Here is a 141,717-nt window from a genome sequence, read left to right on the forward strand (position 1 = left end):
AGGCTGGTCTTGAACTCCTGAGCTCAAGCAATCTGCCTGCCTTGGCCTCCCAAAGTGCTGAGATTACAGGCATGAGCCACTGTACCCGGCTAAGCCACTGCACCCGGCACCTGATCGTTTAATGCTTAGGCAGCACTGCAGTTTGAAAATGCTGCCAATGTTCTAATGCCACTAGAACACACATTCTCAGCAAGGGCGATATTGCCCTCAAGAGAGCAAAAGCTAGTTCTTGGTGGCCAATTGAAAAAAAAAAAAAAGTATTTACTCCTTCTAGGTATAAAGGACAGATATACATATAGTGCCCAATGGATTTGCAGTTTACTCGTAGTATCAAATTTCCATGAGAGGAGGGGGCAATTAGGGAAAAAAATCTAAAAAGGCTCCTTACAGGGACAATCATCAATAATGAAAACAAGGTTGAGCAACAGTGTGTTAGGACATTTTGGCAAAGAGCATGTTTACTGAAAGCAAGCAGTGTCTTACACAACTCCCAGGGTTTTCTCAGGGCACAGAAGACAGCGTCAACACCTGAGCTTTGTTCACTGAAAGCTTTTAGTCATTATGCCATGTGATGCTCCCAAGAACCCCCTCATGAAATCGCTAAGGAAGATATTTACTCTCCACTTTTAACAGATGAGGAAATTGAACTTTAGAGACGGTAACCACTACCTAGATTTAGTACCAAATAAAACTACCCTTTAAGAATAAAAAGTGATATAAAGAAATTTGTAAACAAAGCAAAATAGTTTGTTATAAACAGATCTTCAGTAAGAGAACTCAAAAGTCTGAGATGTACGAAAGAATGAAAGAAAGAAAGCAAAGTGGTTAACATGTGAACAAATCTATATGAATGTTGGTATATAAAACAATAGTTGTAATGTCTACTGTAGGGGCTTCCAGACATAAGACACAACTAAAACACTGGGCAATAATGGCATATAAGTCAGTGGGGAGTGGTTAGAGTTTAAGCATACTTAGGTCGTTGAATTGGTCAGGAGAAGGGTAAAGATATTAACTTGAGAAATTAAGCTAAATATACATGTTAAATTTCCAGGTTAAAAAAAATAGAAGACATCGAGAATTAACTGCCACATCAGAAGAATGAAAAGTGGAAGGAGGCTGGGTGCGGTGGCTCATACCTGCAATCCCAGCACTTTGGGAGGCTGAGGTGGGTGGATCACCTGAGGTCAGGGGTTCAAAACCAGCCTGGCCAACATGGTGAAACCCCATGTCTACTAAAAATATAAAAATTAGCTGGGAATGGTGGCTCACGCCTATAATCCCAGCTACTCAGGAGGCTGAGGCAGGAGAATCGCTTGAAACGGGGAGGCAAAAGTTGCAGTGAGCTGAGATAGCACCACTGCACTCCAGCCTGGGTGACAGAGTGAGACTGTCTCAAAAATAAAATAAAGTATAAATATAAATGGAAGGAGCAAATCCTATACTTCTCATGACAAATGTTACGAATCATTGAAAAACTATCAAATTGAGTCTTTAAATTCACTTAAAATCATCCTTCAATATAGTTGAATGTTGCTTAAAATCAATTGCATGGGTGTAAAATTTTTTATACTAAAAATAAGAAAATATTTTTCTTTATGGCTTAAAAATTGCCTATAGCTTACATAGTGTTTCCTCAGGGGTGGTCCATAACTCCAGCCTCCTGAGATGCTACACTCCAAGGGAAAGCATCCGTGATCCAGCCATCTGAGGGATGCTGCACAACACAGCCTCACCTGTAGACTCACAAAGCTGTATGGCCCTAAGACTTATACTTAGTAAAGAAACCTGCCTGCCTTGATTAACCCTAGTGTTTTCCAACCATTTTTTCCCCAATGAGGGTACTTCTCATTGTTTTCCTTCATTCATTGGTTACCCACCATCTTCTTCCTCTCCAGTCTAGCTTTGGAAGGTTGAAAGTAGTTGAGACTGAAGAGATATTTCTGAGATAGTCTCCTGGCTCCCTGGGATAAAGTGCATGGATTAAAGTACACCAGAATAGTCACTTTCTTTCCCTATGTGGGCCTCAGTTTCCCCAGTGGTCCAAGGAAGGAGTAGATGGCATGGCTTCTGAACCCCTTCTAATCTCTAATTATACATCTGTAAAATGAAGGGATGGAAGATGATGCCTGACTTTTCTTCCAGCTCCTACATTCTTTGATCTCAAGAATCATCTCACTTCACTCTCTCTCAGAGAAGGCAACTATAGCTCAGAGAGATGAAGTGACTTGCCCAAGGCTACGCAGCAGGGCCTAGACCTGCCGGGCCCCTGAGTCCTACCTAGCTCAGCATTCATGTGTTTTTACATGTGTGCTGTGTGTGTATATGTGAGCACATATATGTGAATACATGACAAGGTGGCATATTCTAAAGATTCTTTGTGTGTGTGTGTGTGAGTCAAAGATTTATTTTGTCATTTCTTGCATTTGAAGTACTCTTCAATGACATCCTTGGCCTGGGACTCCGTGCCATAGTCCTTAACTACTACACAACTGCGACCAACCACTTTACGGGGTTTCCCCTCTCTGTCAGTTTTACAGAGACCTACCCATTCCCCTAGTTTCTTGTTGTCATCAACCTTAATTAGGTCGATTTGGTGTTCAGCACAAAGGGCCTCCACCAACTTGACATCCATAGGCTCATCACAGTTGGATGCCAGCACACAAAGATGGGCTTGGCGCTTGTCTAAGGCTTTGGCAGCTTTGCAAATTCCACATGCTAGGCCATTGTGGATGAGGGCGGTCTTCAGCACCTCTTGTAAAGCAGTATTAACGTCCATTACACCTCCAACAGCAATGCGTTCCTCGGCCATGGCAGTGGGTTATGGGTGAAGCCCAATCTTGAACACACCAAAGCCTTTGCGTCCGCACGACCTGGCGGTGGCAGGGAAAGAGCATATTCTAAAGATTCTTGTTAAGCTCAGACATTTCCTAAGGCATCCATGCAGGTCAGGGGTGCTGTGTATCCAAGTCCTGGATGTGAAGCAGGAGGAAGCAGATGTAAAGAGGTAGGAGCTACAGGAATGCTCAAAGGATCACATCTCCCTCCTCCTCCCCAGTCTCTGCATCACAGGGGCTCATGCTCCTTGCTTAGCCTGATGAGGCTACATCCAGCCAGCCCAGCCCGGTGAAGCTGCTTCCTGCTCCCAGCTCAGGAGCTCCAGGCAGGACTGAGCACAGCCAGCCATCAAATTTTGCCTGATCTAGCCCAGTGCAGTTATCAGCATTTTGTTTCTACCTCCATGTTTTGACCCTGGGTTCATCAGCTTGACCTTTAGCCCTAAAAGACACTGTCAAATTTGCTGAGTTTGGGGGCATTTCCACAGCTGCTTCTGTCTTTACCCCCTGCAGCTCCTCCTCTGCCATTCCACTCAGCCCTTCTCTCTCCCAAAATCCACAGGTGCCTAGCCCCACAGTGGCTGCTCCGGCAAGTCTCCCTGCTTTGATCAGATTCCCATGCTGTCTGACCACCATTTTTTTAAATTTTTGCACCCTACTTCTAGTCATCCACTCAAAGGAGGCCAAAACTACAATTCCTCTTTCCTCTTTTCCATCCACGCTGATATCACATCTCTAAGGCTCACTTAGACTTTTATTATCTTCTCCACTGAGGTAGAGATTATAAATCAATACATGTCATAACCTCAGTGTACGGGATGGCTGTGTGTGGGTGTAAGAGACAGAGAGAAAACACCAATGTTGGTATAGTAGAAATTGCAACTGATGTGTTACAATATGAAGAGGGAATATTGCATATCTTCCAATTCCTATTTTCAAAGTCGACTCATCTTTCCAGAACTGTCACTCCCAGCCATGGGAATAAAGTTCAGGAGCTCAGATTGCATTAGCTTCCTCCTTCTCACTCCAATGGGTAGTTTGTACCAGCTCCACCTCCCATCCCCAGGAGGAGCTCCTTCCAGGTTCCTCGACACCTGCCGCATCATACGGCTTACCCCATGGTGAGCAGAAGCTCCAGCTCAGCCCCAGGGACAACTGGCCTAGAGTGAATCATTTCTCAGGATCTCACTGGAGGTGGGAGGAGGTGGGTGGAGGAAGGTTTTGGTGGGTGAGCAAGGGGCAGAGGGACATGGTAGCACTGCTCCAGTTGTTGTTGCTTTGGGATGGAGGCGTTGAAAGATAAATTCATGAAAGAGAGACTGGAAGGCTTTCCTCTCCTGAGATTCAACCCTGGCCACACCACAGAATCCCTGTGACGCTTTCAAATAACGTGAATGTGCGGAGCACATCCCAGACCAAGGAAACTGAAACTCCAGGTGCGTAGCCAAAGAACTTGTGTCTGAAAAAAGCTCCCCAGGTCATTCAGATTCACAGCAACATAACCTGACCTCCTGATACAACAAGAAGCATACAACATCACCAATAAAGCATTCTTGATAAAAATGTCTAACCTGAATCCAACCATGAGAATGCAATCTGACAAATCCAGCTGTGGGACATTCTATAACACAACAGGCCTGAATTATTTTAAAAAGTCAGTATCATTTAAAAAGAAAGAAAGAAAGAAAGAAAGAAAGAAAGAAAGAAAGAAAGAAAGAAAGAGAGAGAGAGAAAGAGAAGAAAGAAAAGAAAAGAAAATTTGACCAGGTGCAGTGGCTCACGCCTGTAATCCTAGCACTTTGGGAGGCCGAGGCAGGCAGATCACCTGAGGTCAGGAGTTGGAGACCAGCCTGGCCAACATGATGAAACCCTATCTCTACTAAAAATACAAAAATTAGCCAGGCGTGGCAGGTGCCTGTAATCCGAGCTACTAGAGAGGCTAAAGCAGGAGAATCACTTGAACCCGGGAGGCAGAGGTTGCAGTGAGCCAAGATCATGCCACTGCACTCCAGCCTGGGCAACAGAGTGAGATCCTGTCTCAAAAAAAAAAAAAAAAAAAAAAAAGGAAAAGAAAAGTCAAGGACAATGGGCTGTTTTAGATTAAAAGTTACTAAAAAAAGACATAAAACAATACATAATACAATGCATAAATTTGAATTAGATCTTGGATTTAAAACACATGCAAATATAAAAAATATTTTGGAGCCAGTTGGAGAAATTTGAATATAGAATGTAAATTAATTATAAAATTATTAATTTTCTTAGTTGTAATGATAATGTTGTGGCCATATAGAAGTTTCTTACTTTTACAAAATGCTGCTAAATATGTGAGAGTGAAGTGCTGTGATTTCCACAGCTTTCTTTGAAACGGATCAGCATAAAAGAAATGTAGGAAACGAGATTAATGAAATGTGGCAAACTGATGACAACTGGTAAATCTAGTGAAGGATATTTGTGTATTTATTCTGACTTTTTTTCTTTCTTGAGATAGGGCCTCGCTCTTTCACCCAGGCTGGAGTGCAGTGGCACGATCATAGCTGACTGCATCCTCAAACTCCTGGGCTCTAGTGATCCTCCCACCTCAGCCTCCTAAGTTACTAGGATTACAGGTGGCCACCACCCTGCCTAGCTAATTTTTCTTTAGTTTTTTTGTAGAGGCAGGGTCTTGCTATGTTGCTCAGGCCGGTCTTGAACTCCGCAATTCAAGTGATCCTCCCGCCTTGGCCTCCCAAATTCCTGGGAATATAGGCGTAAGCCACTGCATGCAGCCAGTTCTACCATTCTTTTCAATCTGCAGTTTTAATATTTTTCACACCCCAGATAGCTATATGACTGCACACAATCAAAGTCACTGCCCTTCCCAGCTCTTCTCCAGCCCCTCCCTTCCAATTCTGAGGTCCTGGAGTCCCTAGAACAGTGATTCTCAAACCTCTGCACACAAGAGCCTGGAGGTCACATTAAAGCACAGACTGCTGGGCCCCACCCCTAGGGTTTCTGCTTCATTGGTCAGCTGTAGGGCCGAGTGTGTGCACTTCTATCAAACACCCAGGTGATGCTGATGCTGATCAGAGGCCTCACTCCAAGAACTACTCCCCCGGAGGGCTAGAAGATAGGCCAACGCTCCTATTCATAGCTCATCCTCCCAGATGTGCTATAGCCTCCAGCCCGTAAAGGCAAGATGCTTAATCTTTTCCAGGAAAAGTTTGTGCAATATGGCAATAACACCCACCAGAGGGCAGCAAACTCTTGCGGAAAGAAATTTTCAGGAAAAGAAAGGAATTTGACTGAACTCTTGGGACCCCTTCCTGAGGATTCTGACATCCCACAGAGGACTGAGGTGGTTGAGGCCATCGGGATCCGACTATAATAATTCTCTACATTTGGTTAACACTTCATGCACGTCAAACTTTCCCATATATTATCTCATCCAAACTCTACAATGGTCCTGAGGCAACAGAGCTTCAACATCTCTGTGTGATAGATAAGATAACAAGGCTCAGAAAGACAAAGTGGAGGTGACTTGTCCAAGATGAGAGGGCTGGTGATTTATCAGATCAGGAACTTGGATGCAGGCTGCCTGACGCCTCATTTCTTGTTTTCCCTCACACCTATCTGCAGTAATAGCCGCTGGGATTTCTTGATGATTTTTTATGTATTTCCTCTTTTAATTTTCACAGCAACCTATAAGGCATGCTCTCCAGTTGTCTCCACTTTACAGACAAGGTAAGGGAGGTGGGAGGAAACTGACTCGCACAATTAATAAGTAGTGAAGCTAGGATTTGAGTCAGGCCTGTCTGACTCAAGAATCTACAAACACCTACTGATTCCCTGTAGTCATGTGTAGTCAGCAGCCATTTGTCAAGCAGCACTTGCAGTAAGTCTGGGACTACGCAAGTCACTGGTGATACAGTCCTGGCCCTCCAGCAGCAGCCAGTCTAGAAAAATCTAAGATGAAGGTGCCCGTGCCAAGTGTCACAGGAAGCCCACCAGGTGAGTTCTATCATCCCCATTTTACAGATGAGGCAATGGGACCTAGAGAGGTCAATTAACTTGCCTCTGACTGCAAGACAATAAGTGATGGATCAGGGACTCACACTTGGGCCATGTACTATACCGGCAGCTTTTGTGCATCTCACCCCAAATTTTCTGAGATGCCATGTGGGAAATAGAAAATGTCCCAAAACATGTGGAACATTCATTCAGCTGCAGTGGACATTCATTCCATTGCAGTTGTCATCCCATCAGCTCTCTGCTGCCCCTCAGCTCAGCCTGCAGCTCAGACTCCTGCTGGGCCAGGCCCTCCTCCCCTGTAGAACCTCCCTTCCCCTTCCCATTGCCAAGTCAGGGTTTTCTTCTAGAATGGCCCAGAAAAATAAAGTCAGACCATTTTGCATATTGAGGACCCCTGATGAAGAGCTGCTGTTGAGAGTCAAAGAAGCTTCCCTGGGACCCTCACCTGTCAGCCTCCACTACCACCAACAGACATAAAGTAAGGGCAGTGCCTGACAGCAGATCTTGGGCTGGGGACGTGCAGGTGTTTTCCTATTTGGGCCTCAGAGTCCCCTGACCCAAGCCAGGCCCCCTCCCCTGGGCAGCCAGTTTGTTATTCCCGCAGATTCCAGTCATCACACCGGTTCTCCCATCCTTGTGGTTCTCCCTCCTTACTTCCTACAGGTACACTTGGGGATTCTGATTCTTTCCCTTCAAGACTCAGTAGAATAACATGTTCTTCTCTGTGCTGCCTCCTAAAGCAAACTCACATGCCCACTCCAAGAGAAGTCATTTAGTATGTAGAAAAGAATATTGGATTTTGAAATCTGACTTTAAATATCTGGGTATAAGATCCAGTTCCAGCACTCACAAGCAGGAGACTAGAACAAATCTCTTAATTTCTCTTGGCTGGGCATCATTTTACTGTGCTTACTATGGGAATCACAGCCTCTGGGGCCATCTAACAAAATACAGGGTTACCGTGGCGTTAAAGTAATATATAATGGAAGGCACTTTTTTTATTCTTAAGTTCTTTATAGTAAGTATGAATGTCGAAAACAAAAATTATATCATCTGGTGGCATTTTCAATGATGTAGATGTAACATGCAGGACAACAAAAATGGAGGATTAATGAAGCTATGTCGTTAAGCCTTTCACATTTTGCTTAGTTGCCAGAGTGGAGGGGTTAGCGACGGATAAATGTTAACTCTAAGTAGGATTAGGAGTCAACAATAGGAAACATGTGTAAGATACAAAACCAGAAGGCAGGCTTGGGCTCCTTGATTAACAGTAAAGGAGATCTCTGAAACTGGTATTTCTCATCTTTTCATTTGGTGCCTCCGAGATAGCACCACAGAGTAGCAGATTACAGGAAGATCCTGAAAGAGGAGGAGCACTGCTGACCTGTGCAAAGCATAGAGTATAATCGCGGGAGGACAAACAGCTTGAAGCTGCTGAGACAATGGCTCTGGCACCTGCTTTGGGGCAGGGAAATTTTAGGAAAAATACCTGTGGAAGTTAAGGATCTGGAAATAGATTCCCTTCCCATGCCATCAAACCTCCTGAAAAGTGCTGCTGTAAACCCTGTTTGAAGATCCTCTGAGATGTTGCTCAAAAAGCACACTCAAGGCCTATATAAAATTGGCTCCAGACCAAAGAGAAGTTGGCCACTCAACCTAGCAATGCCTTCTGATATGATTTTGTTGTGTCCGCACCCAAATTTCATCTTTAACCGTAGCTCCCATAATTCCTACATATCATGGTAAGGGACCTGGTAGGAGGTAACTGAATCATGGAGCCGGGTCTTTCCCATGCTGTTGTCCTGATAGTGAATAAGTCTCACAAGATCTGCTGGTTTTATAAAGGGTAGTTCCCTACACACATTCTTCTTGGCTGCTGCCATGTAAGATGTGCCTTGCTCTTCCTTCACCTTCCACCATGATTGTGAGACCTTCCCAGCCATGTGAAACTGTGGGTGCATTAAACCTCTTTCCTTTATAAATTACCCAGTCTGAGGTATGTCTTCATTAGCAGTGTGAGAACAGACTAATACACCTTCCCACGTTCCTGCCTCTCTCTACTGCGTCTGTTCCCAAGGGCCTCATCTTGCTCTCAGATATACCTGGGTTTCCTGTGCTGCCCAATTCAAGAAGTCTCCCTATAAACTCCTGGTCTTCAGCCCCAAACACACCCAGATAACCCCACATCTTTCAAGATTAAGACTGCCTCCACCTATCCTTCCTTCCTATATGGAATTGTGCCTCTATTGTGCCCCATATACACTTTTACCATAATATTTGTAATACTTTATTGATTTTGTTTACACATCTGTTCCCCATTTTTGGAATTAATATTTTATTGCTTTCTGTACCCTCAGTTCAGGAAACACTGTAGAAGTGCATTAAATGTCAATTGAATGGATGAAACCAAGGCCTACGTGCTCTTTCTTTGCAATGACAGCCTCTTTCAATCTTGCCAACCTTAGTTTGACCCAGACCTGACATAATGTAACCACAATCTAGCCATGGCATGACCTGGCTTCAAAGTTCTTTCAACCCTGTCAGGATGCTGTTTGCTATCCAAGTTACTGATAGCTAGTCTCAGGGCTGACTGCACATTAGAATCACCTGGGAAGATTTTTTGTTGTTGTTTTTTAAGGCTAGTCAAGTGAAGCAAAGGAGATAGAGAAGAAACAAAGAAGTCTATAGCTGGTTGTGATCAATTATTTGTAAACACCACTGCACTCGGCCCAACCCTGGGAAGTTTTTTGAAGTGCTGATGCTCAGGCCTCAACCTAGACCACTAAATCAAAAGCTCTACAGAGTGGGGAGCCTGGGCATCAGCATCTGTAAAGCCTCCCAGGTGATTCTAATGGGTAACCAAGGTTGAGAACTGCCATCTTAACAGAAGGGGCTTTGGGTTTGCATTATCTTCAGATGTGGAAGAATTCTCAATTCAACCTCAAATTTGTTTCCTAATCTTCCCTCCAAGTGTGGGCTCCCAAATTTTTTCCTCAAAGCTGAATGCACTTTCACCTGGATGTCAGCCCAGCATTTAAGCCCAAAATATCATATATCTAAATATTTAAAAGTTATAGATTAAGCTAAAAATTGTTAAATACAGTATGTCATTTCCTCCTTCCTGACAAATACAACTTTTGTAACACAAAAATTGAAAAAATGTGTACAAAACTAAGCTTTTACATGACTAAAAGTTGGCAAAATATCAAAGAGAACTGGTTGCATACCTTGATGCACTGATGTTTATGTGGGTAATACAATAAAGGTATACTATAATTACACTTGGCCCTTGAACAACAAGAGGGTTAGAGGTACCACCCTCCCCACCCTACACAGTTGAAAATCCAAAACTTTTCGCTCCCCCAAACTTTACTAATAGCCTACTATTGACTGGGAACCTTACAGGCAACATAAACAGTCAATTAACACACATTTTGTATGTTATATGTATTATATACTGTATTCTTACAATACAGTAAGCTAGAGAAAAGAAAATCATATCGAAGTCATAAAGAAGAAAAAATGTATTTACTATTCCTTGAGTGGATCATCATAAGGGTCTTCATGCTTGTCATTTTCACAATGAGTAGGCAGAGGAAGAGGAGGGATTGGTTTTGCTATCTCAGGGGTGGAAGAGGTGGAAGAAAATTCACATATAAGTGGACCCACACAGTTCAAACCTGTGTTTCTCAAGGGTCAACTGTAATTAGTTAGTATAATTTATTTCATAGAATGTATATTTCTTGTTCATTTCAGTGAATCACTAATAATGTTGCTATGATCAAAATTGTTCACAGTCATGCCAAATTGGCACTTTCGTTTAAGGGAAACACTGCTAATCTAGTAGCCATTGGAATTGTCAATAAATTTATTAAAATGATACTTAGATTGGAAATGAACCATAATTTTCAAACCAATCTCAAACATTGTAATGAGGTCATCTATGGTTAATTAGTGTTATCACTGGAAATGTAGCCAAATATATTAATTTCATGGTAGAAATTACTATTGCTTATTGTACTAGTCTGTTTTCACACTGCTGTGAAGATACTACCCCAGACTGGGTAATTTATAAAGGAAAGAGTTTTAATTGACTCACAGTTCTGCATGGCTGGAGAGGCCTCAGGAAACTTACAATTATGGAAGTGGAATTGTAATTATTATAATTCCAATTATGGAATTGTAATTATTATAATTCCAATTATGGAATTGTAATTATTATAATTCCAATTATGGAATTGTATGGAATAGTGGAAGGGGAAGCAGGCACCTTCTTCACAAGGCAGCAGGAGAGAGAGAGAAAGCACAGGGGAAATTGCGACTTATAAAACCATCAGGTCTCATGAGAACTCACTCACTATCACGAGAACAGCATGGGGGAAACTGCCCCCATGATCCAATCACCTCCCACATGTCCGTCCCCCAACATGTGGGGATTACAATTCAGGATGAGATTTGGGTGGGGACATAGCCAAAACATATCATTTCTATAGTTATTTTTGGCTTCTCTTAAAACAATATCTAGATTGATACTCTAATCCATAAGTTCTTTTAACTTTTTCTGGACTGGATTATTACAAATAAAGAAATACCAATATATTGGTTTGTTTAGATTGCTCTTCAATCAATACAATACCTTAATCTAGAATGGCCACAAAACAGTCGTAGAAGTCAGTTTTCAGATTGTATATGTGTGAACCTTCTCCTTCATAGTCATGCAAATGTTTTTGTTTTGTTGTTCAAATTTCCTTGTATTTTGCTGGAATTTTACTTTTGTTTCATATTTATCATGCATCTTTTTTATTTAGAATAACAATTTTCTTTAAATCTTTAGATATATTTGTAGAATCCATTTAAAAGTGAAATAAAACTTAGATCATGGTTTTGTTTTTTTATTTTTCAGTTAACATTGTTTACAGCAAGCTGTAGTTCATAACAAGTAACTGAATGATGAGATTTAAAATTAATTTCACATTCTGCCAAAGACTGAGATTTGCTCTTTGAGGATTTTCTATGGTTTTGCTTAGCTCTATTAATGTATTTCATATCTTGCTTAATTAAATCTAATTGCTTTGACAGTGTTTCATTAGAATTTCCATTGTGTACCTAAGCGTGTTGTAAGGTCAGATTTGGTGTGTGTTTCATCATGTTCCACCTTTAGAGAGATATAGAAAACAATGTAAATAATACTTGAATTGTTCCAAGGAATACCATTGCTATCAGCACAGGTAAAGCTGACATTTCCTTGTTAAAATTCAAACTACAGTTCAAAGAATGCTTCTATATTTTCAACCAGAATTCTGGATTGCATACCTTTTTCTTTAACAACCTTATTAACATCATTATCATAGGCTTACCCTCAATAATCTTTTAAATCAATGGCTAAAATTTAAAGCTGTGTCTTTAAGACAAAAGCTGCATTTTTCGAAAGTGTAAAACCAATAAAATACTTATTAATTTCAAGTTCCTTGTTTGCCTCTCCAGATAGTTTAACAATGAGTATCATAAATGTGAGTCATTCAGGCTGGGCATAGTGGCTCATGCCTATAATCCCAGCACTTTGGGACCCTGAGGCAGGAGGATCACTTGAGGCCAGGAGTTGGAGACCAGCCTGGACAACATGATGTAACCCCGTCTTTACTAAACTACAAAAAGATTAGCTGGGCATGGTGGCACACGCCTGTAATCCCACCTACTCGGGAGGCTGAGGCAGGAGAATTTCTTGAACCTGGGAGGTGGAGGCTGCAGTGAGCTGAGATCGTGCCACTGCACTCCAGCCTGAGCGACGTGGCAAGACTGTCTTACACACACACAAAAAAGTGAGTCACCCAACTTGACTTTTGACCGCTGCTAGCTAGTTGAACTGAATAATATTTGCTTTTTTAAATGTTAAATATTGTTATCATTTTATTATCCTTTAATTTAATAATCTCTTTTAATTCTCAATCCTCAATAGAGATCATTTGTGTGTGTTTTTAATCTCTTTCATGTTTGATCACCCTAGCAGCAAATTTTTAAGTCATTCATACAAAACCCAGAAAACTTCATTGTTTTCCATAAAGAATGTATTATTAAGGCTATAAAAGCATCATTTTGTTTGGCTAAATAACATGTTTCTTTTAGGAATATTATGGCAGATGTTCTTTATTGGTGTTTACTTGTCTTTGCTGACTACTACTCATTGTCTGCTGTTTATTAACCTTTTTTTCTCAAACAATTGATTGTGTGCTTTTTGTGTGTGCACAGGGATTTCCTCTTCTGGCCATAATACATTATTTAACCAAAGCTAATCTTCAAGATTGGTGATAATTGGTATAGAATTCACAAAATATTTTGTATTGAACTTAGCATATAAAAGCCAGTTTCTATGACATCTTTCCCAGTTAGAAGAGTTTTGATGTAAAATGGAATACTGGATGTCCTACCATGTTCATCCAATAATTGTAACCATTCACTTGGATGGGACTGTGTTTTGAGGACACAGTCTCCTGCTATAAGAAGGCCATTTTGGTTGGGTGTAGTGGCTTACACCCGTAATCCCAGCACTTTGGGAGGCTGAGGCAGGAGGATCACCTGAGGCTAGGAGTTCGAGACCAGTCTGGCCAACATGGTGAAATCCCATCTCTACTAAAAATGTAAAAATTAGCTGGGCGTGGTGGCACATGCCTGTAATCCCAGCTACTCAGGAGGCTGAGGCTGGAGAATCGCTTGAACCTGGGAGGCGGAGGTTGCACCACTACACTCCAGCCTGGGTAACTGAGCGAGACTCCATCTCAAAAAGAAAAAAAAAAAAAAAGCAGGCCATTTTCCTGAATCAGCCTCCCACAGGTACAGTAAAGCCCCCAAGGTTTCAGTTTCATCTTTCTCCTCCCATTGGGCTAATTTCACGAATGTAGCTTCCTTTGTGTCTCCCAGGCAGGCACAAGTTGCATCCATCTGTGGCTTCTGAATTGTGAATTTGATATGAATAATTCCCCTTTACATTCTCATTGTTTTGATCACTAATTAGATCTACATTAAGTAAACAATTTGTAAGGTCCTGTGTAAAGATTTTTTGTGGGCTAGTCCAACAAATGCCTACTCACTTTTACTATTTCTCCAGTGTTTGCAGTGTTAAGCAGATTACCTCACTGATTTTGTTTCTTTTCAGCTTCTGAACTTCACCCTATTTTATCTTTTTATCCCAATCTTGACTTATATCCATTTCTCAATAATAAAGAGGATTAAAATGTGATTGAAATTTGTCAATATAAGTATATTTCATCAAATACATAAAATTTTTACATATATGTATTAGTCCATTTTCACACTGCTGTTAAAGACATACCCAAGTCTGGGAAGAAAAATAAGTTTAATGGACATACAGTTCCACGTGGCTGGGGAGGCCTCACAATCATGGTGGAAGGCAAGGAGGAACAAGTCACTTCTTATGGATGGCAACAGGCAAAAAGAGAGAGCTTGTGCACGGGAGCTCCTCTTTATAAAACCATCAGATCTCATGAGACTTATTCACTATCACGAGAACAGCACGGGAAAGACTTGCCCCATGATCCAATAACCTCCCACAGGGTCCCTTTCACAACATGTGGGAATTCAAGATGAGATTTGGGTGGAGACACAGCCAAACTATATCACAATATATTTTTAATTTATTTTAATAGTCTTTTAATACTTAAAATTATCTATGAAAATTAAAAGGCAGATACAAATTATAATTAATGAATATAACTTTTAAATAATGGTGACATTTTAATTTAATTTCCTGGAAATTTAATTAGGTCATATTTAACGTTTTTATAAAAATAAAACACACTTTTTTTTCGAGATGGAGTCTCACTCTGTCACCCAGGTTGGAATGCAGTGGCATGATCTCCACTCACTGCAACCTCCACCTCCCGGGTTCAAGCAATTCTCCTGCTTCAGCCTCCCCAGTTGCTGGGATTACAGGCACCTGACACCATGCCTGGTTAATTTTTGTATTTTTTTTTTTAGTAAAGACAGGGTTTCACCATGATGGCCAGGCTGGTTTCCACTCCTGATCTCAAGCAATCCGCCTGCCTTGGCCTCCCAAAGTCCTGGGATTACAGGTGCATCCTTTAATTTTAAGTTGCAATACAGCATTGCAATTCTAGCATCCAAAATCTAACTGGTTGGTTGCCTTCTGAAGTAAAGAATGGATGCTATGCCTCACACATGTTATATGGAGATGTACATAGATACAAATTAAGAGTAACATCAGTTGTTTGGTGTTGCAAATATTCGTCAGCCCTTGGATGCATTTGTTGCAAATATCACACAGGTTCCTGAATAACTCCAGCACCAAGAATTTGAAGTTGGAGAAAAGTAGGAAATGGGATACTTAGCACTTCTGGAAAATATTTAGTAAGAATCTATAGCATTTATATTACCTGAGATGAAAGTTTTCAAAAGTTTATTGGTAGTTTTCTTTTCCCTACCTGTGTTTCTAGCACTGAAATCCTCCCTGAACTTGGATCAGTGTCATCTGATAACTGTAGCAACACAGCCCACAAACATACTTCACATGGGAACACAGATACCTTTCATTTCTAGGACATACCACTCGGGACAAGTGGAGAAGCATTTACTGGAGTCTGAATGGTGTTACAGAGCAAAAGTTTAGGGTTGCAGGTCACTCCACACCATTGCGAAGTGCCACACACCTGAATGGCATTTTCTGCATGCTCATCACAAGTGGGCCTTCTAGAGCCCTCCTGCCCTAGCCCCTGGCCTCACCTCCTTGACAAGAAAGGCACTTTCTTATCTTTCCCAAGAGAGCCCCTTCCTAGGCTTCATCCCTCCATGCCCTAACACAGCATTTTTCAAGACACCTCCCCTGGGAGTCAGAGGCTCTGAGGATCCACTTGAAAACCCTACCTACCCATCCCTATCTGCAGCCTGAGCCTCTCTGCCCTATTTACTTTACCTCAAGAATATTCACCCTTCCATATCAATTAAGAGGTTGTCACTGCACCAAGGTTCTGCTCTGGCATTTTGGCCAAATGGAGCCAGACCAAGCAACACATGCAGACTGACAGCCAGGTAGGCTAAAGATTTCATGACTCTTCATCCAATGTTGTGTTGTTGTTTTAATATTCAGAATCAGTGTAGCACAAAGCTTAAAAAATGGAACCCTGTTGCTCCACTGCCTGGGTTGGAATTCCGACCCGGACCCAAGCTGTGTGACCTGAAGTCAGGTTCCGTATCCTTTCTCAACCTTAACTTTCTCCTCTGTAAAGTGGGAATACCACACAGCGTTGTTGTGAGTCATATAAGCAATGACATACATAAACTACCTGGGCTCTGCCAGGCGTGGTAGCTCACACCTGTAATCCCAGCACTTTGGGAGGCCGAGGCGGGCAAATAACGAGGTCAAGAGATGGAGACCATCCTGGCCAACATGGTGAAACCCCATCTCCACTAAAAATGGAAAAATTAGCTGGGCATGGTGGTGTGTGCCTATAATCCCAGCTACTCAGTAGGCTGAGGCCAGAGAATCCCTTGAACCTGGGAGGCGGAGGTTGCAGTGAACGGAGATCATGGCGTTGCACTCCAGCCCAGGTGACAGAGTAAGCAAGAATCCGTCTCAAAAAAAAAAAAAAAAAAAAAACTACTACCTGGGATCTACTAACACTCCATAGCTACTCTTTTTTTTCTTTTGTGAGACAGGTCTCATTCTGTCACCCAGGCTGGAGTGCAGTGGCACCATTCTCAGCTCACTGCAGCCTTGACTTCCCAGACTCAAGCAATCCTCCCACTTCAGCCTCCTAAGTAGCTGGAACTACAGGCGCACCCCACCATGCCCGGCTAATTTTATTTTTTGTAGATACAAGCTCTCATTATGTTTCCCAGGCTGATCTTGAATTCCTGGACTCAAGAAATCCTCCCATTTCTGGGCCTCCCAAAGGGCTGGGATTACAGGTGTAAGCCACCATGTCCAGCCTCCTTTCATTATTTGTTTGACATTTGGTTACATATTTAGAAACAATCTTATTTTACAATAAAATGTTATACTTCTTTCTTTAGGCTTAGAACATGATATTTATCATAGGTAATTTTCCAAACCAATTTACTGGGGAAAGTGGGGAGCATAATAAAAGGTCTTAATTTTGCATAATAAAGTATATCATTTGTAACTAGCATATATATTGGGCCAACTTGTCACAGAATTGCAGCAACTGCAAAAGCCAGCATCAAGCAAATAGCAGCAGCTGGACTCAGAGTTACCAGAGTGGCCTATAAACGTGTCATGCAAAAAAAAAAAAAAAAAGTCATATTTGCATGTATAAGTCAACTGGCAGTATATTCCTGATGTGGTCCACCAATGTCTGGATGCCCCCTATAGACTGGCACTCCAGCTGATTGAGACTGCCAGCCACTCACCTTGCCTGGTACCTGGTTTTTCTCATGGCCGCTGCCCTGGGCAGCAGCTGCCCACAACCCAGGGGCTGGCATTGACCACACCAGTATCGTCTAACAGCCTACAGCACCTACATGTCTTTTTCTTCAGAGCTGTGTGCCTCCTGAGTCCTGTCACTAAATCCCAGTTTCTAGCGCCTCCGGTCTAGGTTTGCTTTGGCTGGTTGTTGTTTTTTCCAGACCTACTCTGAAGCCACTGAGAACATATGCTTACAGGTCTACAATATCAAAATACCTCAAGTGTACAGTAACACTCAAACTTGCCTTCAAGAAAAGGGAGCCTTGTTCTCTCAGCAAGCCCTGGGCCCCAGTGCTGGGATTTGTCTCCACAGGACGTCAAATAGGTCAGTCTCATCCATTTAGTGCAACAAAAACCAGTCAAACCAGTTGTTTGGCATCATGTCGACCAAGCACAAATAAACTAGAAAACAGATGGTGACCAAAAGAAAGAGAAGCTACACATTTGCGTAAACTGTGGGTCCTATTATCTCTGAGAGACATGGGGCACATTAAAATTTAGGCTATGTCTAACCAGTTTCCCCAATCAAGATTACAGTGGTTTCAACCTTGTATGGGGGTGATGAGGGCTAAGCTCTGTATTCTACGCGCAGCGTAGGAGTTCACTCAGCCCCAGCCACACAGCTAGTGCCTTCCCTCTGCAAACATTCCACAAATGACCATAAACATCCCACAAATGACCATTTCCATGTGAGCTTTTTAACATTTGGCCTCTCAAGCCTTAAGAAATTCTCCACTCTTCAATTTCTAAAAGTAAATCACATTTGGGCATTTTACAGAAGGTCAAGAAGTTTTGCCACCTACATCAAAGACATACATCTTTCCTTCCCTCCTCTTACTTTTGAAATGATAGCCAAATTGAGAGGAGCCCTTCAAAGTCTTCACAATAAGTCTTGCACAATAAGAAAAGGTTCTCTGTGTGATCACTTAGCAAACAATTATCCATTTCCTTCTCTTTGTCCCAGATTTAGAGCCTAAAAATTCATCTTTTGTTTGATATTTATTTTGAGATGAAAGAATACTAGATAAAGATGTATTCTCTGATTTGCTAACATGCAGACAAAGTTTTCCCCATATTCGTCCAGTTACTGAAAGGGAACCCTAATCCACATGCTATTATTTTCCATCAGTGGACTTTGTCCTTCATCTATCTCCTTCTTCCCTTCTTCCTCCCACTTAGTCTAGACATGCCTCTTTTAAATGATCGACATGGTTGACAAATTTCCATGTTATTTCTTTGAAAAAGAATTGTTTCTCTTTGTTATATACGTAGAAGAAGATTAAAGTGTACAACTTATCAATGTTTCCTACTGTATTATTTCGTTTTCATGCTGCGGATAAAGACATACGCAAAACTGGGAACAAAAAGAGGTTTAATTGGACTTATAGTTCCACATGGCTGGGGAGGCCTCAGAATCATGGCAAGAGGCAAAAGGCACTTCTTACATGGCAGTCGCAAGAGAAAATGAGGAAAATGCAAAAGCAGAAACCCTTGATAAACCCATCAGATCTGGTGAGACTTATTCACTATAAGGAGAATAGCAGGGGAAAGACCAGCTGCCATGATTCAATTACCTTCCCCTGGCTCCCTCCCACCACACGTGGAAATTCTGGGAGATACAATTCAAGTTGAGATTTGGGTGCGGACACAGCCAAATCATATCACCTACTGAATTGCTATTATTGCATGCAGTTTTTTTTTAGTAGTTATCACATTCCAAGAGGAAACACTGTCACTATTCATAAATTTACCACACACTCAATTTATTTCTCCCATATTTATTCTACTAAATCTTGAATAAGTGACATTAACTTTTTGCCTAATTTTTCTCCCTTGAAAACAAATTGTGTCTAGCTTGAGTTTTGTCTTCCAAATCTCCACATTCTAAATCCTCATCCATCTGCCTATAATGAATAGTACTTATGCTCCCCCCACTTTTTGAGTGTCTCTTTCAAAAAATCTTACCAGAGATACAAAACATTAACACAATGTTTAAACCTGCTGATGTGGAACAAGCATGAACTTTCTGTTCAAACGCACTGCACAGAACGAGCCTCAGTCTTCTCACATTTAAAGCAGTCAGATTCATTAGACTTGAGAGACAGTCTCTGAGTTCCTCTGCTACTCAAATTTTTATTTATCCTTAGTCATTCTCACAGGACAAAGGCTGCAGGAACCTTCTGGTAGAAAGAAACAAAGACAGGAGAAATCAACAGAGACAGAAATGGAACAGTAGCAAAAAGGAAGCTGTCCCAGATCCAGGCAAGAAAGATGTCTCAGCCAGGGCAAGCCCCATCTGGGGAAAGGAGCTCTTGTCCTGTTGGTTCCTCCCAGCCACAAATACCAGCACACGTGTACACTCCACATAGACAAACCCCACTCTGCAGATACACACACACCGCACACATACACAGCATCAACATCCACACAAAGAGCTGGCTATGGCTCCTTCTCTCGAGTTGAGCCTGTATTTGACAACTGTTGAGGAGGCGGAAGCTGGGGGTGGCCAATGAATAAGAAAACAAAAAATGAGCTTTGTGTGAGAGTTCACTGGGATCTTACAAAATGTCTTTTTAATCCTGGAACTATTTTCTGTTGTGTGGGAGGAGAGGAGCAAGGGTGATGCCTGGAGATGGAGGTCTTGAGGAGGACGTGTGCAAGTTCCTAGGGAGGGCAGAAATCAAAAATGAAAGTCAAGGTCGGGTGGATGACACAGGGTAGAGAGCCAGTGAGTCTTCACAGCACCCTGGAGTCAGAAGGATCTGCTGGTTCTGCTCAAGGCTGGGATGCACTTTACCTAGATCCTGGAAAGCAACATAAATCACTGCCTTGACTGGCCACAGCTGACCATGGGGATGGGGGTGATGAGGGCTAAGCTCTGTATTCTATGCACAGCATAGGAGTTCACTCAGCCCCAGCCGCGCAGCTAGTGCCTTCCCTCTGCAAACATTCCACAAATGACCATAAACATCCCACATATGACCATTTCCATTTGAGTTTTTTAACACTTGGGCTCTCAAGGCTTAAGAAATTCTCCACTCTTCAATTTATAAAAGTAAATCACATTTGGGCATTTTACAGAAGGTCAAGAAGTTTTGACACCTACATCAGAGACATACATCTTTCCTTCCCTCCTCTTACTTTTGAAATGATAGCCAAACCCCAGCGGTTTCATTGCCTGGGAGAATGCTGTGCCACACACAACATCTGTAAGTAGTTAATTTTCCAAATGGGAGATGGTCACCACAGATGCAGAACTTTTAAAAATAAACATCAGAAAAATATTACTCCAGCAAAAATGAAAGCCTAGAATCCACGTGAGTGGGTGGGAGGTAGCTGGCGCAAGGTAGATCAAAGCTGCATCCTAGTCTGCCTGGCCATGCAAAAGCAAGAAAAATAGAACCACAGAACTTCAGAGCAAAAAAAAAGAAGGACCTTTGGGGGGTATCCTAGCTCCCATATAATAGGGAAATTAAGGCCTGGGCCAGGAAGTGAGTGCCTATCTGTGTTGGACTGGAGCTCAGGCTGAGAGCTTTCTGCTCTAGAATAAGCCTCATTTTTATTAGGGTATCTTAGCTTTTTCCCTTTTAAGAAAAATAAAAATCCTCTGACTTAACCACGGCCTTTAGCCCCTACATGGGGCCCTTTTGAGGTGGGCGGGGGACTCTGGTCCTGGCCTCCTGAGATGGGTGTATCCCCTACCTACACCCCTCATCATGCATGCCCTGCATCTGGATGGCAAGCCATGAGAACCCAGGACACTGCAGAGGCCAAGGCTAGAGCAAGACTGACAAAGGCCTAAGAGAGGGAACTCCACTTGGGCAGCTACTTCTTATCTATTTTATGGAATGAGGTGGCCAAGCTTGAGAATCTTGTGCCCTGAGACTAAAGAAAGCCTGATCACTGTGACCAGCATGAGTTATAGAGAGGTTGGGGCAGGGCAAGCTGGACATCCAACTGCACCCACATCCTCCCACAACCATTCCTCTCCTGCCTCAACATGAGACTGGTGCCTCTGGACAGGAGCAAAGTGAGGCACAAAGTATGTCCCCTACACACAGACAGGCACAGAATAGGCATTCAGTAAACCATAGTTCAGCCAGGCAGGATGGCTCATGCCTGGAATCCCAGCACTTTGGGAGGCCAAGGCAGGCGGACCACCTAAGGTCAGGAGTTCAAGACCAGCCAGGCCAACATGGCGAAACCCCATCTCTACTAAAAATACAAAAATTAGCCGGGTATAGTGGTGGGCACCTGTAATCCCAGCTACTCAGGAGGCTGGGGCAGGGAGAACTGCTTGAACTCGGAAGGTGGGGGTTGCAGTGATCCGAGATCACACCACTGCACTCCAGCCTGGATGACAGAGTGAGACTCCATCTCAAAATAATAATAAAATAATAAACTGTAGTTGTTTCGGCTTGGAGTGAAATGGAAGAAATATGAGGGACAGATAGCACATTTAAAGGGATCTATTGTTCCAGCCCAGATGAGCCCCTGGACATTCCTGTGTGTTATGCTTTACCAGGTGCCTTATCACTGCTTTATCCATCTCTTCCCTACAGGTGGTTTTCTGCAGGGAGGCTCCAAAAGACAGAAGCTGAGTTCTGCCAGAAGAAAAAGGGAATGGAATATGTAAAAGAAAAGGATAAAAGAAAACTGGGGACAGACAGGCAAGGCTAGTAGGGAAGGGGGAGTGGGGTCTCTGGGGAGAAGAGAATCCTCAACCTGGGAAGAAGGGGAGGCTTGAAAGCAGAGGGGAAAGCTATGGAGGTCTGGAGGGCAGAGGAAATCCCAGATGTGGTGGCCAGCAGGGGTCGCTGATGCCCCACCAACAGCCTTAGGGCTGGGGAAGACTCAAAGGGAGGAAGATTTTCAAAAGCTCAAGTGGGCTTCACTCCCTCCCCTACCCTCCACCGTCCCCTCTGCCCCAGACTCTTCCTTATGGCATTGAGGTCTCTCTTCTAGGGTTCTGGAGGTTCCTTTCCCTGTGATCCTTTTCCTGAAAGTGAGCAAGATAGCCTGGCCAGGCAGCCCTGGGGGTGATGGAGGCAGCAGGTGGGGAGAGGCCTCCTGGATTTGCCCTCCAATGCTGCTCCCATGGGCACCCATGGAAATGGGGGTAGGAGGGCACCTCTGACCACAGGCTGCTGATGGGGTTGGCGCAGGCAGAGGAAGGGAGGGAACTGCTCTTCCTGGCTATCCTTGTCAAATAGCAAATTCAGAGCAGAGCCACAGCGAAGCCTGGAGGTAGAGGAATGCCCCCCGGCCAGCAGTGGTTCAGGGCCGTGCTTAGGAGCACCAAACCTGAGCCTGGGCGCTGCATGCTCCGAGGGCCAATCCCAGCACACACTGTTCCCCCACTGTCTGAGGCCCAGCACCTGTTGTCTAGAATCAGCGTCTACTTGCCTCTAGGCAGACACCCTGACCAATTCTCTACCCTCCTTGGCTTCTCCATTTTCAGTTCTGCTCCTCAGACACCAAAAGCTCCTATCACTACAACCTTCCTCATATTACCTTTTCCAAGATTCTGGCTTAGCCAGTATTAGTTACAGTTCAGGTCAATCAATGTCCTTCAAGAAGAGTTTAGGAAGACCTGTGTGTCCCAAGTCCTAATCACATCTCAGAATGGTTCTGCCACAAACTCTGAGATTCTTTCAAAAAGCATGTATTGATCTGCTCTTGCTTTCCTAGGGCCATAAAAGAGGCAGGCTTATGGAACCAAGTATGTTGCGCCTCTGAGCTAATGGTTCCATCTTTGGAGGCCACTCCTCAGGGTAGTTCTTAACTGACAGATGACCCCCGACATTAGAAGAGATGCCAGCAGAGTCCAGACCTGGGGTAGGACCCTGAGCTGTTTATCCCCAACAGTCAGAAGGAAGGCTGCACTGTCCCAGGGGCACCCAGCCTCCAAATGAGCCTCAAGGAAGGGTCTGGAAGGCCAGACAATACTATGGTCAGATTATGGACTTGGGAATTGCTGCAGATGCCATTGGGGGTAAGGAAGATTAGGAAATTCTGGAACTCAGGAGCTGCCCAGGCAGCCAGACTGCCTCTGACACACCCAGTCCTCATTTGGATTTGAGGAAAGGAGACTTGAGCGCAGGAGAAAGGCACCCAGGAGCCTGTGAGTCGTGCCTAAGCCTCTGGATCCCACATCTGAGGAAACAACTTAATGTAAGCTTTGAGTGGTGCTACCACCGTCGCCTCTGAGGTTTAACCGAGGCGCGATTGTTGCTGATTGAAAACATGAGACCTAATTCCAGCCCCCTCCTCCCTCCAGTGGCAGGCGGAGGCTCCACATCCATTTCCTGCCTTGGTCAGAACTGGCTCCGGAATGGGACAGGGCTGCCTGTGGCTCCAGCTGGGGGAGGCTGAGGTGAATAAAGACAGTGATGGAGAGGGATCCAAGGGAAACCAAGGATGGATGTGAAGAGCTGATGCCACCTGCCACCCATCCAGGTGGAGTCCTCCCAGACTCCAGGCTCATGCCAAGGGAGGGTGTAGGTGGTTGCTAGTGTAAGCTAATCCTGTGTCTGTGATGCCGAAAAAACTATATAAATGCCCATCACCTCTCTGGGGACAGCCCTGCTCCCCAGCCATTCCCTATAAGAAGCTGCCCTTATACAACCACTTTCCCCCAGTCTTGGAGATGGTCAGCTCTGCAGAGCTCACAGAGAAATCAAAGATATATAGGGTGTTATTAGACGGATCCTAGCAAAGGGCAGGTTTAACCAATGCCCTCACATTTTATAACTGAAATTCAGAGCGGTTAAGCAACCTCACAGAACAAGATCTAGTCTGCAACTCTTTGCTTCTTATTTTTTGGGAAAGGGTCTCACTCTGTCATTCAGGCCAGAGTGCAGTAATGCAATGATAGCTCACTGTAACCTCTAACTCCTGTGCTCAAGTGATCCTCCCACCTCAGCCTCCCAAGTAGCTGGGACTACAGGTACATGTCTAGCTAATTTTTTTTTTTTTTAAGAGACATAGTCTCACTATGTTGCCCGGGCTGGTATTGAACTCCTGGCCTGGTCCCCAAGGGATCTTCTCGCCTTGGCCTCCCAAACTACTGGGAATATACACTTGAGCCACCGCACCCAGCCTAGTTTGCAACTCTTGACTCCTGATTCCTGAGTGCTCCTTCTCTGACACCAGAATTTTCCAGAAGGTCTCCGAAAGAGGTCAAGAAATAAGCAGCTCTGATCAAACTATTAAAAAATCAGCTTCAGGCCAGGCACAGTGGCTCATGCCTTTAATCCCAGCACTTTGGAAGGCCGAGGCAGGCAGATCTCTTCAGCTCAGGAGTTCAAGACCAGCCTGGCCAATGTGGTGAAACTCTGTCTCTATTAGAAATACAAAAACTAGCTGGGTATGGTGGCACATGCCTGTAATCCCAGCATGCGCCACCACACCCGGAGTTCTGAGAATTGCTTGAACCCAGGAGGCGGAGGTTGTAGTGAGCTGAGATCATGCCCCTGCACTCCAGCCTGGGCAACACAGCAAGACTCTGTATTTTTTGTTTTAATAAGCTTCAAAATTGTAATAAGTGAGTAGTCAATGTGGCTGTTTGCAGATAAACACACCAACATGTCATTTCATTTAGCATGATCCTGAGGGCCATGCCTCATGGAAAGCCATCCTCACACTTTTCTGTTTCCCCCTCAGTCTACTCCCCTGAGAAATGAAACCACATCCTGGCCTCAGAGGAATGCCTTGAGGTTGCCATGGTAAGACATATGTGCGGTAGTGTCTCACCAATCCTGAAATCACCTCTCCAGCTGACAGTCAAGGACAGGGAAGTGGAAAAGACCCCCAGACAGCCACTGTAGACCTCACAATGTCCGGGTTCCAAAGTTCATGCCAAGCAGTCACAGAAAGGCCTTTCAGACTCATTTGGATTCTTTTCATTCTTGCTTCACAAACAGCTCTAACAGACTTACCCTTCCGAATTTTTGTTGTTGTTATTATTACTTCTTTTGTTTAGTCCCTGGAATATTGGAAGCAGGCAACAAATTAGAAGAAAGATACTGAACTGCTAGTGAGAGGCATACTGGGAATCAAAAAAGTGAGGTTAGCTGAAAGACACAAGATAGCAACAAAAGCACAAATAGGAATCCCAAAAGCATAGAAAGCTGGAGTCATTTTAGTATAGAGATAAATAGCCATGTACATTTCAGTAGACCTGAAGGTATCACAGTGTTCCTGAGTCATCAAAAATAATTTCTATAAAAGGAGTCTTTCCATCCATCTTTCATCCCAAGAATAATAGCACAGCCTCATCCAGTTCATAGGATTTTCACTCCTATAAGTCAAGTAAGTTGTTCTCAATATCAAGAATGAGATTCTCCCTAGGGAATCTAGCCTGTGTTGACTCTTTCTCTTCACATGCACTGCACACATTCAGAGGCAACAGACAGAAGCTCTCTGCATTCCCACCCCCGTTAGCAGAGAAGAATATGACCGTAAATTAGCATAAAGATTCTTCAGAGACAAGGCACAGAAACAATGTATGCAGAATATTGGGGGAATGTCCAAAACACTTGAGCACGAACTGTTTCCAAGCTCCCATAAGCAGTTGAGCTGCTTCTATGTATCTACAAATAACCAACATGCTCCAGATAATCTTTCTTATTTATTAAAGGACACCCAAAGAGCCCCTCTGGGCCACTGTTGACTGATTACATCAATGGGTGGATGGATGGTAAATAAATAAACCTGGTGACATAGCTGGAGTTATTTGAAAACAACAAATCACTTTCCTTAAATACAGCCCTATGCAGACTTTCACTGATTTACACATTCCCCCCAAGGAATCTGCATCAGTGAGACCTGTGTTCATATTTATGTTTCACGTCATTTTAGCTGCTTATATTTTAAGATGACATCCAATATTTAGATGAAAAGTCAAGAACCCATCATGTTGAAGCATTTGAGTATCCAGATGGTTGGCATCAGTAGATATAAGCATTGTGTATCCATTCGTTGAACAAATATTTATTAAGTGTCTGCTCCATGCCCGGCTCTCTGCTAGGCCCTAAAGATCCCAAACTGAGTAAGATTGATGACTCAGTCAACTTCACAAAACCAAATCATCTTGAAGCAGAAGGAAGAAAGCAACTGTAACCTGTGCCATGGCTGCCACTGTTTTAGACACTTTTATATAATATCTCTTTTTGTTTCATGACAAATCTCCAAAAGTCAACCCTTAAACTGATGAAGAAACAAACTCAGAGAGGTCAGATAACTTGTTGAAGCCACACATCTAGCGAGGGTCACAGCAAGAACTGGAGCCCATTTCTCCACACAGCCCGATAGAGGGGCCTGTGGTGGAAGGCAGAAAGCAGACTACACTGACTCTGCCCCCCGCTGCTTGCATCTTTTCAAAAAAAAAAAAAAAAATGACAAGCTCTTCTGAGCCTCAGTTTCTCCATCTAGCCACTGGGATCACATGCCTCTGTCAGAGGCTAGTTGTGGAAATCAAAAGAAATCATATATGTGGGGGCTTCTGACTTTGGATCCAACATGCATTAGGTGCTCAGCAGATGTTTATTACATGGATGGATAGGATCGTCGAACCTTCCTCCACTCTCACCTCCCACCCGCAGTGGTCCTCTACACCAGCATCTGCTGACAGCAGCATCACCACACACTTCCAGAAGTAGGCAGCTCACGACTTCCTGAAGCACCCTGTTTTAGAACTGAAAGGCCTCACTCACCTGGCATCATTGCATTTCTGTGTGCCCAGACTGTACTAAGTGTGGAGAAGACAGAAGACATAGGCCACCCCTGGAAGGTGACAGTGTAGCTCTGGAGACAGTCTGTCCATTCTTGAAATATTAAAAAGCATTAAGAGGGCCAAGCATGGTGGCTCACACCTGTAATTCCAGCACTTTGGGAGGCCGAGGCGGGCGAATCACCTGAGGTCAGGAGTTCGAGAGCAGCCTGACCAACATGGTGAAACCCTGTCTCTACTAAAAATACAAAAATTAGCTGGGTATGGTGGTAGGTGCCTGAAGTCCCAGCTACTCAGAAGGGTGAGGCAGGAGAATCACTTGAACCTGGAAGGTGGAGGGTGCGGTGAGCTGAGATCTTGCCACTGCACTCCAGCCTGGGCAACGCAGCGAGACTCTGTCTCAAAAAAAAAAAAAAAAAAAAAAGGCAAGCATCAGAGAACTTTCCAAGATGCATCATCTTCAAGAACAAGAATGGGAGGCAGTGGAGGTGTGGCATCTCCTCCTTAGGATGCAGAAGCTGAGCCAGCCCCCAGGCCAAACAAGGGTGGCCAGGCCTCTCCCTGGATCCTGGTACTCACAGAACTCTTTGGTTTCTTCATCTCACTCCTCCCTCCTGCTCAGTCACATTTTGAGTTATTGTCCCATGTAATTTCTAAGCCAGCCAGGTATCCCGGCCTTGTGAGACACCAATCTTGCTCTAATGTTTTGAATGTGAACCATCATGAAAAAGTAAGAATGATTAAAAAGGAGATTTTGTAACTATTTATCAATGTCAGAGGGAGCAAAGTCTTTCACATTCTATCACTCTAGCTGGATATCCCTAAAGGGTAGGTGTTTAAGCTCTTGAATCTGGCTTTTCTTTTTTTTTTTTTTTTCTTTTGAGACAAGATCTTGCTGTCACCCAAGCTGGAGGGGGTCAAGGACATGATCACGGCTTACTGCAGCCCCAAAATCCTGGGCTCAAGTTATCCTCCCACCTCAGTCTCCCAAGTAGATGGGATTACAGATATGCACCACCATGCCTGCTTTTTTTTTTTTAAATATATAAAAACAGAGTCTCATTATGTTGCCCAGGCTGGTCTCGAACTCCTGGCCTCAAGTAATCCTCCTGCCTTGGCCTCCCAAAGTGCTGGGATTACAGGCATGAGCCACCATGCCCGGCCTGAACCTGGCCTTTTAGATTACCTTCCAGCTCTTTTGCTTCTAACTGGTAAACCTAGGCAAGTTATTTAACCCCATTAAGCCTTGATTTTTCTCATCGGTAAAATACTTCCTCCCTTAAAGGACTGTAATAAAGAAAAGAGGTCAGCGATCTGTGGTTATGGGGCCAAATCTGGCTCACCGACCGTTTTTGTGAAGGCCTATGAACTAAGAATGGTTTTTACATTATAAATGGTTGAAAAAAATCAAGAAAATATTTTGTGACACCTGAAAAGGATATGACATTCAAATGTCAGGGTCATAAAGTTTAATTGGAATATAGCCACACACATTTGTTTACATCTTACCTGTGACTGCTTTTCTGCTACTACAGCAAAGTTGAATTGCTAAAACCAAGATGTTATAGCCCACAAAGCCTAAAATATTTACTGTCTGGCTCTTTACAGAAAATGTTTGCCAACCTCTGGTAAAGAGAAAATGAAGGAATGCCTAGATGTGCCTATAATAGGGCAAAAACCTTTAAAATGTCAGCTCCGATTTTCTTTTATTCATGTCTAGCTCCTGTCCAGCCATGGTATTTATGCCACTCTGTATTTGCATTAGGATAATTTTTCAGATCATTGCAAAATATGCATTCTCCTACAGAACATATAGGGATATCTATTTCTTAAATGGCATTGCTAACACACAATGCACTGACCTGACCTCACAGAAAGAAAATGGAACAACAGAGGTCCCATCCTTCCAAATGTCATCCACTGGTCTTATCCTTATGGAAATAGACAGTACACGGATCTGGAATGGAAGCAAATAATAACCGGGTCTCCAGATTCCATCGTATCACAGAACATAGAACCAAGAAAGTACCTTAGAAGTCATCTGATCCAGTCACCCCTGTTTTACCAATGAGGAATCTAGACCCAGAAGAAGTTAAAGGACTTACCCAAGAGTACCCAACAACTCTCTCACCACCCCAGGCTCCCATCTTTGTGTCTCTCCTGTGTGAGCTGTTCCCTGAAGTTCTTCCTGAACTTGCACATTGCCTTTCCCTTTGATTTTAAATCCTTGGCTCAAATGACATGCCCGGACTATATCGTGTGATATGAGCTTGAAAAGTAATTTACGTACAAGTCTTGAAAGCAAATCAAGTTTTAAAACAAAGTAGCATCTACTCTGCCCCAGCCTTGACATCTTATTACATAGCAAATGCTGGCTTTTTAATTTCCCTAATCAAGACTGGTCCTATTTAGCCCACCTCCTCAAGGGGTCCCAGCACTAGCCCCACTCCGACGCCTGATGAAGTTCCAGAACAGGTGAGAAAAATGAGAGGGCCCTGCCCAGGGCTCTGGGAGTCGGCCCTCACTGCCTGCCCTTCAGACAGCAAGACAGAAAAGGCATTCATTTTCTTCCTCCACGTCATGATACCAACCGAAATTACCTTTAAATGAGGAAGAAGGTCATTATTTAATCAATAGGATTGCGTCAATTGAGGAAAATTTGTCTCCAGTGTAAACAAGCGGAACGTCTTTGCGCTCTATAAAAACAAGGTTAAATTACTTGCAGATCCGGGCAACGTGGAGAGATGTAGGAAGTGAACCTGAAGCCTGACACACTCAAGGTCTCGGAACCGAAAATAATAGGAATTGTTCTTATTTTTCCAGTGGAATCAAGCACAGAGATGGGCACGCCTCTTTACAGAACCAAAGATTCAGAACTGTGCCTTACCCTTTGCTTATGAGGCGGAGGAGGAGGAAGAGAAAGAACCACCGCAAAGAGAGATGGCAACAAAGGTAAAATGAAGGCCGGGCAGCCGATCCCACTCAGGCTGACCACAGTGAGGGAGCAGCATTAAAATGAGAAAGGATCAGGTCTCGAAGCCCAGCCCTTCCCGCTGAATCTCGTCCTTTGCTTCATCCATTCCATTAAATAAGTCATATTGAAAATAAATTATTATTAATACAACAGTAGCTAACATTATGGGGTCTCACTCCATGCCAAGCATGCCAAACCCAGGTCATGCACGGTGCTACTCGATGTTCACAGCAGCTCTAGAGGTGGGTGCCAGTCATGCCCACTTAGCAGATGCAGAGGAGGGCAGTCGCAGCTGGAGAACGGCGGGCAGTTCTGCCTGTTTCTGAGGCCCCACTGCTTGAACTGCCAGCCTCAGAGCCATCTGCTCACTGGGTGCTCAGCCCCGTGCTGCACGCTGTGGACTCACAGGGGGAAGTACAAGCTAGGCCTGCCCCTAGGGCATCCCCATATCCCTGGCAAGAAGGGGATTTGGGGCATTTACTCCTGTTTAGGGAGAGGCTCAGCTCGTCTGGGAATCCCTGGATGAGCAGACTCTGTGCCTGCTCCTCTCCCGTACCCCTTCCCCATCCATGTCAAGGGCTTTGGCCACAGCACATAATGGGTCCAGCGAGTCACAGTCTCTCCCGGAGGCGGCCCCAAAGACCCCTTACCCACACCTCCTCGATCGCTGCTAGGGTATGAGCTGGAGGCTGTCGGTGGTGAATGGGATCTCTGTCACTCCACAGGCATCTGATGAGGTCTAAATTCCCTGCTCCCTGACAGAACTTCTTGGTGGGGTTATGGCTTCCAGGTTCTCCTCACCTACTCAGGAGACTGGGCTAACACTGAGTGAGGTTCGCTGACACCCTCTGTTCATTAACAACAGGACCAAAACCAAATAAATTTTAGCTCTGGGCTTTTGGACAGCCAGATTCCAACACTTTGGTGGTGGATCCTGACTAATGTTCCTTCCCCATCCCTCCTCCTCCCATCCCCCAACCCACCCCGCCCAGCTCCAATTCTGAAGTGTCTGAATGCGGAGTTCATAAGCTACCTTCCTTCCATGACCATGTTGCCCACACGGCCTCTGCTGAGGATCCGGGCAACACAGTCACCACGGGAGGAGGCCCTCAGTTACCCTAGCAGCGATCTGAGGAGTGTGGGCCAAGGGCTTTGGGGCCTCCTCCGGGAAAACTGTGGCAGCCCAGCCAAGACAGCAAGAGTGTGGCCTGGCCAAAAAAAAAAAAGGAAGCTTTAAAAAAAATTTTTTTAAGTGAAATGAAACATATTTGACCTGGGAAGAAATAAAAGACCTTTCAAGTTGTCAAAGTGACAAATTAGACAAAGAGGCCGAGCAAATGTGAGCTCCTGGGGAGTCCGTCAGAAGGAGCCCAGATGGAATGGACGAGGCTGGGGGTGACCAGAGGGATGCAGACAGAGGATTTATCCAGGTCGGGGTGGGAGACCAGTCAGAAGGCTGCACAAAGCTACACACAGTCTACCCTTTGTACTAGTATTTATCTAACTTGTCAATTTTATAGCCACGTTACCTTCCGAGTGTTCAGGAAGGCAGATATTGGTGCTGTCAAGAGGCCTGGCTGTGGTTTGCACAGCATAATGACAGATGCAAAAAACAAAGGGGAGGGGAGAGGGGCCTTCAGAAACCACAAAAGAGCCTTTGTAATTATGCCTCTGCCTCCCTCGGGAGCGTGCCTTTCCCTCGCTGCAGAGGTGCTCGCTCCAGGGGTGCTCTCTCCCCCTATATGCAGCTGTGCCGGGCAGCTGCACCGGGCAGCTGCCTAGCACACGTCTACCAGTCACCCTGCATGGACTTGAAGGGAGCTGTTACATGACTACCTCTCTTCCCCAGGCTAAATAGCTGCAGTCCTTTAACCTCTCTTCATGGGCCTGATTTTCCATCCCTTTAATCATCCCTGTCACTTTCTGCTGCAGCCTGTACTCACCACAGCCCTCCCCGAGAGTGGAGACACAGCCAACAAGGATCATGGGCCCAAGGGCCTCCAAGAGCTGCTCCTTTCAGACCACCCCCACCATGGGCCCACCCTGCAGCCACAGGTCCTGGGAAGCCCATGGTCATGGAGCCCCCACAGCTGAGTTACTGTGGCTCATGACCCAATTGGAGCTCTTCCCTCCCTGCTCTTGGATATTCCCCATGACCAGAAAGTCATTAAAATCCCACAGTCTCCTCTGAGCTGATTCTCACCATTTTTCTCTTCCTCTTCATTCTCAGTGCCTCACTCTTACACACTAGACCCCTGGACTATCATTTGGACCATGGAGCCAGCCCCCCAGCCAGCTTCCCTGCCACCAACTTCCCCTCCAAGACACTTAAAGGCCAGCTTTGGAAATATTTTTTTAAATTGAATGTCATTTTTATCAAGTCCTTCCCCTACTCAAGAGCCTTTAGTAGTTCCCTATTTCTTCTTGTTATAGCAGACATAAATAACTCACCAGATTTTGAGAATACTCTCACCACTCCCCCAACCCCTCTTCTGCCTATGTCCAGATCTACACTCAAAAACAGCCTTCCCTAGTTAATCTCCTCCCCTCTCTGTCCACCCCTTTACCCATCCCCATGGTTTATTGGATACTGTTTTGGGTGTCTTGAGATATTAGGTTAGGGTTCTTTGACAGCAAGCAACAGAAACCAACTCTGACTAGTTTAAGGAACAGAAAGGGATAGATTGGAAACGAATGGCATAGTTTGGAGATTAAAAGCAAGCCTGAACTACAGTCCTGGGAAAGATAGAACTGGGCAGCTCTGAAGATCTTTCTGGAACATTGCCATCAGATGATCAGCTCCAACTGCCTTCTCTCCTTATTTCTCTCTGCTTAAGATTCAGAGTTGCAGGACTGAACATCAACAAGCTCCGTGATCAGGGAGCAGAGTCCTGTGATTGGTTGCCCTACCAAAACCACTCAGGGTGGGGGAAGGTTGCAACATTTAGCAAATAAAAATACAGGATGCCCAGCTAAGTTGAATTCCAGATAAACAATGTTTAATTGCCCATATAAACACATCCCAGGCAGTAGTTCCTGATTTGTCTTCTCATTCTTCCCTTCCCTCAGTCCCACTCTGTTGCTCCCAGGTGGGTCAGCACACCCTCAGACCTGTACCTCTACCCACTCTGACTGTACCTCACTGTTAATGAATCTGTTCAGTCCTTTCAAGGTGGCTGTGAATTTTATTTCTTCCTCTTTAATTTTAATAACCGAGCTTCCATTGACTGGAAACTACACATTAACTGACACAAATAAAAGGGTGCACATGCCCTTTGGCAACCTTTATTGTTTATTTTCTCTTTAGCCTCATTGGAGAAAAAAATCAACTTTCTCCGTCTTCTCTCTTTTGCCAAATATTACAAAACAGACCTAATAACACTTTGCATTTGCATAACTCTTTAGATCTTAATGTACATTTTCACACTCATTTCATTCAGTGTCTTCACTCCTCAGTGAGTGAAGTGGTTAGTGGGCACAGGTAACATAGTCCCCCATTTTACAGATGAGAAATTCAGACGTTGAAAGGTGGGTTACAAAAGCTAGTATGCATCCAAAGTTGTGGATCCAGGACTCGGAACAATGTGTCCTTGCCTCTTTTCTGTAAAGGGCCAGATAGTAAATATTTCAGGCTTTGTATGCCAGATGGTCTCTGTTGCAACTCCTCAACTCTGCCATTGCAACACAAAAGCAGCCATACGTAATACATAAATGAGTAGATGGATGTTCCAATAAACTGCATTTGTAGAAACAGGCCAGTGGGCCATATCTGGCCCACAGGCTATACTTTGCAAACTAACCCCTGCTTTACACCACACAACAAACACTTTCCAATCTTTTTAAGTCTATCATGGTTTGCCTCCAATTGGGATGCCATAATTTTGACCTCAATCAATTTTAGATGACTAATTTTTTCTCTCCTCTTTACTTCTTATGCATCCGGATTGCTGCGACAATGACCAACTTGGCTTCCCACACCCACTTGGTTCTTCCTACACTGTGGCAAAGTTTCCTCTCATACGTGTGAATGTGCTCAGCTAAGCCCATTCTTCCTCCGCTGGGTCCTTCTTTACCCGCATATGAGATCAGTACCGACAGACCTTGTGGGGAGGCAACTTTCTAGGATGGGTCATCTTCTGAGGCCCCCAGGATTAACCAGCATACCCAGAATTAACCATTAAACAGGATTAACCATCATCCTTCTCTCTTTCCTTTACTCTGGGCTCCACACGTTTCCTCTCTTGGGCCTTTTCCATGGCAAGTTTGTCCCAGGGAAACTCATGCCTGGAATGGTAGCTCTACGACCTGGTCTTTCTGTGGCGTTTTCCTGTTGCCCACGGAAGTTGGGGACTGGGTTCAGTTTCTTCTTGAGCCTACAGAGTGAAAAGACTGGCTCAAGGGCCCTCCCTAAGAAGGGCAGGAGCTCCTTGAAGGCAAACTAGTTTAGTTTATACCCGTCACTGTTTATATATCCTGAGCTATAATGAGGGCTGGAGGCTGTAGGTGGACAGCAGCCTCCTGGGTGAAGAGGCCAGCTGCTTAGATGACTGGACTTACAAATCCTCAGCCATGCTGATGGCCACCTGGAACCTGAATTCTACATTTTGGGAGCCAGTGGGCCATGACTGATGCCTCATGAAGGGGATGCCAGGTCTTTAAGTGGGCTTCACATGTGTGTATGTCCGTGTGCACACCAGAGTGTAAAGGCAAGAGACTGTAGAGATCAAGCTGCCCAAATCGTTCATTTACAAATAAACCAAAGCCCAGTGATATCACCTTGGTTTACCATGATGCCAAGAGGTAAAAATCCATATTATCTTTATAAATAGTATCCATAAAGGTGATGATAAACTTGATCAATGAAACAGATATTTGTAACTATAAAGCTTTCTTTGGATTTTTTGTTTTGTTTGTTTTTTGAGAAGGAGTCTTGCTCGGTTGCCCATGCTGGAGTGCAGTGGTGCGATCTCGGCTCACTGCAACCTCCACCTTCTGGGTTCAAGTGATTCTCATGCCTCAGCCTGTGAGTCTCATGCCTCAGCCTCTCAAGTATCTGGGATTACAGGCACACGCCACCACACCCAGCTGGTTTTTTAATTTTTTTTTTAGTAGAGACAGGTTCTCACCATGTTGGCCAGGCTAGTCTCAAACTCCTGACCTCAGGTGATCAACCCACCTCAGCCTCCCAAAGTGCTGGGATTACAGGCATGAGCCACAGCACCCGGACGAATATCAACATAATTTAAATAAGGGGCAGAGAATATGTCCATCCCAGCACAGCCCAAAAGCCATACATGAGATCAACTTTTTCAGAAATAGTTAAGATTTGTTATCAAGATTTCCATGTGTCCAAAGGTGGAATTCTATAGAAACACCAAGAGCCTCCTCCAAATATTTTTGTAAAGCCTCTAAAAGGATCAAGAGAGACAACAAAGAGTAGAGGGCACAAGGAATACTTCAGCTTTGAATGCCCTGGCTCTGCCACTTTAAAGTTGTGTGACCTTGAGCAAATTATTTAATTCGCTAAGCCCCAGTTTTCTCATCTGTAAAATGAGCACAGTGATAGTACTTACCTCACAGAGGTAATGTAATAATTAAATGAGATAACGTATACAGACCACCTAACATAGGGCTGACAATAACTACTTAATATTCACTATTATCGTGGTGGTTGTTGTTGACACCTCAGACTTTTTGCCTTAAGTTCAACTCTAATTTTGAGTTGCCTCCTTTTTCAACTGTGAAAAAGGGATAATCATTTAACAGGAGAGACAGGCAACTAGAAGTTAGTTATGACCTGGACAGAGTGCTCTGGCCCCCTACCCAGAGCCACGGTCTGCCCCAAATAATCTCCAGGCTAAGAGACAAAGTGGCTTTTCGGAGCAGGCTTTCCTCTGCGGGGGTGGCCTCCAGGCAGGACACAGGCCGTCTGGAAGAGGTCATGATCTCAGGTAAGAGGTGCAAGGAATCAGGGGAACAGACCAGGAAATGTGAAAAAGGCTAGTGCACAGTTTTCTTTGTGGACAATCTTTTTGGCATTACGATGTTTTAGTCAAATTGTGCCCTGCTTGGAAGTCCTACAGGTTGAAGGCAAGGGAAGTCAGAATTTCTACAACAAAAAAACAAAGGGCCCAGGATAGCTCCTAGATAAACGTCATCCTTCAAGGACATCTTGGTAGGGCAGACTACCAGCGTTTGCATCAACTCATGCCATTAAAAAAAAAAAAAAAGACAAAAAAAGCAGCCCACCTAGAACTTGATTTTTCCGGGGATAGAAGAAACACACTAGACAAAACAACTCTCTCCTTTTCCCTGGGTTACTTGGCAGCAGCAGAAAACACTTGACAAAAAGTTCCAGAAGGGCTTGATATTGAGTTTGAAAAGTACAATTCCCACAACAATCACTGACTAAAGTAGCAATATTTTAGCCCTTCACAGGAATCTGGTTATTATTACCATTTATGCCAAGTATCTTGTTTCTATTCTCTTTGATTTAAGGTCATTTTCTCTGTAAAAGGCCTGCTTTGTTGAGCCCTACACACTGACGTTGGTTTCAGGAGAAAGAGGACTGGGCAAGTTGGGAAAGTATCGTATCGTGCCGAAACATTAGATGCCCTGGTTGTAAAGAAACCCTTTGTTTTTGCTCTGAACCTGATGCATTTCTCTGGTCTTCATTTCCTAGTTCGGTGCACTAATTTCAGCATTGTCCACCCTGACAATGATAATACCTCTGCTTGAGCGTGGCAGGTTCCAAGGAGAGAATCCAAGAGGTTTTACCTACCTGGACAGGCCGGGGTACAACCTGGCCAAAGGAGATCCAAGTCAATACCCATGTCTAGAAAGTCACCCTGTGACTCAGGGTCCATTGTGTAGACATCTTGTGAGAAAGGATACCAAGAGAGTGAAATATCTTGCTCAGTGATGTACTACCAGGGACAATTTTTCACCTTGGGAGATACTTGACAATACCTGGAGACATTTTTGGTTGTCACGACTCAGAGCAAGAATACTATTGCACCTACTGGGTAGAGGCCAGGGTTGTTGCTCAACATCCTACACTGCACAGGGTGGTCCCCACAACGAAGACTAACTCAGCCCCAAATGCCAATTGTGGTAAGGGTGAGAAACCCTGAGAAACACAGAGGCACCGAAAGCCCTGCATGGGCAGGCCCCTGCCCACCTGCCCAGCCTTATTTTGCCCCACGCCCCCTATTCTCTAAACCCCAAGTGCGTAGATACCTTCCAGTTCCTGACTTCACTGTGTTCCCTCAGCATATCCAACCCCTCTGCCTGCCAGGCTCTTCCTTGGCATGCCTAGTTAACACCTTCTTATTCCCTAGAGCTCACCTCAATACATACTTTCTTGAGATGCCTTCCCATCAAGACTAAGTCGAATCCCCCATTCTATGCTGTCTCCCCTTTATTCTTTCTTTTTTTCCAGGGCTTTTAAAGTATCTTCATGGGGCCAGGTGTGGCGTCTCACACCTGTAATCCTAGCACTTTGGGAGGCCCACATGAGCAGATTGCCTGAGTCAGGAGTTTGAGACCAGCCTGGGCAACATGGTGAAGTCCCGTCCCTGCTAAAATACAAAAAATTAGCTAGTTATGGTGGCGTGTGACAGAGTGAGACTCCGTCTCAAAAACAAACAAAGAAAAAAGTATCTTCATGGCTTTTCTGAATTTCCCCAAGCTCCCTACCTCTCAGCTCTTAACATCTGTGGGCTAACAGCACTAAATCTAGAGTCCCATGACTTGTGTTTCAATCCCAGTTCTGGCATACTCTAGTTGTGTGACCTTGGACAAGTTACTTTTCTGTGTCTTTGTTTTCTTACCTCCAGCATGAAGATAGTAGCAGTACCTAGCTCATGCGGATATTGTGAGGATTAAACGAGACAGGCTGATAAAGTGCTTAGGACAGTGTCAGGCCCACTGTGAGCACTGTAGAAAATTCTGCTATTATTATTACTTCGAGAATTTAAAACTGCCATTCTGAGACATGTAGCTACAAGATAAGCAAGATATGCGGCTGGGGGCGGTGGTTCATACCTGTAATCCCAGCACTTTGGGAGGCCGAGGCAGGTAGATCATCTGAGGTCAGGTGTTCGAGACCAGACTGGTTAACATGGTAAAACTCTGTCTCTACTAAAAATACAAAAATTAGCCAGGCGTGGTGGCAGGTGCCTATAATCCCAGCTACTCAGGAGGCTGAGGCAGGAGAATTGCTTGAACCCGGGAGGCGAAGGTTGCAGTGAGCCAAGATCACGCCACTGCACTCCAGCCTGGGCGACAGAGCAAGCCTCCATCAAAAGAAAAGAAAGAGAGAAAGAGTAAGAAAGAAAGATATGCAGCATATTTTCTTCCCAGCAGCACAAACCTACATCACTGTCTTTTTTTTTTTTTTTCTACCAGAGAAATCAGAGCTCAGATCATCTGAGGCAGGGGAGTCAATGTCAAATGCTTTCTATTTACAGACAGAGAAATTGAGACTCAGAGTTTAAGGGATTTAGAAAGGTCACATAGCAGGTTTTCTCTACCTGATAACTCTCTCTCTCTCCTTCCCCCTCTCTCCATCTCCCTCTGTCCTTCCCTTTTGAGATGATAACTGGCGTGATTCCTAATCTACACTAAATGAATTATTCCTTAGCAACTATCTTCATCAGACTACAGGTCCCTGCTTCCAGCCATTCTACAAAAGACCTGGCAGTTATAAAATCCAGGCTTATCAGAACAAAACACACCAAACAGAACACAGCGAGGTTTCTAAACAGAGATTTAAGGTGCTTGCACAGTATCCTGAAAAAAGAAAATCTAAGCCTGAAAAAAGTAGACCAAATGCAAATAATAACCTAAATAATAAAGAAAACACTGAAGCTGTCTCCTGCAGCTTTCTGCCATGAAATGATTCGTCCTGAGAAAGGACTAGGAATGTCCCTGCAGGGCCCCACAGGCTGGGCCACATCTCTTTAACCTTAACTCCTCCAAATCCTAGTTACCTTTTAAAACCTCCCAGCTTCTTATGACAGTTCTTACTCTTTTTCCACCCACTACGGGTTTTGGAAGCTGACTCTTTGCCAACACTGTGATGTTTTAGCCCAAAGACTTCTTGGAACCTAAGACCTCATGGGGAAGAGTGTGGAATCCAGAATGTACAGTGACAGTGGCTTCTGACCTCTTAGTCTGACCATAGCTGAGGAATGCAGCTTTGGCTGGGGTCCCACTCTTCAGGAAGCACATGAACAAACTGGACAGCAGAATAAAAGTCCAGTCGAGATAACACACCTCATCATGTAAAGGGCAACTGGTTAGAGAAGTCTTAGGGAGGAACATGAAAGCTGTTTTCAACAATCTGAAAACCCGGTAAGATTTTCAGTTTCCAGAAACATTACACGCTGAGCTAACATCGACTTCCACTCCCTCTACTAACCCATTAAAATACTGGTAATACATAGCAAAAAAAAGAAAAAGAAACAATTTTGTAAATATAGCTAAGCTCATAAAAATCAAGTAAAATTGGCTGGGTGTGGTGGTTCACACCTGTAATCCCAGCACTCTGGGAGGCCAAGGCAGGTGGATCACTTGAGGCCAAGAGTTCAAGACCAGCCTGGTCAACATGGTGAAACCCCATCTCTACTATAAACACAAAAAAATTAGTCAGGCGTGGTGGAGTGCACCTGTAATCCCAGCTACTCAGGAGGCTAAGGCACAAGAATCGCTTGAACCCAGGAGGTGGAGGTTGCAGTGAACCAAGATCATGCCACTGCACTCCAGCCTGAGCAACAGAGTGAGACTCTGTCCTCAAATAAATAAACAAAGTAAAATCTCTAGGAGCCAGAAATTAAAACTCCTATTCAGAGTGGAAAACCTCAGCTGATGTCTTGATGGTCCAAGATTATATTTATCCAAATATAAGTCCTAATGTCTAGAGGCTAGAGTTTTGATGGCCCACAAAACTTCAAATCCATACCAAACACAGATGTGTTCTACAAATTTACACTGCTTACCTGTTATATTGGTCAGGGTTCTCCAGAGAAATACAACCAACTGGACAATGAGATGAGGGGAGGGAGGGGTGGGGGTAGAGGGATGGGGAGAGAGATTGATTTTAAGGAATTAGCTCATGGAATTATCAGGGCTGGCAAATCCACAATCTTCAGGACAAGCCATCAAATTAGAGACCCAGGGAAGAGATAATGTCATAGCTCAAGTCCAAAGGCAGCCTAGAGACAGAATTCCTTCTTTTCCTTTTCAGGCCTTCAAGTGACTGGATGAGGCTCATCCACATTATGGGTGGTAATCTGCTCTACTCAATGCTAACTGATTTGAATGTTAATCACACCTTTAAAAAATTGTCTTCACAGCAACACCTAGCTAGGTGTTTGACCAAAAACTGGGTACCATGGCCTAGCCAAGTTGATGCATAAAATTAGCCCTCACAACCTAGTGTTTGAATCCCAAATCAAAAAATTCTTCTTATATTCTTAATATAAGAATTTGTCCTCAACAGTCTCCCTGGGGCACATAGAGAAATTCTAGAAGAATAGAAAACTTCTCTACAGAAGATCCTCTCTATCCCAAGGGGAAAAGCAGCTAAAGATGAATTCACAACCAAAAATTACAACCCACCTGAGGAAAGGAACCACCATAAAAAAGACTAGAAGATGAATAAGAGGATTTTCACCTGAAGAATTTAAAATAAAATAATCTGAAATAAAGAACAGAAACCATAAAGTACAAATAGAATATTGTTTCTAAAAAAAGATAAACTTGAAAAAGTAACTTCTAGAGCTTCTGTAAATAAAAGATACAGTCAAAGCATCGATTAAATAGCAGATTAGACAAAACTGAAGGAGAGGCTCAGTAAACCAAAAACGGATCTTGGAAAATTTTCCAGAATGTAACATTAAACAATTAAAAGAGAAAAAAAATACAGAGAAAATACAGGACGTAAAGGATAGAATGTGAATGTCCAACCTACATCTAATATGAATGCTAGAGGGAGAAATTGGAGAGAAGGAAGGGGAAGAAATATTCAGAGGTAATGGCTGAGAATCCTTACATTAATGAAAAGTGTAGAGCTTCAACTGAAGAAGCTCGTGGAATTCTGAGCAAGATAAATGAGTAGAAAATTACACCGAGGCTCATTATAGTGAAACTTCAGAACATGACTGACAGAAAAATTATAAAAGCATCAGGAGGCCGGGTGTGGTAGCTCACGCCTGTAATCGCAGCACTTAGGGAGGCTGAGGTGGGCGGATCACGAGGTCAGGAGATTAACACCATCCTGGCTAACACGGTGAAACCCCATCTCTACTAAAAATACAAAAATTTAGCCAGCCATGGTGGCGGCGCCTGTAGTCCTAGCTACCCAGGAGGCTGAGGCAAGAGAATGGCGTGAACCCAGGAGGTGAAGCTTGCAATGAGCCAAGACCACGCCACTGCACTCCACTCCAGCCTGGGTGACAGAGCAAGACTCAGTCTCAAAAAAAGAAAAAAAAAAAAAAAGCATCAGGAATTAAAGAGAGATATCATTCATAAGAAAAAAATAGCAGACTTAGCATCAGCAAACAGAGACCAATGGAATAATTTTTCTGTGCTGAAGAAAACAACAACTATCATTGTAGAATGCCCAGCCAAGGTTAACTATCATTCAAGAGTGGGGATTTTTAAAAAATCACATCTTCAGAAAAAGACAAGAGAATTTATCACTTCTAGAAGAAAATTGAGCTGAGAGGAAGGAGTAGGGTGGAAGAATCAGTGGTAAGTGAAGAAATGGATAAACATGTGGGTAAATCTAAACAAGAATTGACTGCAAAATAGCAATAACAATACTATCGTCTGATTTTTGTGGCATTTAAAGACAAAGCGGGGAGTGGCTCATGCCTGTAATCCCAACACTTGGGGAGGCCAAAGGAGGAGGATCGCTTGAGGCCAAAAGTTGGAGAACAGCCCTGGCAATATAAAAAGACCCTGTCACTACAAAAATAAAAAAATAAAAATAAAATATCAAAATTAGCCAGGTGTGGTGGTGTGTGCCTGTAGTCCCAGCTACTCAGGAGGCTGAGGCAGGAGGATCACTTGAGCCCAGGAATTCGAGGCTGCAATGAACTATGATCATGCCACTGCAAACCAGCCTGGGCAACAGAACAAGACCCTATCTCATAAATCAAAACAAACAAACAAGACAAAGTGGACCTAAAGTGCCAAACACTAATAACATAAAACTTAGGATGGAGTAATTAGAATAAGAGCATCCTAAGGATATACAGAGTCTAATTAACTGTAAAATTGTTACAGTAATATGCATGAATTATATATACTTATAGCAGCTAACACAGTATATAGTCTCTCTTTAATAGAATCTTGATTTTTCACAGGGCAGCACAGTGCTCAACTAAAAATACACACCTTCCCAGATTCCCTTGAGGCTGAGGTAGCAATGTATTGCAGTTCTGGCCAATGAAATAAAAACAGAAGCCTACTGGTCAACTTCCAGAAAGAATGCTTTGCCCTTTACCAATTACCCTTTTCTCTTCTTCCTACCTAAAATAAGGACAAAATGCTTGGAGGAGCAACAGACACCCTGAGACCATGAAGACAGGACGAAGTCACACACTAAGAGTAAGAGAAAAGGATAATTAAATTTTAAAACCCTGGGTGCTTAATGATATCCTTAAAGATGTGTACTAGCTCTGAACTTTTTACTCCAGTCTTCTCGTTGCGAAATAAACCCCTAAATGTTTAATCCACTGTTTTCTATGATGTACAGCCAAGTGTAAACCTAAATTGCACAGTGTGATATAGTAAAAATAAGTATTTGATCTTTGTTCCTCCTGACACACATCCCCTAAAATCCTTAGCATCTATGGAGTGGTGAGTATCTTTTGTATGTTAATAAGAGCACTGGTAGTTGAGGGCATGTGGATAGATTCAGGAGTCTTGGTCACCTGAAAGACCAAGGCATGATTAGAGGTTTGAAACTTTCAGCCCCACTCCACCCACAGCCTCCAGGGAGGGGAGAGGGGCTGAAGGTTGAGTTCAACCACCAATGGCCAATAATTTCATTAATCCTGCCTACATCATTAAACTCCCATTAAAAACTCCTACACGGAGGGGTTCAGCGAGTTTCAGAGTTGGCAAACACATCCATGTGTTGGGAAGGTGGCAGACCCCGACTTCACATGGACAGAAGTCTTGTGCTTGGGACCCTGCTGAACATTGTCCTATGTGCCTCTTCATCTGGCCATTCATCTGCTCCTCTACACAAAAGAAAACTAAGAGTCAGCAAAGTATCTTCCAGAGTTCTGTAAGCCCTTCCAGACAATTACTGAACCTGAAATGGGAGGGTGGTGGGAACTCACAACTTTGTAGCCATGTCAGACAGAAGTGGTAGTATCTTGGGCACCAAATTTGTAATAGGCATCTGAAGTGAAGGGAGGCTTGTGAGACTGAGCCTGTAAACCTGTGGAGTCTGACATTAACTTCCGTCAGTAAGTGTCAGAATTGAACTGAATTGTAGGACACCCAGCTGGTGCCCAGAGAGTTGGAAACAGTTGTGAGCATGGGGAAAAAAACCACCCATTTGGTGTCAGAAGTGTTGTAAGTAAAAACAGTTTAAAATTGGTAGCATTCAAAGAATGTTAAAAAATTTAAGGATAACCTCTCAAAGGAGAGAATTCAAATGTATGTAACTGTTAAAACAGTAGGAGAAAAAAACAGAAAATTGTCAATATACTAACAGAAAGAAAAAAGGAAACAAAAGAAGCTAAGAGATTAAAACAAAAACATAAAGATATCAATATACACCAGTCATAACTGTGTTCTAATAATAAATGTAGTAAATGTAAAGAATTAAAATTACTTGTTAAAAGAAACACTAAGATCAAATAAGAAATCCGGCCTTTTGTTTTTTCTAGTAAACACACTTAAAATATAATAACACAGAATTATTGAAATGAAATCAGAAGAAATATACCAAGTGATCATTATCCAAAAAAAATGATAGTAAGTAAAGTATCTCCCAAAGTTCTGTGAGCCTTTCTAGCCAATTATTCAACCTGAAATGGGAGGGTGGTAGGAACCCACAACTTTGAAGCCAAGCAGTGAAACAATATTAAAGTCAGAAAAAATAAAGAAAACAATTACAAAATGATAAAAAGAATTCTCCAGAAAAATAAAACAACCCTAAACATGAATATACCTAATAACATAGCCAAAAATAAAACAAAAGAAAAACTAACAGATTTGCCACCATGGTGAGGGATTTCCAGGCGGAAGGGAACAGGCTTATTGTCCTGGGTAGATGTGAAAGTAGGCTGAGACAAGTGAGTGGAAGTTATGAAGTGGAAGGACTTTGACTACATCTATGGAGGGACTTCTATAACTTTCAGAGCTGTCCAAATTGAAATTGGCTGCCTTGGGAGGGAGGGAGAACTCCAAAAACATGGTTTTCTAAGTACAATCTGTATGGCTACTTAATGAGACTATTGTCCAAATATTCAGATATCAGACACTTAGCCCCATGAGGGCAGGAACCATGACTGCTTTGTCCACCACTATGTACCTGGTGTCTGAAGCAGAGACTGGCACAGAACAGGTGTTCTTAAGTGTCCACTGTATGAATTTACTTTCCAGACAAGAAAATGGAGAAAACCACCTCTAGAGTGGCTTCTAATTCAGAGATTCAGTGATTCTTATCTACCCATTCCTCTGCTATTTGTCCTCATTCCAGTCTGAGGCCCAGGGTCACCACAAACCCGGGAGACATGAGGCCAGGCCTGAGAGGCACAGGCAGGCTGAGGAATGGACAGAAGAGCAACAGAGAAGCCTGGAGGATGAAAGCCAACTCTGCAAAGAGCTTCCAAGAGTCTTCCTGCCACAGAAATTCCACTTGGCCACAGAAATGGCCCTGGCCCTGGGCCAGGAGAGAGGTGGCGACGAGCTGCTCATGGCAATGACTTTCAGTCAGCATGTCTTACCTGTGCTTCCAAGGGTGGAGATGCCACTTTGAGTAGGTCACTGGGTCAGGCAGGTCACAAACCAAGCTCCTCCTACACAGTGAGTTCACGGAGACAGAGAGAAGGAAGGGAAGGAGGTTCTCAGCTCTACTGATTCCTTAGGTCAAGGAGGGACAGGGTCCCTGTACTTGGGGACCCTCCAGTCTGATGGGAAGATACAAGGCAACCCTCTTAGAGCCGTAGAATGAATGCCACCTATAGTTCCTCCCTTCAGGAAGGAAATCCAGTCTGATGGAAGAGACACGGCCCCTGTTGTATCATTCTTGCCTTCTTACCCATGTCACACAAGGGAGTGAAGGAGGTGGCAGGCCCAGGGATAGGTCCATTTCTGTGGTGAATGGAGGCTTTCAGAGGACATTCCCACAGCCCTGCTGTCAAGGGCCCCTTCCCCTTCCTCCCTCCCCGGCACGATGCCTTACCCACTGGAATGAATCCTGAGCTCTGAGCCTATTCCTAACACATGAATGCTGACCCCTTTGTCACGTCCCGCTTTCCCTCCAACTCTGTTTTTTGTTCTTTTTCCCACCCAGACTCGCCCTCCCCCACTTGCCATTTCCCAAGCTCATCCCGGGGAGACCAGACTCAATGGCCCACTGGTGATCTTGTTTTACATGAGACATTTCCAAAAAAGACCAAAAAATCCTTTCCAGGAAAATGCCATTTTTAAAATTCAGCTCCAGACACTGCGGCAACATTAGGAAAACAAAGGACTTGGCAGAAAGGTTTTCTGCGTGGGGACTTTCTCTCGAAAATACCTTCTCCAAATTGCCTCCAGTGGGGATGACTCCAAGGGTCAGTTCTGGAGCACCCAGGCAATTGCAGACAGAGTGACTTCGGGTTTGTACACTGTCCCAGGTCTTTCCTTACCTGATATCACCCTGGGATCTTCCAGGCTTAAACAAGGAGCCCCTTCCAAGGGTCCCCAAAGGAAGCAGCTGTCTCTGAGGGTCAAGAAATAATGCTGCTTCCTTCCTCCAGAGGGGACTCCTCAACCCCTCTCTTGCCACCATCACTAAGCCAGGGGCCCAGGTTAGGAGGTGGAGGGACATAGTGTGCTTAGTAGAGAGCTTGTCTTCTCTTATCATCCAAGTGAGAGGAATACACAGCTTCCCCTGGGGCATACATAGTGGTGTTCCCCTTTTTTGCATGTATCAGGTATAATTAATCAGGTTGACATCACATATGTAATAATAATGGCCATTATTTATTAAACACTTCCAATGTGTCCACGAGTAACCTGTTCTTTATGTTTGTTTTACCTCATTTAATCCTGGTAACGATTGTCATGGGCTGAATTGTATCTACCCACTCCCCACCACTCAACAAGACTCGTACGTTGAAGTCCTAACCCCCAGTACCTCTGAATGACTGTGTTTGGAGACACATCCTTAAAACAGGTAATTAAGTTAAAGTGAATCATAATTAGGGTGGGCCCTAATCCAATAGGATTGGTGACCTTACAGAAGAGGAAATGTGAACATTGTTAGGCACATGCTGGGAGGCAAGGACATAGCGAGAAGGCAGCCATCCGCAAGCCAAGGAGAGGGGCCTCGGAAGAAACCAAACCTACCGGTACCTTGATACTGGACTTCCGGCCTCCAGAACTATGAGAAAATTAATTTCTGTTGTTTAAGCCATCCAGTCCATAGTATCTTGTTATGGCAGCCTTAGCAAACTAATACAACACCCATACAATCAATCTTACCATCTTACCATTTTACAGAGGACAAAACAGTCTCGAGAGGGTATATAACTTTCCCAGCAAGCATATAGCAGAGCTGAAAATGCATAATCAACTGCGTGACTCTGGAACACAAGCTCTTAGAACTGGATCCTGCTGCTTCTCCTCTGTGCTCTACTATGCAAGTTCATGATCCATTTACTTATTGCTACAAAATAAACCATCCACAACTTATTGGCTGAAAACAACAACTTTTATTTTGCTCATGAATCAGCAATTTAGGCAGGGCTTGTTGAGAACAGCTCATCCCTGCTCCACTTGGTATCAGCTGGGACAACTTCAAGGATGATCTGACAATTGATGCTGGCTGTTAGCTGGGACCTTAGGTGGGGCTGCTGGTCCAAAATTTCATGTGGACTCTCTATGTAGCCTGAGCTTTCTCCTAACATAACAACTGGTTTCAAAGGCAAGCATCCCGGGAGACAGAGCCAGGCAGAAGCTTCTCTAAACAGCCGTAGCAGACACACAGCATCACTTTCGCCACATTCTCTTCCTTTGAAGCAAGTCACTGAGGCTGGTCCATGTTCAAGGGGAGAGGAATTCAATGCCACCTCTCAGTGGGAGGAACATCAAGGAATTTGCAGACATGTTTCAAAACCATTACAATGCATGTGCCATTGACATGCCTGAACATATTTTATGTCAAGTGTTTATTTACCACCAGCACAGTATCATCGAAAGGACATCAGACTGGAAGTCCAAAGTCCTGAACAAGAGCCTGTCAGCTGTGTGGGGCTGGGATTTCAACACCCATCTATGAAAAAACCAGTACCTGCTTGTCCACTCAGTTCAGCCACCCTCTATATGGAAATGAGGTCACTTAACCCCATTCCAGTCTCTAAAACCAATACTAATCCCAGTCAGCAGGTTAGTTAGAATGCTGCTCCTGGGGCACTTTATTTGACTCTCAGTTATGATAGCCTGGGTTCTCCCTGTCTCTGTGCCTGAGCCTGTCTTAGAAACGTAGCAGTCTATGTGTGGAGCACATCCTCAGGACTAGGCACTGTCACTGGTGCTTTATGTTTGCTATCTCATTCAGCTATTTCAACCCTATGAAGGAGGTTTCTTTATGCCCATTTTACAAATGAAGAAACTGAAATTCAGGGCAGGTAAGTCATTTGCCCAAAAGTTAGTAAAGGGCAGAGCCAGAACTATGAGTTGTGCTGTGGCCAGCTCTGTCTCCTCCAGGATCTGCTGTCCTGCCCCTGGACTGCCTGCCAGGACATCTGATGGCTTCTGGGTTGTCTGTACCTCTGCTCCTCTTGCCTTTTAGGGCCTCACCATACTTCTTGTTGAACCTTATCCCTGTCTCCTTCATGAACGACTCACTGGACTTCTACCATCCTGCATTCATCCTCCTGATCTAACTCCATATCCCAGCCCTCTGCATCTGCCCCAGCCTATCGTGCCCAACTGCACAGTGTCCTGGCATGGCTAGAGAGCAAGATCAAGCAAGAGAGCATCACCAGTGAAAAAACAAAAGCTCTGGAGTCAGACCGATCTAGATCCAAATGGTGGAGTGAGCTCCACCGTTTATTATTTGTGTATAAAAATAATGACACCCATGTTGCCTCGTTGTGAGGATTCTCGGTGAGTTAATACAAGTATAGGGCTTGGCATAGTGCCTGGCACCTAGCAAATGCTTAGTAAATATTAGTTATCTTTGCTGTTATTATCAATAATACTTGTAAAAGATCCACTAGAGAGCCTAGCATATGGTAGGCATTCAAAAAATGATAGCTGTTAATCTCATTGTTTAAGTCCTGGAAAAGCTACAGGAATTCAGAGAAGAGCCAGATAACAAGGTAGCAGAGACAGAAAACAGGCTGCCCAAGTAACTGCGCAGATCTGCAGATCTGTCTAATCCTAGAGCTTGGGTATGACTGGCCTTGATTAAGTGGAAACGCCTCCCTACAGAACTCCCATCTTCATCTGCCTCGATTAGGAGATGACAAGAGCTTCCTGAGCTTGGAAGCCCCTGGGAAGAGGAATTTCAAGAAGGAAAATCAGAAACACCCTGTCTGTGCTACGACTGCCCAGGATCCTCTGCTGTGGCAACATATATCACTGGCCACCCCACTGTGCCGTGTTCATCTAGTTGTCCTATATAGGTCTGTGGTTTCACAGGCTTCATCTGAGCCTGCAAGTTCTCAGAAAGTGGGTGAATGTGGTCAGAGTATGTTTCAGCCTCCCAGCCTCAAACCCACTCCAGGTTGAGATGTCAACAAAAACAGCAAGCAGGTGGGTAGAAAGCAACCATCAGATTTATAAAAGAGCTGTCAGATAACCACACACAGGCACTCACACTTGTGAGCATTTGAGAGCTGTGGTGCTGGTGCCCTCTTTTACCTTATTTTTCCTGCTGCTACCCTCCCAGGATCCTCACAACTAGATCCACCGATGCTCACAGCTCCTGAGTCAATGCTAACCAAGCTGGAGAGTATGTAAAGTTTGAGCAGATACAACGGCTTGGAATAATGTCACCAGCTCAGTTACAACTACTTGGCTCCTGTGTTCCTCCTGATTTTCCTTCAAGCCAGATGATCAATGAGGTGACAGGTATTTCCCCCAGACCACTCTCATTTCCCTTTTCCAATCATACATGGATCTGGTGCCCTCAGGGATGACCTCTAAGAACCCACATTCCTGCACCACGTTGCCTCTGAGCCTGAGCTCTCCTCTCCCCTCTCCTGGGCCCATTGTGATACAATCAGGCTCTTCTGTCCCTAATTTTGCCTAGGACCCAGTTCTTCTCTGTATAAGTCAGACATTGCTGTGATAATACTATGTAATAAACCATCCCATAATCTTAGTGGCTTACAAAAACAAACATTTATTTTCCTCACTCACAATCTGTGGGTTGGGTAGAAGGGCTGTGATTCAGGTGGTGAGTTGGGTACAGATCAGTTCCATATCTCTCTCCTGGAACCAGCAGCTACCTGGGATAGGCTCTTCTCATTACATATGGAAGCAGCACACAAAGGGGCTAGTGGAAGCCTCCCATGACTCTTAAGGCCTCAATTCAGAACTGTCTCGTTGTCACGTCCATCCATATTTCCATTAGCCAAAGCAAGGTAACTGGCCAAGCCCACAGCTGACAGCATGGGAATATAGGCTCTACCTCCTCTAGTAGGGTGCATGTAAAGCCATATGGCAAAGGGCATGGGTATATAATTCTATTGCAGGGAGGGAGTGGAGAATTGGAAATAATCATTCAGTCTCCAACATTTCTTAATCTAGAACTCAGTTACAAGCTCACCTGAGGGAATATACATCTTTTACTTGCCTGCTGGGCCTTCTACCCCTGATCCCAGCCCACTGGCCTAGGATGTGACTCTGAGTGAAGAAGTGTCTCACATGGAGACCCCGCCCACTTGGCTGCCAGTCCTTGGCTGTCACCAGCATCATTTACTCTGATCCACCCACCTGACTGTTCCTCTGGAATTCTTGAAGAAGCCTACCAGCCTAATTGGCTCCTCAGCCCTTATCTATACTGGCCTCAGGAGGGGCTAGAACCAAGAACTCAAAAACTGGAAAAACATTGGGGAACCAAGCAGTTTCTCCCACTCTCTCACTCTGCACTTCTGCTTCCTTCTCGCTGTGGGCATCAGCTTTCTCTGCTCCTCAATGGATGGTGGAATAGGGCCTGCTCTAGGCCTGGAGCCACTTTTGGCACCATCACCAGGATAAAGAGAATTCCAGTGTCCCATTTCCAGAGTCCCAGAGAAAGACCCCGGTCAACCATGGCTGGTATCATGACATAGAAACATGGTTGCCTACCCCTCTAGATGGAGGAGAAGAGAGGTGTGAGCTGCCAGACAGTAAGAAAAGCATGGAAACCAGAGGTTTCAGGCTGTAGTCTTCTGAGCTGACTCTGGCCAGAGATGTGTTTTGTTTGGCCCAAGGGATTTTTTTAATGTTTTCAATTACTTGACAAAAGTTAGAAATTGAGAGTTCACATATGAATCCAAATACTTTTTTCTTAAAAAAACTGAAAGGTCTCAATTGGAAAGGAGTGTGAGGGGCCTTATGGGTCCTGATGCTGTTCTGTTCCTCAATCTATGATCTATTCATGGAAAATTTATCAAGCCATATACTTAAAATAGATCCACTTTTCTATTTGTATATTACACCTTCTTTAAGTTTTAAGAATTTAGAAGGTCTATAATGAAATCACATTCCAGCAAGGAATAAGTCCTCTGGAGCTGAGTAGTTTTCCATACCACCATACCCCTCACTACTCCCCATTCTCTTCCTATCACTGAGGCCGAGGGTCAGTAGTCACTCATCATCGTCCTAGACTATGATTTTCTTATAACAGAGTTGGGAAGAAAGTAACTTTTATATGGACATTCATACATACATATCCATAACTCAAGCAAAAGGACAGACACAAAAGAGCATCAACGAGAGCTATGTGTTTGCATGTTTGCAAAAAAAAAAAAAAAAAAAAAAACGGAAAATAGCTTTTTATTTTTGGAGAAGTTAAAATCATTCTTCCAAGTTTGACATGCAAATGAAATGTGTCAGTATCAAAAGAATTCAAACAAAAAAGCTGTGAGGCTGGTAGGGAAACTTAACGATCTAAAAGAAAGTACTGATGTTTTAACATGTTTTATTTTTCAAAGCAAATAAAACAAATGACACAACTGTGAAATGAAGTTATGGAGAAGGAGAAAATATTGCTCATGCATTGAAACCTTTTATTAATGGTGAGTTTACAAAAGAGAATCTACTGAGGATAGAGAAATTCATACCTTGAACAAAAACAAGTATTTGCAAATGGAAGACTAAACAGAAACGCTGGTTGCTCAACAAGATGACGACATGGCTGAGAACTTACAGGACAGGTTGTGTGAAAAAGTTAAATCATTTGTGGCATTTCCTAGTGAAGCTTATGAGAGCCCAGTTAAAATAATACCACCCAGTCAGCTATATTTATTTATGGTTCCAAAGAGACTTCAATGTGATTGGAGAACTTTTGGTCATGGTGTCCATCACAGGCACAATTTCAGGAAATTACTTAGCTTTGTGTGTTGAGAAGCCTTGAAAAACTTAAAGCAGACAGGTCAAAATTAGTAAGCCTGGCTACAAAACAGAGCTCCTGAAATGATCAGCATTAACACTGACCTTGTTATGAATCTTAAATCTAAGGTGGCCAATTTTGCACAATTAGGGAAACTAAATAATTCACCAGGAATTGCCTTGTGCTAAAAAGTTAAAATAGAACACATATCATGGGCCTAGTGAATGGGACTTACTCCCATGGCTAAAAGCATAAAGAGTTCAGTGCTTTGCCTGATAAAGTGGATATGCAGTAGTCATAACACTCGTCTGTTCTAATAAATAAAGGGTAGTTAGTGTGTAATGTCGGGGTCTTTCATGGGTGGGAGGGGAGGAACAGCTGAAAAGTTATTAACTTGTTCATATCATCCAACAAAAATACCCCAGCTCACCAGCAAAGATTGGATCAAAGTATATGCCTTTTCAGTAAATATCACAAGCCATTTAACCCTTTTGGGTATCTCTTTAAGAATTATCACAAATATGCAAATGGCTATTCAGTTTTCTCATTCTTAGTGAAATTATATCTTAGGGAAACTCATTTGGCAAAGAATCATCTGGCTTATTTTCCTATGCTGAAATCAGTTTTCCAAAATGAAAGAGGTCTCTTCAACTGCTCTCTAAAAATTCTGGAGCTGAAGACAGGATGAGATTCCAAAAAAGTTGCTAGTTTTATGAAAATGATCTTTCTCAATATTGTGCCACAAATGCAATTTTTTGAACTCACCTTTCTCAGTATTGTAATATAAATGGAATTTTTTGAACCACAATTCATTCCCTAAAACTAAATTTTGCAACATTGGAATGCCAGAATTCTACAAATATCTCAGGAGTGGTTACCCTAAATATAAAAACCATCATACAAATATTCTATCAATGCTCAGCCATGAACAGCTGTTTTCCATTATGAAACTAAATAAAACGATTGCTCTCAGTTAAAAGATTCAAGGTTGAATTCTATACAGCACATCACAACATGAAATGCAAGACTCAACATTGACATGTTGGGGTAAAAGAAAAAGTGTCACATTTCTGGTTGTAAAGCAAAGAAGTAATGAGGTATGAAAGAAAAAAATTAATAATTACATATTTCTTTTTTTAATGTTACATTTTTCAATTTCAAACTTAATATATAATCCCCAATATCACACGTTTATATTATATTATGTACTTATGCCCTAGTCAAGTAAAAATGAAAGTTTGATTACATTTCTGGCTGTTGATTTTTCTTAAACCCAGTCCACTTTACTCATTTTTGTTGCCATTCTGAATTCTGTAAGAATCTGAGTTTACAACCTCTGGTGTACACTCTACATGTATGTTATTTTCTAGGAAAAAAATTCTCATTGAAAAATAACACATGCTCAGTTGCTCAATGATGAAAACAGAAAATCTAGAATAGAAAGAGAAGACTGTCTTACCATATGAGAGTGTTTATCCAAAAAATTCATTTATAGAATATATAATTTTTTTTTGAGACAGTCTTACTCTTATCACCCAGGCTGAAGTGCAGTGGTGCAATCTCAGCTCACTGCAACCTCTGCCTCCAGGGTTCAAGCGATTCTCCTGCCTCAACTTCCTGAGTAGCTGAGATTACAGGCGCACGCCAACACACCCAGCTAATTTTTTTGTATTTTTAGTAGAGACAAGGTTTCACCATGTTGGCCAGGCCAGTCTGGAACTCCTGACCTCAGATGATCCGCCCACTTCGGCCTCCCAAAGTGTTGGTATTACAGGAATGAGCCACCACGCCTGGCCTAGAATATGTAAATGTTTAATTAAACATGGGATAATACTATACAGAAAGTTTCATAGATTTCTAGTTTTAAGTGTTCTAGGAGTAGAAATGTTAGTGGTAACATGTTATTCTGTAATGCACTTGTAATATAACTATCTTAGCTTGTTTGCTATTATTGCCTATGTATGTTATTTCCCATTTTTAAATGGTTAGTCTTGATACCTAGCCTGGCTCCATCTTTTTCTTTCCTGTAGCCATGTTATTACTCATAAAGTCTTGTGCCCAGTAGCTGAGTTTCTTTCCATTACACCTTCCAGTAAAGGCTGCCATTGGTTCAAATTGGAGTTTGGTAATCCTCTGAGGCAACTGAAAATGGTTCAAACATGTGGGCCCTTCTTGAGCCCAACCTCCTCTAGCACTTCCATTTTTCTGGACCCTTAGTCCTTGTTGCTCAGAGAGTGACAGGTTTATTCTGTTTGATGAGAGGGGTCTCTGACTGGTTCATTCGCCTATATGGACCTCCTTGAAGGGAAAACAGAGCTATTCCAGAAAGATAAAATCTAATCTAAGTCAGGAATTCTTAAATATGGTTAGAGAGAGCACCTCATTGAGGTTTAGACGAACAGCCAACTGCAGCCCAACCAGCCCAGATATCACTGTATTTTCCTTGAGCTTGTATCTCCTGACTACCCCCATCGCCAACCCCCTGCTCAGCATTATTTGTGCTCATCACATATGTCTAGAAATCCTCCTGGTCCTAAAAGAAATAGAGGTATAGATAGGGGGCCTCCAATCTGATGAGGGAAGAAATCCCATTTGGGGAGGCAGTCCCATTTGTGTAATTAGGAAGTCATTTACATCCATGGGGATCCCTAGTTTGACAGGGAGGTAGACCCCACCATTTGGGAGCCTCTGGTTTGATGAAAGAAACCCAGTTTGCTGCTGTGATCAAAGGCTCTCAGAGAACTTGCTGATGGCTTCAAGTGGGCAGGTCAGCATGTGGAAATAAGCAAGAATTTGCAAAGGGAGACGGAAAACCTTCAGACTAACTGCTTAGGCTGGGGCTCCAGGACTGCAGAATGAAGAGATGAAGAAAAATGTATCTTATCGCAGCTGAACAAAGGATGTCATGAGCTTACCAGGGCAAAACTCTGTAGAATTATCTTTTCTAAAAAATGATAGACCAGGCATGGTGGCTCACATCTGTAATCCCAGCACTTTGGGAGGCTGAGGCAGATGGATCTCTTGAGCCCAGGAGTTCAAGAGCAGCTTGGGCAACATGACAAAACCCCATCTCCACCAAAAAAAAATACAAAATTTAGCTGGGCATGGTGACGTGCGCCTGCACTCCCAGCTACTCAAGAGGCTGAGGTGGGAAGACCGCTTGAGCCCGAGAGGTGGAGGTTGCTGTAAGCCAAGATTGTGCCACGGCACTCCAGCCTGGGCAACAGAGTGAGACCTTGTCTTGAAAAAAAATTAAACAGATTAAATAATTTAAAAATGATAAAGATCCAAATTAAACAGCATAACAGTACATTTTTAAGTGAAAGAAAAGTCAAGACTGTCCCATGGCAAAAGAGCAGATGCATTCACTTTCTTTTCCTCTTGAGACTTTACCAAAATGCATTTTTAAAAGGTATAAATCCTTAATAGGGAAGAAAATGGAAGGAGTCCTTCAGCAGAAGAAAAGTTTCAACCCATTTCTAGAAATCTTAACGCCAATAAAAGAGAATTCGCTGACAAAGCAAAGTAGCTGGCAGGATAGAAATCCTGATCTCCTAGAAGCTTCCTAGAAGGAGCTGTAGCTGCCCCACCTGGCCCTACCCTGGAGAGGGTCTGACTCAAAGACAATAGACAAGGTGGGTGATGAAAGTAAGAATAAGTGGGAGATTAATTCAAAATATGTATACAGCATGGTAAGGGCACTCTAACCATATCCACGACCTCAGCTGTCAGAATGGTTTGCAACCAGGCTCTGAATCCTAAGGCCAGAGAAGGGAGCCGCAAAGAGAGAAAAGGACAGAGGGGAGGGGAAGAAGGGAAGAAGTCTCCTCCAAGGAAATTTCAGCGTCTTGGAGAACAGGGACAACAAGGGTTATTGGTGGTACACCAGAGTAAAGAAAGCCCCAATATCCTGGATTTCAGAAGCCCACAGCAAGATGGCCAGCCCCTCAGCCCCAGCCCCCATCTTCCTCTCACCAAAGCCTTCCAGTGACCACCCATAAACACAGAGCTCCCAAATGTATTTCCCAGTCCCTCATTCTCAACAACCCAGGACCCCAGACACTGAGGAAAGCCTGCAACATAAAAGAGATCTAGAGAGCTAGCTCCTCATCCATCAGAGCCAAAATCAGCAGATAATGCCTGAACTGGATAAAAGAAGGAAGAATGGTATACACACATTATTTAGATATGTTTTAGAACTAAAAACAGAAACAGATAAAAGCAGATGTCTCTTAGTAGCAGAACAGGAGGTGGAGGGGTGGGATTGGAAGGGAAGGTGACTGTTGCTTTGCATTATAAGCTCTTCAGTAGTATTTGGTTAGATTTTTTTAACTTTTAAAATATTTTTAAGGAAAGGTCACACTGTAAAACTATTGCCAAAAAAGGAATCATGAAAATAACTCATTGCTATGTAATCTTAACTTTTTGTTCCTGAATTTTTTCAAGCAACCAATGCAAACAGAGATTCTCTAGCAGTTTCTTCATGCATGTCCACATCAGGCAGTAAGTGCCTTATGTTTTAGGGAATTGTTATAGAGAAGGAACCAGATTAAATTACCCCTAAAGTTTTCCTTTTTGTTTGCCAATTAGATCAAGGAGAAAGATTAAGATCTGAAAGATCAGGTAAGTCTTCCATCGCCTCCAATATTTCTTGAGCATACACTGTGTATTAAGCAATGTTCTAGATGCTCGAAGACCAGGACAAGGTACTGTCCCGGAACTAACATTCTAGTGGGAAATAAGAGGCAGAAGACTATAGACAAAAAACAAGGCAATATTAGATAGTATCAAGAGTTAAGCCGAGGATTGAACTGGTTTAGTGATAGAAAATGGCTTAGTGTAGATGATCAGGTTGGTTGGCCTCTTTGAAGGATAACAGTGACATTTAAGCTGAAGTCTAAATGAAAAGAAAGAACCAGGCTTATAGAGACTAGGGTGGGAGGGTGAGTGGTATTTCAAGTAGAAAAGTTCCAAGTGGGCCAGGCACGGTTGTTCACACCTATAATCCCAACACTAAGGTCTCTGCAGAAAGCCTTGGGAGTATAGATAAAACATTGTCTCAGGAGTTTGAGATCAGCCGGGGCAACATAGCAAGACCCCATCTCTACTAAAAATTTAAGAATTAGCTGGCTGTGGTGGTGCATGCCTGTAGTCCCAGCTACTTGGAAGGCTGAGGTGGGAGGATCACTTGAGCCCTTGGAGGTTAAGGCTGCAGTAAGCTGTGATTGCACCACTGCACTCCAGCCTGGGTAACAGAGAGAGACCCTGTCTCAAAGAAAAAAAAAAAAAAAATCCAAGTGAAAGTGCTCCTGCAAGTGAAAAAAGGAAAAACCTCCATTTCCTATGATACGTATTTATGTATTCTAAGAACTGAAAGAAGGCTATCATGACTGACCTTAGTAGCTAAGAGGGTATAAGAAGAAATAATGATAAGGCAGATAATACAAAGACCAGATCATGTTGACTTTCTAAGCCATAGCAAGGAGCTGGGTTTTATTATAAACATAACAAAGTCTTTGAAGACATTTACACCACAGAGGGACTTGATCTGATCTGTTTTTAAACTACTTCTGGGATGGTTTGAGTCCAGTTATTTGATATGTCTTTAATTATTAAGCAAATAAAGAGGGTTAAGGTAAACTCAAATCAAGTTAGAATGACTTCTGTATTAGGAAGACAAGCTTTCATTCATTGATCATTCATTCATTTGAAACTATTTCTTGATCATTTGCTAGTTGCCCAGCATTATGCTGAGAGTCAGAGATAACGCAAGTCCTTGTCCTCAGGGAGGTTGCAGGGACAACTGGCATGGAAAAACCTTATTGAATCTGATACTCAGCTGGGATAAAGTTTGGGATGAGGAAATGCAAGATTTTCCTTCTCTGAGAAAGTTATCAGGCCATCTGGATTTGATAGGACTCAAGAAGGGATGCCTCCTTTCTCTGTCCTCAAGAAGAAATGTAGTAAGCTTGCAAAGATGACCTCCCTCTATCCATGACTTTTGATACATTCTCCTACCCTGACTCGGGGCTGGCCTTGTGACTCTCTTTGGCTGATGGAACAATGGCAAACATTACCTAAACAGAGACTTGAAAAGCACTTGCACATTGAGGCTTGCTCTTTTTTGATACTCTTGGGAAGCTTGCAACTACTGCCCTGTGAACAAGCCCAAGCTAGCCTGAACAATGAGAACACGTGGCCAAGTGTTCTCCGTTGCTCCAGGTGACATAGAGCAAACCACCAGACGTGAGTGTGAGGCCACTCTAGACTGTCCATCCCCAGCCAGGACAGTCTGTACCAGACAATCTACCTAGCCTATCCCCAGAATAGTAAGACCATATTCTGTTAAGTCAGTACATTTTGGGAGTAGTTTATTATACAGCAAAAGCTAGCTGATACAAGAATGCAGAAAAGTCCATTCATTTCTCCCAAAAAACGCCTCTCAAATCACATATTTCAGGCAAAGGACTGGCTCCTCTTTGTCAATGACTTCTGAAAACTGTCCATTTTTTTTCTAACATTTCATAACATCTATTGATTCTTCCTTTGGACACTCACCTACCTTAGGAGAAAAAAAAAATTCACAGCTCTGGCCAAGATAGGAGCTGGTCCTATCAGAGCTATGTACAAAGGAATCGGAACAGGTACAGTGGAACCCAAGATAAGCATGTGATGGCAAAGTCAGAGGGGCTGCACTGCCAATGTTGAACCGGGATAGACAAGAGCATAACAAAGAAGACACCAGGGCAGAAAACACCCTAAGCAGCTTTGCTCTGAACTCTCCCCTCTGCAAGAACCCTTCACCCAGCCCAGGGATCGGAAACTCAATGGAGAGCCGGTAAGCACAGTAAGAAAGAGTTTACAGCTTCCTTCCTCAAAAGCTTCCAAGATAAACAAAATAAACACCAGTTGGTCTCAGCTGGTCGCACATTGGCCTGCCTGGAGGAGGGGGATGCCAGAGATAGCTTCTTGAGGTTGCTTCCAGCATTGCATTCTAGGAAATAGACAATTATGAACAACATGGATTTTATTATCGTGACATCTCTAAGGTCTCTGCATAAAGCCTAGATTTAAAAATATAAACATGTAAGTGAAAAAATGTCAGGGGAATAAATATTTGTCTTAAAAGAGACCATCTGTTTCAAATTTTTATTTAAAAAAAAAAAACCCAACATGTGTTTTATTTTAAACTTGTATGTGTGTTGTTATCCTTGGGTTAAGTATTAGGTAAATAGACAGAAGCATTGAGAATCCATTTTCCAGCAAATTTTGGTTAGAAATCCTCACACACGTGACTCAGGAGATAATTTGGGGGCTAATTGGAGCTTTGTGGGCAGCCAACTCCTTGCAGACCTCTCCCCCATGCAGTCCCTGTTTGATACGGATGAGGATTTCCCTGGCACTAGTGTTTGTTTTGGACAAGACGGTATGTTACACCTCCGGGGACTCAGTCAACACAACACAACACAACAACACAACACACTGCAGGCTGCTCCAAGGCCAGCCCAGTTGCACACCCAGATGTAGGTGCAGCCAGTGGGGCAGAACCACAGAGCCCACTTCTGTTTGGGCCTCAGTTGTGGCCTCAAAGTTCAGTCCCTTTGGGTAAAAATCCTGTTTGATGGTGATAGCTAGGCTGGCAGGGGTGGGGTGTCAAGAAAATCTTCCTAAGGAAATGACTGAGAGCTGGTCCTGGTGGGTGAACAGGGGAGACGCATGGAGGAGGCCGGTCCTGAAAGAGGGTGCAGCTTGGAATAATGATGGGGTCTGGGGTATTTGGGGAAAGGCATCAAGCTCAGTGACTGTGGAGCAGGACATGAGATGGAGAATGGCGGCAGATGAAGCTGAGTGGTGGCTGGGAACAGGGAACGGCTCTCACTTTTTTTGACTGTTCTTCATCGCTTCCCCATTGGTTCCAGGCAATTCTGGTGGTGCCGTCAAGCTCTCCATTCAGAGCACCATCCTACCCCACCCCTGACACAGCCTTCGGCCCAAGAGTGCTCATGACCTGGTTAGGGCCACAAGGAGCCCTTTTCAGGGAGATTAATGGATCTGCAAGAAACTGCTTTCCCTTTCCTTCTGTGGTCATGGGCTGAAAGCATCCAGTAAGGCATCTTTCTCTTTCCCACCTTGTGGAGCGTTCCTGTTCGTGGATTAAAACTAGCATAGTAAAAACAAAGGGGAGGGAAAGGGGGAGGGAGAAAAGGAGCGGAAGTGGGGGAGGGATTAATTATATTCTTTGAGGTCCTAGGTCCAGCTTCACCTAACCAGGATGTTTCTGGTTTTACTAAAGCTGGTCAGGGTTGGTTTTCCAAGAAATGATTGACTAACACAGTTGGAGTCAAAGTTAAACTTGCAATAAAAGGCAGACAACTTTATCTGCAGGCAACAGTCCAGGGGTTCCCTGCAGTTGAAAGAGATAACTGCTCACCAAAATATATGCTCCCACCTCCTAACTAGGAAAGAGAAGCCCAGCTAAGAATTACATTACCAGCCCCCGACGCTCCCTTGCAACTATATGTGGCCTGTGACTGTCGCTCACCAGTGGAATGTGAGCAGAAGTTCTATGAGTCATTTCCAGACCAAGACTTTAAAAGTGGCCCTGCCTTCTCCATACTCTCTTTACCTTCTGCCTGCATGGGGAGGATGATGAGAGGTCCTGCAGGATAAGGACACGACAGCAAAATTTCCATCAAATTTCCATCGAAAAGGAAATAAACTTCTTTTGCATTTGAGCCACTAATGCAGTATTGGATCTAGTCATTACAGCAGCCAGGTTTAGCCTAAGTGGTACATCCCCTTCAACATTCTGGAAGTTGCTTGCAGTTCCAGAAGTCCACTGCCTACCATATTGCTCTCCATTGCCAGTTATCCAGATCAGTGACCCCTACTGCTGAAATCCACCACCACAAAATCTGTTAGTTTCATGTATTTATTGGGCACCTACTACATTCTAGGTTAGGTAGTAGTGTTTGTGGTTATGATGATGAATTAGATAAGCCACATTTCTCTGACTTTAAGTCACCATCAATTGTGAGACATATCATTATTTTATGTACCACTAAAACAAAAATTATGGAACCCTGAGAAATATATTGCCAATTGAACTATGATGACAGGCCATCAAAAGCTATAGTAATTTCAGAAATGTAAACATGTGGAGGGAAAATAAGTATCTTAAAACTGATAAAATACAGGATTTCTTACCTTCAGGTAGCTGAAGGTCTTGTGGAATAGGCAGATAGGCAAATAAATACAAAGCACACAATACAAATACTTTAGCAAGTATATAGATGGTTCATCTAGAAAGAAGTAATCAACTTGGCTTTAGAAATGGAGACAGCTTCACAAGGTGATGTTTGCACTGAATTTTGAAAGAGGAAGAGGGAAGGCAATTGCCAGGAGACGTTTTCCCCTTTGCAAGCAGGTCTTCTATGTTCCCTCTCCACACCTTCAGAGAGGCATACGTGCATCCCCAGGAACTACGATGTTTTAGCAGAAACTCAAAACACTATAGCAATAAATGCCAACCAGACGGCTTCATTTTCTGGATAAATGGAAGCTAATCCTTTAGGTGCCAAGACATCATTTTAATGGGATATATTTTAATGGAAAACCTTCCAAAGTGTACCATAGTAAACCTTTGGCATCTGCAAGGAGTACATCAGGGGGTCTTGGTGAACCTCCAAATTCACGAATACAGCTAAACCTGGACAGACTCCTGGCTTGCTCAAGGATCACATTTACAGGAAAAGCCACAGGTGTCCACTGTGTAGCCTGGCACCACACACCATCCCCCTTTTCCCCTGACTCTACACTTTTGCCTCTTCCTTGATGAGCAATTATATGTAACCGATATATTGACCACGCATGACTTATGATGTAATCAAAGCACAATTTTATTTTCATCTTCCATTATCCCTTTAAACCTGATTCCACATGGGTAGTCTTTCTCTACTGCTGAATAAAACCTCCTGCAGGTCCAGAAGATCCTGCAGGGGGTTTTATTCAGCAGTAGAGAAAGATGGAACTTTTTGGTTCAGTCTTGTGTGGTTGACACGCTAAGCCACTTGAAGTGAAAAACAACAGTCCCAATGTGGTGACCTGAATGGCCATTCTGTGCAATAATTAAACTTTCCTACTTGATTGAACAACATGCCCTTCTCCCTACCCACAGCTGCACTTTGCTTTAGGCTGGAAGCCTGTGGTGAGAAGGGAGGAGGGAGTTGACCCGTCTGCCTCGTGTCTTTTACCACACACAGACCCCGTGGGGAGGGAGTCACAGCTCTGTAACAGCTCTCAGCAGAGAAATCTCATTTCTAATCCATTCTCCCTTTTCAGTGCCTCAAACATTTTATTTTCTCAAGGTGGATACAGCAGTGTTGAGTTCACTTTCCTTTGTACATTCTGCAAGGGGTGATCTAACTTTGTAATTTCACATCTATTGTACCTTGGTGTCTCTGTCCACTATCTTTTTTAACATCCCATGAAATGTATTATGATGGACTGAATGTTTGTGTTCCCTCAAAATTTATATGTTGAACCCCAATGAGATGGTATTTGGAGATGGGTCCTTTGGGAGGTAATTAGGGTTAAACGGGGGTGGGGCTTTTGTGATGGGATTAGTACCCTTATAAGTGATCCCTCCCTCCCTCCCTCCCATGTGAGCACACAGTGAGAATGTGGTCACCTGCAGTACAGGAGAGGACTCTCACCAGAACCAGACCAGGCCAGCACCCTGACCTCAGTCTTCCAGCCTCCTACACAGTGAGAACATAGATTTCTGTTGTTAGCCATCCAGTCTATCATAGTTTATTATGGCAACCACAGGTGACTAATACAATTACTAAGCAGAGCCTGCAGTGAAATAATTTTACAGATCTTTCTCTCTATTCTTTCTCTAGTTTTTGTGCTGGGCACATAGTAGGCATTCAAAAATATTTATTAAATGAATGAATAAGTGAATATATGGCACAATGACAGAATCACTCACTTCTAAAGTCCAAGCCACTGCAAAATGCCACATTCCATTTTCTGCATGTGTGTGTGATTTTGTTTTTTAAATATGTAAGTAATACATAGGCCGGACACAGTGGCTCACACTTGTAATCCCAGCACTTTGGGAGGCCAAGGCGGGAGGATTGCTCAAGCTCAGGAGTTGAAGACCAGCCTCGGCAGCATGGCAAAACCCCACATCTACAAAAAATACCAAAAAATTAGCCAGGTGTGGTGGTGTGCGCCTATAGTTCCAGCTACTCAGGAGGCTGAGGTGGGAGGATCACTTGAGCCCAGGAGGCTAAGGGAGCAGTAAACTGTAATCACATCACCGCACTGCAGCCTGGGCAATAGAGCCAGACCCCATCTCAAAAAAAAGTAATACATGAACACATTCTTGTGTGTTTTAAGTTAAACAACATACAAGCAATACACGAATCCATTCTTGTATATGTGTGCGTGTGTGTTAAGTTAAACAACATAGAACTAGGTAGAAGAAAGTTCCCATTGACCATTATCTTCCCCAGACCACCATACTTCCCTACCAAGAAAGGACACACATACAGTTAATGTGACCTGTTTCTTACAGACCTTTGTCTTTGCAGTTCTGTGCCTGTAGACCTGTATTACATGGTGTCATGCCAGGCGTATGCTACTGCAACTTGCACTTTGCACTTCCTCTTATATCTCACAGATATCTCTATGCCAGGGTATCCCCCATTCTTTCAAGTGCAGAGAGACAAACCATGCCTATTTAAATCTATCCCCATGGATGAGTATTTCAGGTGTTTCTGCATTTCCTCTCATATAACATTGCAAAATATATCCTTCCCCATGCCTCCTGGGCACCTGTACGAGTGCTTCACTAAAACCAACATTTCTAAGTTAATACCTAGCTTTAGATGATTTGCACATTGACATTTTTTATAGCTTCTGCCGCGTGGCCATCCTGGAGGCAGGGTCAGTTTACTCTTTACCAAGAATTGTCCCCAACTCATGGGATATTTTAAACCTTCCTAAATTCTTACCAATATGTTATTAGGAAAACATCTCATTGTTAACTTTCAGTTCACCAATCACTAGTTATCTATTTCTACTATGACTTGCCCATTGCTATTCTGTGTCTGCTGTTTTAATCTGGTTGGTTGTCTTAACTGTCCATTTCTAGAAACTCATTTTGTAGTTATTATTCCTTTGTCTGTTATATATGTTACAAATGCTCTCTTCCAGATACTCATTTGCCTTGTAATTTTGTTTGTGGTATTTTTCTTTTTGTACAGAAGTTTTTATTTTTCTGTAGTCAAAAATAACAAATATTTCTTTTGTGGTTTCCTTTGCTACTTCCAAGATTAATGCAATATTCATCTATATTTTCTTCAGATCTTTTGAAGTTGTTTTTTAAATTTAGCACTTTATTCCATCTGGAATGCATTTTTATATATGGGAAAATAGGAAGCCAACCATTTTTTCTAAATTTCCAGTAGTCCCAATCTCATTTATGGAATAACCTATTCTTTCCTCCACTTATTGGCAATGCCACATCATATACTAAATTGCTATATGTACATACATGTGAGTAATATTTCACTCTAATTTATCCAAAATATCTCTTCTTTAATTCTTTCACTAGCACCAGGAATTGGCTTTTAGGGAGGATCTATTTCTCACATACACACACACATAGAAAATTGTTTTTACTTCCATGATGAAAGACAGAACGCAAGTGCTGGAGGCCATTAATAAAGGGTTCTTTCCCCACCCTGGGTTTGCACTGTTACCAAATCAAATCCATTTTGCAGCAGAGTGTCAAATTCTTACCCGTCAAGGAGCATGCAAGCTTCAGATGCAGCTATCCCACCTCAGACTACTATTACACTCAACTCTAAGAGCATATTGGATGATGTGCAACAGTTGTTGACCTGAAGTGAACCCTGACTCAGGCCGCTACTTAGAACTTGGACCATTAATGTCTGGCCAGAACCAGTTCTGAAAAATAGCAATGATCATTCATGTCAGTAGCATTTGGCTTCTAACTATAAAATATGTCCAGACACATATTACAGGGATGTGTTCTGGAATCATTTCTTTCTAGGTTGTCTCCTAATGATGTTTTGGACATCCTGGATGCCAATCCCGACCTCCCCTGCAAAGCAAAAAGACAGACATTCTTGTATAGAGAGATGACGTCTTATTATCTTAAATTAGAACTGATCTGAAAATAAATTTGCCATGTTAGCCAATTATTTTCAGAAGGAAAGCCCATAGATCTGTCCTAAAACTAAATATGTTCTCTCTGATAGGCTCCACATTTTAACTGATTTATAAATAATGACCCAATACAAGTTACTTCATTCAGTTACTTGGCGCTAACATGGAGTTTGTCTTGGACGGGGTCCTGACAGTAGCACTGCCCAAAGCCAGGCCTTCTTGGGTGCTTTGCCAAGAATGTATTTGGCTGTGGCAAGGGTCTAATTATGCCAATCTTAAATATTCTGAGGCATGGGCACTACTTCAGCCATGTTAAATGAGGTAGACTTTGGGGGCCTGATTTGCTCATTCATTTACACACTGGAGTGGACCAAAGCAACTTCAGAAGAGAATCCTTGTCTTGCTGGTGGACAGTGATGGAGGGCTCAGCTCCAAAAGGCATATCAACCTCACCCCAGCTTGATTGTCATAGGCACAACTGATTGATGTGGTATTCAAATGGCAACAAAGAACACCATCCTTCGAGTTCATCTAGAGAGAACAGTTGTATGCCCCACTACTAAATATTTACGTAAAAACCCTGCTTAAAAATAACACTATTTCAGAGAAGACCACTTGAAGGACAAGCAGTTCATCTGTTCTTCCAGATTTTCTAACACCGTCCAAGGATCCCACCAGAGCAAGGGAAACACGGATATCTGGAGTACATCATATCGGCCCCAGAAGAATTACTGTTGCTGAACTGTTTTTGGTGTGACGCAATCAGCATTTTTTAAAATGTCATTACAAGAAACAGTCCCACGAAAAGCATCGTTATATGTGGGGCCACATCACAGTGCTATCACAGTGTTTTCAGTACCCTCAGGGGTAATTCCATCTGAATTTAGTACTAAAAATAGTAGCGTTTATTCTGGGCAACTGGCTTACCTGTCTGTGGCATGGTTTTCTAGAGGGTGCTCTGAGGAACACTGGGATAAAAGGTATGCCCCATGAAAGGGGCATTCCATAATCAAAAATAATTTTAAATCTCTAGGGAAAAACCAGTCATTGTTTGGTTATTTACTATAGGACTTCTCTGAGTTGCTAATATGCATTATGTAATATTACTAAGTGTAACGTTTACTTGGGGACTAGGGATATTCACAACAAACCACTATCTTTGTGTTGGGCCCTAACCATTGAAGCTGATGTAAGTATCTCTATGCCAAAATTGGCCTTCTCTCCCCAACCCTGAGACCCCTGACTTGTCCTGGCCAGTTCCCCTTCAGCCTGGTACTGAGGTCTTAGAGGTCCTGAAAGGTGACACTGTGACTGGTGGGTCTACTCTCTTGCTCCCACCCCCATCCTCCTCCACTCACCTCTACCCTGTCCTGGGCACATACCCCAGGAGAAATATCCGGGTCTTCGGCAGCTTTGCTACTCACCCAAACTGCTTTTGCTCTCATCTCACAGAACGTCTGCTGCCAGCCCTCTTTCCACCGCTCTCACTCTTTGGGGCTCTCCAATTCTCTTTTCTCTTTTGTTGCCTGCTCTTGAGAAATTTGCCTGTTTATTTCTGGAAAATTTCTCAAGACCTTGAAGAAAAACACTAGGGTTTTGTAGTTATCACTATATAGTCACGATTCTGCTTTCCTTCTGTTCAAGGAATAAACTACTCAGAGGTGACATGGTTTGGCCCTGTGTCCTCACCCAAATCTCACCTCGAATTGTAATTCCCACATGTCAAGGGAGGGACCTGGTGGGAGGTGACTGGATCATGGGGGCAGTTTTCTCCATGCTGTTCTTGTGAGTTCTCACGAGATCTGATGGTTTTATAAGTGGCAGTTTCCCCTGCTCTTCTCTCTCCTGCCACCTTGTGAAGAAATTGTCTGCTTCCCCTTCTGCCATGATTGTAAGATTCCTGAGGCCTCCCAAGCCATGTGGAACTATGAGTCAATTAAACCTCTTTCCTTTATAAATTACCCAGTCTCAGGAAAGTTCTTTACAGCAGTGTGAAAACGGACTAATACAGAGGGCATACTGTCCTCTCTGAGTATTTATCTTTTTTGTGTGTGTGGGCCTCTGTGTCTCTTGGTTGCTGGTTGCTAGAGCTCCATGGCTGCCACTGTGCAGATGAAGAGGCTATCTGTTCCTGCTCCCACCAACCCATCCTCTTCTGGATCCATGGCTAAGGCAGATGCCTTAAGTTTCTAGAAAACTGCATTCTGGTTATGGCAGAGACTATTGCTTACCAATTCCCCTCTTTCTTAGCAAAAGCAGCCCTAGTTTTCAGCATCTGACTACCCAGAATAAATATTGCATTTCCCAGACTCTTTTGCAATCAGGAGTGAACATGTGACTAAGTTTTAGCAATGAAATGAAGTGGGGCTGGTATTTGTAACTTCCAGCAAGTGTCCTCTAAGATTTGCCTTTCTTAATCTGTCCTTTCTGCTGGTTGGAAGGTGAATATGATGGCTGGAGCTCTTGTAGTCACATTAAACCATGAGGTAGCTCACCATGGATGACAGAGCAGCAAAATGCAAGAAGCCTAGGTCCTTGGCAATTGTGGACAAACCACACAGCCCTAGAGTTCCTAACTATGAATACTTTTATGTGACACCTTGTTTAAGCCTCTGTTATTTGGGGCTTTTCTCTATCTCACACAGCCATACTTCATCCTAAAATACCAGGTAACTGGGGTTTTACTAGAACTGGAAAGAATCTAGGATTCAGAGTCTCAGGTTGAAGGGACCCTCAAGAGAGGAAACCTTTCAGTTGTCAAAAACAAAGGTAACATGTAGAACAGAGTGGAAGGTAGAGCCAATGGAAGCCCAGGAGTACCTGGCCAGAGATATGCTTGAGGACTCTGCTACTCCAAGCACAGTCCCTGCATCGGCAGTATTGGGATCTCCTGGGAGTTTGTTAAAAAGGCAGAATCTCAGGCCCCACCCCAGACTTAATGAATCAGAACCTTCATTTTAACAAGTTCCCCAGGTGATTCATATGCACATTGAAGTGTAAGAAGCACTGCTTTAGAGGGGCTTTAATATCATATAGAAACACAAGTCAAAGCCACAGTTCCTATTCATCACAGAGAACTGGATCTACGCAGAAATTTTGGAAAGAATGATGCCATTAGAAAAACTCTTTCCATACTCAAAGTTATAGCAGAGAAGCTGGCTGACCACCCCAAGGTGTGGGTAGGGGGGAAAAGAAAGAGAGCTAATGAAATAAATTAGAGGACCTAGTTTGCATATGCTAGTATAAAACCCAAATTCTCATGCTTTTTACCAGGAATAGAAGCCCACAGCCTAAATCTAAAGAAAAATTGGTCTACGGTACAGTAATATGCACCTGTAGTCCCAGCTACTTGGGAGACTGAGACAGGAGGATCACTTAAGCCCAGGAGTTTGAGGCTAGCCTGGGCATCATAATGAGATCCCATCTCTTTTTTAAGATGGTCTAGAAAAGAGACTTTTATAATGCAGAATCTACAGCAGAGGGAGGCCTCATGTCCTGGAGAATATACAGGACTCCACATAAGATAATTCCCACTGAGGATGAGACAGAAGTTACAAAGCACATAAGGACATGATACTGCTAATGTCAGCAAATGTTACAAATGGGAGAATTCATTCCTAAGGAATCGCCAATAATTGAGAATTCTGAAAAGGAACTTAAAATCAGTATGTCTAAAATGTTCTAAAATTAGAAGACCATAATCTATATTGCAAGCACGGAACATTATAATAAAAGCTGGTTTGCAAAAGAACTAAAATCAAGTTGTAAAAATAAAAAACATGATTATCCAATTTTTTTTAAATCCTCAACAGGCTGTTTAAATAGCCTAATGATACAGAAGTGGAGAAAAATGGTGACTTGAAAAACAGATCTGAGAAAATCATCTAGAACACAGCAAAAAGATAGTAAAGACTTTTTTAATGAGAAAGAAATTGAAAAACATGAACTATTTTTTTTGAGATGAAGTCTCACTCTTGTCCCCCAGGCTAGAGGGCAGTGGCACGATCTCAGCTCACTACAACCTCCACCTCCCGGGTTCAAGCGATTCTCCGGCCACAGCCTCTAGTAGCTGGGATTACAGGTGCCTGCCACCACGCCCAGTTAATTTTTGTATTATTAGTAGAGACGGGGGTTTCACCATGTTGGCCAGGCTGGTCTCGAACTCCTGACCTCAGGCTATCCACCCGCCTCGGCTTCCCAAAGTGCTGGGATTACAGGCGTGAGCCACCGCTTCTGGCAAAGAACATGTTTTAATAGCCCTGTATCTGTCAATAAGTGCTACAGAGAGACAAAGGAGAATAAGGGTGAGAGGAAATATTTGAAGAGAAGATGGCTAAGAATTTTCCAGATTTGAGAAAAGCTGATGGGCCTTGAGTTGAAAAAGCATATGGAATAAGTAAAAACAAACACACATTTAGACACATGAATGTGAAACCACAAAACATCAAGGAAAAAGATAATAGTTTTAGGCTAGGCATGGTGGCTCACACCTGTAATCTTTGCACTTTGGGAGGCCAAGGCAGGTGGATCACCTGAGGTCAGGAGGAGTTCGAGACCAGCCTAGCCAACATGATGAAACCCAATCACTACTAAAAAATACAAAAAATTAGCCAGGCGTAGTGGCGGATGCCTGTAATCCCAGCTACTCCAGAGGCTGAGGCAGGAGAATCACTTTAACCCAGGAGACAGAGGCAGGAGAATCACTTTAACCCGGGAGGCTGAGGCAGGAGAATTGCTTTAACCCAGGAGGCGGAGGTTGCAGTGAGTCGAGATCGTGTTACCGCACTCCAGCCTGGGCAACAAGTGCAAAACTCTATCTCAAAAAAATAAATAAATAAAACAAAAGACAAAACAAAATAAATAAAAAATAATAATAGTTTTAAAGATACTAGAGAGTAAAGACAGGTTATCTTCAAAGAAATATCAGATTGAAGTAGCCTTTTTATTGGCATCAACAGCTGCTAAAAGATGATGGAATAATATCTTAAAAGTGCTAGCGAAGGAAGAAGTCAATCTGTTGTTCTATCTTCAGCTGGCCCACAGCTGAGACCGCAGACAAAGGAAAGATAATTTCAGAAAAAGATTAAGAGTTAATTAAACACAGATCTTCACTGAAATAACAACTAAAGGATTACTTCAGAAAAAAGAAGATAGAGACAGGAATGCAAGATGCAATTGTGTACCAAGAAAAGTATAAATACTTTGTTAAATCTAAACAGGTACAGATTCTAGAAAATAATGATAAACAGTGGGTAAAACCATGGTAGAACTAAATATTAGACTGTGGTAACACGAAAGATAGAAGCAAAAGTCAAAGCATTCTAAATTCTATATCTCGTTTAGGAAGAGAATAGAAATATCAATTAATTTAAAATTTGTTCGAAAAATATGGCTATTAAAAATGCTAGAGAAACTACAAAAACAATAGAAATACCATGTATAACTTCCACAGTGGAAGAGTCAAGGGAAGAAATATAAAATCTCGACATGGATACATAGTCATAGGGTGAATGTAAAAATCATGGACTGAAGGGACACACGTCAAAATCATGACAGAGGTTGCCTCCAGTCAGGCTTGGAAAGCAGTTCAATGAAGATTTCAGCATTATTAATAGTGGTTTCATTGGAAAACATAATCTAAGGCAAACAATCAAAGCAAAATGTTAACATTTATTTATACCTAGCAGTGAGATACTACTGTTTTTTCTATATCTTTCTATAAGTTAAATTTCTTTTTCAATTAAAAAGTTTTTAAAGGAAAGGGATACCAATCCAAAAGGATTTTGTGTTTGGTAAAGAGGTGATGGAGGAGGGAGTAGAGAGCTGGCCTCTGCTCCATCACCCCTGCTGTGCTGGAAGGGCGATGGCCAGTGGGAAGCATCTAGATGTCACAGGGAGAGGACAGGCTTGAAGAGCAGCCTGCTGATAGAAGACTCCCAGGCCCCATGCCTACCATGCCTCGGTCTTTGCATCCGGTTGCTTTTATACAGAGCTCTAACCATGTGGATAGAACTTTCTACAACAGCTTGTGCTCACCCTACATGAAACCATCCAGTCTCACAAGGCTCCTTGAAGGCACTTGCCTCAGACACCTGCAGGTGGCATTCAGGGACCCCCAAGAGCACACGCCAGTGTGGCAAACTCATTAGAGGCAAGGATTTGTTGGTATAGATGGAGGATGGTGTTGGAGAAAGGGGCCTATGCTATGTGCCATACATCTTTTCTATAAAGTATCTCGTCTGATATGAGCCTCAAAAACAGCTCTTTAAGATGAGTATTATTGTCTTCACAGAGATTACTACTTTTCCTGTGGCCACTCACCTGGTAAATTGCAAAGTTGGACCTGCCACACAAGAAAAAGGCAGTTATCTCTTGAAGAGGGCAGAGGACAGCCCTCATCCCCACCCCATCTCCTCTAAGGCCCCCAACACCACTGTTAGACCTTGCCCATCTTCCCTCCACCCCCCAAACCTCTGCCCTCTACCCTTGTCACTGAGACACCCCCTGCCACTCAAGGCCACGGAGCCTGCAGGCCCAAGTCTTCAAGGTTGGGTTGCACAACTCTGCCCAGGGTAAGGCCACCGGCCCTTCACCAGCTGCGTTCACCTGCAGCCACCAAGCTGCCAGAGTTAACTTGCAATTTACCCAGCCTAGGAGTACAGTGTAAAATGCAAGGCAAGGGGGTCCCCACATTTATCTCCACAATGTGAAAAGAAGTATCAAAAGATGAAGAGATAAGAACTAACATTTGTGGAATGTATGCTTTGTGCATTGTATGGGCTGCTTCGCATATATTTTCTCATTTAATTTTCCCAACAAGGCACAAATATCATTAGCTGCACTTTAGATGTGGAAGGGAGAGAAAGTGCCTTCTCTGAACGTATGAGTTGTTTCTCTTATGGAAAAAGATTGAGGGATAGACCCCCAGGATCCTAAACACATGACTCCTACCCTCCTTATAGCTACCCCCAAAAAGTTCTCCAAGGTTATAAAATGCCCCAGGATGATGACAACAATAACAGTAACAACAACATAACAGTAAATATTTAGTGAGCGCTGAACATGTACCATTCATTATACCATGCCTATAAACACAATGATAACCCCCATTTCACAGAAAAAAAAAACTGGAGATTTATAGGGGTTATGAAATTTTCCCAAATTGAAGCCCATAGAATGACAGAGTTGAAACTGCAACCTACGTAATTTGACTTTAGAACCCAAAAGTGTGACCACCAGATTAATTAGGGTTGGATCCCATGTGACAGAAAAACCTAACAGTGACTTAAATAAGACAGAAGTTTCTTTCTTTCTGAATTAAAATAATGCTAGAAGCTGATGATCTAGGGCTATTTGGCAGTTTCTCAATCCTCTGGATCCAGCTTATCACTCTGTCTAATGTATGTACCTCATCCTCCTGTTCTAAGATGGATGCTAGAGTACCAGCCATCACAACTGCATTAGCAAGATAGAGAAAAAGACAAGTGATCAAACATTACCTGTCTTCTAAGGAGGTTCCCTAAAAACCACCAGTGCTAGGCAAAGAAAAACTTTATTCTAGCTGGGCCTTTGTCCCCACACTCTTATCTCGGTGAGCTGGGCTCGACCAAGTATGAACCCAGGACAGACAGGCCTCAGGCCTAGATTAGGACAAAACAGGCCAATGATCTCACTGTCCCCTTTCCACGAGACCTATATCTTGCCACAGATGCAACAAGGGAAAATAAACAAGTTTCTAGAAGGGATGGGAAACAGAGAGGAAATGGACCTAACTCAGGGGCCCAGCAAACATCTCCTCCCTCTCCCACAGTGTTTTTTGTTTTTGTCTTTTTTTAACAGATGAAGTCTCACTGGGTTGCCCAGGCTGGCCTCGAACTCTTGGGCCCAAGGAATTCTCCCACCTCAGCTTCCTGAGTAGCTGGGACTACAGGCTTGTGCCACCATGCCCAGCTACCCCCAAGTGTTAAATATGTCTTTTACTAAAGGTGGGAAGACTTTGGGATTTGAACCACGGTTGACTGACCCCAAATCCGATGTTCTTTCCAGTATACCACATCATCTTTTTTTTTTTTTAATCAACATTATCCTCCAGTAGTTATTCAAATAAATACAGGGGCCCATGAGGTCAAGTGGCACAGATGTTTCCAGAGCTAGGGAACTGCTCCCAGGGCCCCTGCCACCCAAGCCAAGAGCCACTCTGCATGGCAATGAGAGCTCATGTCCTGAGTCACTCAGTGATGGAGGGAAGCCTGTAGGACTTGATAGACAAGGATCACTTCACGATGAGTCACATTTGATCCTCACTTGGGCCATGAGAAGAGGGGGACTGCTGAAGTGGGTTTTCTAATTCACTGATGTCTGCATTTTCCTATTAACTATATCCTGTGACAGCACAACAGCCCACAAAATGATGGCAACTTCTTTTTACTCTATAAGGGGCTTGCTTCCTCCTGCCCCAAGATCTTTTCCTGCCAGAGACAGTGAAGCAGGTTGTTTGGACCTCATCACTTGACCTCACGGACATTTGTCCCAGAAAGACATTCGAGCTCACACCTAGTAAAGATGCCCTTCAGGTTTCGTCTTTCCTTCTGTCATTCTACATCATAGCCCCCTACAAAATGTCCTATGGCCAATACGATAATTGGTATGAAAGTCAATTCTTTTTTTTTTTCTGTAATAAAACGTAACTGCTCAATGAATCTTCTCTTCCTATAACATTTACACAAAGCTGAGTTGATTCAGGTAGAAATAATTCCAATAAAATGAAAATGGGAAAAAAAAAAGAAATGTTCTAATGGTATCATTAGAACAACATTAGAAGAAGTAAAAAGCACACTGGTCCCTTTAGAGGAGGCAAAACTTATCCTAGCACTTACCTCTAAAGGAAGTTTCTCACATGGAAGTTCCATGTTCACCTCTAGTGCTTTCGAGTCACCAGCTTCTTTGTGAATGTGATAAAATCTGTTAACCCATTCCCCAGAAAAAAGCACACACAACAATCCAACTACATTTTTCAATTTCTAGAAATTCACAGGCTCCAGAAACCCATCCATAAATCCCAAGTTAAGAATCCCAATCTAGATTACGTGTATGAGAGGTACACTTGCCTCAAACCGTTTCCAGGTGAGAAGGAGGCAGAGAAGGGACTAAGGACTGATGGGGAACAACGTTGGCAGGAATTCCTGAGAAGTGTCTGTGTTGAAATGGGAGCCATCATATGCCTTTAAGCCTTGCCAAACATTCACAATTAGAAATGTATAAACTCTTTCAATGTTTAGTTCTCTCCCTCCTCTGCTTTTTAAATTAAAGACCTATTTTAATATAGCGAACTAATACCAAGGGCTGGTGACAAAGGGAACTTTACCTTGACGCCGATTATTCTTACAGGCTTAGAGTTGGGGTATGAACCACCAAGAAAGCGAGCCTAGAAGTACTGGGCTGCAGGCAAGATGACAAAGACTGAGAATCAAAGCACTCTAATCCTCTGAGTTCATGAACCCCTGGTACGAGGAATGAGAAGGTGCTTGGCTATCAGACAGACATGCATGTGGATATCACTTACTGCCTCCATGATTTCAGCAAGTCATTCCATCTAAGTCATGTGCTCAGTGTCTGGCACATTGTAGATACCAAATAAACAAGGGTTCCCTTAGAGAATTGACACGCCTACTGATGCAATTACCTCAGTGCCCCGGGGCGATAAGGAGGCAGAATGCCCATCCTTGGGGTTCTCAAGGGTGTGCTTTGAGATTCATTAGATGCAGGGGGTTGGGGGGCAAGGTAGAAATCTCAGACTCACTCATAAAGACACAGAACCCAGCAGCACAGCTGAGAACCGCTCTCTGAGGAGAAATTCAAGGCTGAAATGGAGGCAGTGCTTTTGTGGAAAAGGGTGAAAGAAAAGATTTTTAAATAGCCATCAAAGATGGAACAGACAGCACCAAAGACAAGGCATGGTGCCTGGGGAAGGGTTAGAGGTGATGCTGCTATTGACATTTCGACCAAAGAACAATTCCTGAGTCCCATCTCCACTGCCAGGAGTCAAACCAAGTTCTGCCTGGGGGTTCTAGAGACCTCTTCAACCCACCCTTCCTCATGCCCGGTCTCACCATCCAGAAGCAGCGGTAGCTGGCTCTGCCTACCCTCAAGGATAGCAACTACCACCCAAAGTGAAATAGGTCAGCCCAGCCTTTTCCCCATATGAAATTATTTCCAGAAAGAAAAATCTGCCAAGAGACAAGTGCTGCCAAAAGTAGGGAGAAGAGATGGTGTGTTGGAGCCACATGGGACACTTCTGACACTGCCCATACCCAAAAGATAACAGAGGAATCATATGCATGAGGAAGGGACATCTTCCTTCACAGTCTCCATCCCCAGACATTTATTTGGAGAGAGCATGTCTCTGTCCTCTAGAACCGAAAGGTGCTGTACTGGTCTTGCCGGTCTTCCTGAGAGGAGCCACGCAGAGACAAGCCTCTCCCCAGTTCCACCCCTCCTCCTTTGGGCACCCCTTCTCCCCACACATCAAATTAGCCTGAGAGACCAATCCAGAATACAAGGAAAGGAATGCAGGCAGGGAATCTCAGAGCCTCTCCCCGCCGAGCTTATCTCCCTTCTCCGCCACCCGCCATCTCAGGCTTGCTCCCCCTTGGTGGAGTTCAAGGCAGGCTTATTTCCTCCAAGGTTGTCACAGACCAATTTTCTAAACTGCATGAAAACAGAAAACAAACAGAAAACCAAACCTACCAAAGCTCAAGTCTCAAGAACAGCTTGGCAGGCCTGAGCAACGTGCTAACAATTTCATGCTGTTTTAAGAGTTTCTAACTAAGCAACGTGTACCAATAACCAGATGTGCCCCAACACTGGAAGAGGAGAACATGGGCTTCTAGGGACAGAGATTTAGAAAACAGGAAAATACTCATCAAGAAACACAGCTTCCAAGCATGCTGGGCCTGGGGTTAGAAGGGAGGCTGTCTCCATTGGCCTGGACATGCCAAACTCACACTCATTCAGTTAAGTTGCAGATATTTTGATCAATGCCTGCTTTGTGCAAGTCACTATGCTGGGTACTTGGGATACCAAATAGATGCTCAGAGCCTGTGCAGGACAAAGTCAAGGGAATAAATATAATCACAACACAATGTTATGCTCTGAAATGGAGAAGAGAAGCCCAGGAGAAAAGGGCTGATTCAGGGTGCTTCTTAGAGAAAATTTGATTTCATTTCTTTCAATATATACATGGAACACTTATTATATGCTTAGGATACAGAAGGGAAAAGTCAGGCATAATTCCATCTAATAGGGAAAGCAGTAGTCATCAAATAAGTGAATAAGAACTGCAGACTGTGCTTGCAGCTGGTGACTTGAGTATTTACTCAGCACCCACTGCATGCAGGCCACTGGAGCTGGGCTCAGCATAAATGCTCACCAGCCAAGAGCCATACAACGTCTGAAGAAAGCCAGACCCACCTCTTGTTTACAGGCATATTATGGCTTGTGAATGGGTCTAAATTTCCCCATGAGATGAATCATCTCCAGGTCTCTGTCACCAGGGCCCCCACCCAACTCTGAGATGACCACCGACCACTGAGGCCGGCAGAGGCCAGAGCCCTGGGCTGTAAGCTGCCCCGTGGGACCGTCCCCCATAGAGTGGGGTGAGGGGTAACCCAGGACAGAAGGGTCCTTTAGACTTATATCCCATTAGTTTATCTTACCACCTGCTTGCAGTACACAACAATATTTTTTAAAGCCTTGAAATTATTGTGAAGTAACATTCATATTGCATTTGAGGTTTAAACTTGTTAACTTGATAAATATAAACATGTAAGTTATAACACAATTTTGTAATGTAACACTCTATTTTGGCAATTCTTCTTTTTTTAAATATACTTGGAAGTAAAAAATAAAAAGTAGCTAGCCTGGGTTGGCCTCTCCTGGCCTGAGAGGTCGCTCCAAGTCAGGAGTCCTCCTATGCCTCAGGAAGTCCCTGGTTCCTAGCAAAAAGTCCATTAGCTCAGGCTTAATGCTATCCTAAAGCCAGTGGCCTTCTTTATGAGGGCTGTTTTTGTCACCTGTTAACTTGTTTATTGCACCAGTAGTAGAGTGGGGAGGGGAGGATGGGCATGAAGGTCACAAGTAGGTGGCAATTGCACACCTCAGGCCTGAGCCTCTCCTTGGTCATTATTTTCCCAGAATGACCTCTGGGTGGATAGAGGCTGAGGGTACAAAGCCCTCCTTGAACTAACACATGACAAGCCAGCACAAAAGAACTGCAAACAGGCCCCTAATTAATGGGTTTGCTTAGAGCTGTTTCCCTGTTTAGGGACTTCATCCCAATAATTGCAGGCTCCATAATCATTAATCAGTCACCACTACTTTTCTGGGTGCCGACCACAAGCCCAGCCCTGTTCCAACAACCATGAGGAGACAAGAGCAGAGAACAGGAACTCAGATTTATTAAGTGCCTGCCCTACGCTAGGCACTGTGCCAGGGGCTTAGTTTGCATAAGCTCGTAAATCCTCACAATGATCTGGAGAGGAAAGCATTATTATCCCCCTTGTACAGATGAGGAAACTGAGTCTCAAAAAAATTAACTAGCTCAAAGTCATCAGCTTGTAAGTGAGAAGCACAGTTTGAACCTGGGTCAGGCCAACTCACAAGACTTGGTTCTTGCACTCTGGAAGGTAAGAGACTAACTGTATTAGTCTGTTCTCATCCTGTTATAAAGAACTGCCCAAGACTGGGTAATTTATAAAGGAAGAAGTCTAATTGAGTCACAGTTCCACTGGGCTGGGAGGCCTCAGGAAACTTACAAACATGGCAGAAGAGGAAGCAAACATGTCCTCCTTCACATGGCGGCAGGAAGGAGAAGTGCCAAAGCAAAGGGGGAAAAGCCCCTTATAAAACCATCAGATCTCGTGAGAACTCATTATCCTGAGAACAGCATGGGGGTAACCACCCCCATTATTTAATTACCTCCCACTGGGTCCCTCCCATAACATGTGGGGATAATGGGAGCTACAATTCAAGATGAGATTTGGGTGGGGACACAGCCAAACCATATCACTGTTCAAAAATGACACAAAGGGACAACAGCTCAAGCCGGGTTGTGCAAGCACACTCTCTGGACCACAGGAGCCTAGAGAGGGCAGGGGACAACAGGGCTGAGGTCCCAAGAGAAGACTTCTCAAAGGAAAGGCAGCACACACTAGGCTCTGAACGGTGGAGAGGATGGCACACATTTAATAAACTGTGCTCAGCACTTTCTCCAACCACTAAGTTCAGGTTTGGAAATGACTGTGGAATTTGTGCCTCACTTGGGGCCAATAAACATTTAGTAAAATGTCCAAGGAGGACATGTAGAGACACACACACACACACACACACACACACACACACACACACACACACACGCAGATCCACCTCGGCAGCTCCAGATAGCGCCTGGAACTGGCACAATGAGAAAGGACTTCAGCAGGCAGCAAGTTACTGGCATCAGACACCAGCAGGGATTAGGGCGAGGGCCAAACTGAGAGGAGGAGATGTGGAGCCAGCGGGTCCTGTGACCACCCTGGACCTGGAAGGCTGGCAGCTCCCTGGGAAAGTCTCATCCAAGTGCCCAATTTAGACCTTGCCCCAGAACTTGAGAAATGCCAGGTAAGAGGAAAGGAGCCAGGAAATGATGATGAAGAGCAGGGACTTAACGAGAACTGGACCCTCTCTCCTTTCCCAGTCATTCCAGCCACACCCCCAGCTCTGAGCTCCCACTTCTCGACCCCCTAAACACACACTAGTTGGGTATTCAGACCCCTCAGCTTCACGGGAAGTAATGCATACATCACAATCCTGTCAGGATTCACCTATCAGTCTCTCCTGGGTGCTGGCTCTGTCCACATGAATGTCTCCACCAGGCAGAGACTCAGGGCCCTCAGGCCAAGCTTGGGCCTGGTTAGAGGTAAACATATGAGAGCCAGCCAAGATCTGGCCAAAGGGGCTCATGCCAGCCCAGCCCCAACTGCGGTATATGTGCCGGCCTGGAGGAATCCCACAGGACAAGCTGTTCTTTCCTAGAGCTGGGATAAGGAAGTGAGCCTGACCCCAGGGGTCACCCAAGCCCATCTTCCATGACTCACAGGGCCTAACACATTGTCTGTATGACAGTCCACAGCACATTGACTTTGCCAATAGGCTGTGACTCTGGATTAGGTTCCAGAGTGAACTGCTGGCCTGGAGGCCCAAGTCAGCTCTTTTTCACCAGTGAGGCCGCCCAGCCTTCTGGAAAAGAGCATTGTGGTCCTGGAGAAAAGGCATGGAGGTCTGGGCCCTGGCTGAGAACCTACAAGCTAAACCCCAAAGAGTCAGCAAGGCCCAGACCCATTACCAGTCAGGATGCCTCACCTGGAGACCCATCTCTCACTCAGATGCCCCAGCCCTAAGCAAAATCTGCATGAGAACCAACCCTCTTGGACTAGGGGACCCTGCAAATAAGAGTCGAGGAGGCCTGTCCTGTCCTGGAGCTGTCCCTGCCTTCACCTGGCTTCTCTCCCAATCTTCCACAGAGCCTCTCACTGTTCCTGACCTAAATGAAGTGGCCAGAGAGGCAAAAGGCCCATTTATCATTTTAATTAACCACCAGATACCGACGTTCTCTGGAGAGCCCTCCCACACCACATCTAGGCTGCCTGTGGGAGAAGATGTTCTGGAAAGACCATCAGGAAGGAGGCACGGGAAGACAGAAAACAGAGAAGGAGACAGAAGAGCCTGGATTTCCCGAGCTAGAATCCCAGAAGGAACACAAAAACCAAGTCTGTGACCTTCATTTAAACGGCAGCACTGTATTATTCTGGGAAGACGGTAGTGTCAGGAGGGAAGTGGGGAGGACTTCCAACAGTAGATATTCTAAGTGAGAGCTCCCCTGGGAGGCCTGCCAGCTCTCCCAAGCCTCACCATGCCTGCGGGGCCTGACCAGCAGAGGAGCCTCACGAAGGGGTCACTCACCCTCTAGAACATCCAGAGAAAATTGGCCATGGCTCCAGAACCTGGCCCAGCCCATTTTCCAGCCTTCACGTGCCCTCCTGAGCTTTTCTTAAGGCTAATTGGTTCGGATACTGCTTCAGGACACACAAGCACCAGCTTAGACCTTTAGAAGGATAGGCTGGAGGGACAAGCCAAGGGTACCCTTCCTGATCATCCTGCGTCTGGCTGCACATCCCCAGCTAAGTAACCAGCAGTGGTGACCTCTCCCTCCCTCCTTCTCTCATCTTGCACTTCTCTCTGGCTGCAGCTGTGCATCTCTTGCTGGCAGCTGGCTCTTCCCCACTCTCTGCCTCCCTTTCTCCAAGCCCCTTCACACTCTGAAGCCTGTGAACCCAGAAAATCTGAGACAGGTCTCAGTTAATTTAGAAAGTTTATTTTGCCAAGGTTGAGGACGCGCCTGTGACACAGCCTCAGAAGTCCTGACGACATGTGCCCAAGGTGATCAGGGCACAGCCGGGTTTTATACATTTTAGGGAGGCATGAGACAGCAATCGACATATGTAAGAAGTACATTGGTTTGGTCTGGAAAGGCGGGACAACTAGAAGCAAAGGCTGGAAGACTCTTCCAGGTCACAGATAGGTGATACACAAATGGTTACATTCTTTTGAGTTTCTGATTAGCCTTTCCAAAGTAGGCAAATCAGATATGCATCTATCTCAGTGAGCAGAGGAGTGACTTTGAATAGAATGGGAGGCAGGTTTGCCCTAAGCAGTTTCCAGCTTGAGTTTTCCTCAGTGATTCTGGGGGCCCAAGATATTTTCCTTTCACAAGCCAGCAGGGAATGAGCTGTTCTGAGTTGAACAGAACGGGAAACTGCACTTTTGACTCTGAATGTATTTCAATGGAGCAGCCTCTGCTGAAAGCCGGGCTCAGACACTGAACAGCCGCTTCAGGGAGATGCAATGGTTGCAACTTGTGAACCGTGCTTTCCTTTCCACCGCCTTTTCTCTACATTTGTCTGATTCACCAGCAGCTCAACACGTTGCCTCCAGCCCAATTCCCTCTGAAGAAAGTATGCAGATGATTCATCTTCTCTGAAAAAACTACCCATCCCAGGGTAGTGCCCAGCCTCCTTTCTCTTGGGCATATACAGCCTAAATTCCCCGGCATCCCAGGGTAGTGCCAGCCTCCTTTCTCTTGGACATATACAGCCTAAACTCGGCAAGCAACAACAGGAGAGGAGGGTATTCTAGAGGAACTCCCAGAAACCACCTCATCACCAAGGACTGCAGGTGAGCCCGGCAGAGTGAAGTTCAAGGACATTGTCCATAGGCACGGAGTCACACACGTGCACACACACTGGGGCTAGTTTGGGGACCCTGAGCAACACCTGTAGAACACAGGTGAAGTCCATGGGTAGCTATTAGAATCCTGTTCTCAGCAGGGCACGGTGGCTCACACCTGTAATCCCAGCACTTTGGGAAGCCAAGGCAGGCAGATCACCTGAGGTCAGGAGTTCAAGACCAGCCTGGCCAACATGGCAAAACCCCGTCTCTACTAAAAATACAAAAAATTAGTCAGGCGTGGTGGCAGGCACCTGTAATCCTAGCTACTCGGGAGGCTTAGGCAAGAGAATCACTTGAACTCAGGAGGCAGAAGTTGCAGTGAGCCAAGATCACAACAGTACACTCCAGCCTGGGCGACAGAGCGAGACTCCGTTTCAAAAAAAAAAAAATCCTGTTAGAATCCTGTTCCCTGTTCTACCTGGGAACAGGACTCTAACAATCACCCATAGACATAACATCACCCCAAGACGGCAAGAGCCAGCTCAAGGCCTGGAGAAAGCCCCACTCACAGGGCAGATTTTTTAACACTGAGAATTTAGGGTTGTGTATGGAAGAGGGTTGTCAGATAAAATACAGGATACCAGGATAAAACTGAATTTCAGATAAACAAATAATTTTTCTAGAATAAGTACGTCTCAAATATTACATGAGTCATACTTATGCTAAAAATTATTTACCTGAAATTTGAATGTAACTGGGTGCTATGGGTTTTTATTTGCTAAATCCAGCAATTCTATAACTACTCGACTCCACAGTCATGTTAGAAATGATGACAGTATCACAGAGTAAATAGAACAAGAAAATTGCAATCAGCTCACCTTTTGCTTATCCCTCGGGGTCTTTCTCTGGGTCCCGGTGCACCCAAATTCTCCACCATAACCTCTCTTGCCTCCATCCCACCTGACCCCTTAGCTGCTCAGAGATCCTGTGGCCCCAGGTGTAGGCCAGTGCTTTTATCTCTTAACTCAGCTGCATTGAGGTTGAATTTTTCAAAAGGAACTTTATTAGAAAACTAGAGGAGCATATAAATATCTGAATTCATAAAAAAAAAAAAAAAGAATCGTAGTTATCACATGTAAGGAGATCAAATATCAAAGCCCTGGAAACTAAGTCTAGCCATGGCCTGCTCATTCTTTTTCTCCAACTGTTACTGGATCCACTGACTTGCAGTGAGGGTTTTTAAGCTGGTTGTACCTTCAGTGAAGCTGAACCAACATTCTGGAAGGGAGGCTCCACTGGCTGCATATTACAATCACCTAGGAATCGTTTTGCCGCCTATCCTAGACCAATTAAATCAGAATTTCTGAGAGTAGGGTTTGGGCATTGGGAGATTTAAAAGCTCCCCAGGTGATTCTAATATGTATCCACGGCTGAGAACTCATGCACGTTGGAATCACCTGAAAACCTATTAAAAAGCTGCTTGTCTCCCACCCTCAGAAATTCGGATTTAATTGGTATGAGGTGTGGCCTGAGCATTGGGATTTTTAAAAGCTCTCCAGATGATTTTAATGTGCAGTCAAGTTTGAAAACCCCAGCTACGCACACTTTAATAGAGTCCAAATCTCCTGGGGATTTTTAAACTGGAGATGCTGGGGTGGGGCCTGAGATTCTACGTGTCTAACAATTCTCACAAGTCCCAGGTGATACGATGCTGCTGGTCTTCATACAACGCTTTGATTAGTAAGGTCCTAGATCAATGGGTCTCAAGACGGGATAGACAGTGGAATTACCCGGGGAGCCTTAACAACTACCTCAGCCTGGGTCCCACCCCAGAGATTCTGATGTAATCTGGCTGAGGTGGGGCCTGGACATCAGGATTGTAAGAGCTCCCCAGGTGATTCTGATACGCAGCCAAGGTTGAGAACCTTGGCTGTAGACCAACATCTAGGCGTCATTTCACAAGTGGCCCTGTGACCCCCAGTGGGGAATACCACTCTCCACAAGCCTTTCTGACTCACCTCCGTTCCCTGCCCCAGCTGGCAGAAGATGCTTTCTTCCCCTGCCTCAGAAGGCCATGCCCTCTAGTAAAAATTCCCTTTCTCCCACTCCCGGCTGAAGAAAGACTCTAATTCCCAGCTCGGCTGCAGAAGAGAGATGATTGCCACAATACCCTGAAAGCGTTTCTGATCAGGCCTGCCCACTTGGCCTTCCTCAACTTTACCTCTGATTACCAACTGTTCCCCCTGCTCAAGTGGCCTTCTCTAAGGCTGCCTCTGCCAGAGGAGCCACGTAAGGCCACCTCTGCCAGAGGAGCCGTGGGCCACAGAGAAGTACACGTCACCTGCCAGTCAGTCACAAGCAAAGAAGAGAAGTTCCGTGCTTTGACAGAACACTATCAATCACAGGTGCCGAGCCGTTTTCATTACTTAGCCGTTCCCAGGCCAGTTAACATACAACCTCTCCCCTCTCCTACCTCACCCCTTTAAAATGGAGTTGTGGTGACGCATGAAACAAGAAGTGGCCTGCAGAGAACCAAAAGGAAAACGTGAAATTGAGGAAATTATGACTCTATTTTGGGTGTAATTTCCATGAAATTATTTATGAATCTTTTTTTCCCTAAGGGGTGGCCATAAATATCATCTTTAATGCATCTTCATTAGTAGCTTTCATCTTCTGATGGGCCTGCATCTTTTGTTGGAAGTTGGATGTTGTTGGTAGAAATGTTAAGTCCACATCTTAGGTGTACGGAGTTTGTATAAAATATGAACTCTAATGTGTAGAATTTGCAGGTCGCTGAAGTGTCACAGTCTGCTGAAATGGGTCTGGAATCAATAAGGTACACATCAAACTCAATTGTATTTAATTTTCATTGCTACCTAGAGGAAAGCCTTGCATGGCCCTACAAGCATGAAATTAAACATGAAAGCCCATCTGAAGTGTAGAAGCGATACTTAAAATGACCTGTAAATAGAGCAAAACATGGCAGCCCGGCCCATCGCAATATTATCATTCATTTCTCTTTCCATAGTGGAGGTGACAGCCCCCCTAAGAAAATCAGAAGAGACACGAGCACATTGCAGATCTAAAGGAGAGCTAAGTGTTTTCGGTTACACACCAGCAGGGCTTCCCTCTCTGCAGAGCCCTGGAGTCTCTTCCAAGTAGAAAATCACACTCTGTCCTTCAGCCTGAGAGTGAAGAGAGAAGGCAAGTAAAACAAGGACCTCCTGAACTTGGCCAACACCCCACTCCTGCTGCCTCCCACCCCACCCAGCTCCGTTCCTTGGCCAGTGAGATAATGGAAGGTTCAGCCCTTGCAGCTGACGTGGGGTGGGGAGCAGACGCCCACTCTGGGCACTTCCAGCCGACACTGACCTTTCAGTCATGGAAACATTCCCCAGACTGACACTAATCGGGGGCACATCTGGCGTTTGGACTGCATCCAGATGGGGGTTTGTGTTAGTCGAGTCAGCATGATAACCCGCTGGGGAGGGAGGGAGGGAGGGGAGAGGACACAGCAGCTGAGAGCAATCCCCATCCTTGGCTGCGTGAGGGAGAGGTGGTCATGCTGCGGCCAGTGAGTCATAGACTAGAGACCACCTAATTCCTGTCCACCCCTGCTCTCCCTGCTCCCTCCAACAGAGGACAAACTGGATCCACCCAGAGAGCCAACTCGCCAGAGTTCCACAACTGGTCAGCAGCAGACTACAATCTCAGTGTCCCGGCTCCCATTCTATCGCACTGCCCACTTTCTACACTCTCTCAAAGTGTAGTGTGTTATTTCAGGATAAAATATGTGCCAAGGTGATGAAAAGAATCCAGCTGTTTCTTCTCTTTCACTTCCTGTGATTTGTAAAAGCATAAGACGATTTTCCAAGACAGTGACAAACCACCATCGCTCACACCCATTCCACCCACCCCAATTCTTTCATCGTAGCTTCTTTTCTGGATTTGGAAGAAGAGACCGCCCTTTGTGACTGGTTCATGGACTTTGTCAGAAATCAACACAATGTCTTATTCTCCCATCCCTAGAACAAGCGACTGCAATTGGGAATAAGACTTCATAGTATAGAAGTTCCAGCCATACAGGTCAGGAATGACAAAGTGTCTTGGCCAGCTCTCAGCCTCTGCCTTTACAAAGTCTGACACCTGTTGCAGTCACGAATTGCACTGCTAAAGAGGTAATCAAGCAAACCAAAGCCAGGATAAAAGGGATTATGTCTCCACTCACCCACACAGAAGGCTGTCTCCAACTGCAGAAGGAAGTTCTTTCCATGGCCGCTGGAGCACCCTCCCCACTTGTGGGCACCATGGTTCAAGTCTGCCCCAGTGATCCTCTCCTGTATAAACCTCCAGGTACAGATTATGGAAATCAGGAATCTCATCCAGCTGCTCAAATAACAAAGAGGTTAGCAGTATCTTCTAGTATGAATAATTGTAACTGCAGAGATCTGTTCAGCCTTTATCCTTTCTTAAAAACCTAAAGAGAAACAAGGAAGCAACCCAGGTAAAAGCAAGACAATGGTCAATGGTCAGCTTCCCAAGGCAGGTTTCAGCTTCCACATTAACTAATCAGCTTGCAGAGCTTGCAGCACCTTCTACATCCAGCCTCCATACAAAGGACAACTATCATCCACCAACCAATTTAGTCCTCTTCTGGAAGAATCAGAAAGAAAAAATGTCTTCACTCCACTTCTCCTACCCTCCTCAAGATCACCTCCCTCCCCAAAGCCCTCGCTTCTGTGGTCCTCTCTAAGAAATATGCTTTATCCACTCCGACGGGCACAACAGTAGTAACTGAGACAGGAGAATGACCCTCTTCCTTGCTTTAGGGAAGTTATCAGTTCCACCCTCCTTGGGAAGCTCTGTGATCTCTGAGAAGAAGCTCACAGACACCATCACTCTACCTAAGCCAGTTAGGGTCTCTGCTCGTGCCAGCCCCTTTTTTCCCCACCAATGAGTTGGTACAAAGCCATTTCATGTTCCATGCCAAACCAGTAATTCGCAATACTCATCAAAATCTGCCTCCGTCCACTGACTCAGCACTCCTGCTTTCCTAGCATAGCCAACCTCCCTAACACCCTGACATCCCGGCCTTCAGTTTCACTATTTACATCACATGAGAGATTTGGGTTTCGAAAGCCAATTCCCTCTGAAGAGAGTATGCAGATGATTCATCTTCTCTGAAAAAACTACCCATTTTTGCCTTGATATCCATGCCAAAAATCTCCTGAGATGGGGCTCAGAGAGGACAGAGTGGGGGAGTCCTGTTACAATAGGAGACCACTGTCTCAGTTTCCAAATGAAAAAGATGACACACTGTTCTTGGGACACTGCTTTGCCAGGGTGTCCTGCAGAAACCAAGGAAGCTTCCATCTCAGAGCCACTGTGGACACAGCCTTGGATCACCGTGGAGCCTCAGACCACACTGACTCCTCCCTGTCTCCGCGTCTAACCCCCTCTCACACTGAGAGATCTGACCCACCACAGACATCCCCTCTGGCCTCCTGAGTGGTTTCTTCAGCACAGCTTCCAGAGCCAAATTAAACGTTCACTCTATGTCTATAGACAAAAAGGGTTTTGACTAAACTCTGTGTTTTAGAGAGGGAGTTAAATGCTGTTAACTTTTTAGGGGTGGGCGAGAGGGATGACAAATAACAACTTGTCTGAATGTTTTACATTTCTCCCCACTGCCTCAAGAAGGTTCACAACGAGGTCATCCATGATAAGGAGTAAGACCTCCCAGCCGGACTGTCCCTCGGCCCCCAGAGGACACTCCACAGAGATATGCTAACTGGACTTGGAGACTGGCTCACACTCCAGAGAAAAGCATGGAGCACGAGCGCACAGAGCAGGGCCAAGGTCCCAGGGACAGAATGTCTAGGAGGGAGATTGGGGTGAGGGTAATCTGATGCAATTACTGTGGCAGCTCAACATTCAAGGGAGGGGGAAGAAAGAAACAGTCCCTGTCAAGTAAGTTGTGCAGCAGAGATGGTAAGCTCCAAAATTTGAAACTTTGGCTGCTGGAAAGTTTTAGGGGGCAGAGATAAGAAGACATAAGAGACTTTGAGGGTTTACTACACACTAGACGCTCTATGCATTTATTTATTTATTATCTCTTATTTATTACTTTGTATAACTCTTATAATAATCTTATGAAAACGGAAACCCTCATATACCCATTTTACAGATGAGAAAAGTGACAATTTTGAGAGCATAGCTAAGAATAGCTAGTAAGTAAAGGAGCTGGGACCTAAACCAAACCCTATCTCACCAGAGTACACACTCTTTTTTTTTTTCCAGTGTAATTTTTTTTAATTTTTATTTTACTTTAAGTTCTGGGATACATGTGCAGAAGGTATGGTTTGTTACATAGGTATATGTGTGCCATAGTGGATTGCTGCACCTATCAACCCGTCATCTAGGTTTAAGCCCCACATGCATTAGCTATTTGTCCTGATGCTCTCCCTCCCCTCCCCACACCAGACAGGCCTTGGTGTGTGATGTTCCCCTCCCTGTGTCCATGTGTTCTCACTGTTCAGCTCCCACTTATGAGTGAGAACGTGTGGTATTTGGTTTTCTGTTCCTGTGTTAGTTTGCTGAGGATGATGGCTTCCAGCTTCATCCATGTCCCTGCAAAGGACACGATCTCATTCCTTCTTAGGGCTGCATAGTATTCCATGGTATATATGTACAATATTTTCTTCATCCAGTCTATCATTGATGGGCATTTGGGTTGGTTCCATGTCTTTGCTATTGTAAATAGGAGTGTACACTCTTGACCACTACACTGGAGCAACAGGCCCTAGAAATAGTGACCATATTCATTAACCAATTAGAAACTAGTATGTGGAGGGTATTGGGAGGAGGCTTAAGACTCTGAAAGATAGTCTGGCTTCATTTTAACCAGGGAATTAATCATCCATTCCATGCAGCATCATTTTCAGAAAAGGCATTCCCTGCTGCTCACCCTAAGTGTTTGTATTCTATAGCTAGATAGGCCAGTGTATAACCACTCCTTTTTTCAACACTTCTTCCAACAAAAACAAAACAGAGCATGGCGAGCTGAGCTTATTATACTCCTTACCACGGGCCTCTGATGTTCCATCTGTTAGTAGGATACCAATCCATGGCTCCTCACTTTCTAGGAGTCTCAGAGGAGACAGTAGGCCCTGGAGACACCCATGATACAAAACCAGAGCGAGATGAAGACGCTCCACTCACCTCTCCCCTCATTCTTGCCCAGAAAATTTGCTCTATCTTCCCCATTTTTTACCCTGCCCACATTACCCACCACAATTAGACAAAAGGCCTCAAGAAGTCTGCAGAGGGGCAGGATGAGGGCAGGGGTCAGCTTTCCTCTTTCAGTTGTTTTCTGATTACTTTAGACTTGGTCCAGCCAGGAAGAATCCGTCACTCTCAGCAGGCAGTGGGTGGGGAGAGGTACCAGCAGACTTAGAAGTATATATGGAATGTATTAAACCGTGGTGCAAAAAGAAAGGCCTGAGAAGCTAAACCAAAGAGGGAGATGCAGTTGCACAAAGTTAGGGGATTGAAAGAGCCCCCAAGGTAACAGAAGGTGCAACATAGTAAGAATTTTAAGAGGTGATAAAGGTAACTTGCTGTCAAAAGAGGCAGATATTACTAAAGAAACAAGTGAAATTGATTCCTTTCTCAAGCCACCATAAAGGTGAATGGCTACCAGATGGTCAGACAGAAATACCTGTCCACAGGCTGCCGGAGAGAAAAATAAATGCAAGAAGAAATCAGATCCTCCTCTGAGCAGGTGAGCAGGAAATTAAAATATCTGTACACTGACCACAAAGTAAGACCACACATGGTCATGAAGAGGCTGTTCGGAAGACAGCAAGAGTGTAAGTTAGCGTCTATCCTGTCTGCTGGCCCACACCCAGAGAGCCTAGTCACAAACCTCCCAGTGTCAGAGGAAAAAGCCTTTGCTGAAAACCCAGCAGTGCCAACAGGAATAAAGATGGGACAGCAGAGACCCAGGCCACTATGGGAAAACCTAGATCACATCCTAGAAGAGTCACTGGTCCAAGTAACAATTCCTTGAGCACTTGCTATGTGCCAGGCCCTTGGCCGGGAGCTCTTGAAGTGTTTTTCTAAGTGTAGGCAGTTTCCGAAATGGCTCTCAGTGATTCTTGCCTCCCATGTAATCCCTTCCTCTAAGCGTGGGCTGGACTTAGGGACTTGGTTCTAATGAATAGAATATGTTAAGAGTGATGGGTTGTCACTTATTCCCATCAAAAAATCTCCCTGGATTTGTGCTTCATAGACTCCCATCTCTCCACTCCAGACATGCCTTTCAGATTCTGGGCATCGGTGAGTAAATCTTCTTCCTCTCTTTGAATAATCATCTCTTCTGTGGGCTTGTTGCTACATTTCTCCCAGAAGACACACACGTACACACACGTACACACACACACACACACACACACACACACACAGCATGCAAGCACACCATTACACCAGGAGGAGGAGGGAGCTCAGCCTCCTCTTGCCATTGTCCTGCTCCTTCCCAATCAATCTCCTGCCAACCACAAATTAGCATTACACAGGCATTTACAGTGCAGCCTCCAGGGATAGATAGAAGCTGCTAATCCTTAAGAAGGGGAGCTGGTACAATAGCAAGTGGCCTGTAGCCTCATCCCCGCTCATGGGGTGTTCCTGTGAAGCACATCTTGCTCCTTTGTGAGCTGGCCAAGTCAACCACAGATGGTGGAGTCACTGGGCCTTGGGCAAAGAGGCGACACTGGAAATCTAAGGAGCACCAAGCTTTGCAAATGCCTGCATGACACACTGTTCGATGACTCTATTTATCCCCAGCAGATGATCCCTTTGGGATAGATTCCTTCTCAGAGCTTCCAGCCTGGTCTTTTGTCAGTGCACCCTTCCATTTTCCATTTCTACTGGTTAACATTAATGAATGGCTCCAACTGGGACCAATCCAGCGCATGAAATCCCCTGGGGGGTCAAGTCTGTACTTCCCACCCTCTCAGCAACTTGGATTAACAAAGCTGGGGTTTGTTTTGTTTTATTTTTCTTAAGGGATTGATTTGGCCCTCTGAAGTATGATTGAAAATCCCTGATCCCAAAGGAAGGCAGCCCTGGCTGGGTTCCCAGGGTCGTTTCTATCCCCAGGCATGGTCTTCAGGGACCCCAGGGGCCTCTGATTGCAACTCTGCCTGCTGAAATCCCAAGAGCTGGCTCTTGCAGCAGCCTCCTCTGAGGCTCCCTGCTCAGCTCCTGGGCCCTTATCCTGCAGCTGGGTCTGGAAACCAGAGGAGCTTGCAAGAGGCGAAGCCTCTTATCACAAACATTTCCTGCCTATTCCCGCCTGACCCCGCATACCATAGCCCTTCCCTGGCTAGTTGGGCCACCAACGCAGCCCTCACACAAACGACTTGAAAGGCAGGGTCCCCAGACTCCTCTCTACTCCAGATTCTTCTCCATCCACACTGTCTCCTTTCTCCAGGGAGCTCACAGGCTCTTCCAGGCCACCCAAATGGTTCAGTCGCTGAAAAGCATGGAAGGAATTCAGGTGGAACCTGCAAGAAAGAGGACAAAAGGCAGGTAGGATTTCTAGTTCAAATAGAAGGTATGACTCACAGCTGGAGTTGGGCCCACCTCCCCGAGGACTCCACTGTGCTATCTCTGACAAAGAGATGGAGACAGAGTTGAGAGAAAGGCCTGCACACCTGTGCGTGTGTGTGTGTGTGTGCATGTCCCTGGCATCCCCATATTGTGGCCTCCCCTTGTTGTGCTGCAAGTGGGGCTGAAGCCGTATGGACTATTGATGGTGTGTGCTGAAGGACCAGGAGCCAGGGCCAGAGGGTCTAGCCAGCCCAACCCAGCTGTGCTCAGCAGGTCACTGAATTCCACAGCCTCTCTCCCCTCCCCACACCTGGGGCACCCTAGTCCCACCCCTTCCCCCAGCCTACACTGGCCTTCTCTCTGCCTCCTGCCCCCAGCTCACTGTGTGGTCCAAGCCCTCTGCCACAAGAAGAGCCAGGGAGGGAGGGATGGGCCTGCGTGTTTACAGTCAAGCATAACTGAGCCTTTATTTTAAATAAATAAAACTTTAGCTAGTTTTTATTTTCCCTTTCTTTCCAAAAGCAGTTTTGTCCCTCCTCCTCTTCCTCATCATCATCATGGCTAAGCCTTTATCTGTGGGGCCACCCAGGGAGGGGCTGTGGGAGGAGGGAGGAACAGAGGCCAGACTGACCCTGATGTTTCACATCTTCTCAAGCCGTGTGAAGTTCTCTCTCTCTCTCTCTCTCTCTCTCTCTCTCTCTCTCTCTCTCATCCTCACAGAGCCCCAAAGTTCTTATGAATTCAGGGATGTCCAGGCCTGAGGAATAGAGACTAAACAGGAAGCCCGGGCTTCGTCGTCAGCATGTTGTCCATCTGTTCTCCCCCAATCACAGGGTTGCCCACCCCCCATATAAAACTGCCATCCATCTGCCTTCCTGTTTGGTCTGTCATCTCTCTGTCTCCCCTGTTGGACCCTCATCCATCTGTCCTTCCTATGGGACACCATCTTTCAAGGTCTCTTTTGGGTTGTCATAAATCCGCCTTCCCCATGGGATGTTCCATCTGCCTGTTACCCCATTGACCTGTCATTCCATCCGATCCCCTTGATCACTCTTTTTTGTCCATCTGTCTCCTCCCATAGGACTTACTTTTGCCCATCTGTCTCCCTGAATGGGGCCAGCAATGGTGAGTCTCTGAGGCATGGGAAGAGTTGGGATTCTCTTCTGGTTTTGATCCCAGCAACCACAATAGTAGCTACCATCAATCAAGTGTCTACGTGCCATACAGTCTACATACATTATTCCCTTTTGCCCTCCAACAGCCCTGTATGTGCTTATTTCCCTATTTTACCAGAAGGAAACTGAGGCTCAGAAGGGTTAAGTGTCTGGCCCAAGGTCACACAGCTCCTAATGGGAGACACAGGGTAAAAAACCAGCTCTGCCCGTATGGAGTGGGGGTGAGGACACAGTCTTACTCCACCCCCAGAATGTAAGACTCCCCTTCCCCTGGCCTCTCTGCACATTTAATTTACACTTTGCTGCTGGATGTTTTCAGACTGATGAAGTTTCCTCCCTGCCCTGGCTGTGCACAAAAAAGTGAGAGAAGAAAAGCAGCCAGATGTGAGAGCATTTTGAAGGTCTTTTTGGGGGGATGGAGAGTGATGTTAAATAAACATCCAATGGTATTCTTTCTGCAAAACGATCCATTTTCATGGCACCCAGGAGTTCGTCCAAGGGTCTCTGGGTCACTGGGGAAAAGTATTCCGTGTGTTTTGGCTCCATATACTTCTATTGGCCACAAAGAGCTAATTCTTCCAATTAATGAAATCAGCACCACTGATGGAGATGTACTGACAAATTATTTTCAAGATGAATATATTAACACCCATGGTGGAACTGATTGGCCTGAAGGATTTGGAGGCTACAGAATGAAGGTCCCCCTGCCCACCGAAGACACTGAGGTCATTCACGGTGGCCGGGATGTTGGCCACCACCTCAAGGGACGCCTCTCTCCGCTGGAGCCATGGAGACTGGACTGGGTTGTCTGTGTGGAAGGGCTGCCTATCAATGGGCTTCTGTATGGCCTCAGCAGGTCCCCAGCACCCCCCACCCCCCACTGCCCCAGCTAAGTCCCCTTCAGGGCCTGGTCTGAAGGGCCTATTCAGCATTTAGGACTCCCTGATGGGAAGTAAAAGAGAGACAGACAGATGCTTCCGTGGAGCTGGGGAAAAGCTAGAAGCCTGGAGACAGGAAGGGAAGCTTGAAGCCACCAGGAAGGAGCCCAGAGAGAAGAAAAAAGGCAGGCCGGAGGTCCTATAGGATAAGAAAGAGAAGAGGAGGAGGAGGGGAGGCCGTGGGAGGGAAGACAGCGGGTGGGAGAACCAGAGGAGGGGGAGGAGGCCGGAAGGAGGCCTCCGGGCCAAGGGAGAGATCCCAGTTGGGAGACAGACCAGAGCCAGAAAGCAGTGTGGGATTTTTAAGCCACAGATTTAATTTCCTGATGATATTTTTTTCAGGCTGATATTAGCAGCATTTTTCATTCCCCAAGCAGATCTGCCAATCGTGAAAAAGTGATCCAGAGTGAGCTGGGTGATGGGCCAGTTTGAACCTGAACAGACCCATCAGGATAGCCCAAAGTCAAGGCAATATGTCCTCTCTTTTTCTAACCACTAGAGACTAAGGACAAATTTTGCTTCTGGCTGGTCTTGGAGGAGAGAGAAAGAACAGTTTCTAGGCAGCTCTGGTGAATAAATGACAATCCAAATTCAAGGGCTAAATGATCTCTGTTAATCATCTCTTTGGTTTCTGTTTTCCTGTGTGGACCCTGACTGAATCAGTATTCTGAGCTTTGAGAGTTGTAAGTTAGGAGCTAAAGAAACCGGCCGGGCGCGGTGGCTCACGCCTGTAATCCCAGCACTTTGGGAGGTCGAGGCGGGCAGATCACGAGGTCAGGAGATCGAGACCATGGTGAAACCCCGTCTCTACTAAAAATACAAAAGATTAGCCAGTGACAGTGGCAGGAGCCTGTAGTCCCAGCTACTCGGGAGGCTGAGGCAAGAGAATGGCGTGAACCTGGTAGGCAGAGCTTGTAGTGAGCCGAGATCACGCCACTGCACTCCAGCCTGGGCAACAGAGCGAGACTCCGTCTCAAAAAAAAAAAAAAAGAAACCAAAGCCCAACTTTCTCCAGGGCATCTTATACCACTACCACCAAGCCATCTTTCTAAAGCCTTATTTTCCTGCTTTAAAATCCATCTGTGCAGCCCTTTGCTTACCAAATAAAGTCTACACCCTTGAGCCAGAAAAGCAAAGCCCTCTAGAACCCAGCTGCTCCAAGTGTGGTCCAAGACCAGCTGCCTTGGCATCACCAGGGTCCACGCCATGGACCTGCTGAATCACCAGGCAACCCTTGTGCGGTGACAGCACAAGAAGCCCTGCTCCTTACCACTTCCGGCCCACTCCAGATAATCTCCTGCTGCTGCCATGGAGGAGGGCTGCTTCCCCAGCAAACTGGAAGTATAAAAGTCTTCAAATATACCTTTCACTTATCCAGTTCTGAGTGCTGGTTCCTGACTTTCCTTCATCTTAAAGATGCTTCCCCTTGTACCCCCTTGAGAAAATCTCACCCACATTTTAAGACCCAACTCAAATGCCATCTCTTCCAAGGATCCTCCCCTTCTCACTGTCCCCTTTCCTTGCCAGAGTCTAGAACTTCTAAGGCAGTTTGTTTGAGTCTCCCTTGGAGTGCTTTCTACCTTCTGTCTTGCATTTTGATTACTCATGTACTTATCAAGGGGCAGCATTGTGTAGTGTTTTGCAGTGTTTCCTGGGTTCAAATCCTTGTCCCATGGCTTCCTAACTATGACACCAAACAAGTGCTTAATCTCTTTGCACCTCAGTCTTCTCATCTGTAAAATGGGAGTAATAATGATACCTACTCATAGAGTTGCTGTAAGGATTTTAAAAATATATTTATTGAATACCTATGTGCCAAGCAATGGAGATACAAATGTGACCAAAACCATATAGTTCTGTTCTCATAGTGGATTATAGTGCTTGTAAAGTGTTTAAAACATAGGGAGTGCTCAGTAAATTTTAGCTATTATTATGCCTTATCACATTCACCATACCACGGGCATTTGTGTAAGGCAGGGAGCATGCTTTACGTCTCTATAAAGATACGTAGGTGTTATAGCCGCAACATCTAACACAGAGCTTGGCATACAGTGTGCGCTCAAAAAGTGATTGTCAACTGACTGAGATGACCCAAAGAACAATGTTCTTAATTGCACAGGAAATGAGAGCTGTCATGCCTAAAACTCAGAGCTTACCCAACATGGCAGTCTTCCCAAGGCTGACTGTTTTGTGCCCCTTTTCCTAGAACCATAATTTGTTTAATCAATGATTGCTGTTGTTTTTCTAATAATCATTGGTTAAAAGTTCTATTTCCTCAGTGTGGTTTCCATGCTGTTCCCTTATTGGTTTCTTTCTGTGTCCCACTCCCTGCTTCCCCTCTGAAAGCTCAATGTTATGTTTTGGGCTGGGTTTTTAGGGGAGCATGTGAAATATTTCAACTGGACATAGTATTTATTTTATTTTTAACTTCTTTGTATAACTTAATCAATTGTCTCATTAACATTCTTTTGACTCCCCCAAAAAATGGTTTCTTAAAATTCTTATTCTGTGTTTTCATCTCCAGGGGAACACTTTGGCTAGGTTTTCTACCAAGAATGACACAATTCTTTCCATAGCTAATAGAGGTGGAATTTGAAAAACAAGACAGTTGTATTGGTCCAGCTCTATTGCCTTAGTCCTATGCCCCAAAGAATTCTTCATACACGCAAGCCCCCAACTCTCCCACTGGCCACATTTCCCAATGCTGCCTTTATTAAAAATGTTCTCTTTCTGGTTAAATCCTAATGGAAAGTGAAATAAACACAATTTAAAAAGCTCTTTCAAGATGAGGGTCATTCCAGAGTCCAGTTGCCTTGAATTACTACGATCCCTGACATATCACTGTTTCCTTCAGACTCAGTTGTCGTATTCTTTTTATTTCAATCAATAAGCATTTTAAATTTCCTTTCACATTTCCTTGTGGTGACCTGGTTTGGTTTATTTCTCCTTTCGTTTTTTCAAGATGGGGTCTCACTCTGTCACCCAGACTGGAGTACAGTGGCGCAATCATAGCTCACTGCAGCCTTGAATCCTGAGGTCAAGCGATCCTCCCACCTCAGCCATTCAAGCAGTTGGGATTGCAGGTGCAGACCACCATGCCTGCTTCTTGTTTGGTTTAGAGGCAATTCAAATATCATATGTCTCCTATGGTTCTGTCCCATCTACAATGTGCATGTCTTTTTTATTATCCACAGGCAAAATATTATTCAGTGCAAAGCTCCTTCCACCCTGATAGAAAAAGATTTTCCCCTGCATTGTCTTAGCTTTAAGAAAGGGAGAAAAAGACAAGTAAAGTCACTTGTTTGGGATTTCAAGGAACTGGGAAAAAATGGAACCTCCGGCAAGTGGGAATGTGATCTACATGGGAAAATCTCTGAGAAGACACCTGCTCTTCCACTGGTCTTTGTCTCTGAGGCTCCTGGAGCTGCAGCCTCATAGGAGTGGCTTCTTGTTGGAAACTGGGGCAAAAAAAGCACAGCATTGGTAAGGACAGAGGGCTCTGTCGGTGGAAAAAGGACAATCAGTGAACTTTTGAGCCCAGGAGCAGGGCAAGGCTTCCAATGTGAGCTAGACGTCTGGAAACTCAATCTCAACTAGAGTATCAGTTACCTCACAGACTCAGACCCTCTCCTGCATAAAGGGCGGCAGTAGCCGGGCGGGCCTCTGACATGAAACTCTCTGTTCACTTCTTAATTAACTCTAAGAAATGTACCTCAGAGTCTCTTAGAAAGGGAAATTGTTCTGCCCGGTAGAAGGACAGAGGTGACATCAAGATAAGAGTTTGAGTATGACAAAAATATCAAGAGCTTCCCAAGTCTGCCTTGGCCCAGAGAATTAAACATCCGTGGGGTCACCCTTTAGATCATGGGACCATTGCTCCCTGCCAAATTTCTGCTCACGGCTTGTTTTCCAAAGAGAGTCATAAGAGCTACCCTCGCCCTGCCTACTGTTTTGGTATCAAACACCCTTGGTACTCAAGCATGAAAATATGAGGAACTCTCAGATCCTGATTCTACACACTTTGGTAATTCCAGATATGCACCTGAATTACAGAATCCTATTTAACATCTGGGTGTGAATTCTCTCCCCATTCACTCTGAGCCTGCCACCAGACTAGCCCTCTCTAAGCCTTCATTCATGTATTCTCCATCAGCATTTAGTATAAAACTACCAGTATGCTTGACACTACTCTAGGGACTTGAGGTACAAACAGGCCCAAGACATGATCTATGCCCTCAAAGGGTTTATTTTCTAGCAGGGAATACAAATGTATGGATTAATAATAGCAGCTACTGTTTATTAAGCCCTTATGAAATGCTTTTTCTTTTAGTGACAACATCTCACTATGTTACCCAAGCTGGAGAGCAATGACCATGATCATAGCTCACTATAGCCTCAAACTGCTTGGCTCAAGCAACACTCCTGCGTCAGCCTCTTGGGTAGCTGGGACTACAGGCACACACCACTGCACCCTGCATATGATATGCTTTTGATAAACATCGAGCTAAGTAGTTGTAGTAGACAGCCTCTAAAATAGGCCATAATGATCTTCTCCTGAAATTCACATGCTTGTGTAGCACCCTTCCACATTGACTAGGGCTGGTATAAATAATAGGATCTATGGAAATAACAGTACATGACCTCTGAGGCCAGGACATAAATGATAATGCAGCTTCCACCTAGGTCTCTCTTGGATCATTCACTCTAGGGGACTCCAGATGCTATGTGGTAAAGACACTTAGGAAGCCCTATCCTGTGGGAAGGTCCACATGGAGAGGAACTGAGGCTGCCCACCAATAGCCAGCGAGGAATTGAAACCTTCTGCCCATAGCCATATCATTGAGTCATCTTGGAAACAGTGCCTCCAGCCACAGACAAGCCTTCAGATGACTGTAGTCCCATCTAACATTGCAACTGCATCCTCATGAGAAACCTCAAGGCAGAACCACCCAGCTAAGCGGCTCCCAAATTCCTGACCCACAGACAGGAAACAGTGTTTATTGTTGGTTTAAGCCACTAGATTTGAGGGTAATTTGCCATGCAGCAATAGATAACTAATACAGTGCTTTGCATTCATTTTCTATTGACTCTTCATGCCAGTCCTAGTGGGTATTTATTATTATCCCAACTTTACAAATGAGGACACTGAGATTTAGAAAGGTTATAGTAAGAGGCAAAGTCACAGCTAAATAGCTAAGTCTTCTGAACTTCAAGCTCTGTGACCTTAACCTCTATGTAATAAAATGATTTTGGTGCAAATGCAGAAGTCTGTACAGGGAAAAAAAGGTCACAGTGGGAGTAGTGAGCTCTACCTGGGAAGTCTGGAACTGGAGGGGAGGAGGAGACAGGGAAGACTTGTTAGAGGATATCAGACTTGCAATGAAAAGGAAGGATGAGCAGATGTTCACCAGGTGGGCAGCAAGGAAAAGGATTCCAGATGGAGGAGCAACATGAGCAGGGGCACGGAGGCACCAAACAGCCTGTGTTCAGAACCTCTGGAGTTTCCAGACCTGGAAGAACTGAGGCCTTGTGGCTTGTACATAAGGGGATACTCTTGGTTCTTGCCCAAGGTTTATTCTTGCAGTCACAGGACAGAACCCTGTGCCCGCCAAATAGTTAGCACCTTTCCTACAAACTACTGTCCCAATCTCTTCTCTTGATTAACTTAAATCCCCATTCGTTCCCCATTTCTTTCCTAGGTCAGTTCTTTTTTTCTTTTTTTTCTTTTTTTTCTTTTCTTTTTTTTTTTTTTTTTTTTTTTTTTGAGACGGAGTCTCACTCTGTCACCAGGCTGGAGGACAGTGGTGTGATCTCGGCTCACTGCAACCTCTGCCTCCTGGGTTCAAGCGATTCTCTTGTCTCAGCCTCCCAAGTAGCTGGAACTACAGGCACGTGCCACCACACCCAGCTAATTTTTTTATTTTTAGTAGAGATGGGGTTTCACCATGTTGGCCAGGATGGTCTCGATCTCTTGACCTTGTGATCCGCCCGCCTTGGCCTCCCAAAGTGCTGGGATTACAGGGATGAGCCACTGCGCCTGGCCGGTCAGTTCTCTTTTAAAGACCCAGCTTTCTGGCATCCCCATCATGCATACCACTGTTCTTCTTGGCAGGCAACTCTTGCTCCTTACAAAAATGCGGTTATGATGCTTATACTTGAATTCACATCTCTTATCTACTGCAAAATACCATGTAAACTTTACTTTCTTCTTTAGCAGGGTCACAAGAATGGCAAATTAGGGAGATTCATGGGACCAAGTGTATTGGATTATAGAAAGGTGCTTTTAACTTTTATTAGGTTAGTGTAAAAGTAATTGCGGTTTTTGCCATTATTTTCATTGAAAATAAACAATTACTTTTGCACCAACTAATACCTTTTCTCATAGCAGCCTTCTGGATCCTTGGTGGATTATAAATTAGAGACGCACAATATAAGGAATTAGTAGTTGGTTTAATAACAGTATCCACACCCCAAAAATATTAAACATGGGTTGATGTCAAGGTCTAGAGGACAATCTATATTGGCATGACCAATAGTTCTGCCCTCAGCCCTCTCCCAGGCAACATCGTTTAAACCCATAACTTGAATGAAGATATAGAAAGCAGGTTTACTAAATTACCTAATGGTTGAAAGGGGTAGGTAGCAACCGCATGAGATGGCAGAACTAAAACTATGTCTCCCAAAAGGCTAACATGGGTCAAGTCTTACCAAGACATCTTTACCTGACATGTAAACTCCTTTACTTGAGTTCCAAAAGTAACTGCACAAATACACAATGAAGGTTTCTGACTCAGGGTAACTGTAAAAGGGAAGAACATTAAAGAGTTTTAGCTCTAGTTGAATGAAAGCAAAGACACAACCTGCACTAGGGGAGAGGACGAGGGACAGTTGGATTCTGAGGGTTTACTACTGAGATTCGACAGCCTCACCACCAACCCCGGGCTGTATTTAGTAACTCACACTCTACTCCATTAAATGTGTTTGGGTTTCCAGCCCCCTCCCCGTGGCCCTCACCCCAGACTGAGCCAGGAGCCCTTAGAAGGTAATGAGAACACTGAGAGCTTGGGAGTCTGGGAAGAGCTTGGAAACGAGAGCGCTCAGAGCCTCTCCCAGCGCGGCCCTATCCCTGCTGATAAGGCTGAGAGCAAAGCTGGCTGACAAGTGATTGGAAACAGGAGTTCCCAAACCCTTTAACTCTTTCCTACCCTGCTCGTGTGCTGGAGTCTCCATCTCCCGTGGCTTTCCCCTCTCTGTATCAGGGCTCTCTGCTCCCCCTACCAGGCTTTCCATCTACTCCTCCTTTTGTCCTGATGCACACTGAACGCTGTCCTTCTGCCTGAAAAGCAGTCACTTCCACCACCAAAGATGCAAGCTGCCCAGAGCAGTCAGCCAGTCCCTCTGGTCCAGACCCTACCAAGCTCACTTAAACGACCACATCCGTGCTTGTCCAGAGCTGCTGTTCAGCAAGCAGCAGGAACCTACCAGGGGAATGTTGGTCCTGTTTGGTGTTTGGGGTTTCTGGGAGTGGAGACCCCAGGAAAAGTCTCAGTAGCCTAAGTCCAGAGCCATTCTCAGCTGCCCCTGCTGGCTGGGGAACCCTATCAAAGGACTTCAGGGGTCACCCCCTTAAGCCAGACCTGATTTTGCTGGGTGATCCTAAAGGCCATCCAGTCACTTAGATATTGCCTGCTTCACGGACAGGCCTCTTATAGGCATAGATGACGAGGGGTCTGTCCGTGACAGTGGCCAGCATGACTGAAGCTAAGAGGTAAGCTTCCCTCCTTGCCCTGGGGAGGGGCATTAAGGAAAAGCCAGGCTTAAGAGCCACAGTAATTAAGTGTAAAAGAAGCTTCCTTCAGTAGAATGGAATTCACATAAACTGCCATTATCATGCAAAGCAGCTTTGCACCTAAAAGCCCTTACTCAAACAGGCAGTTTAATTAAATCCCTAATCTCCTCTGGCCTATTTGACCCCTTCTCTCCTCCTCTTATCCCCTTACCACCCCAACCCCCTGCCTCAGCCCCACTCTCACCTTCAAGATTCCATTTAAAACACCCCACCTGTAAGTGTGCAAAATCTACCCAAAAAAAGGTGGGTCTGGGGTCCTCTTTAGGGTTTGGTTGCTGTGTCTTAGGGGTTAGCTCCCTGAGGCTCAGACAGCTCTGACTTGGGTGCTAGATGCTAGCAGCAAGGGTGAGCATGATGGTGGTGATTCCCACAATGGCCATGGTCAAATGAAGTCAGGGGAGTCAGCATCACACTCCCACCCACTGGTTCCTGCTCAGCCGCAGGAAGCTGATGCCCATTTATAACCCACCCCATGCCATGAAAAGTCTGCAGTCTCCCTCTCCATAGTAAGTGTGAAGAAGCCCTAACAGGCTTGGATGTTAGGACCCTGCTGTTAAACCAGAAGAGACAGGGATGGAGAAATTGACCTGTCTGTGGGCATCTCCATTTCTGAGGCTGCACTGGCGGCTGCTATGAAGCCTAGGAGGGATGCTAAACCTGTTAGTGAGATTTGCAGGCAAAAGCCTGGAGCTATGATTTGGAGTTCAGACTACCTGCTGTAGGCAGGGGGAGAGGTTAAGAGAAGGAAGACTGGAATGGGGTGGGAGGGTGACGAGGCTGAAGTGCACTGATAAGAAAAACCTAATAGTACCTTCTGACGTCTGCAAAGTGTTTTAGAAGTTTGTGCCTTCATTCAGGAAAAGAAAGAAAGAAAATCACGTATAGAATGCCAGGCACCATGGCATGCTTCTCTCTTCAATTTGAACCTTGTAAAGTAAGTCTCCCTCCCTCCCCACTCCACACACAGGAGAAAAAAACTGTGATGCAAGGAGGTGAAGTGACTTTCCCAGTGGCACACAACTCATGACTGGCAGAGCGAGGATTCAAACACTGGCCTGCCTTCCTGAAAATCGATGCTCTTTCTGCTAAACCACAGATCACCCACAAGGATTACAATGTTGGAGCAGGGATTAACCACCCAAGAATACTCATGGCATCGTAGGCCAAACTCCATCTCTTCTCCCTCATGCAGCAAGAAAGTTTCCATCTCAAAACAAGCCATTTCCTCTGAGCAGGGGTCTCAGCAGGGATGAGAAAATCAGGCCCTCAGCCCTGTGGATGCAGGCCAAGGGAGCTGGGCTTGTGGAAGGCTTCTTGGGGTTCAAACCCAGGGGAATAAAGAGTCCCAGAGGAAACTTTTCTTTGCAGGAAAGAAGTGTCCAGGGCCGTGGTGGGGGAGGGGGCATCTGTAGGTCATATAACAAACACCAGACCTCTCCATTTTATACCTCATTCCTTTGGTGGGGGCAAGCAGTGGAGCCATCTCTATTTGGGAAACAGTGAAACTCAAATCACCATGAACCCTGCACTTTTTCTGTTAATTGTGTGAACTTCACTGTGCCTGGAGAATGCATGGACCTGCATTAGAGGAAGTTATATTTCTGGAATATTACATATATATCTGTGTAATATATCAATTATATGGAATATATATTTTGAATATATTATACATAATAATATATGGGAATATATATTATTCCCATATATTAGGAATATATAATATAATATAATCCTAATATATATTATAATGTATATCTTATATTTCCTTGCATTATGGGTTTTCTTTGCAAAGAGTAGATACCCTTTTGGGAGGTTCCAATAAATCTTATGAATAAATGACTGAAGCTGGCAGCACAATACCCAGCCCCTGAGGGAGCTCCTAAGCCTTTCAATTCTCCAGCCCTGAGCTGGTTCTGCCCAGCCGGCACTGTCAATTTGTGGCCACCTCGCTCCAAGCCAGGTATTTCCAAAGGTCGTGGACTTGGAATAACAGGTGCTACTGTTTTGACTTCAGAAAGACAGCCTGGGACCAAAGAATCCTCCATAGCTTCAGGGCTGATGTGGGTGCGTTAAGAAAGTAGGATTTTGGATGAGATCTGTTACAGGGTCCTTTGTCTCTCTTATAGCAAAGAAAACTGAGAAGAATTTTAAAAGGCTGCCTTGGTCTCCAGAATCCCTCTGGAAGCAGATGGCATGTCAACAGGTTCCAGGGCAGGCTCCAGAGGCCCCAGACCTGGGAGCCTTATTGGAATGTAATTAACCTAAGTGCTGTCTGTTAGGATGAAAAGGCAGGAATGCAATTATGGAAGGAGCATGAGGTGAGCTTTCATTGATTAACCTGTCCTGTCTGATTCCATTCCCTACTGAGGTGATTTTGGGGGCCCTGAGGGTTGCCTTGTGCCCTCAGGGTTATGAGAAAGGAAAACAGTCACTGCAGAAAGTGAATACCTAAAACAGAGTTCAGGATGCCTGTGTGGCCCCCCAAAATTGCCTGGAAAATGCACTTGTGCAAAATGTAAAATGTACATTTTCGAGGAAGAGGCCGGACACTCTTATCACTTGCTTGAAGGGGTCTGCAGCCCCCAAAGCGTTAAGAATCTCTGTGCTAGAGGAGCGAAAGCTCAGCACAGTTGCTAGAGTAGGACCTCAGGAAAAGTCCCTTCAGTTTTCAGCTCCAAATGGCCATCATCCATTTGGCTGATGCTAAGGCTAAGCAAGTCACTTAGCCTTTCTGTGCCTCAGTTTCATCTGTAAAATGAGGGACATCCCAGGGTTCATAAGATAATTGAATGATATGCAAATACAAAACTTTTTTTTTTTTTTTTGGACAGAGTCTCGCTCTGTCACCGAGGCTGGAGTGCAGTGGCGCGATCTCGGCTCACTGCAACCTCTGCCTCCTGAGTTCAAGTGATTCTCCTGCTTCAGCTTCCCAAGTAGCTAGGATTATAGGTGCCTGCCACGATGCCCGGCTAATTTTTGTATTTTTAGTAGAGACGGGTTTCACTATGTTGGCCAGGCTGGTCTCGAACTTCTGACATCAGGTGATCTGCCTGTCTTGGCCTCCCAAAGTACTGAGAATACAGGCGTGAGCCACCATGCCGGTCAGAATGCAAAACTCTGTTTATCCGTCTTGCTCTGTCACCAGGCTGGAGTGCAGTGGCATGATCTTGGCTCGCTGCAACCTCTGCCTCCCAAGTTCAAGCGATTCTCCCACCTTAGCCTCTTGAGTAGCTGGGATTGCAGGTGCCCACCAGCAGGTATGGCTAATTTTGGTATTTTTAGCAGAGACGGGGGTTTCACCATGTTGGCCAGGTTGGTCTCGAACTCCTGACCTCAGGTGATCTGCCCACCTCTGCCTCCCAAAGTGCTGGGATTACAGGCATGAGCCACTTTGCCCAGCCAAAACTCTTAACCCAACATCGAACACTTGGTAAGCACTCAATAAATGGAAGCCATTTTGATTATGATTATCAAAGTCTAGAACATAAAGTGGACTGTGTACATGCACTCTTTAGGAGCAGTCTTTTGGCCCCAAACTAGATTCTATGGGAATTCCCAGGTAAGATGCTTCTCCAAAATGAAGTGAAGCCATGTGACCCAGGGTCTTTAAACATTGCTTCCTCAAACCCTCCCCCAGTAGGGTACTTCTCCCCCAGAGGCATGGGGATCTGGCCACACTATAAGACAAACTTCTGGAAGTGGGGGCACATCAAGCGTCTGGGTGGTGCCAGTGCCTGGGCCTGAGCTAAAGTCTTCACCAGCCTGCCCCTTTTGGGGAAGCTTCTGACAATTTCGATTACCGAAATCTTCCTGCCTTTTGGGATAATACAGTCAAATGCTCCATTGAGACAGACTTCTGTATCTTTACAGGCCCTAGAATGAGACCAACCCAAGGCCCAGCATCTGCAGAATGTCCCGTGTAGAACCAGGAAGGAAAAACTAAACCACTCCTTTTCCCCTCTTCCCAACACACCCTTCTCTCCTCTCAGATCCTTGGAGTTCTCCGCACTCAGAACCTACAAGCTGCCCAGGGGTCTTCCAGACCAGCCCCAGTTGCTTCCAGCCTCCTTCCGCCAGCACATCTCTGCAGCCTTGGGCCACCGATCCTAAGCCAAAGCCTCCCCAACCTCTGGGCTCAGAAGCAGGTGTAATCCCAACTCCAGCAGGGAATTCCAGAGGTGAAGGTCACGGGAGCATCTTTAATCTTCGGTTCCCAGTAGAGAAGATACCCAAAGAGCAGGGAGCAGGAGCCAGCTCCAGGCTATACATTTGTTTATTCATCAATCATTCATTTATGCATTAATCATTCATTCCCCCCACCCATCAGTCATTCATCTGCTTATTTATTCATTCAATGTGTTTGTACCTTGTCCTTGCTTTGGTTACCGCAGATGTTGGTCCTCTCCTGCTTTGATCTGTCCCCTGTTTCTCTGGCAGCTGCACAGCAGAAGCCTTCTCATGTCCCTTGTTGGGTACTTGGCTGAGAGTGTGTCTCCCTCTCAGAGGTGCCTGAGGAAAATCAAAGGGACAGTGCAGAGCTGTCTGCTGCCTGCAAGTTCCCTTCCATTGCAAAATCCAGCCTTCTGGTCCGTAGGTCAGTGGGAGAGATTGGGAGGGGCTGCAGAGGGGTCTCCAGGCCCAATCGAGGAATAATGGTCTGGACATCCTCACCATGTGTGAGCTCTGGCTGTTTAAAAAATAAAAAAAATAAAAAAATAAATATACTGGTCCTTCTGGGAGAAAGGGGACTGCAGGAGACTCTAAGCCTCTGTGCCTGGTTCTGAGGCCTGAGCTCAGCACTTTGGCAGGCCCAGAGAACATGGTATGGGAAAACCTGGGGCTGGAGTTTCAGAGGCCTAAGCTGTGAGCCTTCTGACAGGTCTCCCACCTTCCATCCTTCCATCTACCTGACCCTGTAAAGTCTGTTCTCAGCCAGCAGCCAGAGATCCTTTAGTAAAAGACCACGTCCTGCCTGTGCTCAGAACCCTGCCCTGACTTTCAGTTCTCTCGGAGAAAAACCCAAGGCCCCACTTGATGGGGTCCCCCTCATCTCCCACTCACTCCCTCCATTCAGCCCCCACTGGCCCCATCCTTCCCGAACTCACCAGCCACACTCCAACCTTAGGGCTTTTGCTATAGTTGTTTCTTCTAGAACAGGCTTGACCTGGGTGACTTGCTTGAAAGTGACTCACTTTCTCACTTCCTTCAAGTCTTCGCTCAATTGAAACCTTCCCCATAAGCCTACCATGACCCATCCTATTTAAAACTGCAAAGCACACAGGCACGCGCGCACACACACACACACACACACACACACACACCACTCTCAACCCCCCTTCCTCTTTAGCACTCATCACCTTCTAACATAATACATAATTTACTTATTATTTTTACCATTTATTGTCTGTCTCTGCCTGCTCAAGTATAACTTCCAAAAGGGTAGGGGTCTTTGTATGTTTTCTTCCCTGATGTATCCCGAGGGTGGGCCATCCCATGGATGCCTGGTGTATAGCAGGAGCTAGTAAAACATTCCTTGGATGAAAGAATGAATGAGTGAATGGGCTGTAGGAAGCTCTGAGGATGAAGCTTGTGAAGCCACAGGCTGTGGAGTTTGGGGCTTCCTGGGGGTAGAATTTAGGAGGTCCACAGTGGCTTCTATCAGCTGTGCTGAGGAGAGAAGAGCCAGGCAAATTGCCCGCTGCCAGCCTTCTCGGGGAGGAAAGGTAGGCAGCAGCATCGGTGGGGATTGCGCTAACTCAAGGTGCCAGCTCCATGCTGCTCTGGGGCTGGCCAGCGCTCTGGATGTCATTAGCTGATTTGTTCTGCTCTGCAGAATGTACTTTTCATATTTAGGCAGAAAAAAACAGCTTTCGATCCTTGTGCCCTTTCTTCTGTGAGCTGTAGCACATGGCCTGCTAATTATGAATTAATCCTCTAAAGAGCATGTTCATTATTCTAATTTAATTGTGCTTCGTTTCAGAAAATAACTAAACCCAGCGTGGAATAAACTCCAATGCTGATCAGTTTTCAAGAAGTTAACATAAGACAAAATTCTGCTAGAGGGCAGCAGCAATTTGGAATCATTAAAGGGAACCCATGTAAATAATAAAAACAAAACTAAAATGCAGAATTAAATTAAGGAATAGGAAATTAAATTTGGGAATCTAATCTAAAATTGAGGCCTTATATGCACAGGCTTACCCTGGCTTGGCTCTTCGCTCAGGAGTGCTCAGGAGAGGAGGTTCTGCAGAGTTTCCCACGACCAGGGAAGCGGCAGTCCCTCCTGGGTGGCAGTTTGCTGTTCTGGGAAGAGAGATGTGGGCTGAAGTGGGAGAAAGGGGGCTTTCCTCCCACGGGGTCAACTGTGATGAAGATGAAAGCCACATTGTCACAGATGCATCTGGATAGCTCATCCTGAGCCCTGGTGACCGGTTCAGGAGAACTGCCTGCAGCCAAGAGTCCAAGCTGCCACTCACTAGGAGGAAGCACAGGAAATGAGGCAGATGGTGCTGGGTGGCTGCTGGCCTGAGATGCTGGGAGTGGTCAGCCCTGGGCAAAGAAGCCGCGCCAGCCCTCCTTCACCTTTGGGCCCTGGGCACCCTTCCACAGGTGACCCAGCTCAGGACAGAGGCTGAGGGAGTTTCCTCCTGCCCGGGCAGTGGCCCCTAAGCAGGGTCCTGGCCTCCCCACCATCACCGTGAGAGCCCAGTTACAGATGGAGGAGACCCGGACTCCAGCAGCATCATGACAGGTCAGGCCTCCACCAGGCAAAATGAGAAAGGGAGGATGGGAAGGACGGGGTGTGGGGAGGAGGAGAGAGCCAACTTATAAAGTGTCTGCAAGTCAGATGTACAGTCAGGGGCAGAGTTAGCACCATGGCTCAGGCTTCATTATGTATTGATTTTTTAGACCCTGTCCCTGGGGTATTCTTTTTCTCTCCATATTCCTACCTCCTCTGGCTCTCTTCCTCTCTCTCTCCCACCTCCCTCCTCAAAATGAAAAGAGCTCAACCTTCTGAGTCAGACAGACTGATTTGGAGCCACAGTTCTTCCTCTTACTTGGTACTGGAGCTTCAACAAACTATTTTGCCTTCCTTAACCTCAGTTTCCTCATATGCAATGCTAATAATATCTGTCTCCTTGGTTTGTTACAAGGGCTAAATGCAAGAAAGCACTTGGCACAGAGCAGGTACTCAGGCACTTCTGCTTTTTTATTCTCTGTTTCACCAGTGCTTCTTCACATGCCACTCTCTACACACACATGCACACACGTGCACACATATGCACGCACAGGCTCCATCCTCTGCCAAAGGCCTTAGGCTGTGTTTCTAGAGCACCACAAGTAGTTAGAAAAAAAATAGTCCAGTCAATCAAATGCAATCAACTGCTTGCTTTGATTCACAAAGGCAAACATTCAAACAGATGGCCTTATCCCAGTATCAAAGTGAAGTTTTCCATTGCCATTTTCATTTGGAGTTCTACATGGATAAATTAGCCACCTTAAAATAGATCTCTTTTTTGAAAAAAGAAGAGAATACAAACAAGCAAAAAAAGTCTTAACTTGTTCTCATTTAATTCACATTTTGATCAAGAAACTAATGCACAAAATTGAGGCCACAATACTGATTGGTTAGTTAAACAGTGATTGCGTCTAAAACTATCAAAGATGGAGACCACAAGGACAAAAAAGGCTAAGAGTTCTGTCTTGAATTCCCTGGCTACTTTACCTTATCTTACTTTGCTAACTGCCTGCAGAGAGTATGTCAGTCTCTTGCCTGTCCCCTGATTTATACCTGTAAATTGAGGCACTATGAGGCACAACCAATCTCTGTTCTCCCAGAACAAACCCAGAAACCTCAGAGCAGCCACATGGTGTGGATCCAAAATCCATGGAAGATCCACCTTCAGTGTCAATGGAAAGGAAGCAGGAGAGCCACGCCCTGGCCTGAGGCTACCAGGGAGAAGGAAGGGTTACCCTGAAGGTGAGGATCAGGGCCAAGTAAGCCACAAGGTTGGCCTACACTTAGGTCCAGGGGCAAATGCTGGAAAATGACCCCTCAGCCTTTAAAAATTAAAGAAAAAGGCATGCAAATTTCTTAGACACATAAAACTCATAACATAAGACTTATCCAGGGAGCCCACCTGTTGAGGAGCTCAGCTGATGAGGGGTTAATTTCTAGAAGACTGGAGTAAGCGTGGTCAGTTAAACGGTATTATGGACTGCACGTTTCTATCCCCCGAAATTCATATGTTGAAACCCTAATTCGGAATAGGATGATATTAGGAGGTGGGGCGTTTGGGAGGTGATTCAGTTTAAATGAGGTCATGAGGATAGAGCTCCCATGATGGCATTAATGACCTTACAAGAAGAGAAAGAGACTAGAGTCATGTGAGGACACAGAGAAAAGACAGCCATCTGTCTTCTCTCCATGAAGAGGACCCTCACCAGATACCAGATCTGCTGGTGCCTTCATCTTAGACTTTCCAGCTTCCAAAACTGTGAGAAACAAGTGTTTGTTGTTTAAACTACCCAGTTTATGGTATTCTGTTGTAGCAGCCTGAACCGATAATGACAGATGGTTTCTGTATTTCTGATCTTCAATGAAAAACTCTGTTTCCAGAATATGAAACTGCCTGCCTGGGAGGGCTTTTGTGTGGAGGCAGTTCCCCCATCTTACCATGAAACCTGAAGTCATGTCTACCCAACAGAAGAGCTTTCAAGGTGGCTACACCCGAGAGGGAAACTAATTTGTTTCCCTAAAACAACTAAATTCCCTTCTATATGAAGTCCATATAGTTTGAGTTTGTGCAACCCATCCACCCAGGGATCCTTTCCCTGTTGGTAACTCTAATATTATTGCTGATAACACTAGTGAAAATAGTCAACATTCATGGAGAGCTTACTCGATGCCACACATTTGTTCTAAGTACTTCATAAGAATTATTTCATTTAATCCTTGCAACAACCATACGAGGTAGATATTATTATCCCCATTCTATAGATGAGGCAACTGAGGCCCAGAGAAACAGAGCAGCTAGCCCATTATAACAACAAAACACAGCAGCACCGGGGTTTGAATCCAGGCAATGCTCCAGATTCTGGAGTCTCCTAACCACTAAACAGCACTCCCTGTTGGTCACCAGCTCCCCCTGTCCACAAATCTATCTACAGTGACCCTAAATATAGGCCACATGGAAAAGAGAGTTCACCAGGCCTTTGGGAACTCATATCTGGAAAGCAGACTTGTGTTTACAAAATACCTTCCCACAGCTTTTCTCCCCTGGTCCTTGTGGAACATGGTGGCTAGGTCTTCATGGTCATCCTTGCCTTTCAGCAAACGCTGTGTCCTGGGCTCTGTGGGGTGTACGGTATAGAGACAAGACCATGCTTTATTCTGTCTCATGGATTAGCTTCTCACAGCCCATAAGGGCAACACAAGCTTGGCACCCAGCAGAACATTCCTGGAGGAAACAGCCTTGTCAGTGTGCAGGTACTCATTTAAATTCCAGACCCTGGTTTTTAAGACACCGATCTGCAATGGGCATATGTACTGTGATAGATGAAAACAGAAATGGTTTTCCACTGTATCTGTATTATTAGATTTGACCTACTATCGAAAGAGCAAAGAAAGAGTGGAAAATTAAAGGTGATTTGATATTAGCCTCCTATTCATATTAGAAAAAGTGACTGCTCTTGCGGTTTTCCTCACAGAGGTGTCTTTATTCATTTGACATGCCTTTAATAACTAATTCTAGTTGTCTGGTTGCCAGGAAAGATTTCCTACGGGCAGACTTGAAAGTGACTCGGAACTCTTTGCATGCCCGGCTTCAAATGATCCCAGAACAGCAAACATTCAGCTTCCCTCCAGACTTCTGAAGTGTGGGAATAACATGAAAGAATGAACAAGAATCATTCTGCAGCCTGCATATGCTATGAGCAGAGCTGCCTGGCAGAGGTTATGGCTCTGTCTACATGGACCAGGCATAGTGAGATTTGGAAATAATCTCATGCATTTGATCCATGGAGTCAGCCAAACCAAATGATTTATTTCAGGAAAATAAATCTACTTTGGGACCAGAATGGGGTAGGTCAGTCATAAACAGACTGAACTTTCCTCTCTCTGCATAGACCTGGAGTGGGCAGAGAAAGGCTGGGAAAACCACCACAATTGCTCTCATAGGGTCACAACCAAATAACTCATGCTATGAATATGTACACATATTTGCTACAATGGTCATTCATCTACTTACGGCAGGCTAAGTGGACGACATACATACATAAACTAATTCTCACAAGAATCCTACTTATGAGGTAATAGTATCATTATTCCCATTTTACAGATGGGAAAACTGAGCCTCTGAGATGTTCAATAATTTGCCCAGGACTCATAGTTTTGGAAGCAGAAGTTGGCTAGGTGTTCATCAGACATTTCTTTTTTTTCCTCCTGGGTACACAACAAGATGTCACTTTCCCTCCTGTGAAGTTAGATGCAGCCATCTGACTGAATTCTGACCCATAGAAAGTGGATAGAAGTGACATACATTATTTCCAGTTTCTGCCCATACATGATTCTCTCTTTTCCTATTCAGTGACTGAATGGAGAGGATTCTGAGGGCCTAGAAAGGGTAGAACCTGAATATGGAAGAATACAGGATTCTAAACAACTGTTTTCACCAGAGCCCCTTCATCAACCTGCATTGGATGGTGATATGAGCTAGAAATAACCTATTGCGTTAGCCACTGAAATGTGATGATTGCTGGTTCCAGCTGAAAACCTAAACTGATTAATGCAACTCATAAGGTGTTTCCAAACTCAAAAACTCTAACGTTCATGCTCTTAACCTTTTGCTTGTCTGTAACCACACTGGTTCTGATCAACTTATCCCCAGGGGACATTAGGAGATGTCCCCTTTTTTTGAGTACCAGTCTCCTTTCTGCTCTAGAGGTCCTGAGGTGGTGGTGTTTTCGCTTTCTGCTTTCCTACCTACGCAGACACATTTCCGTTGTTGTTGCTTTTTTTTTTTTTTAAGAAAATGTTAAAAGCTACACCTCCTATTTCTTAGTTAGTCTATCCCCGTTGTGGGGCTCTGCATATCCAAGCTGTCTTTGATTTCTCCTCTGCCATGTTATTAGTAACATCTGATCAATTACTTGTGTCTCTCCCATCCTTGCCCTTCACTCTATTTCCCCTTATCGGTCTCACCTGGTTTAATCACAGCACTCTCCAAACTTGCCTCTTCTCCTGCCCATCATCCAAAAGGACCTTCCTAAAACAGACCTGGTCCCATTATCCCCTGAATGAAATTTTTTCATGTAAAGTTTATTATATCATAATGCAAATACCCTTTAATCAAGCAATTCCACTTCTATGAATTTATAGATACATGCACAAAATGATGTACATACAAAGGTATTCACTCCATCATTGTTTGAAGGGGCAAAAGATTGGAAACACCAAATGTCCGTTAATAGAGTCTTATTACATCAACTATAGAATGCAGTGAACTCCACCTAAAAATCTCCAAGATTTATGGTTAAGTATAATGTGCAAGGTACAGGACGGTGTATATAATATACTAATATTGGTGTTTAAAAAGTAACAGGGAGATATATTTTCATATATGTTTACAAAGATATGGAATACCTTTGAAAGAACGCACAAGAAACTGGTAATAACAGCTGCTTCTGGAAAGGGAACTGAGTGACTAGGGCTCAGGGATGAGAAGGAGAAACACTTTTCAGTGAATATACAATTTGTGTTGTTTGAAGACTTCATGCATGTATTAACTTTAAAAAAAAATAAAATAAAACTGTGCTTCCTAGTGCTTCTTTGATGAAATCCGAATCCTGCAGGAAGAAAGAAAAGACTCTTCGAGTTCTGGCTCCAACACGTTTTTTCTGCTTGCTCTCTCACTCGACCACACTGTTCTCTGAACATTCCTGGTACTCCCTCATCTCTATGCCTTTGTTTAGGTCTCTCCCTCCCCTGGAAAGTCCCATCCCTATTCAGCAGAAACTAATCCATGTTATCTCCTTCGTTTTCTTTATAACTCTATATGATGGCCCTTTATCCCAGTTTGCTCTGTACGAGAGATGTGTCTTTCTTTCCTACAAGATGATATGTTGTCTTACACACAGAAAGTGTTCAAAATATGCCTGTGCCTTGAACCAAAGCTATAATTCTACATGTCTCAGCAATAGCTTCTAGAAATGGCTGGGAAGGGGGAAAGGGATGGGCTTACCCTTCCCCACAAAGAAGGAGTCAGATCTGAAATCTATCCCATTAGGTTGGAGGCTGGACTAGGTAAGTAATATATCTCAGCCTGGGACACTGGAACATTCTGCAAGAATGGACCTCCTTCCTCTGGTTCACTCCCAAGGCCACTTCCCCATCCCCAGTCTCTTTGCCCAAAGACCAACAAGTCAATGGTGCCGCTATGCTCAAGACTGAAATTGTCTCTTTGGCATCAGGATGACTGCATGATGCTTTCTGGAGAGAGACATCCATTGCCCTAGACCACAGTCTGGGGTTTAAACTCAGTTGTCACAATTATTTGAAGCCTATTAAGTTTATTTATGTTCCAAAGCAGGTCCACTAGAGAAGGACCATCATAGTCGTAAATATCAGGGCTGCTGTTCTCCAGACCCAGCTGTGCCTCTATGCCCCTCCCCTTCTCAGTGCTACAGGCCCTGCTTACAGACTGGAGCCAGGTGCTCAGATTCGGTAAAGTACCCATGCCCTGTTCAATCAATTCTGCAGGCCCAGCTAGTCAACACACACTTCTACACATTCTGTGCAGCGGGAGTATATTTGAACAAGACTCGGATATCCATGGGAGTGATGGCATCTTCTAGTCCTGTCCATGTTGAATACATAAGGTTCAGGAGTCCACGCTTTTACCTCCAAGACTCATGCGGACCTAAGGACTGGTGCTGAACCCTGGGCAGAGTTAGGAACCCTTCTAATGCAACTAGAATCTTTAAGAAAACAAAGGACTGATTGCATGTCTGCTGAAAGATGCTTTCAGAGTTCTTGGCTGCGTGAGGGTTTCATCATTTTGCCCATCAGTGTGGTTTAAAGGAGACCACTTAATCCCAAGAGCAGTGTTTTCCAAAGCATATCCCATTGTACACTGGTCTTGTAAAATGAGAAAGTAAAGATGATTGTGTAGTCAAAAAGTTTATGAAACACTGGATACTAGATCCTCATCTGGGGAGATTCACAGTGCACTTTGCATATTAGAGGGCCTGAGAAGTCCTGCAATAAAGAAATTTGTTTAACTCAGTGTGATCTAAACATGTTTCACAAAAGAATCATTTTTTGGTGACAGCGATGGGTATCCCTTGATAGCAGTGTTACATTGAGTGCCTTTGGGGAAAGCTGCCTTTAGAAATGTGTGTGTGTGTGTGTGTGTGTGTGTGTGTGTGTGTGTGTGTGTGTGTGTCCCTTACCTGCAGAGCTTCCTGAGGCTTGGTCTAGGGGGAGGAACACTTCTCTACCTTCTGCCTCCCTGTCTTCCAGTTCCCAAGTCTTAAGCTGGCCAACACACCTGCCCAGGTACAGGTGTTCTTCCTTTCTCTGCTGGCTCTTTTTTCTCTGTCCCAGCCCAGGATGTTGGAGGGAGGAAGAGGAAATGTCAGCTTCAACTTCAACCAACTGGCCCATTGCTCACCCACCTGTAGTTTGGCCCACAGTCTGATTTAATATCCACTGTTTCTTGTTTTTAAAGAATGAGACTGAAAAATTACTCTTTACTCTTCTTCCCAAACTGTTCTCCAAGTTTTCTTCTCCCAGGAAGCCTCACCTGTGAGCATGCACTGTTGGTTTAGGGCAGTGGTTGTCAAATTTTGGTCCCTGGATCAGCAGCGAAGCAACAGCATCACCTAGGAACTTGCTAGAATTGCAAATTCTCAGACTCCCACTGAATTAGACACTCTAGAGGTAGAGCCCAGCAATTTTTGTTTTAACAAGCCCTCCAGGTGATTCTGACGCAAACCATTAGCCTAGGGTGTTGGAAATCTCTTTCACTGAGCAGGTTCTATTTTACCTCATTCGTTTTCTGCATATGTTTTTATTTATACCACACCAAATTCCGAAAAGGATGAGGACAACCAATACTGAAATACTTAGGTGCTAGCACAATTAAAACAAGTGTACAAACACTCTTCCTCCCAATAACTGTCTGGCTCACTCCCTCACCTCCTCCAGGTCTCAGACAGGCCCTCCTTGATCATTTCCGAAATGTCAATCTCCTCTCACTGCCCTCCTACTCCCTATCCTCCTCTACTTTATCTTTCTCCTTAGCATTGATTATTATGTAATATCTATACAATTTATACGTTTTTATTTTTTCTCTCCTCCCTTGAATATAAGCTCCATGGGGCAGGGCTTTTCATCTATTTTGTTCCCTACTTCATCCCCAGCACTAGAATGCTTCCTGCTTCAATAAACATTTGTTCAGTAGACAACCCTTATCATAAGGAGGCAGGAGAGGTCTGCTGTGGTGATGAAACAGAATTTTACTCTGAGCTTGCTAGCAGTCAAAGAGTTACAAAGATCTCTTTATCAAATAACAGGAAATCAGAAAGTCCTTTTGGGAAAGACAGAATCAGCCCAGACCCCCATTTTGCCCTGTGTGCTCCCTGGGTGGGTAACAGCTATTTCTGATAATGTCCCTGGGAAGCTCTGTGCTCATCTCAGAGCAGCCTGGAAGCCTCAACCAGCTTCTATCTCCACCGATTCAATCCCAGGGAAGTTTTTCTTTTTTCTCCAGTGAGAAATGGGCAGACTCCTCCCAAAGATGTCCGTGCTGAACTTGTCTCCTGGCAGGACATGCAAAAGGGCACACAAATTACAGGAAAATGTCTGCTTGTTGAATCAGTTTTGTAGGTTAAATACGGTGGGACAGGAGGGAAGGGGCAGGAGAGCGTTCAACCATACTGAGTTCTTTTTTAAACTGCCTGGAAGGGTAGCCCCCACCTGGGGAGAATGTATCTAGCACTGATAAATTTATAAAGTATTTGACCTTTAATCAATCCTAATATTTTCAATCCGCAGAGCCTTCTTAAACGCCTACAGCCCTGCCCCTAGGCCCCTATTCATCACAATTACTGCTCCAACTGTCGGAGGCAGGGCATGAAATGGCGCACGCTGACGTCCAATATTTTATCACTAATAAAGAGAAACATCCCAAGTATTTGCACAGTTCTGATACTTTCCAGCCCCGAGCCCAGGAAAAGGGGGAGTGTGGTGATTTATGCTCACTGCCAGGCATTGTTAATTGGGCTCTGGGCTAGAGGCCCTGGAGCTGCTTTTCTTTGCTTCCCAACCATGAACCAGGATGTGCAGAGAGCAGTGGGTCAGGGGTGTAGGAGAGGCCTGCAGAGCACAGTGTAGGCCCTCACTTGGTATCTGGGAAGTGCTAGAAAACACTAGAAAGGGCAGTTTTTCAAAATCAAGGCTTGGCAAGTGCTTGCCTCCACTGGTGGCTTTGTAAACAGATCCAATGTTTATGAGCAATCTCCTTCCACTTGTTGCCACTGCTGGGCTGCAATCCTCCCCACCTTCCTTGTCGCGCCTTCCTGCCCCTCCCCCACCCCATCCCCAGTCAGGGTCTGGAGTCCAGCCCCATTTCCTTCTCAGTTCAAAGTCCCTCCCTCTCTGCCTCCCTGCTCCAAGCAGAGGGAAGCTCAGTTTCCAGTCACGGCATTCAGACAACCCACAGGCTGCATCTATATGGCACCCAAACATCTGGATGAAATGTAAACAAAACAAGCAGATGTTTCTCTTTCATTACAGCAGGTGCCTCTGCAGTGCCCTCAGCCTGGGGCTGAAAGGGAAGGGCTCCCTCTGGGGTCCAAGATCCCAGAGGGAGTTTGGGAGGGCTGCATACCCTTGACCTATCAAGGAGCTAGTCCCTTGGGTGTCATAGACAGAGATGAGCAAACAAAGCCAGATACTCCTAGGGAAAAGAGGCTGGTAAAACTGACAATGGAGGATGGTGTTTGTGAGGACAGAATGAAAGGTTCAGGAACTGGGGGCAAAAGAAGGAGATGCCAATGGAAATCAGTGGAGGAAGACATTGATTTCAAATCCCTCTCTAATTTCATTATGATGAAGAGTTTCCTGAGCCTCCACATTCCACACCACTGCCTTCTAGGAAAAAAAGCAAGACATGGCCTGCACAAACCTCCGTCTTAGTCCAGGGTCTCCTGTGCAAGAGGAGTTGGGATCCAGAAAGAGAGGATGTCCTGGGGCTTGGATGACCGGGGGTTTCAAAAACAGCACAAACCTCCCCTTTCTCAGGCCATCTTCCACCTAACAGGAGACAAATGGATGCATCACATTGAACTAATAAAGGTGGGTTGAGAGGTTCATGAAAGGGATAATTGAGGAAGGACAGCGGGACAACAGACCATGAAGAACAGAGTGATAACAGCCACAGAGAACCAGAGGCAAAAACAGATGAATTGGTTTCCATTTGCCTTCCCTTCACTCCTGCCAGACCCTCTATCCTGACTCTGTGTGGTCCACTAACATACTCCCCCAGTGCAGTCCCTGAACACTTACCCTGATCCTCTCCTCTGCTCCCCAAGCCCTGTGTGTGACACTCACACTCCCCCAGGTCTCTCCTCTACTCCTCAAACCCCAGGTGCACTGACACACTCTCCAATCCTGTCCCCCACTTCCCTAGCCCCTGGGTGTAACACTCAACACACTCCCAGTCCTGTCCCCCTCCCCCAGTCCTGTGTGACACTGAACACACTCCCCCAGTCTTCTCGCCCATTCCCTAGTCTCTGTGTGTGACACTGAATACACTCAATCATGACCCCTACCTCCCCAGCCTCTAGGTATAATGCTAAACACACTCCTAGTCCTGTTCCTTACTCCCCCAGCCTCTGGGCATTGTGTTAAACACAGTCCTCCAGTCCTCTCCCCCACTCCTCTAGCCCCGCGTGTAACACTGGGCACACTCTTCTGGCCGTCTGCCCTTTCTCAGTCTTGGGTGCAACACTAACACGCCCTCCAGTCCTATCCCCCATGCTCCCAACCCTTGGGTAAGGCACTGCTCCCACACTCAATGGGGAGCCAAGGAACAGTTACACTCCCTTGGCTCCTCCACTGTCTGTCACAACAAACACATTCCTCAGGGCCACCTTCCTTGGTGGCAGCTGTTTTACCCTACTATCTGCAGAAAGACTCTCAGGTCCCTACTGTGATCCTGTGTGCCAGCCCAGCACAACAAGTATTGTGGAGACAAGGGGAGAGAGAGAGAAATGGGAGACAGAGGAGAGAGAGTGGGGATGGCAGCACTGGTGAGGATTGCAGCTCCTCATCCATCCATTGATACTGGATTTTGTGTCAAAGGCAAACATTTTCCTTTGACCTCAGTGTTCCTGTCTGCAACGCTGAGCTGCAATCTGGCATCAAGCACCCTGGGAAAAGGGCTGATTGCCACAGAGAGTTGAGAATTCAAGAACTGGACTCTGGTTAGGACCGGGTCAGACACAACATGGAGAAAGAGGATTATATCTTGGTAGGGAGGTAGCATTTTTGTTTGGTTTTTCTTGCTTTTCTTATGAAACAGGAAGTGCCAAGCAATGCCCCCAGGTTTTGGGGTTTCCAAGTGAAGAATTTTACCCCTGATAACCACAGTAACCCCTGAAAGAAGTGGAGGCTTTCCTTTCATATTTCGGGGGGCTGGGAGGGGCAAGGAGTAGGAATCAGACACAAAGAAAACTGAAGTATGGGTGATCCAATTCCCCTTCCCCCAAGTAGCCTTGCTTTTTAGCTCCATGGGTTAGAAGTTTATGGGAATTCTGGATCCATGGTTTCCTATGGTCTCTTTTACAGATCTTGTTAATTTATTACCCTTGGTTACACTTTTAATGGAAATCATGAAGAAATGGCAAAGGAAACATGAGCTAATTTTTTTTCCAGTGACACATTTCACTGCTATTTAAATAGCTGTTTTGCCAAACCAAACACAGCGCTTACAGCCAGCGGTGACACATGAAGGAGATCACTGTGGCCGATCCTGCCTGCGGCATCCAGAACAGGCGAGACTTTCTCTCAGCTTCCCCAAGGGCCGGACGCCAAGGGGGGCGGGTAGGAGAGCTGGAGCCTGGGGCACAGCTGGAGCCCCAGAGCTGGGTGCGTGCAGCTTCCACCCACCCTGGGCACGGCTGCTTCTCTGTTGCCTCCTGTCCACTCCTTACCCCTGAGGAGCCCTGGGGTAACTGTTTTCTCCCAGCAGCCTGGGGGACCCCCCAGAGTGGGCCACAGCAAGAGCACCAGCAGGGCCTCCTGGCCCTCACTGCAGGATGATCTGCTCAGGCCTTTAGTGGGGAACATTACTGGGTTGCATAAAACCAGAGACAGACTTTGGGGAAGCCCTGGCCATCTCGGTTCCAGTTCTGTGGTGGCGGCAACAGTGGTACTGTGACCACGCTCACACAGGGTGCCTTTGTTAGGCAATCCCAGAGCCTGTGACTTCTCCTCCTCAGAAATGTTGGCCTCTGATGCACTCTTGCTCCCCAACTTGGGGACCGTGATGTCACCAAGCATTTATGAGCTTCTCAAGAAGCCAATTGAGACTTGCGGCATTTGGCGAGAGAAACTCCGGGGCCTGGGATGTTGGAGAAGAGGAAGAGGCCACAATCTGTGGCGATGGCTGGTGCAGGAGGAATGGAGGGGAAACTGTTCACAGCAGCCAAGTCAGAGCCTCCCCAGGGTTAAAAAATGCAGTGGGATTGAGGGAGGCAAAGCGCTTAGGGTCTGACATGAGGGCTGTGGAGACCTTGATTCATTTGTCCAATCTCGGCAGCCCTGTGACAGACAGCCCAGTGGCACCAACATTCTCCCCATGAGCTCTGCTAATGAACAGCAGGAAGGGGCAATCCAAGAAGCAGGCACGAAATGGGGAGAGAATGTTCTGGAGGGAGGAGCCCGAGCCAGCAGGAACTAGGATTTCAGCCCCACCCAGGCCCTGCTGGGTCCTGAACAAGTCTAGCTACTTCTCCAATTCCCCCTCCGTGGGATGCTCTGTGGCCCCCAAAGCCCTCTGCCAGTGTCAAGGTGGCAGAGCCGAGGGGCCATGACAGAATCTGGGCAGCAGGCCTGCTGGCACCCTGGGAGAAACCACTCTCCGTCCTCTGCTTTTCAGGGAGAAAACCCACATTAGCGAGACTGGGGAGAGAAGTTAACTGTCATCTTCCCTTTGCCAAAAATTATATTAAATTCACTGACCACATTTTTCCAAACCCAAGTGCAGAGGACATTAGATCAACGCACACTGGCTGGGCTCTGGTGCGCCGGGCACCCCACACATTTCATTTTGCATTATTAATATTTAAACCAAAGCAGCTGTTTGCACACACAGAGCCCAGAGCCTGCCCAAGACTCCTGTGGAGACTTCTTTCTGGGATCAGACGCACCAGCTAGGAAGCACGTTGTTGACCCTAAGGACTTTGAATTTCCCCAAGCAGACATTCATTGGTCAGCGATGGATGAGATTTCTGGGATATTTCCGAGCAAGGGGAACTGCTGGTTTATTGGCAAGTGCAGATTCTGATGATCTGGCTTCACTGAAATTCCTTGAGGAACTAAGTAGTAGGGCCCACCCGGAGCAGATTTTTGAGAGGGGTGAAAGTATCTCTTTAGGCACCAACCTCCCCTCTGAGCCCTATTCTGCCAAGCATTTTGCACCATAGAGCCTGGAGTCCTCCTCCTGGGCATTTGCAAGTTAAAGCCTCATCTCTAAGCCTGGCTGGGAGACTCTTGCCTGAGTCCTGCCCTGCAACCTGATGCACCACAGCCCCTTCCCAAGCTGCCTCAACTCTCACCTTCAGCCTTGTGCTCCAGCCACCACAGTCTGCTCTGTTTTCCAGACACACTAAATTCTGTCTTTCCACAGACGATCTGCTATTTCTGCTTGCCTTTGAAATCTCAGGACAAAATTCACCTCTTCTCTGCTACCCCCTCTTCCCTCTAGGACAAATTAATTACTCTTCTCTCCTTCCATCATACTTTGTCCCCCTTTATTTTGACATATATCTCAGTACATTGCAAATCTTTGTTTCTATACCTGCACTTTCAGCGCACACCACGCTTTAAATAGAGTATATTATGTAATTCTTTTTTTTTTTTTTTTTTTTTTGAGGTGGAGTCTCATTCTGTCACCCAGGCTGGAGTGCAATGTGCAATGGCGTGATCTCGGCTCACTGCAACCTCTGCTTCCCAGGTTCAAGCGATTCTCCTGCCTCAGCCTTCCGAGTAGCTGGGATTCCAGGTGTGTGCCACCATGCCCGGCTAATTTTTGTATTTTTAGTAGAGACGGGGTTTCACCATGTTGGTCAGGCTAGTCTCGAGTTCCTGACCCCATGATCCTCCCACCTCAGCCTCCCAAAGTGCTAGGATTACAAGTGTGAGCCACCATGCCTGGCATATTTATGTAATTCTTACAACAACCCTCTGACGTAGGTACTATAATTATCCCCATTTTACAGATGACAAATCTGAGACTTGGAGATTCTGAATAGCTTATCTAAGGTTACATAGTTAGAAAGTATCCGTTTTCCCCACCACCCCAAAACTATGAGCTCCTCAAAGAAGGGGTCATTGCCTTATGCATCCAGGGCCTACGTAACATATTGTCTCATTATAAGTGCTCAGTAAGTGTTTGTCAAAATAATTTTCTTTTTTTTTTTTTTGAGAGGGAGTTTCGCTCTCGTAGCCCAGGCTGTAGTGCAGTGGAGCAATCTTGGCTCACTGCAACCTCTGCATCCTGGGTTCAAGTGATTCTCCTCCCTCAGCCTCCCAAGTAGCTGGGATTACAGGCATGTGCCACCACCCCTAGCCAATTGTTGCATTTTTAGTAGAGACAGGGTTTCGCCATGTTGGTCAGGCTGGTTTTGAACTCCTGACCTCAGGTGATCCACCCACTGCAGCCTCCCAAAGTGCTGGGATTACAGGTGTGAGCCACCATGCCCAGCCTCAAAATAAAATTAAATAGAGTAAACGGAAGTATTTTCTCAGGTCGGGACCTGCTGAGATGCCCTCATGTCACCATTTTCTTTAGGCTACAGCCCCAACCCTGGCTCCTGGAGAAAGAGGAGTATAAATGCAGCAGTAAGCCAGACCGGGATTCAAATTCCCATTCCACCTGAATTTAAACTAACCGCGTCTCTGTTTTTCCATTTGCAAACTGGTGAAAATAATAGTACCAACCTTAATTTAATTATTACAATAACCAATTCAGTCCTGCCTGAGCCAGATTAGAGAAGAGAGGAGGAGGTCATGGCCCACAGGAAAATTGTAAGGATTAAATGAAGTGATATGTGGGGAGCATCTAGCCCATTTTGCCACATTTATAGACATACACGTTGATGTCTTGGGACACCGAAGTGCTTTGACGGCAACGATGATGACAATGTGTTAGACTGCCATATAGTGCCTTATAGGGCTCCACATGGATATCTTCAATTAGCCCTCACAATTATTATAAGCCTAGTATTACTGTCATGATCCTGTTCTAGACATCTGGAGCTGTGGAACAAACCACCCCCCCAAAAAGTAGTGCCTTAAGACAGTAACATTTGTTTTGCTCACAAATCTGCAATTTGAGCAGGGCTCAGTGGGGAAGCCCCTTCTCCCTCCTCGGTTCAGCACCAGCTGGGCCAGTAGAAGACTGAGGGCCAGAATCATCTGATGACTCTCATGTGTCTGGCCATTGATACTGGTTGTCGGCTGAGACTTGAGCTGGGACCCTCAGCCAGAACCTACATATACCCTCTCTGCATGGCCTGGGCTTCCTCACAGTATGGCGGGCAATTTCCAGTTCTGGCGTGGGGGTGAAAGAGAGAGCATGCCAGCGGAAGCCACATGCGTTTTGTAACCTAGCCTAGGCGGTCACATGAAGTCACCTCTGATGCATTTATTTGTTAAGGCAGTCACAAAGACCTGTCCAGATTCAAGGGAAGGGGACATGGCCTCCACCTCTCAATGGAAAGTGACAAGGTTCTGGAAGAGCATGTGGGACTGGAAATACTGCTGTGGTCTTTTATGAAAAACACACAGGGGAGAACATTGAGGCTCAGGGGGACCGGGGAAGGGACTGGCACAAGAGCACAGCGCCCACGAGTGACAAGACCAGAACCTGAACCCGGGTCTTCTGACTCCAAACCCTGTGCTTTTCCCACTGCACAATGGGATGACCGATCCCACTGACTGGGGCTTCAGAAGGGTCTGGCCCCTCTCCATATCACAGGGCCTTTCAAAGCACCCACCCCCTCACACACACACCTGCCCACAGCCTGAATTACTTCCACCATCCTTCTCCTTGCTGGGCCTGGTGAGAAGAGCTCCTGAATGGGCTGGACCCACTCTGCTGCTTCACTGCCCAGGCCAAGCTGAGGGAAGCCAGTGGGAAGTGGGGCCCACCAGGAGCTAGAAACAGGGAGGCCCAGTACTCGGGGGTGAGGGCGGGAGGGAATGACAGTGAGAGCAGTGTGTGGGATGTGTAATTCCAGACGACAGCAGGAGCTAAGAAGACTGGGTAATTTGGGGAATTTTTGGAAAATGTGAGTGTGATGTCAGCCTCAGTGAAAGAGAGAGGAAGACTGGAAGGGGGCCGGGGGCTGTCCTGGGGGGCCGGCAGGGGAAGGTGAGGGGAGTCGAGTTGTAATGGAAGGAACAGTTTATTAGTCTAGAAAAGTTTAACTTGAAGCACACAACCCCCACCCCGCACCACCCCTCTGCCCAGTGCCAGCAAATCACACAGATGTGGTTACAACCCATACTGGTGAGCCCTGGTTGAATCCAGGGGAAGAGATGGGAATGCACTGATTTCTTCACAGATTGTTAAGTGACTGAGCACAAAGCCATTTGCCAGTCCAGAGCCAGAGCACTGAGGATCATCAAGGAGCCCTGAGAAATCCATGCCCAGGGCAGGGAGCAAGAAGGAAGAGGCCATAGAGGTCAGAGTTGGGGCAGTCTGAGCCTCAACAGATTCTTTGGGGAATTTGGTCGGTGCCTCCAGGAGCGTTTTGTATTGACCTGTTAAGCTCCATCCTCAGAACTGTGTGCCATCCACACAACCTGCCCAGAGGTCACCTCAGGCCTGGAGTTCAGATTCATGTCTGAAGGCTCCGAGGCCAGACCAGCTGTGATCACACTCTCCACTCTATTCTCTACAGTTTTGTAACCTCACGCAAGTCACTGGACCTCATAAAGACTCAGTTTCCCGCCAGGCGCAGTGGCTCACGCCTGTAATCCCAGCACTTTGGGAGGCCGAGGTGGGCGGATCACGAGGTCAGGAGATCGAGACCATCCTGGCTAACACAGTGAAACCCCGTCTCTACTAAAAATACAAAAAATTAGCCGGGCGTGGTGGCGGGCACCTGTACTCCCAGCTACTCGGGAGGCTGAGGCAGGAGAATGGCATGAACCTGGGAGGTAGAGCTTGCAGTGAGCCAAGATCACGCCACAGCACTCCAGCCTGAGCGACAGAGCGAGACTCCGTCTTAAAAAAAAAAAAAGGGGGGGACTCAGTTTCCTCAGCTCTAAAATGGGAGCGATAATACCTACTCCAAAGAGCTGCCATGAGCCTGAAATAAGATGGTAGAGGTTAAGTGCCTACCACAGGGTCCAGCACATAAGGATTCAGTAAATGCTCATTCTCTCTCCTACTTCTTTTTCTCTTCCATTCCTTTACATAAACCAAGATCATGATTCATCCTAACCCTTGTTCAGTCCAGACTTACAAAGCCAAAGAGAGGCAAAGCTGATAAAGCACTGGGGCAGGGAGGATGGACAAGAGGATGTTCATACTCTTCAATCTTATAGCCACTTTTTGCCTTTAGGAGTCCATGGTATAGGGGCCCTGGTAGAGCAATGGGAAAGCCCCTAGACCTGAGTGCCAACCCCCACTGAGGGGACGGAAGCTGGAGCTGGAGAGCTCCTCTCGTCACCTTGTGCTGTCTGTCCTTAGGGTCCAGTCAGTCCCAAAATCTGTTCTTCAAACCTGCTACTCCATTAGGCCCCAGCAGGGTACGGGCAAGAAAGACAGAAGAACAGGGGAGGGGCTGCTTTGTCCCACTGCTGGAGACCATCCTGGCTAACACGGTGAAACCCCGTCTCTACTAAAAACACAAAAAATTAGCCGGGCGTGGTGGCGGGCACCTGGGCGTGAGCCCAGGGCTCTCTATGCCTCTGTCACCTCGCCCAGAAACTCGGAAGGGCGGGGGGGTGGGTGTTGAATGGAGGGTGCTCTGCCTGCCTGACATCCTGGAGTCACATTATCTCCCCACATCCCTCCCTATCCTCTTGCAACTCCCCTCCCAGCCCTTTCGATAAGGCCTCACACAGAGAAGCCATGCTCGTCACAAGGGAAGTCCTGGGCTGCGGCCTAGGAGGACTCCTCTAAAATCCTTTCTGTGGCTCTGACTTAGGCCTCCAAGTTCCTCTTTCCTGAGCCAGGGCTGGGGTTTGAGTAGAGGGGACTGCAGCCTCTGACTTTCCTGGAGGACTCTGATGCTATTCTTACTCTTGTCTCTCGTGGGTTTCTGTCCCTCAGGGGTTCTCGGAAGTCTTAAGCCACCTCTCAGAGTTCCTGTGTTAAAAATACTTTCCCTAGAACCTTAGGAATGAGGGTGAAAAATAAACAACCTCAAATCTTACCTGTGGCTTTATTTTGAGACTTCCAGCAACCTGAAACACCCCACCCGCACCCCAGACACCCCCCAGCCCCTTCTTCTCTCCCGGAAGCTCCGGCATCCTCCATTTCAGACCTGCCTGAGCCGGACTGGGGAAGGGAGGAGGTTATGGTCCATGGAAGAGTCATACCCTGAACTTTATGGAGTTTGCAGCGCCCAGGTGTGGGGCCAGGTCTCGCCTTTCTCAACAACATCCAGAGAAATGAAATTCTGGCTCCACAAGGCAAGGAGGAAAGGAGGATGGAAAGACAAAAGGAAGAAAGAGGATAAAAGAGCTTTTGTAGAGGAGACAGAAGGTAGCCTCCAGGTAAGAGGAGAGGTAATGGAGAGGTTAGTCATGTCATATCCAATGAGTGGTGGGTGATAGAAAGTTTCTGTGGGTTGACAGAGGGTTACTGACGATGAAAGCAGGTTTTAGGCAAATGTTAGGAGCTCAGTTGCATCTGAGAAGAGCCCATGGACCTTACAGGGGCCACAGCTCACGATCATCCATCCACAGGGGACTCATGGCCAAAATCTTCCTTGGGAAACCCACTCCTGTCTTCCTTAACTCCAGATCTTTTGCTCCAGGGAGGAGCCTCTGGGCAGCTAGAGCCAAACATTCTCTGGGCCCTTCCAGCCCCAGCATTTATCTTAGGGTTATTTTCACTCCCAAGAACAACGAAGCTTTCTATTCAAGTGGTGAGAAACCACACCTCTGAAAAGCCATAGATCACCCAGGGAGGGCCAGAGGGGCTGGTCCAGCACGTGGCGCTGCTTCTCCCTCCCATCCAGACCCTCAGAGCAGGTGTCTGGCTCACCACAGCTTACAGTGGGATCCCAGGCAGAGGGCAGAAATTGTGTAGGACAAATTGGTTCTGAAAGCCGGAAGCCAAGACAGGGCAGGGAGAGGAGGAGAGGGAGGATGACCAACTGGAAGAGTGAGGGCACCAAGGAGCCCCAAGCAATCCCTGCTTGGATCCAAACTCTATAGACTCAGTCCCCTTATATGAGATATATGACAATCATCCACATCAACTAGGGAGCTTTCAAAAAAGGTAATAAATGAACATGGTATATAAGGGTCAACTGTACTAGAAAGATGTATAGCAGACTCAGCACTCCCAGTGACACACACTGTAGCCAAGTTTCTCTTTCCTTCAATAAATATATTTGAATACACTAGCATAGATATAGATATACATGCATATAGATAGAAGTGTATATATATATTATATATATGCATATGTATAAACTCTTTCCATTTGTACATATCTGGTAAGACATTAAACATTGTTCTACAATGTCATTTTTATACTTAACCATATAATTTGTAAGCCATTCCGTATGTGTATGTATAGAACTGTCTCCTTTTTACTGACTTCTTAATATTCCATTGCATGGCTATTGTAGGTATGTAGGTAATTTCCCATCTTTTTCTATTCCAAATAATGCTGCAGTAAATAGAGTGCAGTAACACACTCTTTCATGCACATTCATGAATACTAATAGGGTATATTCCTAGAAGTAGAACTGCCAGACAGATCAAAGGACATGTGCATGGGGTTTTTTTGTTTTGATTAATATGCTAAATTGCTCTCTATAGGTGTAGTATTTATTTACACAGACAGCAACAATATGAGACTGCCAGTCTCTGCACATCTTAGGCCAACATGATGTTATACAACTTTTTCATCCACATTAATCTGATAATTAAGAAAATAGCATTTTATGCCAGGCACGGTGGCTCATGCCTATAATCCCAGCACTTTGGGAGGCTGAGGGGGGAGCTGATAACTTGAGGCCAGGAGTTCAAGATCAGCCTGGCCTATATGGCAAAACCCAATCTCTATTAAAAATACAAAAATTAGCCAGATGTGGCCAGCCTGGCCTACATGGCAAAACCCAATCTCTATTAAAAATACAAAAATTAGCCAGATGTGGTGGCGCATGCCTATGGTCCCAGCTACTTGGTGGGCTGAGGTGGGAAGATTGCTTGTGCCTGGGAGGCAGAGGTTGCAGTGAGTGGAGATCACACTACTGCACTCCAGCCTGGGTGACAGAGCAAGACCCTGTCTCAAAAAAAATAAATAAAAGAAAATAGCATTTTATTTTGGTTAAAACTTACATTTCACTTATTACAAAAAAGGTTGAGAAACTTTTAAGGTGTCTAAAAGTCATTTATACTTGCATTAGCTTCAAAAATATACAGATCCCTGGGTCTTATACTCAAAAGCCTGATTCAGTAAACCCCCAGATCAGTAATTTTTAAAAATATTCAAGTGATTGGGGTAAATATTTCTTAAACAAAATATAAACAGCACAAACCAAAAAGAAATGATCGATAAATTGTACTTTCATTAAAATTTTAAATGTCTGTTCATTAAAATAAAGTACAAAGTCAAGCAATAGAGTGGGAGAAAATCTTTGTTAAATGTACATCCCACAAAGAACTCATAACCAGAATATATGAAGAAAGCTCCTACAACTCAACAAGAAAGAGAAAAAATATAACAACATATCATTTTAGGTAGACCAAAGACATAAATAGACAATTTATAAATGAAGATATATGAATAACCAATACACATATGAAAAGATGTTTCTTTCATAACTCATCAGGAAAAGGCAAGTCAAAACCACAGTAAGATACCACTACCAATGGTACACTGGTAAATATTTAATAACTGATACTTCAGGGGAAAAAGCCTGATTTGCGGTTTTCTTGTTTTTTTTTTTTGGTGTGAAAACTCCCACCATGGCCAATTTCAAGCCACCAATGCGACATCACTGAATGCAGAATTGGGAAGAGGTGTATACAATTGACTCTCACAAGCCCCACAAGCTGGCTCCAGCACATCACTGAGATCACCGCAAACCCACCATGAAGGCTAAAATGAAAAAGATTGAACATATCAAGTTTTGACAAAAATATAGAGCAAGGAGAATGCTAACACACGGCTAGTGGGAGTGTAATCAGTTTAATCACATTGGAACGCTGTTTGGCAGTATCTACTAAGGCTATGATCCTATGTCTGATCCTATGATCCTGGAGGCTCCATAGAAATGAATGCATATGTGATGGTTTTTTTATGTGTCAACTTGACTGGGCCACGAGGTACCCAGACATTTGTCCAAACATTATTCTGGGTGTGTCTGTGAGGGGATATCTGGACAAGATTAACATTAGAATTGGTAGATTGAATAAAACAGATTGCCCTCCATGGTGTGGGTGTTCCTCATCGAATCATTTGAAGACCTGAATAGAACAAAAAGACTGAATGAGAGGGAACTCCTTCTGCCTGACTGTCTTGAGCAGGAACATCAGTTCTCTCTTACCTTTGGATTCAAACTGAAACATCAGCTCTCTCTGGGTCTTGAGCCTGCAGGCATTCAGACTGAAACTACACCATCATCTCTCCTGGGTCTCCGGCTTGCTGACTACAGGTCTTGGGATTTGTCAGCCTCCATACCCACATGATTCAATTCCTTATTTCATATATATATATATATATATATATATATATATATACACATATATATATTTTTTTTAAGTACTGATTTTTAAAAATATAGATGATAGATAGATAGATAGATAGATAGATAGATAGATAGATAGATAGTTAGACAGACAGACAGATAGATAGATCCTATTGGTTCTATCTCTCTGGAGAACCCTGACTAATACCACCAGGTAGCCACCAAAAAACATGCACATGAATGTTTATAGCAGCTTTATTTGTAATAGTCAACAAACTGGAAGCAATCCAAATGCCCATCAACAGTGCTACACAGTGCTAGATTTCTACCATGGAATACTATATAGCAATAAAGAAAACAAACTACAGATACACACAGCAACATGGATGAATCTCACAGACAAAAACATTGAAAGAAAAGGGCCAGACACAAAAGACTATATATATATATACACAAAAGACTATATATATATATACACAAAAGACTATATATATATATATATATATATACACACAAACTTTTAGAATAGATGAAATTGTTTTATTATGAGATAAGTTAGAATAGCAATTACCTTGAGGAGATTGATATAAACTAGGAGTACACATGAGGGAATGTTCTCCATATTGGAAATATTCTGCATTTTGATATCGATAGTAGTTACAAAAGTGTAAAATTTCACCCAGCTACACACTTAAGATTTGTACTCCTTTACTGCTTATACTATATATACCAATATATTTGGTTGGGTTTTTTGTATTTTGGGGATTTTTTTTGGAGACAAGGTCTTGCTCTGTTGCCCATGCTGGAGTGCAGTGGCGCAATCATATCATAGCTCACTGAAGCCTTGAACTCCTGGACTCAAGTGATCCTCCCACCTCAGCCTTCAAAGTAGCTGGGACTATAGGCATGTGCCACCATACCTGGCTAGTTTTTTGTTGTTGTTGTTTGTTTGGTTGGTTGGTTGTTGTTGAGACAGGATCTTTTTGGTGTTACCCAGGCTGGTCTCAAATTCCTGGGCTCAGGTGATCGTCCCACCTTCGCCTCCCAAAGTGCCAGGATTTACAGGCATGAACCATTGCGCCCAGCCCTCCAATATAATTTTTTACATAAAAATAAGTTTTAAAAACTACCAGGTATTTCTGATGATCAGCCTAGTACAGGAAACATTCGACTTGGGAATCTGTAAGTTCTCTTAAAGCTAACATTCTGTGAAGATGAGATGAAACAGAAATAATGGCGCCAGAGCAAAGGCAAGAAGAAGAACCAGAGAGTAGACACAGAGCTAAATAGGAAAGAAAGGGAGACCTACAGAAAATACATTAACTCGCCAACATTTGTTTAGCACCTGCTATGGGCAAGGCACAATGCTCGATAGCCAGAAGGTCAAAAATGAGCAAAGAGAAGCCCCTACCTGCAAGGAGCTTGCCTTCTTGTAGGGGACATAATTCTACATTACAAAGTACAGTGCAGTAATTGCTGAAAACCAGAGGCACCAACAGAAAGCTCCACAAGTGGAAAATGGCATTCAGTTGGGCATGGGGATGATCTGGAAAGAATCCACAGTGGAGCAGGTACTTGAACAGAGCCTTGAAGGATAGGTAGAATTCTGCTGGAGAGAGACAGCTGGAGGTAGACATGTATTAATTCTCTCTCATACTGTCATAAAGAAATACATGAGACTGGGTAATTTATAAAGGAAGGAGGTTTAATTGACTCACAGTTCCACCTGGCTGGGGAGGCCTCAGGAAACTTACTATCATGGTGGAAGGCAAAGGGGAAGCAAGGACTTCCTTCACATGGTGGCAGGAGAGAGAAGACAGAGCAAAGGGGAAAGAGTCCCTTTTAAAACCATCAGACCTCATGACAACTCATTCATTACCACAAGAATATCATGGAGGAAACCACCCCCATGATCCATCCATCCTCCCACCAGTTCCCTCCCTCGACACCTGGGGATTATGGGGATTACAACTCAAGATGAGATTTGGGTGGGGACACAGTCAGACCATATCAACGTCGATTGAGGATCCTTTATAAATGCAATTTAGACTGGCCAATGCCTAGGGCCAGTGTAACCTTTAAAATGGAAACTCACCAGACTCACCATAAGATGGATAAATAATCCACCCTAGAAGTGGCTAGCAGACGCAGAATGAACTCCAAATCATACCAAGGGACTAGAAGTTTCCCAAGGAACCATAAAAGAGACAATGTCCTCAGCACAGAGGGTAAAATATAATCATTTGTTGTTATCCTTAAAGAATAGGAAGGAAACTGCATGGAGACCATAGGCAATAAGACCAGGCCAACCAGAACGTGAACAAGGAAAATAGCAGTGACAAGGCAAAGGATGGGACACAGTAGAGTTGGTATCAATTGACTATGACTAGAATATTGCTCCCTGAGGATTAAGACTCTGTCTTGCTCATCAGTGAATTTCTGGGGCCCAGCATAGTGCAGGGCACAGAATACCTACACAATAATGTTTGTTGAATGAACTAAATAGGTGAGGAACAGACAAAGGTGACACCCATTCCCCAGGTTTAAAGTATGTGTGACTGGGAAAATGGGAACTCAGGAGCAGATGGTTTGGAGAGGAGAGAAGATTATGGGTGGACAGTTACAGAAGAAAGACTGGAGCTTGGACCGGAAATCTTACCAGCAATTTTTTTTTTTTTTTTTTTGAGATGAAGTCTCTGTCACCAGGCTGGAGTACAGTGGCGTGATCTCAGCTCACTGCAACCTCCGCCTCGCGGGTTCAAGCGATTCTCCTGCCTCAGCCTCCTGAGTAGCTGGGACTACAGATGCATGCCACCAGGCCCAGATAATTTTTGTATTTTTAGTAGAGATGGGGTTTCACCATGTTGGCCAGGATGGTCTCGATCTCTTGACCTCACGATCTGCCTGCCTCAGCCTCCCAAAGTGCTGGGATTACAGGCGTGAGCCACCGCGCCTGGCGCCTACTAGCAATTCTGCAGTTGAAGTCATCCTCCAAGAAATGACTGCTGAAGCTATCTGAGTAGACAGCAGAGGCATGGGGGAGAATGGACAGAAGAGAGCTGAATTTGAGAGTAAGAAACTACAGAAGGCAGCAAGAAATGAGAGACAGAAGAATCAGGAAAGTATAGCATCAGCAAAGTCAGTGGACGAGCTTTAAGAGGACGGCCCTGTCAGTTAATTCTATTTGAAAAATGATAGTTGTGTCCCTGCTCCCCAAGCAATCCAGAGACAGAAAAGCTTAGCAGACAAAGTGTGGACTTGAAAGTGAAACAGGCAGGCCTTGAATCCAAACACGGCCCTATGTCATTTAATAGTGAAATCCTAAGCAAGTTACTGAAACTTCTATTTCCCAATTGGTTGGGTCTTCTGTTTTCCAACTGGTTAAAAGTGGGAATTAATATGATCTATATCCAGGTTGCTGCAAGGATTAAGTGAAGGTATATGAAAATCAACAAAATATATGAAAATGCCAAGCACAGGGATTGGAACATAGTGGGCACTTGGTTCTTATTTATTCCTCTTTCCTTCCGTGCTGTGTGCTAGGATCTGGTGTTTGGGGAAAATGATGCTGAACAAGTAACACTTGAAATGCAATGAAGGGGAGGAGATCTAAGAGTATGCATGGACCCCGAATGAGGAGTGAGCGAACCATTGCACGCTGGTCAACCCAACCTGACAAAGCTGTCCCAGGTGCTTCAATTAGTAAGGAGATGTGAGTGACCCTGCAAAGAGCAGTTTTAATAGGATGGGGACAGGGTGGGATGAGAGAGCAGAGGCAGCGACTGTCTTTCTTGGGCAGCAAGAGGAATAGCCAACGAAGAAGTAACTGCAAAGACAGAAATGTGCGTGGGTTGGGAGCAAGCTGAATGTGTATATGTGCAAAGGAACCAGGAGGGAAGGAAAGATGGAGGAGGCAAGGGAGAAAAGGGCTAGTTGATGAAGGGCAAGTCACCCACAGAGGCAGTGAAATAAAATCAAGGAAGCATTCAAACCCAAGGCTGCTCCAGGTTTCATGACTTGGGCCTGTTGTTGGTATAACCTGATGGGTGGTCTTTAAGAAAAAGAAGGCAAGTTTACAAATACAAAATTAGATATGACTGTGTATTTTTTTAGAATAAGGAAATCATTCACAACATTTTTAAATTACATTTTTTAAATGTTTAAGCTGATAAATATCACAAAACCCAGAAAAATGGCATGTTTATTAATTAACTTCCTGACATACCTCTATAATACTTTCAGGGAAAAATGTATTTGTTTTGCTGTGTACTCTTTTATGGATTCCTCTTACATCAAAGGTTTTGTGGTATCGTTTTTTATAGAGGGTATAGAAAAATAACTCGGGCCAGGCACAGTGGCTTATGCCTGTAATCCAAGCACTTTGGGAGGCCAAGGTGGGTGGATCACCTGAGGTCAGGAGTTCAAGACCAGCCTGGCCAACATAGTGAAACCTTGTCTCTACTGAAAATACAAAAACTAGCAGGGCATGGTGGCGCTTGCCTGTAATCCCAGCTACTCTGGAGGCTGAGGCAGAAGCATCGCTTGAACCCAGGAAGCGGAGGTTGCAGTGAGCCGATATCGCACCATTGCACTCTAGCCTGGGCAATAAGAGTGAAACTCTGTCTCCAAAAAAAAAAAAGAAGAAGAAAGGAAGGAAGGAAGGAAGGAAGGAAGGAAGGAAGGAAGGAAGGAAGGAAGGAAGGAAGGAAGGAAAGAAAAATAACTTTCTTCTAGCATGCTTGGACAAAATTTGTTTTCTATTATTGATGGTTGAGAAGAATTTCTTTCAGCTTCATAACTTAATATTGGTAATACATACGTTTTTAGGATTGTCATATTTGGGAAAACCACTATTGAGGTCCTTTCATGTATGAGCTATAATATTTCAGGGCATGTCAAGTTTTCTTGCACAGTGACTCATCCTAAAAATTATTTAATTGACAATAGTCATTAGTTTGTTGATGTTCTCATTGTAGTTTATTATGAGTTTTATATTGTCTTACTGTCAGTATTTCATCTCAAACCAGCACAAAATTTAATATTGTTCATATGATTCAGTGATAACTTGAAAATCATAAACATGTGACCTTATAGGTAAGCATTCTAGCTGTGTGCAGGATTGTTGTAAATTTTTACCCTACAAACACATGAATTCTGATGAAATCATATTTCACATCAAGAAAAAAAATGTTTGATGCATTTATAATTGACTATATTCCTGGAAGGAAAGAATTTTTATTTTGACTTGGCATTGTTAAGAACCAATAACTTACAGTTTTACATTTCTAATGAAAAAAAAAAATTCCTGGACTAGCTTATGGTTCTGAAGTGAGTTGACTGATAGCCCCCAAAATGGTATGTCCACATCTTAACTCCATCAACATGTGAATTTGATCTCATTTGGAAAAGGAGTCTCTGCAGATGTAATTAAGGATCTTGGGATCATCCTGGATTACCAGGTGAGCCCTAAATCTAATGACCAGCATCTTTAGAAGAAACAGAAGAGAAGGCACGAACGTGGAGGAGACAGCTATGTGAAGACGGAGGCAGAGATTGGAGCTACACAGCCACGAACCAATGAACTCCTAGAGCCACTAAATGCTGAACGAGAAGAGGAAGGATTCTTCTCCAGAGCCTTTGAGAGGAGTGCAGCCCTGTCGACACATTGATTTCAGACTCTTGGACTCCAGAACCATGAGAGATTGTATTTCCGTTGTTTTAAGTCACTCAGTTTGTGGTAATTTGTTACAATGGCCCTAGGAAAGAAACTCATACCAGTTCTATACATTCCAAACCTGGTCTCCCTTTTACTACCCAAATATTGGGTAAATGGGGTTGCAAAAAGACACACTCATGATGTGAAATGCCCTCCAGCCATGCACCTCTCCATGCCAGGTAGTGCAGAGAAGGCCCCACGAGCCCTTCCCATTGTGGATGGCCAGCAACAACTTAAATACCCATTAAAGTGACTGCAGGCCACATAAATACATCTCACTAAACCCAGACTAAAAGCATCCCACACTCAACTTCCGCTTAGCTGGATCCCAGCAAATCTCCAAGGCCCTCCAAGGCCACTCAGCACAAACAGAAATGTGAAGGCAAGGAAATCAGAGTGGAAAGAGACAGACATCTTAGCGGTCATGGTTAAAATATCTGACTTCTGGGCCAGGCGTGGTGGCTCATGCCTGTACCCTTTGGGAGGCCAAGGCTGGTGGATCACTTGAGGTCAGGAGTTTGAGACCAGCCTGGCCAACATGGCAAAACCCTGTCTCTACTAAAAAAACAAAAATTAGCCAGGCGTGGTGGTGCACATCTGTAATCTCAGCTACTTGGGAGGCTGAGGCACAAGAATCGCTTGAACCCAGGAGACGGAGGTTGCAGTGAGCTGAGATCATGCCACTGTACTCTAGCCTGGGCAACAGAGAGAGACTGTCTCCAAAAATATATATAAATAAATAAATAAATATATATATATATATATATATATAAATAAATATATATATATATATATATATATATATATATATATATATATATTTTATCTGATTTCTGTAACTTTGCTAAAATATATCGCCCCTAGGACACAATACTAGGGTTCTTACCCTCAGGTCCTTGAGGGGATTTAAACAAGGGAGGGGCTCTGAGCTTAAACTCCTTGGCTTCATGAAAATAATCTCTGAGTCAGTCTCCAGCAAGAAAGACCACATCTTTCCCTGGGATCTCAAGTTTTATGGCTAACCGGGAGGCTTTCCAATGGACTCATTTTCTAGAAGGAAAATGATACTGACCTGTATGAATAGTTCCACGGAGACAAGAGCACAGGAAAAGTTGGGACAAGAAAAAAAAATCTGAAGGCGGCACAAAGGGCCTCTTTAATTACACTTAGAAGAAGGAAGGTGTGGATCCACTCTTGAGGCTGTAATTGGAGCAGAGGAGTGATATCAGTGGTCATGGAAGGAAGGGGACGATGTCAAATCCGATTTTGCTTCCATATTCTAGGAAAGATATAAAATCAGAAAGAGCAAATATTGTCAGTTGGTTCAGAAGCTGGAGTTACGTAACAAGGTTGCTTGAGTCTGAGGCTTTTCTAAACATGGATCCCTTGGCTCATGTCTTACATTCCAGGGACCCCCGAGAACCTGTAGATGAAATAGATCGGTAACTTCAATGCATCAGGAAGGTTGAGAGAGATGCTGGAATTCTATAGCTGAGCAGACATGGTTAGGACTTGTCCAAACAGAAGAGGCAGTTACTGGTAACTGTAGGCTATCAATCTCAGGCAAGATTCTAGAATAGATTGTGTGTGTGTGTGTGTGTGTGTGTGTGCATGTGTGTGTGTTTGGGTATTTTCAGGGCAAGATTCCACAGTATCATCAGGTTCCTAGAGAAGTTTGTGACCCCTAAAATGGCTAAAACCCACAGGCAGAAGATTTTATTTGCGGAAAAAAACATTCAATCCTTGGGAAAGCTCTTCTAATTCCTTCCTTTCACAGGTGGTGAAACTGAGGACAGAGGGTGATAAGGGCTTGCTCAAGGTCATACAGCAAGGTGGTGCAAGAGTCAGAACCAACACACAGATCTTCAGACTCCCAGTTCAAGGTTTGCTCTTTCCTCAATCTCTCACTGTTTCCTATCACACCACCTTCCCTTTACATATAAACCATCGCTAGCTTTTTCCAAAACGCTTTTCACTCTTCATCAAAAGGTATCAAGAGATGCCCATGGGAGCAGGGTGTGATTCATGAGCTCTTCGTGCACAGCTGTCCCATTCCTGAGAAGGGTCTGACAGATTCTGAGCACGGCACTCAAGCCAAAAGGAATCCCTCTCGATTTAGAAATCTTCAGCCACTCCCTGGAAAATGAGGAATAGAGCCTAGGTATGTGGGAAAACCATGACAGGCACCTGAGCCTCAACAGATTTAAAAATTTTTAAACAGTATAAAAAAATTTTAAAACAGATTTAAAAATCATTTGGGGTTCTTAGAAAGGAACAACAGGGTCTTTGAACACAGAGTGGGTTCTTTAAAGGCTCCTCTGTCCTGCCAAGTTCATTTCACTTTTTTTCATAGACTGTTTATACTGCTGGATTAGGAGAAGAGAGTGGACATGGTTCATCTGAATTTCTGCTCTTGATAAAATTTCTTAGAATAGGAAAGAAGAAATGACAGGGATTATTTGAAGATTCAAAGATGCTTCCGTGTTCACATTTGTCCTACTCTGTTCAAACTTTTTTTTTTTTTTTTTTTGAGACGGAGTCTCACTCTGTCACCCAGGCTGGAGTGCAGTGGCACCATCTCGGCTCACTGCAAGCTCCGCCTCCCAGGTTCACGCCATTCTCCTGCCTCAGCCTCCTGAGTAGCTGGGACTACAGGCGCCCACCACCACACCCAACTAATTTTTTGTACTTTTTAGTAGAGACGGGGTTTCACCGTGTTAGCCAGGATGGTCTCGATCTCCTTACCTCGTGATTCGCCCTCCTCGGCCTCCCAAAGTGCTGGGATTACAGGTGTGAACCAGCGTGCCCGGCCCTGTTCAAACTTTGTATCAGTGATGAGGATGAAACTGATGGCATGTTTACTAAATTTGTATACAATATCAAGCTGGAATTATTGGCCTTTCCATTTATAAACTTTTGTCAAAAGCTTCTAAAGGAAGAAGCTAAGGGGATAAAAGGCACTTCTTCCTACAAGAGCTCAGAGTCCAAAGATAATCAACAAGGACACAATTATGATGCACCTGTGGCTTACGCTACCACAGAGGGATGCATGGGGACTATGGGAGCCCAGATAAATAGGCCCCCAGCGCCACTGGACTTGCCATGTGGGAGGCGACAGCTGAGAAGTCTGAGAAAACATAGAGGTTAGCCAAGCAACACTAGAAGAAGGGCAACCCACCAGAGGAAAGAGACATGCAGAGGCCCAGGTGCAGGTGGACATTGGTCTGTTCAGGAAGCTGATGTGGTTCTGGATAGCAGAAGCGCCAAGAGTTGGAAGGGAGATGTCTGGGAACAAGGCCACAGAGTTAGACATGGGGCAGATCCTGAAGGAACTGGTTAATGTTACTTTAATATGTGTATTTTTTGTTGTTGTTCTAGAATGAGGTATCACTTAAAACTTTGGAACAGGGCCTCAAGGAGCTCCCATGTGGTAGGGAACACAGATGTGGAGCTCTTTCAATGCAGCATGGAGAGTTGTGCACCAGAGTCAGCCACATGTCCCTCACGTCAAGCCTCATTTCTGGCTACTTCTCCTCACTCTACTCCAGCCACATGGGCCCCAAAGCATCGAGCAACTTCCAGCCTTTAGGACCATCATACCAGCTCTTCCCTCAGCCCAGAATGCTCTCCTACCCCTTTCCCCAGTCCTATATCCAACTAAATCCTTCAAGTCTCAGCTCAACTATTACTGCCTTACGGAAACCTAATTTGACTCCCCATTAATGTTTCTCTTGGCACTTTTTACTTTGGCAGCACTGATGACTTATACCTTTTAAAGAATATATTTATTTGTATTATTGTTTAATGCCAGAGCCCCTGAGGGCAAGGTTGAATATGTTTTGCTCATGACTGTATCCCTTGTGATGATATCAAAAACTTGTATCAGTTAGAAAGAAAGAAAGAGAGAGAGAGAAAGAGAGAAAGAAAAAATAATGAAGTTCCAGTTATCTACCACTGCACAACAAACCATCTCAACATTTTACAACTTGAAACAGTAACCATTGTATTTTATCCCCCAACTTTGTGGGCTGGTAATTTGTGAAGGGATCAGCTAGGCAATTCATGTCTTCTATGGTCTCCATGAAGGTCATTCGATGGCATCAGATGGTAAATGGTCTAGTTTGGAGGGTCGAAGCTGGCTTTGCTTACATTTCTGGTGCCTTGATGGCTGGGGGGCCAGACTCATTTAGAACTACTGATGTGAATGGCTTCTCCAGTATGTTGCTATAAATAGGTTAGTCAAACTTTCTACGAGGTGGCTCAGAGGGAGGATCCCAAGAGACCCGGGTGGAAGCTTCAAAGTCATGTATGACCTACCTTGAAAGTTCCAGACATTGACTTCCACTGCGTGCTACTGGCCAAGCGAGTCAGTAAGGCGATCCCGGATCAAGGGAGGGAATTAGAACCCAACTCCCATGTGTAGAATGTCGAAGATGTTGCAGGCATCATCTCTAAGCCACCACAATGGGGCGGGGGACAGGGGAATGACATTTATCCTTTCACAGTGGTCATCCTGACTATAGTGCCCAGAAAGAAAGAAAAAGGATGGAATATGCCTAGGGAGATCAATTCAGAACATAATAGAAATAAAAATACAAAAAAAGAGGGTTTAAATGGTATCTACTGGAAGAGAAAAGGAGGCATGAATTTGAGAGATATTTTAGGAAGCAGTAGAAAGGAACAGTAAGAGCATGGACTATGGAGCCACATCATCTAGCTTTGAATCCTTGTTCTGCCACATACCAATGGTGAGAGCTCTGGAAAACTAGTTGTTTTCTCTGGTCCTCAGTTTCCTCATCTGTAAAATAGGTATAATAATTGTACTTATTTCACAGGGTTGTTGAACAGATTATATGAATTAATACATGGGGGAAAAGAGCCTAAAACAGTTTCTAGGTATACTAAGGGTACAATAAATATTAGCTCTTAAAGGAAAATAAATAAATAAAACTTACTAGGAGTCAAGTTTCGTCAGAAAGCCAAGGCATGGCTAGGGGAAATAGGAAAGGTTCCCTCTATCTATGTGTTCTGTTTGTCAGTGATGTTGAGGAGGCATTTTAAGCTTCCAACTTTGCAGCTGTAATGTACTTTGGAGTGTTGCATACTCCCACACCACCTAGATATGGTTACTTGCTAGGTTTACTGAATTCAATACTAGTGAAAAAACGGGAGCAAATAAAAATGCATAGAGATGTTTGAAGTATGGAGGAGCTGAAGATGCTCTATAAAAAGACCTAAGTCCTAATAAAATACATGTAACTGCATTAGCCTGAGGGCCTGGTCTTTCCTGCTCTTCCATCTTTTAACTGACATTGACCTTGCATCCACTCTCTTCCAGTCCCTGTGCCAGGTTCTGGGGATACGGTATGAACAAGACACTGTCCCTACATTTAATCCATAAACAAAGACATGCAATGCAGTGTCACAAGGGCTGGATCTGGGAGATGAGGGGACCCTGTAGATGCATGTGAGGGGACATTCCAGGCTGATGAGTGGCATCCACAAAGCTATGGAGGCATCTGGGGTTGGTGCTTAGGGTAGCATCGGTGTGACTAGAGTGTGGGGAACAGTGGGCTTGGCAAGAGCAGAAGCCCAAGGGGCAGCATTCAGGCCATGGCGATGTCTGCAGTGGTAGGCAATGGGCTGCGGGCATGTGGGCTCTTTATCTGGGTCTGCCTGCTGTCCTTCTGCAGAAATAGCCCATAAAGGCACTGAGATGCTGCCTGTCTAGCCCTTCACAGAGACAGAGGACCGGAATCAGTTTATTGCCATTCTCAGCTACTTCTTCAAAGTGCTTGAAGAGAGCAAACTGGTCATCCGGGCACCAGGTACAAGGACAGGAGGAGTTTGTGTCTGGCCATTAACGCTCACGGGGACCCAGCAGGCCCACTGTGTGCCTCAGATCCTGAGACTAAGTCCTTTAGTCTTACCCTAACTTCCTGGCAGTGGAGGAGGATAGACAAACATCTGAACCCTCTGCTGCCTTCACCCGCCTGCCTGCCTCTGTGGGAGCCAGAAGAGATGAACCCCAAGGATGGGTCTTGCCAAGCTTCCCACGAGTTAATACGTGGCACCTAAACCCCAAACCCCAGAGGGAAAACAGCATGCCCTTGCCTCATTCAGCCTAAAACTGCATGGCAGGACCAAGGGTTTGGCTCCATGAGAATGTACATTGAGGAGTGGTGTGTTAGTCCTTTCTCATGCTGCTATAAAGAACTGCCCGAGACTGGGTAATTTATAAAGGAAAGAGGCTTAATTGACTCACAGTTCCACAGGGCTAGGGAGGCCTCAGGAAACTTACAATCATGGGGGAAGGGGAAGCAAACACCTCCTTGTTCACATGGTAGCAGGAAGGAGAATGCCAAGCAAAATGGGGGAAAGCACCTTATAAAATCATCGGATCTTGTGAGAACTCACTATCCCGAGAACAGCATGAGGGTAACAGCTTCCATGATTAAATTACCCCCCACCAGATCCCTCCCACAAGACTTGGGGATTATGGGAACTACAGTTCAAGGTGAGATTTAGGTGGGGACACAGCCAAACCCTATCAGGTGGCAAAATCCCCAGATGGAGTTTCCCCACCAATGAGCATCCAACAGTCCAGCAAAGCACCTGATCCAGCCCTAATGCTGACCCCAACAGCAACCACACACTGACCCCAGCCTTGCATGGAACCCTAATCCAACCTAACCCTAACCTTACCGGACCCTTACCCACTGTGCTTTAATACCATAGCAATCTGAATCCAAGTCCCCAGCCTCCCTAACCCGATGCTCACCCTGAATAAAATAACTAAAATAACTTCAACACCAACATCCACTCCAATAAATCCTAGATTGCCTCTCAGCCCTAATTTTAGCTCCGATTCCAACTTCACCCCAGGTCAAAGGAAACACAGAAAGGAATGGTCTCTGGGGAGAGAAGTGCTGCTGCCCCACAGTCTGGTGGTCTTGACCGACAGCTGTCTGCCATATGTAGCTTGAAATGTACCTG

General features: G+C 44.7%; 5 long non-coding RNA genes and 2 pseudogenes across 8 annotated transcripts, besides 19 other annotated features; 3 read left to right on the forward strand and 4 right to left on the reverse strand.

Annotated features, from left to right (window-relative positions):
• On the reverse strand, window positions 2,392-2,894 carry RPS12P4 (ribosomal protein S12 pseudogene 4; annotated as a pseudogene).
• Window positions 22,029-22,128: a silencer, noted in NCBI's record as "silent region_11389". NCBI's record gives its function as "represses an Ori minimal core promoter by ATAC-STARR-seq in GM12878 lymphoblastoid cells {active_cell/tissue: GM12878}" and the evidence as "EXISTENCE:reporter gene assay evidence [ECO:0000049][PMID:35858748]".
• On the forward strand, window positions 23,482-23,599 carry RNU4-63P (RNA, U4 small nuclear 63, pseudogene; annotated as a pseudogene).
• Window positions 29,766-46,257, forward strand: LINC01913 (long intergenic non-protein coding RNA 1913). Its single transcript, NR_033996.1, has 3 exons — window positions 29,766-29,989; window positions 42,562-42,629; window positions 44,740-46,257. It is a non-coding gene; the product is annotated as a long intergenic non-protein coding RNA 1913 (long non-coding RNA).
• Window positions 41,046-41,246: a silencer, noted in NCBI's record as "peak3674 fragment used in MPRA reporter construct". NCBI's record gives its function as "represses an SCP1 promoter by STARR-seq MPRAs in K562 erythroleukemia cells {active_cell/tissue: K562}" and the evidence as "EXISTENCE:reporter gene assay evidence [ECO:0000049][PMID:32103011]".
• Window positions 48,755-48,804: an enhancer, noted in NCBI's record as "active region_15625". NCBI's record gives its function as "activates an Ori minimal core promoter by ATAC-STARR-seq in GM12878 lymphoblastoid cells {active_cell/tissue: GM12878}" and the evidence as "EXISTENCE:reporter gene assay evidence [ECO:0000049][PMID:35858748]".
• Window positions 48,935-48,984: a silencer, noted in NCBI's record as "silent region_11390". NCBI's record gives its function as "represses an Ori minimal core promoter by ATAC-STARR-seq in GM12878 lymphoblastoid cells {active_cell/tissue: GM12878}" and the evidence as "EXISTENCE:reporter gene assay evidence [ECO:0000049][PMID:35858748]".
• Window positions 82,754-83,953: an enhancer, noted in NCBI's record as "BRD4-independent group 4 enhancer chr2:42157683-42158882 (GRCh37/hg19 assembly coordinates)". NCBI's record gives its function as "activates an origin of replication core promoter dependent on BRD2, P300/CBP, MED14 and CDK7 cofactors, and independent of BRD4, by STARR-seq in HCT116 cells {active_cell/tissue: HCT116}" and the evidence as "EXISTENCE:reporter gene assay evidence [ECO:0000049][PMID:35650434]".
• Window positions 83,357-83,416: an enhancer, noted in NCBI's record as "active region_15626". NCBI's record gives its function as "activates an Ori minimal core promoter by ATAC-STARR-seq in GM12878 lymphoblastoid cells {active_cell/tissue: GM12878}" and the evidence as "EXISTENCE:reporter gene assay evidence [ECO:0000049][PMID:35858748]".
• Window positions 83,457-83,546: an enhancer, noted in NCBI's record as "active region_15627". NCBI's record gives its function as "activates an Ori minimal core promoter by ATAC-STARR-seq in GM12878 lymphoblastoid cells {active_cell/tissue: GM12878}" and the evidence as "EXISTENCE:reporter gene assay evidence [ECO:0000049][PMID:35858748]".
• On the reverse strand, window positions 83,810-85,934 carry LINC01914 (long intergenic non-protein coding RNA 1914). 2 transcript variants are annotated; one of them, NR_110262.1, is made up of 4 exons: window positions 85,487-85,934; window positions 84,631-84,739; window positions 84,374-84,443; window positions 83,810-84,080 (listed from the first exon to the last, which is right to left on the reverse strand). It is a non-coding gene; the product is annotated as a long intergenic non-protein coding RNA 1914 (long non-coding RNA). The 2 variants fall into 2 exon arrangements; NR_110263.1 differs by lacking the exon at window positions 84,631-84,739.
• Window positions 85,935-87,578: 1,644 nt separating this feature from the next.
• On the reverse strand, window positions 87,579-106,017 carry LINC02898 (long intergenic non-protein coding RNA 2898). The gene is made up of 4 exons (NR_161189.1): window positions 105,938-106,017; window positions 105,199-105,519; window positions 99,706-99,782; window positions 87,579-90,824 (listed from the first exon to the last, which is right to left on the reverse strand). It is a non-coding gene; the product is annotated as a long intergenic non-protein coding RNA 2898 (long non-coding RNA).
• Window positions 89,519-105,260, forward strand: LOC124905996 (uncharacterized). Its single transcript, XR_007086296.1, has 3 exons — window positions 89,519-89,598; window positions 90,752-90,849; window positions 104,822-105,260. It is a non-coding gene; the product is annotated as an uncharacterized LOC124905996 (long non-coding RNA).
• Window positions 89,522-90,116: an enhancer, noted in NCBI's record as "OCT4-NANOG-H3K27ac hESC enhancer chr2:42164451-42165045 (GRCh37/hg19 assembly coordinates)". NCBI's record gives its function as "activates a minimal SCP1, AML or CMV promoter by ChIP-STARR-seq in primed H9 embryonic stem cells {active_cell/tissue: H9 hESC(primed)}" and the evidence as "EXISTENCE:reporter gene assay evidence [ECO:0000049][PMID:30033119]".
• Window positions 90,580-90,874: a silencer, noted in NCBI's record as "tiled region #382; HepG2 Repressive non-DNase unmatched - State 21:Repr, and K562 Repressive non-DNase unmatched - State 23:Low". NCBI's record gives its function as "represses a minimal TATA promoter and a strong SV40 promoter by Sharpr-MPRA in HepG2 and K562 cells {active_cell/tissue: HepG2 | K562}" and the evidence as "EXISTENCE:reporter gene assay evidence [ECO:0000049][PMID:27701403]".
• Window positions 91,899-92,493: an enhancer, noted in NCBI's record as "H3K4me1 hESC enhancer chr2:42166828-42167422 (GRCh37/hg19 assembly coordinates)". NCBI's record gives its function as "activates a minimal SCP1, AML or CMV promoter by ChIP-STARR-seq in primed H9 embryonic stem cells {active_cell/tissue: H9 hESC(primed)}" and the evidence as "EXISTENCE:reporter gene assay evidence [ECO:0000049][PMID:30033119]".
• Window positions 100,569-101,219: an enhancer, noted in NCBI's record as "OCT4-NANOG-H3K27ac-H3K4me1 hESC enhancer chr2:42175498-42176148 (GRCh37/hg19 assembly coordinates)". NCBI's record gives its function as "activates a minimal SCP1, AML or CMV promoter by ChIP-STARR-seq in naive H9 embryonic stem cells {active_cell/tissue: H9 hESC(naive)}" and the evidence as "EXISTENCE:reporter gene assay evidence [ECO:0000049][PMID:30033119]".
• Window positions 105,753-105,892: an enhancer, noted in NCBI's record as "active region_15628". NCBI's record gives its function as "activates an Ori minimal core promoter by ATAC-STARR-seq in GM12878 lymphoblastoid cells {active_cell/tissue: GM12878}" and the evidence as "EXISTENCE:reporter gene assay evidence [ECO:0000049][PMID:35858748]".
• Window positions 107,914-107,963: a silencer, noted in NCBI's record as "silent region_11391". NCBI's record gives its function as "represses an Ori minimal core promoter by ATAC-STARR-seq in GM12878 lymphoblastoid cells {active_cell/tissue: GM12878}" and the evidence as "EXISTENCE:reporter gene assay evidence [ECO:0000049][PMID:35858748]".
• Window positions 107,974-108,053: a silencer, noted in NCBI's record as "silent region_11392". NCBI's record gives its function as "represses an Ori minimal core promoter by ATAC-STARR-seq in GM12878 lymphoblastoid cells {active_cell/tissue: GM12878}" and the evidence as "EXISTENCE:reporter gene assay evidence [ECO:0000049][PMID:35858748]".
• Window positions 115,094-120,871: an enhancer, noted in NCBI's record as "VISTA enhancer hs2553". NCBI's record gives its function as "enhancer in: other[5/8]" and the evidence as "EXISTENCE:transgenic organism evidence [ECO:0001131][PMID:17130149]".
• Window positions 119,133-119,192: an enhancer, noted in NCBI's record as "active region_15629". NCBI's record gives its function as "activates an Ori minimal core promoter by ATAC-STARR-seq in GM12878 lymphoblastoid cells {active_cell/tissue: GM12878}" and the evidence as "EXISTENCE:reporter gene assay evidence [ECO:0000049][PMID:35858748]".
• Window positions 119,303-119,352: an enhancer, noted in NCBI's record as "active region_15630". NCBI's record gives its function as "activates an Ori minimal core promoter by ATAC-STARR-seq in GM12878 lymphoblastoid cells {active_cell/tissue: GM12878}" and the evidence as "EXISTENCE:reporter gene assay evidence [ECO:0000049][PMID:35858748]".
• Window positions 120,200-120,494: a silencer, noted in NCBI's record as "tiled region #7216; K562 Repressive non-DNase unmatched - State 23:Low". NCBI's record gives its function as "represses a minimal TATA promoter and a strong SV40 promoter by Sharpr-MPRA in K562 cells {active_cell/tissue: K562}" and the evidence as "EXISTENCE:reporter gene assay evidence [ECO:0000049][PMID:27701403]".
• LOC105374517 (uncharacterized) lies at window positions 135,567-140,891 on the reverse strand. 3 transcript variants are annotated; one of them, XR_940000.2, is made up of 3 exons: window positions 139,465-140,891; window positions 137,900-138,006; window positions 135,567-135,921 (listed from the first exon to the last, which is right to left on the reverse strand). It is a non-coding gene; the product is annotated as an uncharacterized LOC105374517 (long non-coding RNA). The 3 variants fall into 3 exon arrangements; XR_001739424.2 differs by having other exon boundaries at window positions 137,900-139,172; window positions 139,465-139,519; XR_001739425.1 differs by lacking the exon at window positions 139,465-140,891 and adding an exon at window positions 139,039-139,453.
• Window positions 140,350-140,519: an enhancer, noted in NCBI's record as "experimental_58491 CRE fragment used in MPRA reporter constructs". NCBI's record gives its function as "activates a minimal promoter by MPRAs in K562 erythroleukemia cells, with activity observed for the non-introgressed 2:42215364 variant allele {active_cell/tissue: K562}" and the evidence as "EXISTENCE:reporter gene assay evidence [ECO:0000049][PMID:34662402]".
• Window positions 140,892-141,717: the final 826 nt, after the last annotated feature.

Source organism: Homo sapiens, chromosome 2 (assembly GCF_000001405.40).
Source record: "Homo sapiens chromosome 2, GRCh38.p14 Primary Assembly".
In the NCBI taxonomy this organism is placed as follows: domain Eukaryota; kingdom Metazoa; phylum Chordata; class Mammalia; order Primates; family Hominidae; genus Homo; species Homo sapiens.